The sequence below is a fragment of the Eptesicus fuscus genome, chromosome 20, assembly GCF_027574615.1.
Source record: "Eptesicus fuscus isolate TK198812 chromosome 20, DD_ASM_mEF_20220401, whole genome shotgun sequence".
NCBI classification, from domain to species: Eukaryota; Metazoa; Chordata; class Mammalia; order Chiroptera; family Vespertilionidae; genus Eptesicus; species Eptesicus fuscus.
This window is the reverse complement of record NC_072492.1, coordinates 44,226,297-44,349,817: the sequence shown is the minus strand read 5'-3', so window position 1 is coordinate 44,349,817 and position 123,521 is coordinate 44,226,297. Positions and strand designations below refer to the sequence as shown.

Sequence of the window (123,521 nt, the reverse complement as noted above, 5' to 3'; positions counted from 1 at the left end):
GAGACTTCCTATATTTTTTGTTGAGCAAGTAGAACGTGGTACTGTTTACTGGGATTAAAAAAAAAAATAGAAAAGCTGTGATATGGGAAGCAGAGAAAAATCCAGAATTTGCTTTTTAAAAAGTCCAACTTCTGACTAGATTGCCTGAGTCAGCAGGTCAATGTAGGTCACTCTTGGACAAGTTGCTTTTTTTTTTATTGACCTCCAGCTGTACTTGGATAACTGGCTGTATCATATCCTAAAGAAGTGTCTTACAGAGGGAATCTGATATTTGTAAATGTTCTCATGCCTCAGACAAAATGGGCTGGTTTCAAAATATAAAACACTACCTTCACACACAAAAAAAGAAGAAGAAACGGGGGGACCTCACTATCTTTAAATAGCAAGAAAGTAAAGCGCTTAGTCAGCGAAAAGCATGTTTTCCACTCCGGTGTTCTGGACCTTTGGGTTGACATCTTGACTTAGGAAATCTAATCAGGGTTTGGAGCTAATTTTGGATTCAGTGTTCTCCAGCCAAGAGAATTGCAGCCACAACCTCCCTCCAGAAAGCTGTCTGAATGAGAGTTTTCAAAGCAAGGAAACAGTTCAACCATAATGCAAACCTGTGTGAGGGTGGGGCAAAGGTGTAATAGCCACCGTAATGAGAAGGTAAGTTCAGACTGAAGGTAAATAGGCAACTCCATACACTATAACAGGATATATTACAGGGCAATTTACCTATGGGAAACTGGGCTGGAGTGAACAGATGGCAAAGCAGTTGTTCACAAATTATTCTCCTCTACCAGACACCTGTTATAATACATTTTTTAAAAATACATGTTTTTATTGATTTTAGAGAGAGAGGAAGGGAAACGGGGAGAGAGAGACTTTCTTGATGAAGAGAGAGAGAAATATCAATTGGCTGCCTCCTGCATGCCCCATACCTCGAGCCCATGACCTAGGCATGTGCCCTGACCAGACATATACCTGGCTTTCTTATCATTGTTGCAGTAGAAACATTGATCTGACACAGTCTGCTACATCTACCCCAAATCAGAAGCACTCAGACAACTTTTGTTTGAAGTTCACAGGTCTATGAATATTTGCAAAAGGGCACGGTATTATGAACTGAGTGGCTCAATTATGTGTAAACCAGAGGCCCAGTGCATGAAATTCGTGCACTTGTGGGGGATTCTCAGCCCGGCCTGTACCCTTTCGCACTCCAGGAGCCCTCAGGGAATGTCCGACTGACAACTTGGGCCCGCTTCCCATGGGGATCAGGCCTAAGCCATCAGTCGGACATCCTTAGCACTGCTGCAGAGGTGGGAGAGGCTCCTGTCACTGCTACTGTACTCACCAGCCATGAGCCTAGCTTCTGGCTGAGCAGCGCTTCCCTTGTGGGAGCACACTGACCACCAGGGGGCAGCTCCTGCATTGAGTGTCTGCCTCTGGTGGTCAGTGCACATCATAGTGACTCTTCCACCCTGAAGTCGATTTGCATATTAGCCTTTTATTATATGGGATCATTTATGCATGAGAAAACAAAGGCTCAATGCACATGAATGTAGCATGTTCTGGTTAATGTGCCCACCAAAATTTCATTAAAGAATATTGAAATGATAGTGGTTGTATCATAGATAGTGGGAATGACATATTCAGACCAGATGAAGTAGACTTTGGGGCATGGAAAGTTACCAGGGATAAAGATGGACATTATATAATGATAAAAATGCCAAGAAGACACAACCATCCTAAATGTGTATGCATCCAATACCACAACTTTCAATTACCTGAGGCAAAAATCTGTCAGATATGAAAGGAAAAACAAAGCCTCTAATTTTTGTTAAAATCTTCACTACTCTTCTTCCATTAATCAATAGAACCAGTAGACAGAAAAACAAACAAACAACAACAATAAAAAACACACACACACAAAAAAAATCAACAACCAAAAACAGAAAAACTTAACAGCAACCAACTAGATCTAACTGACATTTATATAACACTCCACTCAATCAATAGCAGAATATATCTCCTTGCATTTGGAATATTCACCCAGCCAGATGATATCTTGGGTTATAAGACAAGTCCTAATAGATTTGACATACAAAATAAATTTTCTCACTATACAGTAATAGATTTGAACTAGAAATTAATCACCCAAAAATAACAGGAAAATTGGTAGAGATTTGGAAAGGAAACAACACATTGCTAAATAATTCATGTCTCAAAGAGTAAGTCTCGAGGGAGATTAGAAGAAACTTGGATCTGAATGAAAATGAGAAATAGAGGAGTAAAAATTCTGATTTCCAGGTGAGATTATCAATTGGGCAGTGGTGAGTTTTGTGTAAAGAGGAGCTTCCCTCTGATGAAGCTGTTTCTTTTCTCATGGTTTGAAGATAGTGCTTAACATTTTTGGTGTGAGCCCCAATCATCTTGGACATAATAGAGGAAAGCTTATGCATATTGGATTTCCTCTACTCGGTTGCTCTTATGATATGATACTGAGTATACATGCCAGTATAATATGATACCGAGTATATTGATTTCAGAGTGAGGAAGGGGAGGGAGAGAGGGTTAGAAACATCAATGATGAGACTCATTGATCGGCTGCCACCTGCCAACTGGCTGCCACCTACACCCCTATAGTGGATGGAGCCTGCAACCCTGGCATGTGCCCTGTCCTGGTTTATGTGTCAACACCACCACACCAGCTGGGCATCTAGATAGATCTTACCCTGTAAGTCAGTGGCCAAATGACTCATTTAAAACCAAATGTTCTGGAGGAAATGAATAGATAGACATAATTTGCAGCCTCAGTGGAGAACTTCCTATTTCCACAATCTGCTTAGGTTGGAAGAAATCCTCCGCAACTAAACTAAAGGGCTTCATCCCCTCGCACCCTCACTCAAAACACCAACTCCAAGAGCCAACCCTCACTGTGCAAGATGAAGTTCATCTTCACTGAGTTCCATGTATTTTCTAATTGGCAAGTTAGGCAAAGGCTCAACTTTCCATTGAAGATGGTGCACTCACTTTCTTTCCCAAACTGCTAGTCTTCTGCCTTGCAGTTGTTGGACAGTTGCTATGCAACACCACCTAATGAGCTCTCTTTAAAACATAAGGAAATGGCTAGGCTGGTTTGGTTCAGTAGTTGAGTGTCAACCTATGAACCAGGAGGCCATGATTCCATTCCCAGACAGGGCACATTCCTGGGTTTCGGGCTCGATGCCCAGTATGGGACATGCAAGAGGCAGCTGATTAATGATTCTCTCTCATCATTGATGTTTCTAACCCTCTATCTTTCTGCCTTCCTCCCTGAAATCAATACAAATATATATATTTTAAAAAATAAAACACAAGGAAATGCTTGAGAGTTAGACAATCACCTGGGGACTACAAAGAGTAGTGCCTGAATACACTGAAAAGGAAAAGAAAAAAAGAGACTATTGGCTTTTGGTCCTCTGATTCAACTATAAGACGCAACAGCCCTTTTTTTTTTTTTTAATCTTCACCCAACGATACATGTTTGGGGAGAGAGAGAGAGAGAGAGAGAGAGAGAGAGAGAGAGAGAGAGAGAGAGAGAGAGAGATCAATGAGAAGAGAGAATCATCAATCAGTTGCCTCCCATACAGGCCCCAACCAGGGATCGAACCTGAAACCTAGGTATGTGCCTGACCAGGAATGGAACCAGTAACAGTTTGGTACCCAAGCTGATGCTCAACCAACTGAACCATTCTGGCCAGGAACAAATATAAGTCTTAACTACAGAAAAGGTTACTCCCTGCAGTCTCTGTGGAAGCCTGAAAGAGTTTATCTGGTTTTTAGTTAATTGTGTCCATGGTGCCATCTCCATCTCAAAGTGACTGCCGATTTGGCTAAGTAATTTGCTGCATTTTTGTTTTTATTCAGAAGCCTTCAGTAGATCCTGATTAGCGATCAAATATGAGACGTTCCCCGTGTGTTCTTCGAGTCAGTAGCTAACGGAGAGGGGCACAAAGGCGTGTTACTGTGCAATTAGAATTGTCTAAGGAGATTGCTATCAAAGACCGAGGCAGGTTCTAACGTAGTTACAGAACATGGTTGCTTTTTGAGCTTGTGAAAAGATTGTTACCCGTGAGATAGTACTGATTTTTAAGTAGGATAATATCAGTTGGGAAATAGACTTTTAAAACATTTTTAACTTTTTCTTGGGTCTGCTTCTTGGTAAAAAATAAATTTATTCTGAAACTCTCCTGCTTCTGTTCATTCAACTGAGACACTGAGAATGAAGATAACATATAACTATTCAATTTTACAAAAAGATAGAGCGAGAGACAAATAGTCCGGGGCAGTCACATGAGTGTGCTCGTGGGCAGGGCCAACAGAACTGAGATCATAGCCTCTCCTGGAAATAGTCTCCCTGGGAGCTTTCCCCTGAAGCCAAACTGTTAAAGCAAAATCTGTAGATGTGGCCGAGATCAGGAAGGAATGTGACTTGCTTCCTTCTATATAAGAAGACCATGGATAAAATGTGTTTCTAGATGTGCTTCGCATTTCTCAAAGGTAAGTTCATTGTCTTTTTCTGTTTTGTTTGAGAGAGTGTGTGTTTTTTTCTATCACAAAATTATAAATAAATCTTTAGGAATTGAAAGCCAACCAGCTATAGAGAAACTATTTTGAAAATGAATGGACTATTTGGATGTGTTTGGACATCTGGTATTTAAAATTGTAAAGATGAAAGCATTGAGTTACAACATACTTTTTTTTTTTAAATTTTGCAATTGTCACGTGGTTTTAAGCCAGAAACTGAATGTAGGAATAAGCTGAAATTTGTTCAGAGATTGTGGAGAACTGAGATTATTGACAATTCATTTGTACACCTGGATCGTCTTTGAAGGTCTTCACTTTTATTGCACAATAACTGGGGGGCATTGCGATAAACTGTTTTTCTGACTTTGAGACTGTTTACGAAAAACATTTACAGAAACACAGGGGTGGGCAAAAGCAGGCTGACAGTTGTGAGTACAACAAGCACAGCGTCTGTTCTTGTGTTACAATTATTTGCTAAGTATTGTCTCGTTTTCCATACGAAACACTGCGAACCTGCCTTTCCCACCCTGGCATGTCTGTTGTTCCCGCCTCTCGGGCTCGGGTCTAAGAATTTTAGAAATGAGAGCTGCCTTCTGGGGTTTTCTGCTCTGTGCACATCACGTACTGGGTCCAAATGTGAAATGCGCAGCTTTTCCTCATCCCAACACTCAATTGCTCTGCAGGACTCAGAGCTTTCACACGCCTACAGTGTAAACCTGTGGTTCTGAATGCAACAACCATAGGACAGGGGAAAGGTCAGAGTCAGTACCCTTTGAAACTGCCTACTACTTGTATGCAAAGGAATGCACGTGGTTGTGAGTCTTTGGATAAACTACAGAACATACGTAAGCTCAGGGAAAATACAGTAGACGATGCTACTTTACAATGGAAAGGCTAAGAGGTTGGAGCCAAGCTAACATGGTCATGCTACATTGGGCTGTGGCTGATTCCACAGTGAGGAGATCGCCCTCTTGGCCAGTTTACCCACCTGCACAGCCCTGCATAGTCGATTTAAAAGCAGTTATTCGGGTCCTGGACAGTTTTGCTCAGTGATTAGAACATCGACCCGCAGACCAAAGGGTCGCCCGTTCGATTCCCAGTCAAGGGCACATACCTGAGTTGCAAGTTCAATCCTCAGCCTTAATTAGGGGGTGGGGTGGGGGGGGGTGGGGGAGAGTATGGGAGGCAACCAGTGATATGTCTTTCTCACGTCAGTGGGGGTGAGGATTTTTTTCAATGGTTACTCTGAATTCTCTGCACTAGACCCATCTATGGGGATCCTGAGCCCCTCTCACTGGACACTCTCACCTAATGCTTTCTTTCCAAGAATCTCTTCCTCCCTCTGACTGCCTCTCCATGTGCTCTCCAACCTCTTCACTCAGTCCACGCCTCCCTAGACTTGCCTCTCAGCCTGAGGAACATCCATGCGTTGGATCTTCCTCCGGCAATGCCCTCTGGGGCTGCCGTGGCTGATAAGCCTGGCATTGGAACGGGCTTCCAGACCTTTTTCTCGTGCCTTGTCTTGAGGAAATAGCACAGCCCTGTCGGCATCTTCTTCCACAAGTGGAATGGGAGCTTCAGGCAGGGGCACCCTCACCCACTCGTTATCACGACGGAGGAGCCCATGACAATGGCCTGCTTTCTATCCCTGGCCAGTGTTGTGTAGCTTAGAGGGAGCAGACTGCTTGCTCTAAGTTCAGGACTTAAAAGCCAATTTCAGCGTGGAGCTGCTGCTCTCTGCTCCAAAGTCCTGGCCTAGTCTTCCGAGTCACCTGGCATGCTTCCCAGAAAACTAGGGATCGTCCCAGAATCCCTTACTTCCTATGGATCAGCTCAGATGCACAGTGTTCTTTGGGAGCATTCCAGTCCCACCGTGTTCAGGGCAGGCTCAGCGGGTCGTGTTGTGTGATATTGGTTATTAGGGCAATGGAAAGATGTGGCGCTATTGTTATGCATTGAGGCTTCTCCTTCTGGGAGGTATTCTGGGTCCTTGCTGGAAAAAAAAAAAAAAAAAAGCATGTATAAATTCCCCTACCTAATCCTCACCACACCTCCAACTCACTCTCTCCATCCTCTCCCTCCTCGCTCAAGGTTGCATATGCTAAAACTGTGACTTGCTACTTTTACCTGGAGGAGGGTGTGGTCTACTATGTATTTGTGGTACAATATCTGCAGAAAAAAATGCTGCTCTCTGCAGTCGACTTTGGGCAGAGCCCCTGGAATGTTTTCACAATAAGCTGGCCTACACACAAGTCAGAGGGTTCTGAGTTTCTCACCCAGCTAATGCTGTCCAAGCCCAGTCGGGTGGAATTTCTGCCTCCATCTGGAGCCCAAGTTCAAATGCATGACAGCCTCCCTATAGGAGCCTAGACACTCTATCGGACAATCTGGAATTACAACTAAAATACAAAATAACCATCCTGAATAAACAACAAAATAAATAAATAAATAATTCTTTTAAGTTTCAAAAAACATTTTTTTTAAAGAGTAACCATTATATCTTTAGGATAAGAGGGAAAACATGGAGGGGAGAAAGAAAACTTGATAACATTTAGCAGAAGGTAAGAATGTGGGCAAAACTAGAAGCAAAGGAAAACCAGGTTTAACATGAAACACAATGAAAAAAAGATCCTCCAAAACAAGAACTTATTCGTGAGGAAGTTGGGGGCAGCGGGGAGCGGGTACCAGTAATAAAAGGCTGACTTTGGAACCCTCAGATACTGGGCACTCAGATTCAGAACACTGGCCTTCTCAGGCTGCTCGTTTGTGTGTTTGCAGGATTTTTTCCCCAGTAAGACCATCGTATCTGCTTTACCTTCTCCCCTTTTCTTTTCTCATGAAACAGGGCAACATGAGTAAGAGAGAGAGAAGTGTGTGTCAACAAACCTGGGCCTTATTCTGCAAGAATTTGCTTAAAAAATGGAGAATGAAAAGGGAGTCCTTATTGGTATGATTCAATATCTGTTTCTCTTCTTTATTTATGATTGAATAGTGTTCATTTCTTCGGAGGTATCTCTGATTGTTTATTTCCCCTCCAGGAAAAAAACAACAAAAACACCTTGATACAATAAAAGAAATCTTTCTCAAGATATTTTTATTAAGTCCTGTATCCATTTTGAGTTTATTTTTGTGTATGGTGTAAGTTGGTGGTCTAGTTTCATTTTTTTGCATGTATCTGTCCAATTTTCCCAACACCATTTATTGAAGAGACTGTCTTGACTCCATTGTATGTTCATGCCTCCTTTGTCAAATATTAATTGAGCATAGTAGTTTGGGTCGATATCTGGATTCTCTATTCTATTCCATTGGTCTATATGTCTGTTCTTGTGCCAGTACCAGGCTGTTTTGAGAACAGTGGCTTTGTAATACAGCTTGAAATCTGGTATTGAGATCCCACCTACTTTGTTTTTCTTTCTCAGGATTGCTGTGGCTATTCAGGGTCTTTTTTTATTCCAGATGAATTTTTGGAAAGTTCTTTCTAGGTCTGTGAAATATGCCATTGGTATTTTAATGGGGAGTGCATTGAATCTATAGATTGCTTTGGGTAGTATGACAGGAAACCATAAAAATACTAGAGGAATCCATAGGCAAAGAAATCTCAGACATATGCCAAAGCAATTTCTTCACCGATACTGCTCCTAGGGCAATGGAAGCTAAAGAGAAAATAAACAAATGGGACTACATCAAAATAAAAAGCTTTTTCACAGCAAAAGAAACCATCAACAAAACAACAAGAAAGCCCACTGTATGGGAGAACATATTTGCAAATGTTATTACTGATAAAGGTTTAATCTCCAATATCTACAGGGAACTTATACAACTTAATAAAAGGAAGATAAATGATCCAATAAAAAAAAATGAGCAACAGACCTAAATAGAATCTTTTTGAAAGAAGACAGAAGGAAGGCCAAGAGACACATGAAAACATGCTCAAAGTCACTAATTATCCAAGAGATGCAAAGCAAAATGACAATGCGGTACCATCTCACACCTGTCAGAATGGCAATCATCAACAAATCAACAAACGACAAGTGCTGGCAAGAATTCAGAGAAAAAGGAACCCTCGTGCACTGTTGGTGGGAATGCAGACTGGTACAGCCACTATGGAGAACAGTATGGAGTTTCCTCAAAAAACTAAAAATGGAGCTCCCATTTGACCCAGTAATCCCACTTCCAGGAATATATCCCAAGAAACTAGAAACACCAATCAGAAAGGATATATGCACCTCTATGTTCATAGCAGCACAATTCATCATAGCTAAGATTTGGAAACAGCCTAAATGCTCATCAGCAGATGAGTGGATTAGAAAACTATGGTATATCTACACAATGGAATACTACACTGCTATAAAAAAGAAGGAATTCTTACCATTTGCAGCAGTATGGATGGACCTGGAGAGCATTATGTTAAGTGAAATAAGCCAGGCAATGAAAGAAAAATAACACATGATCTCACTCATTTATGGAAAATAAAGAACATTATAACCTGATGAATACAAAGATAGATACAGAGGCAGTAAAGCACCGAACAGACTGTCAAATTACAGAGGGAAGGCTGCGGAGTGTTGGGGAGGGAGGGAAATAGATCAACCAAAGGACTTGTATGCATGCATATAAGCATACCAATGGACACAAGACACTGGGGGGTGGGGTGGGATGAGGGCATGTCACAGGGGGTAGGGGAGGCTGGGGGAAGGTCAATGGGGAAGAAAAAAGGAGATATATGTACTAATATATATAATACTTTAAACAATAAAAAATATTAAAAATAAAAACAATATTTTGATTACACAGACTCATCATTTGAGGTCTGAAGGCACTGAAGTTGGTCAGCAGCAGAGAACCCAATCAATGTTTTAAAAGGCAATGGTCACACTTTTTTTAAAAAGTATATTTTTCATTAATTTTGGAGAGGAAGGGAAAGGGAGAGAGAGAGATAGAAACATCAATGATGAGAGTGAATCATTGATGGGCTGCCTCCTTCACGTCCCCGACTGAGGATCAAGCCTGCAACCCAGGCATGTGCACTGACCGGGAATCAAACCTGTGAACTCCTGGTTCATGGCCCGATGCTGAACCACTGAGCCACAATGGCTGGGCAATGGTCACAGTTTTTACCAGTGTTCCCACACATAGATCCTTGGGTTAGGATACTGGTATTCTGAAGATGTGGTAAACAAATCAACCCACAGAAATAGCAACTGGCACTTTTCTCTCTTGAACCTTTCTCTTAAAAAAAAAAAAAAAAGTAAATTATTCTCTTCAAAAATAATGGGTAATTTGGAAATGTGATTAGTGCCAAGAAGAAAATTAGTATTAGAACTTGTAATTTTACCATATAACAAAAATCCTGGTTAAACTTTGATATTGAAAAAAGGAAAATCAGAGAGGTATAGCTAAGTTGCATTTTTATCTAAGTAGGGATTTTACTGTATATCTATTGTGAAATTTTTTCTACAATCATGCATTTAGAGAACAGAGTGATTTCTTATTGGTAGTGTTTAAGTGACTAATATTGATAACTAACAAGATAGTGTCTCTCAGGTCGCCAACATGCTGTTGAGTTTCCAATACTAGAATCTAGGCATGTAACCAGTGCATTACCATTAATTGTGCAATGCCTTGAAACTGTCTCTATAACACATGCGCTTTCAGCAGAATCAAATACAGGCATACTTAGGAGGTATGTGGGTTCAGTTGCAGGCCTCCGTAATGAAGTGAGGATCCCAATAAAACTTGTCATAATCTTTCTGCTGATGGAGGGTCTTGCCTTCAACTTGTAAAAATGCACCATCTGTGAAGTGCAATAAAGCAGAGTGCAATAAAACGAGATTTGCCTGTACAGCATAAGTAGGTCACCACAGTAATATCAGCTGATAATTTTATATAATAAAGAGTTAATATGCAAATTGACCCTCATGCCCTCACATCATCACAAGATGGCTGCCCACATGTCATCACAAGATAGCTGCATCCAGGTCATCACAAGATGGCTGCTCCCATGTTATCACAAGATTGCCAGCTGGGGAGGGCAGTTGGGGGCGAGATCAGGCTGGCAGGCAGAAGCTGTTAGGGGCAATCAGGCAGGGAGGCAGGTGAGTGGTTAGGAGCCAGCAGTCCCGGATTGTGAGAAGGATGTCCAACAGCTGGTTTAGGCCCAATCCTGCTAAACTAGCAGTCGGACATCCCCAGAAGGGTCCCAGATTGGAGAGGGTGCAGGCTGGGCTGAGGGACACACACCCCCTTCAAGTGCACGAATTGTGTGCACTGGGCCTCTAGTTTATAATAGCTTGCCACTTTTGCCACTCATATTTTCATGATAAGTGCATGCTTTACACTGGCGCTGTGGATCAAAAAACTTAAACTCCTAGTAAGCCCTAGCTGGTTTGGCTCAGTTGATAGAGCACTCGCCTGCAGACCAAAGGGTCCCAGGTTCATTTCTGGTCAAGGGCACAGACCTTGGTTGCCGGCTCCTCCCGGCCTGAGACCTGGTTAGGGCTCAGGCAAGAGGCAACCAATTGATATGTTTCTTACCAATGTTTCTCTCTGTCTTTCCCTCTCTCTCCCAATCTCCCTAAAAATCAATGGGAAAATGTCCTTGGGTGAGGATTAACACAAAACAAATAAACTCCTAGTAATAGTTCATTGGTATGACCCAGACTGCTGAAATTTGTACTGTCCATATTGAAAATGGTTCAGAATGTGGTCTATATTGAAATGAGAAAAGTAAATGATACAAACTTCATAACCAAATGATGGTGGGTGACTTATTTGAAATCATCATTTTCTTTGTTTTTTTTTCTTCTTGCATTGTGTAGGAATGGTTGAGCTCATTGATCCTACTGCTTTCTTTGTACCTATATCCTATTTATCATGAAGTCGTTGATTTTTCTTCACTGCCTACTATGGACCTGGGACGGGTAGATTCATTTAACCTATCTACATTTGTGATTGCATATGCACCTTTCACCAGTACAACCCAACAGATAATGACAAAAGTTGCCTTGGCCTCCTGTATAAATGGTGAGTTTTCTAGCAATCTAAGAGGAATTTCTAATGTCAATAGTTAGTTCATTTGACTGCAGATGCGTGCATTTAATTTGTATGTCAGTTGATAACTGTCAGTTGTCACCATTTCTAGGTAATGTGAAATGTGAATGTATTTTTCTTTTCCAGAGCGTAAGAGGCCATATCTAAGTAAAAACTATGAATGTATTTCTTGCCAAGCAAGGGATTACCACTTGCAGTGTGCAGTCTTTCCAAAAAGAAATTGGCTGATGTTGTGTAGGGTTTGGGGAAGCATGGAATACACAAATGGGTAGATGTTGAAAAGGAGGAGTGTTTAGCGATTTGTTGACTTGTAGCTGTGGAAGCTTTGTTACTGGAATGAGACTATTGCTCTAGAATTTGCTTATTATTATATCCAAAATCAGCCAGTCTTTTTCTCCTCTTAAATTTTATTATAGGAATTTTATTCTCACCTTTCATTACCAAAAAGATTACCTAACTATATTTGAAGATTTTATTGAAGAGTATTCTATGTTTTAATTGTTCACCCTTTAGTGGTAAGGTACTTGTCAATGAAAAATAAGATGAGCATTCTTAATGTCAAGATTGTGTCTGTAAAAATGTCCTGAAATTTGACGAGAAGCAGCCTAGAGCAGAGGCAAGAGAACTGGACAAAGAGTCAGAGAACATTTGACTGAAGTAGTTCTGTGTTATGTCTATAGAACATTTCACAAGTCATCACCTTCTCTGAGTCTCACCACCATATTTAACATTAAGTTAACAATACTATATTTTTCATGAATATCCCAGTTGAGAATGAGGGAATTCCAATTCATCTTGTGGTAAGGAACAGGGGCACCTTTTGTGTAGTTTAAGGAAAAAGAGTATCAAAGCACAGCTGGGGAGGTGAGTGTCAACAGCAGAGGAAGAAATATGTGTCTACTTCTCAGGTCTATAGCAATGTGTGCTGCCTTCATTCACAGGTTGGCTCTCCCCAAAAGACGCAGAGTTAGTCTTCAGAATCTCCAGTTGTAGCCCTACCACATAAACAACTCCAGTGAAAGTGAAAGGAATACAGATCTTTCCCAACATTTCAAATTAATTTTGGAAATTATACCCATGAAACAAATGGTCTTTAGATTAGTCTGGATCTTGGTCCATCAGGACCTAATCTCATTGCATAAGGGAAATAAAGTATTGTCATTATCCATCGGTTGGTGTCCAGGTCCCCCTGAGAACCACATCCAAGCCACAGAATGTGTGAATGGAAGAGGGGCAGTATTGTAGATAAATGTTAGTGTGTTTACTAGAAGGAGGACTGGATGTCAGGCCATTAAAACAGCAGGTTTTTGGGTTTTCTTACAAATATAAACACACACTTCAAAGGGGAATCTATGGTGACTGCCCCATAAATGTGAATTGGGTTATAATTTGACAGTGGCTTACTGCTTGCACAACTTTGTGAATATCCTGAAAATCATGAAATTCCACAGTTTAAAAGGATGACTTTTATGGAACTAAATCTCGAATTTTTTTTTAAAGAACATAAAAACATGACTTGGAAGGGACTCAGTATTAATTTTAGGCACCATAATTCCCTACCAAGAGTGGTATTATTATAAAGGCAACCTGTGAATCTTGTTCCACCCAGTTGCTGGAAGTTATAGAATTAATGTCTCATCTTTTTGTCAACTTCTGTCCATAATTCCACTCTGGCTCTAGTAACCATTCATGTTGTGTTTGGATTCTGACTCCATATCTGAAATCAGCATCCAGAAGTCCACCCGCTCTGCAGTCTGTGTTTATAACTACAGATCCCAGATTATGTGGACTTTTCTTTTCTGTCCTTGCTTCCCTGCACACAGGTCAGGAGGGTGGGTGTAAACCTCCCTAGCTTTCCCATGGTACCACAGTGCACATCACACCATTGGCTCCACTTGAATCTGAATGTCTACACTGTGCACCTTGCCTGAAAACACTGAATCTGCTTTTGATTCAAGATCTTAACCTAATTTGCCTGACAAACTGAGGCCTACTCTTCCTGTGTACCCTGAGATGGGTTTGTTCCTACCCTGCTTCACAGTGTCCTCCTAGGGGTCCCAATGACATAAACATGTGCTTCTCAACAACACCTTCATTAAAAGTCACATGCAATTGCAATAATAAATGTTCATTAAATGACTACTGTGTGCAAGGTCTTTACCTGGAGTTTGTCTTTACAATGAATGTGTTGTTATCTATATTTTATAGGAAGGTCATTTGCAATTATTATAATAAATATTCATGAAATGCTACTATGTGCTAGATTTTTAGACTTTATTCTATAGCAATAGAATATTATTCTGTAATATTAATAGTATTATTCTGTATTATATTTATCTGTACTTTGTTTAATATTCTGTACTAATAATAATTGATATTAAGTTTATTTTATAAATATGGAAATTGAGTCAAAAAGGTTAAGGGATTTACTGATGATTATAACATATTTAATGAAAAATATTATCCCAGGAGGAAAATGTTAATTCTGTCAAAATACATCCTGTCTGCTCCCTCCACTTTGATCTTTGACATTCCCACCCCAATCCAGAACTTTTCTCCCATTTCTTCTCATTTTTTTCAGTTTTACTAAAGTATCTATATGGCACTGAACACAATATTAGCAAAAAAGAGGGATTATTTTAGTGATATCAACATAAGCACTCACATATTTTTAAAGTTTTCACTCTTTTTTTCAGCATATTAACCATACTGTGGATTGTTAAAGAAAAATGAAGTTACATGGTTATTTCCACCTGATATAAACCAGTACCTAATTGTGATATATATATATACTAGAGGCCTGGTGCACAAGATTCGTGCATGGGGAGGGGGGTCCCCTCAGCCCAGCCTACACCCTCTCCAACCTGGGACATCCCTCTCACAATCTAGGACTTCTGGCTCCCAACTGCTCGTCTGCCTGCCTGTCAGCCTGATCACCCCCTAACCACTCCCCTGCCAGCCTGATTGATACCTAACTGCTCCCCTGCCAGCCTGTTTGCCCCTAACTGCCCTCCACTGCAGGCCTGGTCACCCCTAACTGCCCTCCCCTGCAGGCCTAGTCCCCCACAACTGCTCTCCCCTGCAGGCCTGGGTCCAGCCCAACTGCCCTTCCCTGAAGGCCCGGTCACCCCCAACTTACCTCCTCTGCCGGCCTGGTCACCCCCAACTGCCCTCCCTTGCAGGCCTGGTTCCTCCCAACTGCACTCCCATGCTGGCCATCTTGTGGTGGCCATCTTGTGTGGGGGCAGGATCTTTGACCACATGGGGGCAGCCATCTTGTGTGTTGGAGTGATGATCAATCTGCATAGTATTCTTTTATTAGATTTTATATACATATATACATATATATAATTTTAGGTTTATTGTAATGCTAATTCTAGATTTTTTGTAATGCTAATTCTTCTGTGAGTAGTTTAATTGATATGGTATATTATATGTAATTAAAATTGGTTCAGTAATTCCAACATATGAAAATAATTTTTATGTATGTCTTCTGATTATACACTATCTGGATAAAATTATAGAAAAGTCTGTCCCACCAGCCAGTGTTTCTCAGTGGTTAAGCATCAACCTATGAAGCAGGAGGTCACAGTTAGCTTCCCAGTCAGGGCTCAGGACCAACTGGGTTGTAGGTTTGATCCCCAGTGTGAGGTGTAAAGGAGCAGCCGATCAATGATTCTCTCTCATCATTGATGTTTCTCTCTCTCTCTCCCCTCCCTTCCTCTCTGAAATCAATAAAAAATATTTAAGTAGAAATGTTTGTACCCAACTTTGACTGTGCCCGACTTACTCCAAATCGATATTTGATTTAATTTTATTTCCATAAAGAACTTTAGTAAAAGCAATTGAATGGGAAACCTGTAGTTAGTCTCCTAATAAATTATCTATAATAATAAAAGTGTAATATGCTAATTAGACCAGACATCCTTCTGGACGACCTTCTGGACGAAGCCGGGGCTGTGAGGGGAGCCTGGGTCCCCGGTGCCTGCAGGCAGCCGGAGAGAAGTCCGGGCCTGAGGTGCCAGAGGGAAGCCCATGCTGGCAGCCGGGTGAAGGAAGGCCTACTCTTGCATGAATTTTGTTCATCAGGCCTCTAGTTAATTATAATATTTCTTTCTTATAATGGCAGAAACAGACGTCATGGGACAGTTCGATGAAGAGAGTATTGAAGAATTAATGGCACATCTTCCTAGGAAAATAGTAGGAGTCGTCTTTACTAATACATTCTCATATAATTTGAAATTCTCACAGGAAGAACCAATTTCAAAAAGGAAGGAACACAAAGACCATACAGGTAACTTTCTAGCTATACGATTCCACTACATTCTATTTATGTCATAAGGCATATGTAGGAATAGGTGTCAATGCAGTGAATTTTAAAATCTTTATCTGCAATGGTGATGACAACAGGCCAATGGACACATTTCAAAAATGTACAGTGATTTTGAAGTACATTAACATACTGTATTATGTTGTAGTTTTATATGTATACTTATATTTACTTATGTATAGATATATATGAACATATGCATATATATATGTATGTATATATATGTGTGTATGTATATATATATATTACATGTTTATAATTTATTTATTGCAGATATGAATTATGCCCAGATTTCTTCAGGAACCAATTTCAATCAAAAGCATAACGGATATTTAAATATAAATTGATATATTTAGTCTAAAATATACCTCTAAAAGGAGCACAGAATAGCCAAGATGCTCTTTAAAAAAAAAATGAAGTTACAAGTAATTAAAACTGTGCTATGACCATAGTAACAGACAGATAGATCAGTGAAGCAGGAGAGAGAGCTCTGGAAGACATTGTGGGTCAGTCAGTGCAAGGAAAATTGTCTTTCCGTAAAGAACAAAATAAAATTATTTCACATGAAATGACAATGCCAGATGAAAAGTTAAATGAGAAAGAAACATGCCTCTAAACCTTTCAGAAGTCAGTATAGGACAATGTCTTTTATAACTGTGGGATGGAAAATAATTTCTTAAAACAGTTACACATTTTTCCCTTAAAGCTCATTGTTATGAAACATATTTGGGAGATACTGACTGTGGAGTTACAACGTTCTGGAAGACAGGCTTTGTGCATCTTCAAGCTGTCATTAATGCTGCTATTATAGAAGTGAGTACAAAAATGTCCAATGCAAACTAGTGATCAAAGCAGATTAATGGTATTCGAAGCATCAAAAGTTTCATCAGCTCTGGTCCGTGCGGCTCAGTTGGTTGGAGTGTCATCCTGTGCACCAAAAGGTCACCGGTTCAATTTGGTTGGGGCACATATCTAGGTTGCGGGTTCCATCCCTGGTTGGGGCATGTACGAGAGGCAACCACTCAATGTTTCTCTCTCTCTCTCCTTCTGCCTTCCTCTCTCTCAAATCAATTTTTTTTAAAGTTTCATCCAAGAAAATATAAATCAATAGCCTTGTACTTTCCTTTACTCACCGGTTTCCTTACAACAAAGTTTACTTAAGTTGCCATGTGCCATGGAGGATATGTATAAATAGAAGAGAAATTTTCTCCTCAGAGAAGACACCCTCTCAGGAAGCCAGGCATAGAATTAAATTCTTGGAAGAGGAGAAGTAGGCAGTCATGGAGGTGTTCATAAAGTCCTTCCAGGTGAATGAGCACAAGCTTCTTGGTCTAGGACGCCATGGAAGAATGCCTCATTGAAATGACATTCCACACTGAAGCTTGAGAGAAGAGGTTTGCTGACTAGATAATGTCATAAAGACATTGCAAGCAAATCATCAGGCAAGGTGAGGCAGGGAGGCGATAAAGCACATAGCAAATTTGGGGAACTGTGTGCAGCTCTGGATGCCTGGAGTGGAGGCTCCAAGCGGGCCAGTGGTGGAACAGGGGAGTGAAAAGATGGGCTAGCATCAGCTCCACACAGACCCATTACGTGTCCATAGTAAAAGAGGTGATTGAAAGAAAACGGAGCCTGTCATCCATGAATATACAAATCCATGTCTTTCTTCAGATCACAACAAATCACTCGGTGATGGAGGAATTGATGTCAGTTACTGGAAAAAATATGAAGATACATCCCTTCGTGAGACAAGAAGGGATGATCATTAATATCTTCCTTTTCCTCTGCATTATTTCCTTTTCCCCATTCATTTATTATGCCTCTATTAATGTTACAAGAGAGAGGAAAAGGATGAAGGCTTTGATGACAATGATGGGTCTTAGACAATCAGCATTCTGGTGAGTCAAGTGTACCAATAAATAAAGGTAGGAGTTTAGGGAAAGTGGACTTCTTCAAAGCATCATTATGCAAATGTAATGTTTTTCCACCTTTTTTCTATGAATGGGATACATTGTCCTTAGTGGAATGCTTTCCAGGCTGAAGCTAGGGGTTACTATGCATCTCGAAGGGAGAACATGAGGTTTGGGTTTTTGGGGTGATTGCAAAGCAGGGGTCCTGGGGGATGACCACTGAGTCTACAGGGAAGAGTGTGGTAGAAGTGATAGACATCGGTGCCTAAGGCAGAAGTGAAATTCAAGCTAGGGTGAAGCTGAAAGGGGAAAAAGAGATCAGGGATTGGAATCTCTTTTGGAGATCAGGTATGATGAATATACTGTAATTGAGGGAGCAAACTGGCAGAACAGGCTGATATATCGGGGCTGGGTAATTGGAATTTAAAATGTCACAAGTTGAGCTATTCCAGGTGTGTTAGAATCCAAGGCAGTCCCTTTCCAATGGAACATGAAATACTAAAATAGCATTTTGTTTCCACATTAGGCTCTCCTGGGGCTTGCTCTATGCTGGTTTCATCTTCATCACTACCCTTTTATTGGTGCTTATTATAAAATCTACCCAATTTGTAATTTGGACTGGCTTCATGGTGGTCTTCACTCTCTTTTTCCTCTATGGATTGTCTTTGGTGAGTTGGTGAATTACACTTTTTCCCATCTGACAAGATTAAGTGTTGGTTTTCAAAAAGGTGTTGTTCTACATAACCCTTTTCTTCTGTGCCTACCCTCTTTGCATTGGAAAATCTGTAGACTGGTATTTGACCTGTAATGCCAGTTTGTAGGGCAAATTTCAGATCATCTTTTTGTATTTTATACATGGACTAATATAATGCTAATTTTATATATTTGATTTCTTATGTTATTCTGTTAGGAATAATTTATAGAGAAACATAAACCAACTGTGTCTTCTCTCCCCGTAGATAGCTTTGGCTTTCCTAATGAGCGTCTTGATAAAGAAGTCATTCCTCACTGGCCTGGTCATGTTCCTTCTCACTGTCTTTTGGGGGAGTCTAGGATTCACGGTCTTGCACAGGCATCTCCCTACGTCCTTGGAGTGGATGTTGGGTTTTCTCAGCCCCTTTGCCTTCATGCTGGGAATGACACAGGTGAGAAGCTATCTAATCACGTATTAATGGCATTTCTGAGCCATCTTCCTTCTCTGGGATTTTGTTTTCGGTATCACATTATTTACTTCATTAAAAATCAAACACCAGCATGTTCAATTTTTGTTACATTTGCTATGCAAACATAGATAAGTGTCTACACACCGCATCCTGGTGAGATTAGGCATAATAATTACCTTAAACACAACAATTAGAATGCTCTATGCACTGCGTTATAGGAGCAACTCAAATCTCAGAACACAAGACTATACAATAAAATAAATTATATTTAAATAAAAAATAAACTATTATTTTGCTATGTATTAACCCTACTTTTGTCTCCTCTCTGGAATTTAATTATCTGTAGTCATTTCTATGCTTAGTATTATAAGGTATAAAATTCTAATAAAGACTATTGTGAGGTTTTAAAAGCTTTGGCAGCACTTAGCCCAGTAAAATAAACTATGGGTGAGTGAGAAAATGGAAGGCCAATATATAATTCTTGGAGTGTTATTTTTGGCAGCTAATTAAATATGGACATGATGTCACAAATGTAATACTAAATAACTCTTCTAGTTCATATTTTGACTTACTAATTGAACAGCACCCATGATCATAGAAACACCTTGAAAATGCATTTTTAAATGCATTTTTAACAAAATTACATTTCTGTTCATAAAATGTCATTTCTCTTGATCTGATTCTCACATTGAACTTTCTTTGCCATTTTTCCAATGAATGATCATGTCACTCATTATAGGTCTGTTATTTAGTGCTTAACAAAAGAACAGTTTGTTATAAAGTACTCATTAGCTTGAACATTATAGACCAGCCCACTCATTCTTCTTCAACAAACCAGTGATCTTTCCAAGAGCCTGAAATCTCTCTCAGGAGACATTTCAAAGAACACTGCACCTTTCTTCCATGTTCTCTTTGGTAAAGATTTATTGAAGGCGAAGTTCAAATGTCATCTTTTCCCATACTCCTCTACCTCCTCCTGACACTCCCATTTCATTGGGAACGTATTTTAAATCATTGCAGTTACTAAACTGCATTATAATTGTTCCTATGCGCATGCTTTCCAATAGATATGAGAGTAAAGTAGTCAGTTTTATTCAACTTTGTATTCCCAGTATGGGGCAAAGAGTAGCTTATTTTATTTTTTATGCTAAACCTGTTTAACATTTATCATAAGCCCAATTTCCTTTAATTAATTACCTTTTCATTTTCAGCTTTTACGTGTGGACTATGACATGAATTCCAATGCACTTCCTGCTTTTTCAAACTACTCGAGCCAAATAATAGCAACACATTTTATGTTGGCTTTTGATATTTTCATCTATCTGGCACTGACGATTTATTTTGAAAAAATTTTGCCAAGTGAGTAGTGATATGATTAAAATCAAACACTATTTAAATAATTTTGTTTCCTAAAATGAATCTCCTAACACGTGTTGTTTATATTTAAAGAACTATCCTGTGCATCAAGGTCATTGAAATCAACAAGGTTATTGCCAGTGACCAATTCAGTTGTTCATTTCTCTCTGGCTGTTTTGACTGGTCAGAGCAGAATCCAGAATTTTGCTCATAGAATGACTAGCCTTTGTTTGAACTTCACTCTGCTCTGTGTGTGGCTGGTTTCTTTTTAAAGAGATGCTTAGAAAGCTAGTTCCTAAGTGAATCTGGCTTGGTACTTAGTCATGGAAATTTATAGCTGCTTTGTCTAACTATTTAGCTCACTGGTTCTGAGCCCTGGTTGTCCATCAGAAACACGTGGGGAACTGGAAAAAACATTCTGAGCCCAGCTCAACTCCAAGAGGTTATAATTCATTTAATAAATGGTGGGACCAGGGCATCTCTACTTCAAAAAGATCTCCGCATAGTTTCACAATGGGAAAGTCAATAGGCAATAAATCTTCATTTTTATCAGCCTGCAACACAAAAGCATATGAGTTCCACAAAAGCAGGGCTCTGTTTTGTTCACAGATAAACCCAAGCACCCACCTCAGAGCCTGGTGAATGCCAGGGCTCAGTAAGTACTTGCAGCTGAAATACTGCTGCATTTCTTCCTCCCTCCTTTTAAAATGAAAGGCAGGAGCTGTGTTACCTCTGCATTTCCCATTCAAGACAGAACACCAAGAGCCTTTATTATACATTTAATCTATATGTAATTTTTATTTGTTTGTTTTTTTATATATTTTATTGATTTTTCACAGAGAGGAAGAGAGAGGGATAGAGAGTTAGAAACATCTGTGAGAGAGAAACATCGATCAGCTGCCTCTTGCACAACCCCTACTGGGGATGTGCCCGCAACCAAGGTACATGCCCTTGACCAGAATCGAACCTGGGACCTTTCAGTCCGCAGGCCAACACTCTATCCACTGAGGCAAACCGGTTTCGGCTGTAATTTTTATTTGTTGATCGTACTTCAGTAAAGCTGGAAAAATTATGAAAGTCACTAATGGCATCAACACACTGAGTGGGTAAAAATGTCACCAGTGACTAAACACTGGTAGAAAGGGAAGAAGGGAAGGGAGTGAGATTAAAGACACGTAGCATGGTCTTGAAGCAGTGACTTGATTGTGCTGTTTTAAGGTAATCCTCCAGAACAATAACTACCTCTGCCTTCTAGAAGAGCCCAGAAAAATAGATGTCAGGATCTATACTTTTTGGCTTATATATTTATTATACAGTTGGAATTATTTGTATCATCCATTCATTAAGACTGAATTTAGCCTGGCAGGTATGGCTCATTGGTTGAATATCAACCCATGAACCAAGAGGTCACTGGTTAAATTCCCTGTCAGGCATTTGGCTGGGTGGTAGGTTTAATCCCCAGTAGTGGGCCTGTAGGAGGCAGCTGATTGATGTTTCTCTCCCAGCAATATTTCTATCTCTCCCTCTCCCCCCTCCACTCTCTCTCAAAAAAAAAAAAAAAGAAAAAAGACTGAGTTTAAGCCTGAATTTAAACAAGTTGATTTTGTTAGAAATTCTTTTAAAGATAAGAAGTATGAATGTTAGAAAGGAAAATTAACTAGATAAAATGATAGAATCATGTATTAATAAATCTCGTGGCAGAATGTATCGAATTAAGCTACAAGCTTTATTTGATAGGCTTCCTAATCCAGAGGAAAAGATGGGTACTAACTAATAATATACCTACAACAGGTATGTAGGGAGTGTTCAGTATATATTTATTGCATGGATGCATGCCTGAACATGTGAAAGGTACACAGAAGTTTGAAAACCCATCAATCTTACAGTGGAAGCCAGTTGCAGAATATAAGAGAAATATAATTCTTCCATTTCATAATGTCCCTTAACATGTTGGAAAACAGAAGTGATAATTAAGTGCAAATATACTGTGGATTCATTTCCAGAAAGCAGTTCATGAATAATGCATTCTTAATGCAGATCATAAATTTGCTTCAGGGGAATGTTATAATTTGGAGTTGACATAAGGCGTAAATACAAATTAGCTTTTGAAATTCCACTCTGTGTTCAATTTTAATAAGTTCTCTTGCCCCATTCTCTCCCATTCTGTCACTTATTTTTGTTAAATCCTAATCAATCTTCTCTTGGAATATTTGTTGTTTTATATGCAGCTAGAGGCCTGATGCACGGAGATTCGTGCAAGAATGGGCTTTCCTTTCCCTGGCTGCTGGCACCGCCTTCGCTCGGGCTGGAGCCACCTTTGCGCTCCTGCCCAAAGCCATCTTTCCGCCTTCCCACGCTGCCAAGAGGCTCTGAGTGGCTGGGGTGGTGTGGAACACCTCCCTGGGCCTCTCGACGCCTGCATATGTAAATTAACCCGCCATCTTTGGATTAATTTGCATACTCACTCCTGGTTGGCTGGTGGGTATCATGAAGGTACAGTCAATTAGCATGCTACTCTTTTATTAGTGTAAAGATAGTCCTCAAGTTCTTCCTCCTTTGCCAGCATCGATACAGTTCAGCATGCCCGAGCTATCTTCCATTTGTCTTGCAATATCTGATGTTCTTGGGGTTAAGAAGAGTCTTAACATTTATTTAAGTTCCTCCAGAATTTTTTAAAGTCAAAGCTTCAGTTCTTCTCAGAGGAACAATAATTATAATAGAGAGACATCTTAGTGATCTTTTTTTCTCCTTAAGAAGCTACATATATCCAAACATGTATTTTTTTGTGTGTGTTGACCATGTTTCAAGTTTATTGGCAGAAAGTTTGCATTGCTATGCTGCATTGGGGTGACTCTCTCCCTTAACATGGTGATTGACCCAGAATTTGTCTCCTGGCCACATAGATGAATATGGACACCAATACTCACCCTTGTTTTTCCTGAAGTCCTCATTTTGGTCACGACAACATAATGCTGATCATGTGGCCCTTGAAGATGAAATATATTCTGATTCTTCGTCTAATAACTCCATTGAACCAGTGCCTCCAGAATTCCATGGGAAAGAAGCCATCAGGTAACAAGGATGCAGATGGAGAACAGGCCAAAGGATGAGGAGCTAGTAGTTCGCACCTGAAATAAGCCAGGTTCTCTCTGGTGCCCTATAGATGGCTCCCATCGAACCGCATCCATGCTACATTCATCTCTTCCCACTTCAAGCTGAAAGAAAAGTTCCTTTACCTTTTTTTGTCTTATATTATTGACATTTACATTAAATACAAACTGAGATTTCACCCACAAAGATAATTTGACAAAACCCTCATCTGGATTCTCAATCTTCTATCTGTTGTCTTCTCCAACCTGAGCCTCAACCTCACTCTTTTCTTTGCCTGGATTCATTTATTCACACATGACTCCTACCTCATTGATTATATTCCCTATTTTTCTCAATCAATTTTTTAAATTTCTCTTTTCTATTTATTACCCTCTCAAAGAAGATGAAAGAGTAGGGAAGAGAAAGGAAGAGAAGTCCTAGAGATAGTCACATAGGGAATTGAGGGAGAAGTACCTTTTAGAATGTTTTTGTTCGGTGCTAAGTAACTTTTATTTTCAAATAAAAAATTAAGAAGAAAATTTTCAACATCCCTTACTATTCAAATTTTATTCATCCATCTGTATCCAGCATATATGTCCATCTTCCCTGAACTGTCTCAGATTACACCAGACTACTAAATGTCTACAACCATTTCACTTTTTATTTTAATCTGTTCCATATTTATCTTTTATACTTATATTTCTCCTGTGACGTAAACTAACTTTAACCTCCAGCAGATCAACTGGGAGCAAAGCAGTGACTTTAGTTGATGTGTTTATATGTTTATTTTAATTTTTCTATCTCTTTAGCAGCTCACTCAACTATAAGAACTATGTAGAGTGATGGTAAAATGGGATTAAAACAGAAAGGAGAAAATCTAAACAGTTCAATATGAATGGAACCTGGATTGTTTGATGAATAGATGACAAAATAAAAACGTAAATTTGATTCAGTTTATGGATATTTACCTGATAAAAATAAAATATGTAAAATGCCTAGCATTTCAAATCTATAATAGCACCTAACATGATCATTCCATTCCTTTCTATTACCATAATCATCATCATAAACCAATATAATCTGATGTTTACTGAATACTTACCAAGAACCAAGCACTATGCACACAAGATGAAATATTTTACTCATCCTTCAACACAGCCCTAAAGCATCTAAATTATTAGGTTACAAAAGCCAAAATTTACCCAGAATATGTACATTGGCTAAGGTAACAGAGCTACTAAATGTTCTAGCTGGGTTGAGCTCAGTTGGGTAGGACTGTAAAACCCACTGCTCTCACTGTTATGATCTTTGCCTCTCTCCCTTACTCCACCCTGACCTTGATCAACATAACCAAAGATACCTCCAACGTGAGTCAGTAGTTCACAATGAGCCCTTCAGGAATGGGTGCCTGTGTTACCTCTTGGTCTAGCTTCTTTGGCTTTGCAGTTTAGAGATGATCCTGGTCTTCAATAGTAATGTCAGGTTCCACCTCAGTCATTGGAATAATATTACCTGCTGATGTGTTCCAAGCATAGGGAAATTTTAAAACTTGGCATTTGGCCCAGCTGGTGTGGCTCTGTGGTTGAACTTTGATCTATGAACCAGGAGGTCCTGGCTCTATTCCCGGTCGGGGTACATGCCCGAGTTGTGGGCTCAGTCTCCAGTGTGGGAGGTACAAGAGGCAGATAATCAATGATTATCTCTCATTATTGATATTTCTATCTCTCACTCTCTCTCCCTTCTCTGAAATCAATAAAAAATATTTTTAAAAAAACTTTGAAAGGGGAAGCTAGTATGCAGCCAAGGCATGGGAAAAATACTCTAGCTGATTCTCAGACACAAGCATGATTTCTAGAGAGTACTATAATTCCCCAGCTCTTCTATGCCCTGAAGGGGGAAGATTCATAAATCATGTCAACCAAACCAACTGAAGAAAATTATCATAACTTGAAACCTCTTTTTCTTTCTTTCTTTCTTTTTTTTTTTTTAGAATCAGAAATGTTACAAAAGAATATAAAGAAAAGCCTGATAAAATAGAAGCTTTGAAAGGTACTATTTAGTTATTATATTGATACTAGAGGCTTGGTGCACAAAACTTGTGCACTCGGGGGTCCCTCAGCCCATCCTGTGCCCTCAGTCAGACATCTTTAGCACTGCTGCGGAGGCGGAAGAGGCTCCCACCACTGCCCTGCACTGGTTAGCCTTGAGCCTGGCTTGTAGCTGAGTGGCACTTCCCCTGTGGCAGTGCATTTGACCACCAGGGGGAAGCTCCTGCATTGAGTGTTTGCCCACTGGTGATCATTGCGCTTCCAAGTAACCAGTCATTCTGCTATTCAGTCTATTTGCATATTAGCCTTTTATTATGTAGGATTACTTTTCTGATTTTTACTGGACAATTACTGATGGTATTTCAGATTTGAAATTAGTTATTTAGCCATATGATAAAATTTCCTTTCTAACAATTAATTCTATATAAAAGAAAAAATTGATTGTGTTTTCAAATTATATATGTCTTTGAAAGATATACTGTGTCATACTGAAGTAGCCCAAAGCTATTCTGGGTTGTTTTCCACAAACTCAATTTTTTCTTCTGTAATTCTAAAGCTATTGTGATATTGCTATTTTTATTTTGTGCAAAAACGTCACATACACCAAAGGATTTTTATCCACATAACAATTTACTGAACTATTAATCTATCATTTATTGACTACATTAATATTTAGTCAATAAGTATTAACATTCACCTGCTATATGCCAGGCAATATCAATGAAATTAAGAATATACTAGCAAGATGTCTCTTGGTTTTAAAACAAGTAATTTCAAATTTTCAAAACAGGATGCACATATCCTATTTAATAAAGAGGAAATATGCAAATTGACCATCACTACAACATACAAGATGGCTGTCCCCATGTGGTCAAAGATGGCCACCCCCATGTGGACACAAGATGGCCACCACAAGATGGTCTGCAGGGGAGGGCAGTTGGGGGGGGATCAGGCCTGCAGGGGAGGGTAGTTGGGGGCAATCGGGCCGGCAGGGGAGTGGTTAGGGGGTGATCAGGCTGTCAGGCAGAGGGATGTCCTACTGCCTGTTTAGGCCCTATCCCAGTGGGCCTAAATGGGCAGTTGGACATCCCTCGAGAGGTCCCAGATTGGAGAGGGTGCAGGCTTTGCTGAGAGACAGCCCCACACCGTGCATGAATTTCATGCATTGGGCCTCTAGTAAATTTATAAATGCATATTTTGTTATTTTGAGTTTAACAACTAATATATTCATATATAGAAAACAAGGCCATTCAAGGAAAGAAAAAGACAAATTTTAGCTCCACAATAAATTTGTAGGTTTTTTTCTACCTCCCTACCTCTTTTCCTTTCTTCCTTTCTCCCAGCCTTCTTTTCTTTTCTTTTTTCTTCCTAGATCTGGGATTGGACATATATGAAGGCCAAATCACTGCAATACTTGGTCACAGTGGAGCTGGAAAATCAACACTATTAAACATTCTTAGTGGGTTATCTGTTCCCACCAAAGGTAAGAGGGCTCTTTTTCCCCCAAAATCAGGCTGACAAATAAATCAGCTGTTAATAATAAGTTTTTGTGATCATTAATCACACACACAGATTACCAGGAAAAAATGGAAGTTAATTTATAGTATTCTATACAGGTATGCAATACTTAATTGATATATATGGAATTTGATTATTTCATGATCATTATTTTCATGGTCCGATGGCATTCCAACTTGTATCTATTAGCTTTTGCTGCACAACAAGCATTCCCAAAGCTAATAGCTTAAAATAAAAATGTTTTCTTATTTCTCATGATTCTGTGGGTTTGCTGGTGGTTTTTCTGTCTGGATTAAAACAGCTGGGGCCGGACGCTTTAGCATAGCCTTATACACACATGTGGGGCTCTAGTTAGGACCACAGCACCTCCCTTTCTACATCCCCGAGGAAGCTAGTTAGGGTTTCTTCATCCAGTGATGCCCATGACTCCAGAAGCAAAGAGAGGGCAATCCCAGCGTGGAGGCACTTCACAATCCCTGCTTATACCACATTTGCTAAAATTCCATTTATCATAGAACCACACCTAACTATGAGGGGAGAATAAATAGACTACAACTTAATGGAAAAATCTGCAGAAGGGACCTTTCTCCACCCCATACACCACACAACTAAAATGGAAGTTCACAATGCCTGAGTTGTATAAACCTTGAAGATAAAACCATATTATCTAGAACAGTGGTTCTCAACCTTCCTAATGCCATGACCCTTTAATACAGTTCCTCATGTTGTGGTGACCCCCAACCATAAAATTATTTTTGTTGCTACTTCATAACTGTAATTTTGCTACTGTTATGAATTGTAATGTAAATATCTGTATTTTCCAATGGTCTTAGGTGACCCCGCTAGTGGTTCTCAACCTGTGGGTCACGACCCACAGGTTGAGAACCGCGGCTGTAGAGTGTAAGACCATTGGAAAACACAGATATTTATATTATGATTCATAACAGTAGCAAAATTACAGTTATGAAGTAGCAACGAAAATAATTTTATGGTTGGGGTTCACCACAACATGAGGAACTGTATTAAAGGGTTGCGGCATTAGAAAGATTGAGAACCACTGATCTAGAATGTAATAAATAACTCTATAGTTGCTTTTCATTTAGAAAGATATCTTAATTTAAGTATAATCTGATGTTAACTTTTAATCTTTGTTATAGGTTCAGTCACCATGTATAGTAATAAACTTTCAGAAATGGCTGACCTCGAAAATATCAGCAAGCTCACTGGAGTTTGCCCACAGTCCAATGTGCAATTTGACTACCTCACTGTGAGAGAAAATCTCAGACTCTTTGCTAAGATAAAAGGGATTCCACCACAGGAAGTGGAGCAAGAGGTACATAAATATATCAGAACTAACATATTCATCAAAATGAGATCGTTAAGTCTATTTGCACTGAGTTCTTATGCTTTCATTAATTTACCTTTGAACAAAGATAGTTAGGGTTTCTTCATCCAGTGATGCCCATGACTCCAGAAGCAAAGAGAGGGAAACCCCAGGGTGGAGGCACTTTGCAATCCCTGCTTATACCACAATTAACAAAGTCATTGTATGCAAGTTGGACAAAAAATCTAATTTAGGTATTTAAGTTAAATGTTTATCTGACATTTATGTATAATTTATATGCCAAGCATTATCCTTAACTTTAAATATACTAATTCATTTATTTTTCATAATACTCTATAAGATAGGTGCTATTATTATTCTCATTTTACATATGTGGAAACTGAGTTTCAAGAAAGCAAGTAACTTGACCAAAACTATTCAGCTAGTCAATGTGGAGTGGTATTCAAATCTAGTCAATTTGGTTCAGAATGCATGCTTTTAACCATTACACTTTACTGCCTTGTATTTATCAATGTAAAAATAAAAAAGAAAGGAATCTTTTATCATGACACAAATGTTGTCATTTGGTTAGATACAAAGAGTTGTGCTGGAATTGCAAATGGACAGTGTTGAAGACGTCCTTGCTCAAAACTTAAGTGGTGGACAGAAAAGAAAACTCACCTTTGGGATTGCCATTTTAGGAGATCCTCAGGTAAATAACATGAAATTTAGAGATGGATTAAAATTTTTAAAATTAAAACTTTTGGTAGTAGTTCCAACCTTTTATTTGCAAAGGACATCTGTGATAAAATATTTATGATGGGACATACTATCTAATAAAAGAGTAACATGCAAATTAACCATCACTCCGCTACACCCACAAGCCATGCCCACCGGCCAATCAGGAATGAGTATGCAAATTAACCCAACCAAGATGGCTGCAGCCACTGAGCGAGCAGAAGGCTTGGGTTTGCTGGGCAATGGAGAAAGCCAAGCTTTCTGCACACCCAGGCTTGCCCAGGCCTCCACTCAAGGCTACAAATTTTCAATTATAGAAGATAAATAAATCCCAGATAGCAGGGCCTCCACTTGGGTCGCTGGGGGGTGTGGCTGGCCTGTAAACCACCACAGGCCTCTCTCCCAGGCTTCCCCACACCCCAAGGGAACCCCCACCCTGATCTGGGACACCCTTCAGGGCAAACTAGCTGGCCCCCACCTGTGCACCAGGCCTCTATCCTATCTAATAAAAGAGTAATATGCAAATTGACCATCACTCCAACACACAAGATGGCTGCTCCCATGTGGTCAAAGATCCTGCCCCCATGTGAACACAAGATGGCCAGCAGGGGAGGGCAGTTGGGAGGGAACAGGCCTACAGGGGAGGGCAGTTAGGGGTGACCAGGCCTGCAGGGGAGGTCAGTTAGGGGCAAACAGGCTGGCAGGGGAGTGGTTAGGGAGTGATCTGGCTGGCAGGCAGAAGCAGTTAGGGGCAATCAGGAAGGCAGGCAGGCGAGCAGTTGGGAGCCAGCAGTCCTGGATTGGGAGAGGGATGTCCGAATGCCTGTTTAGACCACATAAGTATTAAGGGGCAGTTAATAAACGGGCAGTAGGACATCCCTCGAGGAGTCTCAGATTGAAGAGGGTGCAGGCTGGGCTGAGAGACACACACACCCGTGCACGAATTTCATGCACTGGGCATCTAGTTATATATTAGAACAAAATCCTAACCACAATGCCCTTTGAAATATAAATATTATTGTTTCAATGTGTTTTCTGGAAGAACTACACACTTTATTGGAAAGATCCTTTTATATACATCTCTCCACTGTAGATTTTCCTATTGGATGAACCAACTGCTGGGTTGGATCCCTTTTCAAGGCATCAAGTGTGGAACGTGCTGAAGGAGCGGAAAATGGGCCGTGTGATTGTGTTCAGTACCCAGTTCATGGATGAGGCTGACATCCTGGCTGGTATGTCTGGTTTGCTTTAAGCATCAAGATGAGGTCTTTATGAGATTTGAGAAATATGGATTATATGCTCAGCAGCTGAATTTTGTAACCTGGTCATCCAGCTATATCCAGCCATTGGAACAGCTGGTAATGTTATGAACTGGCCCAAGAGTCTTACTCCCAACCACTTCTGTGTATCTCCTAGGATTTTGTATCCTTTGATTACATGGAGGTATGATCTGCCAGGAAACTCACTTATTTTGAAGGAAGAGTCTATATTCAAAAGTATTGGTCCTTTTACTCAAAATTTAAGGAAATCAACTTGAAATATTCAAACAATTTTATGTTTGATCCATTAAAATGTATAATGTGATGATTCTCTTTATTCAAAATTTATCCGCATAACCTCTCTGATGGGCTGGAAGGGAAAACAACAGTCTAAAGTATATAAATAAGATTAAAATGTGTCTATTTCAATGAATCTTGATGAAGCCCTGTATTTGAAAATAATAGAAGCTCCTGAATTAGAGTTGTATCACGCAGTTATCTTTTTGGGGAAAGAACATCAACTTCCTAACAACCTTTCTTCTTTGCTTCTTCCCTTTCAGACAGGAAAGTGTTTCTCTCCAAAGGGAAGCTGAAGTGTGCAGGCTCAAGCCTGTTTCTAAAGAAGAAATGGGGGATTGGGTATCACTTAAGGTACGGCCACTTGAGGAGGCCGGAGAATGAGAACTGGGCTAAAGCAAGGCATGATGCTTGAAGCAACACATTACAGTGCAGAAAACTTTGATTATTGCATATATACAAATGTTTATATATACATATGGACACACATACACAAATAAAAATAAGGAGATATATAGCCAGATATATAGAGAGATCAGAGATTGGAGATCAAGATAGAGATATACGGAATATATGGTATATGAGTTATTGATTGGCAGATTTTAGAGATTGAGAATATAAGATAACAAAAGAAGTTTAGATAAACGTGATAGAAAATATATCCACCACACATTGTTTGGTAAGAAGGTATGTATTAAGGGAACTTGGTCAACTGATATTGTGTTTTACAACCTCATCATCTCTCACCCAGGGTTTTAATAGTCTCTTAAGCAGACTCCTTGTTTCTTTTCTTTCCCTTAGCTCCTCCTCTTCTCTCTTGTTCTTTCTCTCCTGTCCATCCTGTCCATTTTATTTTTATTACTATTTTTAGATAGTGACATATTCTGTTATTTGTTGATTGATTCAGAGATAAGATGCCTAAATTATTGTATTTAAATATTTTACTTCTTTAAGAGGTAGGGACTGCATATAATCTGATTTTTACCTCTTATTTCATTATTGGGTGATCTATTTCTTGCATTAGATTTTATTTGATTTTTCTTTGTCTCCTAGAGACAAGTAATTTTCTTCATGCAATTGGAGACAATGTCAAATAACACATATCTATTTTTTATCACCAGTTTGCAGTTGAATGAAATGTGTGTTCAAGAAAAAATAACATCCATTGTTACAAAGCACATCCCTGATGCCAAATTATCAGCAAAAAGTGAAGGAAAACTTGTCTATACATTGCCCTTGGAGAAAACAAATAAATTTCCAGGTAATGTACAAGTATATCATAAAATGAAATACATAAATGTTATTTATAAAAATAATATCAATGATAATTACTGTAACTAACATTTATTAAGAGCATGCAATGTGTTCAGGTATTTAAAACATAAGGTAACAATAACTAGACTTTTATCTCCAATGGGAAATATTATATTCTAATTGATACAGTATATTTGTTTTGATTTGCTATTGTGTATGTGTTTTTTAGAACTTTATGAGAATCTTGATCTCCATCCTGACCTGGGAATTGAGAATTATGGTGTTTCCATGACAACCTTGAATGAGGTGTTCCTGAAACTAGAAGGAAAATCAACTATTGATGAACCAGGTAAATAAAATGCATGAAAATGATCATATAAGTATATTCATAACACCTGATCCAGTATATTCTTCAAGAAGACACCATTCCAGGCCCTGGCTGAGTAGCTTAGTTGCTTAGAACATCATCTCGATACACCAAGATTGCAGGATGGATCCCTAGTCAGGACACATACAAAAATCAACCAATGAATGCGAAAATAACTGGATTAACACCTCTCTCTCTCTCTCTCTCTCTCTCTCTCTCTCTCTCTCTCTCTCTCTCTCTCTCTCTCTGTGTGTGTGTGTGTGTGTGTGTGTGTGTGTCCTTCCTCTTCTCTCAAATAAATAAATAAATAAATAAGAAGATACCATTCCAATAACATGATTCAATAACATGATTAAAACATGTGGGGTTCCAGGATTAAGGCCATTTTGGACAAGAATATATTAAGGTGAAGTGCATCCCTGTCACTTTTGTTACCTCCATTGCCAATATTGCCTTGATATTAAAAATGGCCCATTTTCTTCTACCCAAGGCTCATAGCCCTCATTGTATCCCATTTTCCAAGAGCAATTTCAGAGGAAACACTTATTCTAAATCTCTCTCCAAGCACTTTGAATGTGTCATCACGCTGCCTGTTGGTCTCCATGGTTTCTGATGAGAAGTCAGCTCTAGATCTTATTGAGGATTTCTTTGTATGATGAGTTGTTTTTCTCCTGCTGCTTTCTGTCTTTGGCTTTGGCAATTCAACCACGATGTCTTCAGGTGTAGACCTCCTTCTGTTTATCCTATGTGCTGTTTGTTGAGCCTCCTATAGGTGAAGATTAGAGTTTTTCATCACATTTGGGAAGGTTTTAGCCACTATTTCTTCAACTGTTCATTCTGTCCCTTTCTCTCTATATTGAAGCCCAATTCGTCTAATATTAATACAACTAGAGGCCAGATGCACGAAATCCATGCAAGAGTAGGCCTTTGCAGCCCCGGCTTCATCTGGAAGATCATCCGGAAGGTTTTCTGCTCTTCAGCTGTTTGGTTGATTTGCATAGTATGCTTTTATTATTATAGAATGCTTTAATTTTAATGTAATTTGTGACTTTAAAATTTTTTCAGCCTGTTTGTACTTTTAATTTAAAATTAATTTCTTATAAACAGCATACAGTTGACTTTTGCTTATTGAGACATTTTACAACGTTTCCAATAGTGGCATGTTTAGTCCATTATTTTTAAGGTGGTTGTTGCTATAGTTATGTTTAATTTACAGTTAACCCCCTAGTGTGTAGCATGTCAATTTGTAACTTGTTTCTCTAGGTGAGCACCTAAGATAATTGTTTCCTTTACCAAGTTGCCAAGTCACACCTAGGTTCTATGATGATCTTGCATACTTATCTTAACCTCTTTAATATATTGTCTGTGTCCATCTAAGATTTTCTTTCTGGTCCTTTTGTTCAAGTGCCTACAGTGTGAGGGGAGGTTATCTGTGATGTCCTTGGTATAACAAATGCCTATAGTAAGCTCAGTAAAGTCCATCCGAAGTAGGTTTTCATGCATTACTTATTTTGTGTTTTGCAGGTATTGCCACATCTGGAGAAGTACAAGCAGAAGAGGCTGGAGACACAGAAAGACTTGTTGAGATGGAACAAGTTCTCTCTTCACTTAGTGAGATGAAAGAAACAGTAGGTGGCATGGCTCTGTGGGGACAGCAAATTCGTGCAATTGCAAGGGTCCGCTTATTAAAGCTAAAGCATGAAAGAAAATCTCTTTTATCACTGTGAGTATCAGAGTGCCGTAGCTTTTGTGCAGTCGATGCATTAAAAATATTAAGGCCTGAAAACAAGAGAAAACAAACAAAAAATAAAAATACATGTCTGCATCTGCAAACCTGGATAAAGTATAATCCTCAATCTAGTTCATGGGCCTAGTTTTTATCTACTAGCAGACTAGCAAGTGGAATTTATAAGGTCTCAGAACCAATTTTAGGGGAAAAGTTCAATTAATGTAAGTTTTCCTGTAATATTTGCTCTCCTTTATTTATTTATTTATTTATTTATTTACTTATTTATGTGTTATTGTTATTAATTTTTTTCGTGTGTGTGTGTGTTTTTGTTAATAATCACCTTAGGATATTTTTCCATTGACTTATAGAGAGTGGAAGGGAGGAAGACATACAGAGAGAAAGAAAGAGAAACATCAATGTGAGAGATACACATCAATTGGTTGCCTCCTGCACTCACCCCAATCAGGGATCAAGCTTGCAACCGAGGTACATGCCCTTGACTGGAATGGAACCTGGGGCCCTTCAGTCTGCGGGCTGATGCTCTATCAACTGAGCCAAACCGGATAGGGCTATTTGCTCTCCTTTAGATTTTCTATGGCAGGTGAATATCTATGTAGATATTATTTAGAAGTGTCCATATACTAATGTCTCATTTTAGTTGTTGTCTTGTCATGCTACTGACTCAGCACTAGAAGTCTTGACTCTCCCATTATGTCCTACTGGCTCTAACCTAGAGGTCCTAACTTCCCTCCAGCCCTCTTAAGTGATGGTAGCTCACTCTCCATACATACTGTGTGCATAATGGGCACCTCCCTGCTCCTAAGAATCATGTCCCCTCTCAGTAGCACCCTGGTGTCCAAGGGATTTTGGTTATCCATCAGTGCCTTGTCTATGAATATGTTGATTAAGCATCAAAGAAATAGGAGGGTTGGCACTTAATAGAATCTCAACAAGTACTTGCTAAATAAATAAGTAATGAGAATTCACTGAGAATATTTGACTAGGAGATGAGCATGATTTAACGAAATCTTTAAGCTTAGTCTGGCAACAGCATATAACGGTGTCTCGAGAGATGCCAGTCCTTTAGCAAGAATTGCAACAAGATGTATCATAAAATTAGAAATTAGGAATGGAGAAATGTTTCAAAATAAGATATTATGAAAATATAATAAAAATTTTCAACTTACTTGAAATGGAGAGCATAGGAAAATAAAGAGTAAAAAATAATTGAAAATTTGAGCCTGGAGATTCAAGAAACCATTCAGTCATCACAGGACTCAGTGAAGAGGATTGGCCATGAAGAAAATTGAGTATAATGTGTTGGTGAATGAAAAGCTCACTGGAATTCCAGGAAGAGGCAGAATCTGGACACAGAGTTAAAGGACACATGTCCCATGATAGTGTACAGGGTGGCTCATGGCCAGAGAGGAACAAGAGAAATGAACAAAAGGATAAATCTACAATTTATCATCTCTAACTTAGAGGTAGGAAAAGGACAAGGTACTCAGTACCTGAGTCAGAGGGCTATATGTTTAGTTTTCATAATTTCTTGATCTCATTCGATTAGAATCTGCCTAGACCATTTTAAAAGGTTAGGGCATGACTGTGCATTCACACTGGCAATTTTCTTCTGTGTAGGCTATTGATTCTAGGAATTGGAATTTTTCCTTTTCTGTGGGAGTACATCACCTTGAAAACATATGGTGGCACTTACACATGGGAAATATCTCCCCACTTATACTTCCTTGCTCCTGGACAACCACCGCATGATCCTCTCACTCAGTTATTAATCATCAATAATACAGGTAATAACGTGGTGAATACTTCGTCTCCAATACATTCACTGTTCAGAGCATTACTTAGACGACATAAACATGAAATTAAAAATGAGCTTTTTACTTCTTCAGCAGGTGTTCAAAACAATTTATGAGGCTTGGGGATGATGAATATACAAGCCCAAAATAGAGCAGGAATTAAGAAAGCATTTGTCAAGGAAAAATAAATTATCTGATGACATTTTGCAAAATAAAAAAGTTTATACCCAAAAACACATTTTAATAGTTGAGATATAATTCAAATGCCATATTTATTCATTTAAAATATGCAGTTTGATGGTTGTTAGTGTATTCACGGAATCGTATAATCTTTAATATAATTCATTTCAGAATATTGTCATCTTAAAAAGAAATCCCATATCATTAGTAATCATTTCCATTCACTTTGCCCCCAGCTCTGATCAATCACAAATTTATTTTCTATTTCTATAAATTTGCTACTCTAGACATTTAAACTGAGTAGGTTCATGCACTATATATATGATCTTTAGTGACTGACTTTTTTCATTTAGCATGATGTTTTCAAGGTTCATCTATATTGTAATATGTGTCAATACTTCATATTTTAAATTATTGAATAATGTTCTATTGCATGGATATACCTCATTTTATTATTCATCAGAGGGCTGATATTTTGATTGTTTTTTCAATAATAGGCGATTATGAATAATGCTGCTATAAACATCCATGTTCTAGCTTTTAAGTGAAGGTGGTTTTACTCATTGCTTTGGGATATAAACCTAGGAGTAGAATTGTTATGTTACATAGTGACTATTGTTAATCTTTTGAGGAACTGTAAAAGTATTTTTTTAAAGTGACTCTATCAATTTACATTTGCACTAGTATTTTGTGAGGATTCCAATTTCTACACACACACACACAAAAAAACACAAAATATTAAAAAATAAAGTAAAATGCCTCCCAATTGTAGTGCTGAAGTGCTATCTAATGTTCCTAAGTAAAGAAGGCTGTGATGTACCTTACAAAGAAAATATGTGTGTTAGATTAGCTTTGTTCAGGCATGCATTATAGAGCTGTTGGCTGTGAGATCAAGGTTAATGAATCAATAATTAATATACAGAAACATACATAAAATAAAACAATGCACTGATTAGTAAAGACCAGAGGCTTACAGAGACCTAAACCTGTGTTTCCCCTATAAGCGCTGATCCAGTATTCACTAATTCAGTGTTTATGATAACTTTCTAGTGACTTTATAGAAATAAAGTACATAACTACTGAGAATAATAAGAATCAACTGTAAATGTTTTGCAAATATTTTATTTCATCCTGTAGATTATCTTTTCACTTTGTTATTAGTATCCTTTGAGGTATAATGTTTTAATTTTTATGAAGTCCAACTTATTTTTTCCTTTGCCCATGCTTTTAATGATATATTTAAGAAGGCTTTGCCTAATGCAAGATCACAAAAATTTACTCCTATATTTTCTTCTCAGGCTTTTATACTTTCAGTTCTTACATTTGGGTCTATGGTGCATTTTTAGTTCATTTTTGTGTGTGGTGTGAGGAAGGGAATGCGACTTCAATAGATATCCAGTTATCTTCCTGGGAGGGACAGGCCACCAAACTTTCCCATTCCCTTCTGCTTCATGTTGCAGAATCTTGAGACCACCAGAAATGGGGGGCTGGGAGATCTGGAGCTCTCTTCTTACCCATATATTAAAAGCTCTAATTTGTGGACAAGTGGTTCACAACCATCCTCAACACAGTTCCTCCCTGGAAGACACTATAGACTGGGCTTGAGGAGGTAGAATCCCTGAATCCTTCTCTAACCCATTCAGAGGGGAGCTTTTGTTATGCTAATCAAGGAAGAGTTGTGTAGGTATAGGTCTTTGTCACAGTTTCTTAGTGCTCTTACACAGATTTAGTACATTTTTCTTAAATAAATTTCTTTTTTTGTTTTCTATATGTCTTTAAGATAATAAAATTTCAACTTGTTGGGGTTTTTTTAGTAATTTTTACAAATTATGGTTGTTTTTCTGGGGAGAAAGTCCATGGAGCTCTTTATATAGCCATTCAACAAGTGTCTTTCTATGTCAAGAAACATTTTGAAAATCAATTAATAATCTAGTGGTAGTGAAGTGAGATATCGCCAATTTGGTGGTTAATTAGTAGAGGTTATCTATGTCATTAAAACCATATTGGTATAGCTACTCATTGAAATCGTCTTGGAAAAAAATCTACTCCATATGCACCATATGTCAGTGATCATAAGTTAATAAATATATTATAAAGTAAAATCCATACAAGTGAGTAAAATTTTAAATTCACATTAGCAGGCATGTTATTATGTGGAAAAATATCCTCACAGTCCATGTTACAGTAAATATTACATAAGGCCATTAATTTTCATTTCACTGCACAGGTTGACATTGATTTTCTTAGTTTTGAGTTTCCTAATACAATAAACTACAATTTAGGGGCAAGCATTGATGACTTTATACATTCCGTGGAGCGTCAGAACATAGCTTTGGAAGTGGATGCATCTGGAAATAGAAGTGGCCTAGATGATCCATCTTATAATGGAGCCATCATAGTGTCTGGTCACAACAAGGTATGCTGGTCTCCATTTAAGAAATTATCCTAAAGGTGTGCAAAGCTAATAAACTATCAATATACTCTGGCCTTCAGTTTAGGAAACAAAATGAAAAACAAATACAGGGGTACTGCTTTCATTACTTAGTTAATTGTAGTTATTAATATGATAAATACTTCATATATCAGTCACTATCTACCAACAGACTGTGTGCATTAGCAAAATAAATACTATACAATAGCCACCATCAAGAACGTATTTAAGTCCAAAAAATATATATTTCCTCTCAAGGATTTTCTAATTCATATATGCTGAAACTTCTGTTTTATTCTTAAGCAATAATAATATTTGATTCTAGCCGTAAGCCAGACACCTTGTGTCCTGAAAACCAGATACCACCTATATACATGTTTCGGTTTATTTAACACAATGTTTGTTTTTGTTTAGATTATTTAACACTATTTTTAAAACATGATTTTTAATTAAAATATTGAATGTTTACTTCTTTAAGGAAAAAAATGAAGATCTCTGAGAATTTATAACCTTGCTTTTTCTATTTTAGAATTACAGTTTTTCGGTAGCGTGCAATACCAAGAGACTGAATTGCTTCCCAGTTCTTATAGATATTGTTAGTAATGGGCTACTTAGAATGGCTAAATCATCAGCACGTATCCAAACTGCAAGAAGAACAACTTTCAAGGTAAGTATATACTCTCTGACTCTCATCCATCAGGTATCTTCTGGGTGGCTGGGATTTTATTCTTATTGAGTAAACATCTGCAGGGTAAATTAGCATTTGGATTCATGCAAATTCTGTGGCTTTGGGAAATCAATGTAATTTTTTAGAGCTTTGATTTTTTTAATGTAAATAGAACTAACAAATTATATTTTCAAAGAGAACATGAAGAAATAAAAGTGAAATTATGCAGTCCTGTGACAAGCACTTTCCTTATCCATACATGTGGGTTATCAAGCCAAAAATCAAGCTTCAAGTCTGGATGGATAGTAAAGAGTTTGGTAACAAAAGGGATGTAAGGCAGGGTTATACATAGGCTGTTTAATATTTTTAAAAATGAATTTCAAATTTGTTCATGCAACCCTTTATATTCTTTGCCTTTTCAAAAGGAACTGGATCGTCCACTTGTATTCATGATGCCTTCCATGTTCTGGCTGTTCATGTCATCCAGCTGTGCTCCTTACATTGCCATGAGCAGCATCGATGATTATACGGTAACGATGAGTAACTGAAACTTCCCTTTCTTTGTATGATCGGATGTTGAAGGTAACATAACTACAGGATTTTTCAAGAGGTGATTTATACACGTTTACTTGAGCAGCCAATTCAGACAAAAATCCTAAGTTGTAAAAATAAGAGGAAGTTTTATAAGTAGAAATATCAATATATAGATAGAGTCTATAGAATGATTCTAAAATTTATATGAGTATGCAAGTAACAGAAAATAAAATAACTTTGAAAAAGAAAAACAAAATTGGAAGATTTGTGCTTCTGACTGTAAGGCTTACTACAGTTAGAGTAAATAAGAATGTGTTGTATTAAGTAAGGATAATCATATAAATATATAAAATGAAATAGAGATTTCAGATATACCATCAATTGATTTTCAATAAAACTGCCAGGGAATTCAAATGGGGTAAGGTTAGTATTTTCAGAAAATTGTATGGAAAGAACTTGATCCTGTTACGAAAAACATGTTCTTGACACTCAGTTCTCACCATAAACAAAATTATTTTGAAATGAATCATAGGTCTTCTGATTTGTAGGCAAATATTTCTTAGTTGGGACAGAGGAAGCATAAACCATACAAAAGGATGATATCTGACCTTCATCAAAGTTCAAACCTTTTGTTCTTTGTAAAACACCAATAAGCAAATAAAAAGCTGTAGGCTAGGAGAGAAATATTTACAATGCACATATATAACAAAAGATTTGTGTCAACAATATAAAGAGTTCTTACAGCCAGTAATAGAAGATAACCTAATTTCAAAGATGGGTAAAATATTAAAACAGAGACCTTACCAAAGAAGATATGTAGATGGAAAATACTTCCATAAAAAAGATGGTTAATATCATGTGTAACCCAGAAAATAACCCCAATGAGATTCCTTTACACACCAAATAAAATGAATACATGTTAAAATGACTGACAATACAGAGTTTGTAAGGGTGTGGAGAAACTGGGATTCTCATGCATAATCCACATTTTCTGAAACCTCTAATTGAAATAGCATCTGTATTTTTGCTGTCTTCTGCTCAGAACAAAGTGTGGTCCCAGCTTCGGATTTCCGGCCTTTTCCCTTCTGCTTACTGGTTTGGACAGGCGTTGGTGGACGTCCCACTATACTGGCTGATGTTCCTTCTAATGTATTTCCTGGAGTTGATTTTAAGCCCCGAAAATTTTATATTTCAACTTTTTACTAAGGATATACATGTAAGTTACAATATTCATCGAACAAATATCATTGTACGACATAGAAACTTTGAAGATGCAAACTCATTTCATTGATATTCACATGGTCACAAATTATTAATAACTATAAAACCTGGTGCTGTGGCAATGTTTTGAATCTAAAATGTTTTCCTAGATTGCATTTGTCTTTAACTAAAACGTAACATCCTGTTTATTTCAGATCCCATGTGCTATTGGTTCTGCCATATCCCTTATTTTCTTTACGTATGTAATTTCGTTCATTTTTCGCAAGGGGAGAAAAAATAGTGACATTTGGTCTTTAGCCTTCCTTATTGTAAGTATGTTTCTTTTGAACATGTATTTTAAACATGTAATGTATGATTCTGATATAGTACTTTAAATTTTCCCTTGGTAAAATACATGAATACGATAGTCTAACATATTTAAAGTTTCCCTGCCTTAGATATGGATCCTCTTCAAAATCTGCCTCTTGTCCTCTCCCTATTTCTACCCTGTCTTTCTTTAAAAGTGGCCACATTTTTTCTCACCATAAAATATTTACCTGAAGGAAACCTAGAAACCATCTGTATTTTCTTTTTACTGAAAAAGAAATAACCCCAAAGATCTCCATGATGCTATGCAACTACTGTAACCAGCTTAGTTAAAAGCAGAAGCAACTTCTTCAACTCTCTACTAAGAATTAATTCTATAAAGCGACACTTAATTTATCTAAATTAGGAGGAAAAATATATGTAATCTATAAGCATCTATTCTAATTTCCTGTCGTCGACAGTTTTAACACTGAAAGAGCACTCTAAAGGTAAACGGATGAGTAAACAGCCAATTCCTAAAACAGTGATAAGGCAAAAGTTACCGAGATACCATCCATCTTTAAGTCTAACACAACCGCCCTATCTGGTTTGGCTCAGTGGATAGAGTGTTGGCCTGCGGACTGAAGGGTCCCAGGTTCGATTCCGGTCAAGGGCATGTACCTTGGTTGCGGGCACACCCCCAGTCGGGGGTGTGCAGGAGGCAGCTGATGGATGTTTCGCTCTCATCGATGTTTCTAACTCTCTGTCCCTCTCCCTTCCTCTCTGTGAAAAATCAATAAAATATATTTTAAAAAATAAATAAATAATAAATAAATAAATAAAAGTCTAACACAACCGCCCTATCTGGTTTGGCTCAGTGAACAGAGTGTCAGCCTGCAGACTGAAGGGCCCTAGGTTTGATTCTGGGCACATGCCCAGATTGCAGGCTTGATCCTCAGTAGGGGGTATGCAGGAGGCAGCCAATCAATGATTCTCTCTTATCATTGATGTTTCTCTCTCCCTGTCCCTTTCTCTCTGAAATCAATAAATATATATTTAAAAAGTAAATAATTAAATAAAATCTAACACAACTGAGTAATAAAGAGGTCTATGAAAACCAGAAAAGGGAGACAGTCATTCATAAAAATGAGAACAGAGGTTTCCTTCAGGGAGTGAAACCTGAGGAAGAGTATGATTTCAACATTTGGAGAAGAATGATGATGCAAATTGAAAAGAGTGGAGGAACAGAAACCCAAAGCGGAGAGTGTCCAGACTAGGGAAAAGTCCTAACTACTGGTAATAATCTGACATGAATATGGGTAGAAAGCAGGCTGCAGCCTGAGCCTGGTCCTAGTTGTGGTGAACATAATGGTTGGAACCATGACTGGCCTTAAATGATGGGCTCAAGAACTTATTCTACAGCCCTAGCCAGGTAGCTCTGTTGGTTAGAGCATCATCCAATACGCCCAGGTTGTGGGTTTGATACCCAGTCAGGGCACATACAAGAATCAACCAATGAATGGGTGGAACAACAAACTGATGTTTCTCTCTCTTGCTCATTCTCATGAGACACCATGGAAACTAATAATTCAGAAAAGAAATATGATCACATACACACTTTTAGGAAGAATATTCTGGAAGCCATAAAAGTGTTGGTTTGTAACAGAGAGAAATTAGAAGTACAGAAACTTTTAGGAAGGTATTACAGTAGTTGGGAAGAAAAAGTCTGAGAGGGTCAGACATACTTATAACTTTCCCTTCTCCCTGAATGTTGTATTTTAGTACTTCTATTAAGCCACTCCAGGTTTTTAAATGCTTATATTTCTCCATTGGCATAGTTAACAGGTATCCTTTTATTATTGTTTTATTCCTATTAGATATCTTTTTAAAAATATATATTTTTATTGATTTCAGAGAGGAAGGGAGAGGATAAAGAGATATAGAAAAATCAATGATGAGAGAGAACCATTGATTGACTGCCTCCTGCACATCCCATACTGGGGATCAAGCCAGCAACCTGGGCACGTGCCCGAACTAGAAATTGAACTGTGACCTCCTGGTTCATAGGTCAGATGCTCAACCACTGAGTCACAGTGCTGGGCAATCCTATTAGAATTCAATTTCAATTTTTACCTATGATTATTGCTTATATACCATTCAGAATTTTACCTGCCAAAATACAGTAATATACACTACCATTTTTCCTTTTCTATATTTAAAATGCTCTCCATATTAGATCCTAGATTTACCCAGTGAGGTCTCATTCATGATCCTTTGAGCTGAAGGAATGTGGTTAAGTCACCAAGAGAAAATGTCAATGGAGATCCGCTGATTTCAGCTTGGTTTTCAGGGTTGGAATGGAAGTTAGGACTATCTCCATGATGAGCCATCTTAATTTGGAGCATCTATTGATGTTCAGAGTGGTTAAAATGCTTTTTTTTTTTTTCCTTTTTAGATCACCCTTCTCTCTGTGTTCATATCTGTGGTGGAATTGCCTGAATATCACTTACTGTATCTCATAAATTTTTTAATACCACAATCCACATTAGTTGGCTGTATAGTCTTTTCTTTTTATGTAAGTAATGCTACCATCTGCTCCAATGTCCTGGAACTCACAACCAATGGTGAAAGCTTTGCTTAGGGCTGGGACTCTGCAACATGTTCAGTATGTGTGACATTTGAAGATTTCTACTTCATGCTTCCAACTGAATCTCTCTCCAGATAGGATAATGTGCTCCAGCTGAACTGTGATAGAATAGTTGACCCTAGTTGATGGGTGGAGAGGAAGAATAATGGGTGGGGAGGAATAAAGCAGGCTTTATACTCATTCTGGGCTCTATACACTCTTGGGCATGCTCAGCTCTAGAAGGAGGCAAATGAAATGTCCCTAATATTAAGGATTTCAGGATTCTAGAGAAGCTCTCAATACCTTTTTTCTAGCTGACTGATACCTATACTTCTTTCTACCTATGGAAGGAAGGTACAATATGTGAACTAAGAGATATCCATGGGGAAGAGAAAGGAAATAAAGGAGATTTGTGTAAGGAGCAGTGAGCACTAGAAGGTGTATGAAGGACTGTGTGATAAAGGTTAAATCTTGTCCCTCTCTCAATGTTTGGGGAGGCTAGCACAACAGACCCCAAGATTCTCTCACCAGGTGATGAATAACTGCTAAATCCTATTGCTTCAAATAAAAGCACAATGGCTCATAAACCTTGGGAGGAAGGAAGGCAACTCCTCACTATACATTGTGGAATGGACACTTAGCCAATACTCTTCAGGAGGCATGCCAGTAGGATTGTTCAAATGGGCCAATTCACGTTTTATGGCAAAAACTCACAAAACGAAAGTTTTCATGTTTAACCATTGTCTTTCTTTTTGCAGCTTGTCTTGTTTACTTCATTTGATGGACAGCCCTTTCTGGTATTCCTAATTGTAAGAACACATTCTTCTTTAAAATTTATCATGTATTTTACTAACTAAACTTTAATTCCTGTAAACATGGTGGAACTTTTTATTAATGTGGATATATAGGTATTTGTAGCCCTAGTTGATCAGTGGGGAGGAAGAATTGTAGCCCATAGAGATAACATAGTTGTAAAAATAAAATTTTTTATAAAAATCAACTAACCAGATAATATGCTTCCCAATTTTTAAGGACACTGTATAACTATTAGAGGAAATTATTTAAAGTAATGGTATCACACAATTTTTACATTTGTTTCCTATGTTTCTGAAAACAAGATTGAGAGTGATTTACTAGTTTAACAGTTTGATGAATAGATTATTGGAAATTGGTAATGATTTTGCCAAATGCATCTTTGTAGAAGTCCAATTATTCCTAACTCACTTTTAATTTGAAATAATTTTCTTTTAGTGTTTCTAGTTATGCATCTCTTTATTCCTAGCCTCCTCTTCAACTTATCGTCTTGATTTTTATTCTTCGATGTCTGGAATGGAAGTTTGGAAAGATATTGATGAGAAAGGATCCCTTCTTTCGGTCTGGAGAAATGAAATTTGATTCTTTCATTTCAGTGATCACTGTTTTAAAATATTTTATGCATAAATTAATCCATTAACAAAGAAGTGCTAAGAACTAGAAGGGGCTGGGGTACGAACCATGTGTCAATACAAGTAATAGAGATATAGGTACCTAAATCAAAGATCATTAATAGTGGATCAAAAAGACCTAAAACATTGAATATTAAAGGACTCTGTCTAACACTGTGCAGTGGAACACTAGGGAAAGTTACATCCACCTCATTCCATTTAAATAGCACTTAATTTGAATAGATTGACAGTGACTACGGAATGCTTTCTATCCATAATGGAAGAATAGAATGATCAATAGGTCAAAGACAGCAATAACTGTGCTGTTTTCCTGTGGTAGTGAGAAGTCCAACTGGTGGACCATAGACTATTCATGGCACTGAAAAGCTGAGACTGTTCTCATCATTCAATGATGCAAGCATAAGCATCTTACTCCCCATCAATTTCATTGATAACTCTTAAGGATAGTTGCATGGGAGACTTCCAAGATACAAGAAGACTTTTAAAAAGTCTTCTAAGATCAGTATGAGAGATTTAGGTTGAAGGAAGAGAGTATGAGGAACAGAGTTAGAATGGAGGAAAATTAGTGAATCTGACAAATACTCCAAAGAAATGGCTAACCTTAATAGGAGATCAAGCATCCTATGTTCATTTGGAGGGGGGGTGGGTGGAGATTTCACTGTATTGAAGAGATATTATGATGGGTTATTAATCACCCAGTCTACTCAAGTATAAGATTTAAAGAATGCAATGTTTTTGATACAAGGATAAAAACCCAAAATCAATTATTAATGGATGGTTTTGATTCCAGAATTTCTCCAAGAAGCAGTGATGTATACCAAAATCCAGAGGAGCCCGAGGGGGAGGATGAAGATGTTCAGATGGAAAGAGTGAGAACAGCTAATGCCTTGAATTCCACAAACTTTGATGAGGTAAAAACATACAAAGTAGTTATTTCATCAAATAACACAAATGAATACAACCAGAAAGCATCTAATTCTCAAATGATTTTGCATTTCTCTAATTCATACATATGAGAATCATAACTTTATTTTAGCAGGTATTTATCATTTTTACATCTAAATAAGCAGATTAAAAAGTCATTTTAACTCACTTTGTCTTTTGTAGAAAATAAATTTTTAAATGGAGTGAAAATGAAATTTCTGAAGCCAAGAAAGAATTTGTGAATTTTAGAAACTGAGCAAAGTGACCCCAATCACTGTGTGTTGTTTGTCCTTTGAGGGTGATTTGGTGATTGCTTCTCCAAGTCTCTGCTTGTGTTCTGAGAGATGGGCTGGCTGCATTAAATAATGAGTTCCGGTGTGAGTGCCCTTGTAGGAGAGGGAAACGTAAGTGCTAAGAGAGGAGAATGGCCCATAGAGGAGAATGGTGTCGTCTAGTAGAAAGTCTTCCTGGAGGCATGGCTTGTGCAGTCAGGGGCCAGCCCAGTGGGAGGATACAGCTTGTTGAAGGTCAATGGAGATTCTGAAGGTCTGACATGATATACCTGTCATTTACAGAGACCAGCCATTATTGCCAGCTGTCTACGCAAGGAGTACACAGTGAAGAGAAAACACTGCTTTTCCAAGAAGAAGAAGAAAATCGCCACAAGAAATGTCTCTTTCTGTGTCAGAAAAGGTTGGGCACGGAGACTCTCCCACTGTTGGCTTGGAGCCCTCCTTCGAGCTCTGTGGTTCTTGATGAGAATCATTCTGTGACCACCTCTTGGTTCCCACACAGACCCATCAGCGGGGTGACCTTGACAGCTCCTTTTACATGGCTCATTCCTAGAGAAATTAACTAACTCATGCCCATGGATAGGGGCTTAGTCACATCCACATGGAAACCATAAGCACCCTGTTGAAATAAAACCATTGAAACCCCCAAAATGTGCTTTTCTCTGTAATGAACATGATTAATTTCCTAACGTTCATTATTTTTCACAAGAAAACAAAAAGAATGTGCCAGCATGTTCTGAAGCCTTGACCGGCAGATGGTACATGACTTCATTTTGTGACATTATTGCACAGTTCTTAGGATCACAGGACATGTGTGACATGTGTGGTCTGATACACCTAGCTTCCAAGAGTGACTTTGTCACTTCCCATCAGTGTGACTTTGGGCAGCTAACCTCATCCCTAAGAGCTTTTGTCCCCAAATATATAAGAAAGGCTTATGAGAGCCTCTGGGAGGGAGGATATGACAATTAAATGAGACACTACCTACAAATCACATGGAACACTTGTCACACAGTGAGACTTCAGACTATGTTTTATTCTTAATTTTATTATTAAAATAAATTTGTATTAAATGTGACCTTTGTTTTTTTTCCAGGTGAGGTTTTAGGATTACTAGGACACAATGGAGCTGGTAAAAGTACATCCATTAAAGTGATAACTGGAGACACCAAACCAACTGCTGGACAGGTAGGTGAATCACGTGGGAAATACGTTACCTAGTGGTGCTCCAAATAAATTTTATAAGATGTCAATGTATTATACACAGCCAAATCTCACTTATTCATTAGATGAATGAAGTGATTAGTGTGGCTTAAAACACATTACAAATTATCACATTAATTCACAACCAAACTAATCACTGAAAGGGGATAATTATTCATGCCTGTAAAGGCAATTAGTGGGAATGTCTAATCTCAGAATGCATACAAATTCTATTTATACTACCATAAAACACTTGGATTTGCACTTTCAATGAGCACTGTCCTCCCAATATAAATTAAAATGTGTGTGTTTTTTTTTAAACAACTTTATTAAGTCCTTTAAAAGTGCTTAGTTACTGTAACACATATTTTGGTAGAAATACACTATCTTGGGGGAGTGTTTTCAAGGAATGAATTATCCATGAGATTCAACTGCATAGAAGGCCAGGCAAACAGAAAAAGAGCTGAATTTATCAAAGAAACAACATGAGTTACAGAGAAAAGTAAAATTTTATGGCAGGAGATAGGTGACCTTCAGAACTCCTTTGAAAAGTATGTGGGAGGTGAGGGGAGTGGAGAACAGAATCCTAAGACAGAGGTCTGTGCAACTCCACCATGGGAAAGGGGCTGGTGGTCACGCCCACCCAGGGAAGACCACCAAGACCGTGATTGGCAGGTGTCCCAGGAAAGAGGAAGGAGGAAACATATTCACAGTGGCTCTGAGGCTGAGGTGAGAGAAGGGGTTGGTGAAGGGTGCCTCTGGGTGATCTTGGTGGCTCAGGGAGTGCTTAGTTCAGATGAGAGCACCACATTGAAATAAAATCAATATTTTATTTCTCCTTAAACATGGGCCCAAAAAGAGGTAACCATTCATTGAGATCTTGGAATGAAGTATTTCTAAAGGTTACGTGAGATCTGAATTATAAAGCCAGCAACCATGTGGGTGACATGAAATCAGCTTGAATCAGATCAGCCAGAGGGATCTTTATAAAATGTCATTGTCCTGCTTAAACACTTTCAGCGACCTCCCACTGCTCTGTGCCTGGGAGGAAACCTCTCCTTGCTGGTCAGGAGCCGATTCCCACATCCCTCCCGTCACATCTCTCTCTTCTCGCCTGGACCATTCGGCTCCAGGTCCCCTGCTTTTGCCTGGGGTCTGAGAGCACATTGAGCATCATCCCTCCACAGGGCTTTGCTCTACTCCAAACTCCTGGCCCTTTCCAGGGCAGGCGCCCTGTCACCCTTCTGCTGCAATGGTCCCTCAGCAGGCAGGCTTTCTCAGATGGGCCCATCTAAGGTCACTTGCCCTGAGTATGTGTTTGTTGCCATGTATTTACACTCTGACAACCTTCCTCCAACCAAAATGGTTGCAGGTGATTCGACTCAATGAGACCGGAGACTTTCTCTAGGTTTCTTGGTTTATAAGGAGAAAGATGTCATGGGAACTCAGGAGCAATGCAGGCCACAGGGTCTGAGAGTGAAGTTTTCTCTGCAGGTGCTACTAAAAGGCAGCAGCGAAGGGGACCCTCTGGGGTTCCTGGGGTACTGTCCTCAGGAGAATGGGCTGTGGCCCAACCTGACAGTGAGGGAGCACCTGGACGTGTTCGCTGCGGTGAAAGGGCTGAGGAAAGCAGACGCCACAGTCACCATCACACGGTACGGTGGGGTGGGGGGGGAGAGCGGGGGGAGGGGGGGGGGGGGAGGAGAGGACTCACCTGTTGCTACCTGAGAGGTCCAGGAATTCAGCTGGAGTGACAGCCTCCATAGGAAACTCAAGACTTCCCAGGAGACTCAGCACTGACCCAGACCGCAATGGGGAGATAACTGGTTTCCCCCAATTTTAACATGTTATTTCATTTTCTCATCTAAAATATGGAAAGGAAAAAGTATGCTTTGGTAAATTTATCAAAAATACTAAAATTTAAGTGTAAACTATCATAGGACAGCTATTTGCATGTCATAAAATGCACTTCTTTTAAAAGGAAAACTAATGTTGGGGGGCACGGGGGTGTCAAACCAGGCCATTGTAACGTGGCCCAGCGTCTATTTCAGAACCCCATCTCCGAGCTCTGTCCCCACCCTGCTCCCGCGTGGCTCGCTCTCCCACCAAGTGTCCTGGTTGTCAGAGGCCTGGAGCCCCACTGTGTTTGCTTCAGGTTGGTGGACGCGCTCAAGCTGCAGGAGGAGCTGAAGCGCCCCGTGAAGGCCTTATCAGAGGGAATCAAGAGAAAGGTAGGGGCGGGGCTGGGGTTACCCCAGGAGGCCCACGGAGCCCAGATCCCTGCCAGATGCGCCCTTCCTCTCCTTCCAGCTGTGCTTCGCGCTGAGCATCCTGGGAAACCCATCGGTGGTGCTGCTGGACGAGCCGTCCACGGGCATGGACCCCGCCGGGCAGCAGCAGATGTGGTGAGGGGCGCGCCCGGTCGGGGCCAGCGTGGACGCCTGGCAGGGAATCCGTGAAGTGTTTAACTCCTGTGAACATTGTCCCTTAAGCTGTTTGGTTTTGTTTTTCCCTTTTCATCAAGTTTCTAACGTGTGAAATCTGAATTCTGTCGGGGACATATACAAACTTACATCAGTTTCTTAGATCAAAGTTGTGGCTACTTACTTTTTTTTTTAAATATATTTATATTGATTTTAGAGAGGAAGGGAGAGATAGAGAGATAAACAAACAAGAATGATGAGCCAGAATCACTGATCGGCTGCCTCCTGCATACTCCACTCTGGGGATCCAGCCCCCAAACCAAGGATATGTCCTAGTTCATAGGTCAACCCTCAACCACTGAGACATGCTGGTTGGGCATGGCTACTCACTTTTAAACTCACAGTTCCAAGCAGCTGAGCCAGCTCTCTGTACCCAAAGAGACGAGTTCACTATCACTAATTCCATCATAATATTTATCGCATTCTAGTACCAGTTTTTCAATCTCCATTAGATTGGGGTTCCGTGAGAGCAGAGATGTTCATGCTCACTTTTCCTTGAAGTAAGTACCCAATTCTTTGCTAAATGAGTAATGAACAATAGATCTATTCAAATAGTATGTATTTATCCATAATTATTAAGCATTCATCTCTAAATATTCTACAATCTGATTTTAAACCCTCAAATTTAAACAGGAAACTCATCCAATGTTTTGACTTAGTTTCTGCGAAATCGTTTTTAAAATGTGTAGCTTTGGACCATTTATTATAAAAAGCTGGTACTCGTATACATAACTGATAAGAACATTTTTCATCATATATGTGCACTTTTTTTTAGCTTGGCCTTCTAGTCAACCTTCAGCTTCATTGAAGGGACTGTCTGGGGTTAAAAGCATAATTCATCAATGAGCCTCTCTTATCTTTCCTTTATTGGCAGGAGGGCTTACCCCTATGTGAATTTGGCTTCCCATTTTGTTATGTTGGGTTCAAATCCCCGTGTAATAGCCACCACTGAAGGCATATTTCGGTAGACTTTGAAAGTGTTGTTTGACTTGAGGCTCCATATGCTTCGTGGCTTCCAAAACACAATGGCCTGGCCCGGCAGGCGTAGCTCAATGATCGACCATCGACTTATGAACTAGGCCAGTGGTCGGCACACTCATTAGTCAGCAGAGCCAAATATCAACAGTACAACGATTGAAATTTTTTTTGAGAGTCGAAAACTGACTTCTGCTCATGGGCCACGAAGTTTCAATCATATTGTACGTGCGTGCCTGCGCATGGTATTTTGTGGAAGAGCCACACTCAAGGGGCCAAAGAGCCACATGTGGCTCGCGAGCCGTGGCTTGCCGACCACTGAACTAGGAGGTTACGGTTCGACTCTCTGTGGGGGCACATGCCTGGATAGCAGGCTCAATCCCTGGTGTGGGGCTTGCAGGAGGCAGCTGATCAATGATTCTCTCTCATCATTGATGTTTCTATCTCTCTCTACCTCTCCCTTCCTCTCTGAAATCAAGAAAAACATATTAAACACACACACACACACACACACACACACACACCAGACTGCAAATCCTGCAGCAACAATGGTTGGTCCAACTGCCATCCCTATAGCGGCTGTAGCTCCAGCTCAATTCCCCTGTTTACCCTGCCTCCCAGAGAGCTTAGTTCATCCCAGCCCAGAGGCCAGGGCCACCAACTCCACACCTCTACAGAGGCAAGGCGGCCACCCCTCCCATACACTGTCTCTTAATACAAAATAAAAACAACCCTGAATATTGTTCATATAGCCAATACTTTTCAAAAACATCTCACTGTTTCTCATTAAAGGAAAAATAATCATGGTCAGGGCCCAAACATACTCACTCTGAGTACAGGCAGTCCTCGGTTACGTCAGACTCAACGTATATCGTTTTGTGGTTACATCGCCACCTCCCATTTATTTATTAAAAAAAAAAAAAAGTTCCATCATTTAGACGTATATATATATATATATATATATATATATATATATATATATATGCTTTATATTTTTATTATTTATTTACCACAAGTAAAGGTCAGGAATTGTTATCTTTCTTTTAAATTAGTTTTACTGTTTCACTTCACTACTACTGTGTATGTTATGTAGGTGGGTTCCAACTTATGGCGAAAATCTCTGATTTATCTCTCTCTACCTCTCCCTTCCTCTCTGAAATCAAGAAAAATAAATACACAAATACACACACACACACACACACATACACACACACACACACCAGACTGCAAATCCTACAGCAACAATGGTTGGTCCAACTGCCATCCCCATAAGTGGGTTCCAACTTATGGCAAAAATAACCGGAGGACCTACTGTATTGTAATTGCTCAATCCATCTTTTAGGAAGCTATGGTGTATCTGTGTGACACAATAAGACACAATCACCCCGTGTCCCACACTTCTCGTGAGAATGGTAATTCTCATTAGGATTCACAGGTGGGGCAGAGGGCGGGTTTCTGGATGTTGTTGTGCATGTTTCCCATGCATATCTTTTCTTTCCATTCAGGCAGGCGATCCGGGCCAGCTTTAACAACACCGAGAGGGGCGCCCTCCTGACCACCCATTACATGGCCGAGGCAGAGGCCCTGTGTGACCGTGTGGCCATCATGGTGGCCGGGAGGTTGAGGTGGGTGTCCGCCCAAGCCCACACTTGACCACCAGGTGCATGGCTGGCAGTTTGTCGGTGGGCAGAGAGGTCACTGTGAAAAACTGGGATCACCTGGCCAGGGCCTGATGGTGAAGTTCTGAGATAGCGCTAGCAGCAAATCCCAAGTCTCAAGCATTGCCTCCTCCTCCTCCCCCTTCCTCCAGATGTATTGGTTCCATCCAGCACCTGAAGAGCAAATTTGGCAAGGATTACCTGCTGGAGATGAAGGTGAAGACCCTCGCCCACGTGGAGCCCCTCCACAGCGAAATCCTGAGGCTTTTCCCCCAGGCTGCTCGGCAGGAAAGGTAAGGATGGTGGCTGGCTTTGATCTGCTATCAGATGTCAGTTTTTCCTTGTCATGTTCATAGAGCTGTGGTCATTCAAGTCCACATTTAGCCCAAAAGGAAACCTCAAAGAAAGAAGTGATTTATTGGGCACTGCAGAAAATCAACTAGAGAAGAGCTGATGTTGGGTGTTATGGTCCTACTATGTACCAGGTATTGTCCTGTTCTTGGGTTATCTTATTTAATCCTCACGGAGACTTTCTAAAGTAGTCTCTGATGTTTCAGTGAAAAGGGAGATGATTGCAAAAATGCATTGTAAGAGTCCGGCCTTTACAAGGACCTTAATCCATGAAAATTGGTAGATTGGTTAGGTCACATGATAGCTAATAAGTAGCAAAACTGGGATGTAAAACTGTTTCATTTCAAATCTATTAATATTTCCAACTTTATATAGAGTCTGGTCATGGAACAAACCTCATAAAACTAATACACTAAAAAAAATACAAAGATTAACATTAGGGTCATTTTTTTAACAACTATAATTCAACTGCAGAAGACAGATAATTTAGCTGTTGGGGAAAAGTGGTAAAGAGAAACAAGTCATAATGACAAGACCAGAAAATATATTTCTACATTGGAGTATACTGTATATATAAAGTCAATGTTATAACTCACCGTGCAGCCCAGGACTAAATAGAAACATGTCATAGGAGTCGGGAATGAGCAAAATGGATAATAAAGGTTGCTCCATAAATATGTGAAATAGCATCTTTAGGAAATGAAATCTGAATCTTTCTGGTTTTCAAATGATGGAAAGACAAATTTATCTAAGAAACAAATTATTTTCAAAATGGTGGCTGGACATTATTTGGAGCTTGAATTCCTGGAGATTTCTGGTTTCCTAATCAGAGACTCAGTTATGGTCTCCTGTGTTAGGAAAGCAGTTTGAGTAGAAAGGGGAAGGTAGGCAAGGTAGAAATGCTCTGGAGAATAGACGGATTTCCACCTGAGCTGGAAGCTTGAAGAAACTGCATGGTGTCAGGGCCCGGTTGGAGGACGAAGCCGAGGAGTAAGTGTTGACCTAGAAAGTGAGGTGGGCCCTAGCCAGTTTGACTCAGTGGATAGAGCACCAGCCCGTGTTCGATCCCAGTCAAGAGCATGTATTTCAGTTGCAGGGTGCAGGCTCCATCCCGGGCCCTGGTCGGGGCCTATGCAGGAGGCCACCAATCGATGTGTCTCTCTCACATCGATGTTTCTCTCTGTCTGTCTCTCCCCTTCCCATCCACTCTCTCTAAAAATCAATGGAAAAAATATCCCCTGGTGTGGATTAACAAAAAAAAAAAAAAAGTGAGGTGGAAGGTGACTTTGGTAAATCTGGAAATTTACTTTGCATTGTACCTTCTCATCTCCATCTGAGGGGCCAAGGGCACTAACCTTTCTGTCTGACTCCGATCCCCGGTTTTCCTTGTGAACTGCCTGTGTGTGTGTGTGTGTGTGTGTGTGTGTGTGTGTGTGTGAACTGCCTCTTTTTTATAAGTATGATTCACCCTCTGCATTTCGCCTACCCCAAACCACACTTACAGAAATAAAGGCCAGAGAGATGTCTGAGTCAGTTCACGTCTATCACGGGTGGTATCAGCATCTCTCTCTCCTCTTTGCCTCCCAGGTACTCGTCTCTCATGGTCTACAAGTTGCCGGTGGAAGATGTGCGACCTTTAGCACAAGCTTTCTTCAAATTAGAGAGGGGTAAGAGTGATAGGCTTTGAAGTAAGAGCCTGAAAGCAGGTAATTTCAAGTCACAAAATAATCCATCTCCATGGAAAACATGAACTGTGTTATAATGTGATAAATTCAAAAGTTAAAATTTCAAATTGAATTTTAGGAGCACAATATCAAGGAAGTACAAGCATTCTCTGTGCATTTATGGGGGTGGGGAAATGGGACTGATTTTTACTCTTCTGGTTTTATTCCATATCTTTTTGTGTATATATCTTGGTATAAGTCATAACTCAATCATAGATGCATTTAAGAATAATACTGTCAAAAAAAGAAGAAGAATATTGTCTTTTGGAATATTGGTGCTTACATGTTTAAAACTAAATTTTATGTGGACTTGCATATTATTGTTTTGCCTTGAATTCTATATTAAGAAACTTACCTCTTGTCTGGTCACTAAGATGATCTTGTGTCTGTTGTGCTATTAAACTGACCACACTGCATCTGTCATCGCCAGGTTCATGTGGTCCTTGCCATTTGAGCCCATTAACTCTGTGACTCTGCTCTGTGCTAGCTGGACCTCCCTCTCCATCCATATTCTTTCATTGTCACTGCCCAGTGATATCTTTGCTTGCTTGTCATCTTCCCTGAGGAAGAGATTCGAGTCTCCTGGTTCTAGAAGACTCTTCTTCCTCCTGTTAATAGCATCCATGGTCACAGTGATGCCTCTTCTTTCTATTCTCTGAGCTGAGCACCCCGGCATTCTGAGCATCCCCAAACTGACACTGTGGCCAGTACTAGCCTGGTATCTCTGGTGGTATATTTCCAATCTGATACTATTGGTGGCATATTTCCAGCCTGCTGGGCTCTTATTGGGGCTCTAACTATACTTCCCAGTCCATTTTAGTCAAGGAGAAGGTTTTCTACTTGGTTTGGGTCAAGCAAGCTGCAAGGACAGAAAGAGGTCCATGAGGATTACCTGCTTCTGAGAAAACCACAGGCATCTTTCTCTATAATCTTCTGATGCAACCCTTTTCCAAAGGTATCTGCCTTCCACCTCTTCCTGTGCTGGATGTGCAAAACCCCCAGCTCACCTGCAGGAAAGGAGGCCTTCTCGGCACCATTTCCTCCCTTAAGTAGACATCTCAGAATCTGTGCAACATAGCACCTTTTCTCCAAACCTATGTGCATGCATTGCTGTTCTTTTAGCTGAAGGCTCTCCTTAAACCATCCTAACGGTTCTTGTCTTCACCTTTTCATTTAATATTTTTTTAAAAAAATGTTATTTGAATTCTGTGCTGACTTCTAAGGCCATCTGGATATAAAAACATATAAATCCCTAACATCCATCCATCCTTGTGCAGTTAAACAGAGCTTCGACCTGGAGGACTACAGCCTGTCACAGTCCACCCTGGAGCAGGTGGGTCAGTTTTAGTGATCTTACATCATCCATGGAATTTAACTGTACAATAAGTACATACTATTTTCACTCACTTAGAGCTGCAGGAAACAGTATGACATCCCTGTCTCTCTACTTCTTATCCCCATTTAGGTCTTCCTGGAGCTCTCCAAGGAGCAGGAGCTGGAGAATTTTGATGATGAACTTCAACCCTCCATGAAGCTGAAGCTCCTCCCACAGGAAGAGCCTTGAAGCCCCAAGTACTTTCTGTTTCCATTCAAGCCTGTGGTTGTTTTTGAAGACATTTATTTTAATAGCCTCAATGCTTGTATCTAGAGCCTATATGGTGAACACTGACATGGTGTTTGGTGTGGTGGCGAGGAGGTCACTGGCAAATGCAGTGACAACAGGGACAGAGGCACCCGACTGAGCCCACCTCCCGGTCCCAGCCTACGTGTGTCTGCAGGTCACCCTGACCCCATTTCTCTGTCTAATGCTGAATAAATAAATTTACATTTCTGATTATGATATACAAATTTTATTAATATTTTTATCAAAAACTTAAAATCCTTTTTTTGCTAACCTAAACTGAGAAATCCATATATTTACTCTTCAGCAAGTATGATCCTTTATAAAGCTAATATTTTAATGATAATTTAAGTGAGCATGTCAAAAAGTATTATACTTATTGAAAAATATTTTAATACATATTTTATGGCTAAAAATATGAAAACATCATTCATTGGTCATAAAATCTGATATCAATATATTTGATAACATTTCCACTGATAACACTATATCAGTCATACAGACATAGTCTGGAAAACTGAAAACTTGCTATTAGGAATGTATTATACTTTTTTATTTTTATAAACCAACAGAGTCCAATTTTTATTGTATTTTTTAAATCTTTGCTAAAGTTGCTTGTACTATAACTGATCTTTTATGGACATCTGCCACTTCATCTCAGAAAGGTGATAAATGTAATAGGTCCAATGACCAAGTTGGTGGAAAATATAAAATAAATATCATATATATAATTTTGAAATGTCTTCTATTTCATGTGTCTTTTCTCTACTCTTGGGCCTCCAATTTACGAGTTCATTGCAATCCAATGGAAAATGATTTCTAATACAAGAGCAAGTTTGCTGCTTTAATCAATGTGCTACCAAAATCTAAATGAAGAAGACACCACACCATGATTAAGGTAGTAAAAAGTGGTGGCAAGCAGAGCCATTTTCTAGAAAAATCATCTCAAACTACTGGGTGTGATGACCATGCATAAAATGTATGATTTTCTGAGTGGAGATGATTCTCTGAGCTTTCTACCAATGCTTTTATGTCTTTTCTTCCCTTTCAGAAAATTCTTAGCATCCCAGAAAATTCTGCTCTGGAGAGCTCCCCTCCCAAACTTTCTTCCCAGGCTCTTATGTGAGTTCAGTTTATTCATCTTGTGCTAGGAAGAAAAAAAAATGAATGGAACTCAGTTCCTACCTTCAGTGAATGCTGCCATGTGGCACAGTGACTTAGAGCGTGGCCTAAATTTAATCTTGGATCTGCCATCTACTATCTCTGCAGACCTTGTTTACTCATCTGTAAAATGGAGATCTTGATCTCCTTACCCACAGTAGAGGTTACCATGACAACCAAAAGAGACAAAGGCAACAACAACACCAAACTGCTGCCTGGCTGTTACCAGTGCTCAGGGACTCAAAGAAGCTCCGCCATGTCCTGACCAGCTCCCTTCTGGTTCCTATCCCCTCACTTCTCAAGGACACATCGAAATGAACCTGTTTTCACCTCATTCCCCAAGGGCCAGAGGAGGTATCTGGAAATAGTACACTGAACAAACTTTTTTTTAATGGAGGATTTCACATTGTAACCCAAAGAAATCACACAAACTAGGTCAGTGGGAGAGATATCCTGGGACAAGGAGAGCTTTAGCACTGAAGTAACTTTTTGTTTAATCCATGGATTCAACCAGCCTCGGTATCACATACAACCATGTCTTTGGAGAAATGAAAATGACAACTGTATCATACCTGAGATTAAGTTTTCACCTGCTCTTGGGCAAAGAAAAGCTTGCCCAAATCTTCATGCCGCTTCATTGGGACCAAAGTCTGGTGTTGGCTTCAAATGATGTATCTGGGGGAAGGAGGGGCTAAAAAAATGAATACTATTTCTCCCACCTTTTAAGTTCTTCTAGCTGGACTAGTAATCAAATTAGCAGTGACATATTAACAGGAGAAAGTCAAATTTTAATACATGGGCATGGGGAATTCACATATGCATGAAAATCCCAAAGACACAAGGCAACATTGGGTATATATGTCATTTTGGACAAAGGAGAAAAGGGGGAGAATGAGCTATTCAGTTTCAGAAGTGATAATGGGGGATTTACAGATAGTTGAGGAAGAGTGGAACACATTTGGCAGGCAAATTCTTGCCAGGCAACTCAGAAACAATGGGATGTGGGTATCTAGCTAATAGACCCTTCCTGAAGCTTCCCCAAATGCACCCTTAATTCAAATTAGGCTAACATGAACATCCTCAGACTTCCTTTCTGAAGCAGGTTTTTCTATCTGAATCTCTTAGGGAGCAAAGGAGGAAGGGTCAACATTTTTCTGAGTCTTTTGTTTCTTAATCAACAGCTTAAAATCAGTATTAAAAAAAAAAACAACAACAACACCTCAAAACATTTTGTCCCCTACAACTACAAAGGAAATCCATTATCATGAATCTGGTGCCACACAGAGGATGATGAACTTTGAAATGTTTCATGATCAGATGGAAGTTGTTGACATTTCTGAGGCCAATGAGAAAACCTTGAACTACTAGTAAAAGAACAGATGAACTGAAGCGTTTACCCTTAAACATATCACAGCCACTTATATTTATAGACCACAGAAGACAGGAAGCATATTGCTGTGCAAAAGATCATTCTTTCTGCTCCTTATGGCCAGTCTTACTCTATCCATCCATTTTTAAATCATCATCTCACTTCTATTCCATAATGTTCTTTTAGCCTCCTTTGTTTTGCCTTTTCTCTGGAGGCCATACCAAATTGTATTCAAGGGAAATAGTCACTTAAAGTAAATTGGTTGGCCCAGCCAGGGTGGCTCAGTGGTTGAGTGTCAACCTGTGAACCAGGAGGTCATGTTTCGATTCCCCGTTGGAGCATGTGCCCGGGTTGTGGGCTCAATCTCCAGTGGGGGTCATGCAGGAGGCAACTGATCAATGATTCTCCCTCATCATTGATATTTCCAGCTCTCTCTCTCCCCCTCTCCCTTCCTCTCTGAAATCAATAAAAATATTTTTAAATAAATAAATAATAAAGTAAATTAGTTGGCATGGACAATGCTAATTAAATGACCAACATCTTTATTTTTCAACCAGATGCACAATCCTAAGGAAACCTGGCTTCTGTCTCCCTCTCCCAGGCTTCCTCTTTTTCTAGTGTCTATGCTTTTGATTCCTTTTCTGCTCACATGTTTGTTTCCTCTTCTTTCTAGTTCAACACTTCCAAAATATTTTCCAAGATTTTGTTGAACTAAAACTATGGGGGAGGATTTTTCCCACAATTTAACAACAACAATAAAAAAAAAAAAGTACAGTCTTCCAAACCCCCAGATAGGCCAAGTAATATATTATGTTGAATGAGAGTTGCTAAAGGAGACAGGGGAGATATGAGAATGCGTTTACAATGGTGGAAGCCAAATGTCTCAAGAGACATCCTTTGTCTACTCCAGAGGAGAAGACCATCCACAGCTGTGAAAGGATTGAGGGGCAAGACAAAATCACTATCATCACATAATACAGAGGAAATCGCAACATTTGGAAGTGGGGAGGGTTAATATTCTTTTTACAAATTCCAGAATTTCCTTACCTTTTTTTCTGGTAACTTAAAATGTGTATTTTCACCTTTCTCTTCACATTCGGGGGTGGAGGGTCGGGGGCGGAAATACATAAGACTTAAATGAAATAGTGATTCTGAAGTTGAGATCGTAAACTTTGGGAGCCTGGATGATTTAAGTCTTGGTTTGGGGATTGAAAGGTCTCTTGTATCCAGGTTCTAAGTAGGCTGAAGCTGCTCTGCTGCCATCAGAGACTCATGAGAACTAAGCATAAAGCCTGCGAGTGATTCTTATTACCTTGGTTATTTGAAGTCTGACGCCCTGGACTTGTTGGGGTGGTCTGAAATAAAAGAGAGGAGACTGTACCATTTTATTTATTTTTAAAATATATTATTATTTATTTCAGAGAGGAAGGGAGGAGAGAGAGATAGAAACATCAATAATGAGAGAGAGTCATTGATTGGCTGCCTCCTGCATACCTCCCACTGGGATCAAGCCCACAGCCAGTCATGTACCCTGACTGGAAATTGAATCATGACCACCCGGTTCATAAGTCCATGCTCAACCACTGAGGAACACTGATTGGGTGCCATTTTAAGCTTCTAGCCTGTTCAATACTGGAAAGCTCATGGAAAGAGGGTGGAATAAACGTTGGAATCTAATCTTTCAAATGCAACAAAACTTTCAAATATCTCCAACCCTGACCTTTCCCTTGAGCTCTGCTCATATATCCAACCACTTGCTTAATTTCTCCATTTGAATGTCTAACTCAAATCTCAAACAGAAGGTGTGCAAAATGGAATGCTTAATAGATTTCCCTTTGCCTTTTCCTTCTCAGTAAATAGCAACATCCAGTTGCCAACCCAGGAGCCACCCTTGGTTTCTCTCTTCCCTCCTTCCCTTCAGCTGATCCAATGGTACTGTTGACCCTACCTCCAAACTGTACCCCAAATCCATCCACCTCTTTACATCTCCTGTTACCACCATAGTTTGAATGTTCTCATCCAGATTTCTGCATTGGCCTCCACACTATTTTCCCTGCATCCAATCTTGCACTCTGTACTTTATTTTCCATGCAGCGGCCACAAATCATACCATGTCATTGTTATTGAACCCAACTTTGTGTGCCCAACATTTCAAAAGACCAAAACTCAAAACATTGAAGTTTGGAGTAAGGGAAGGTTTATTGGTCAAGATGGTGTCAACTGAGAAGATGGAAGACCTAACGGTGACTCAAATCCATATTGCTCTCTGGGCTAGGTTAAAGGGTTTTGAGGAACTAGGGGTACACAGAAGTACTGGTTGGACAGGTTTTAATTGGAAGACCTTGGAACTTGGCCATTTATGGTAAAAGGCATCAGCACTGGTCCTGGACAATAGACTCTTTGCTTCTGAAAAGGTGTCGGTGTTCAAGATCCAGTTATGTCTCAATCTGTGGTTCTCTGTGTTTGTGTGTGCGTGATATGGGACTTCGGTTCCTGGTGCAGCTGGAGATCAAAGTTCTCTATTTTGCACATACTTCAGCTGCATAACTCACCATTTTGGTCTGTTGTCTCTAAAAAGCAACTCAGTATCTTATTAAACAGGATAAGACTATTTTCAGCTGGTTATGTGGTTACATCACCATATCCCTTTTAAAATCCACCATTGCACTAAAATAAACTCCCTATACAAGTTTGCAGATCTTTCTATGATATGGCCTCTGCCCGCTTCTCTGACAATCCAGCCACATGGGCCTTTTATCAGTTCCTTAAAAACACCAAGATTGTTCCACTCACAGGGCCTTGCATCTGCTTTTCCTTCTGCCAAAAACCTTCTTCTCCCGGACATCTGCATACTTGGATCTTGATTACCTTTCAGGTCTCAGTCAGCTCAGTTGCCTCCTCTTCAAAAATATCACCCTGACAACCAAACCTAAAGCCGCTCCCAGTCGCTCTCACTATTTGCTTTGCTTTATTCTTCTTAAATTATCTGGCTTATTTATTTATTTGTGGATAAACTGTATGCCCCACCCCCTCCAGTTAAAGATAACCTTCACGAGTGTTGGGATCTTATCTTTCTCATTGTTTTCCCATGGCCTGGAACAGTACTTGTCCTATAATAAGCAACCACTAAATAATTATTGAATTAATCAACTACCTAAATACAACCTCTGTTTCTCTCTGTTCTAGCACTTATTACTATCAAATGTAGTCATCAGTTTTTTCTTCATTGGACTTTTCAACGTGTTGAAGAGAAAAAAAATAATTTTACCTCCACCCTTCTAGGTTCTCGGCTAAGATCCCCCCATCCCATAATAAAAATATTAATAGAAGAAACACAAACAGAAGTTTGATACATGTATACAAGGGAGATACCCAGGAAAACTGAGAAACTCTCCCAAATGGCTCAAGCCATCACTTTAAAAACAATCTCTAGCCCAGCCATCATAGCTCAGTATTTGAGTGTTGACTTATGAACAAGGAGGTCACAGTTCAATTTCCGGTTGGGGCACGTGCCCCGGTTGTGGGCTTGATCCCCAGTGTGGGATGTGCAGGAGGCAGCCGATCAATGATTCTCTCTTTGATGTTTCTATCTCTCTCTTCCTCTCCCTAAAGAATGAGCAAGTCATCAAGGGGAAGGATGAAAAGCAGGTGAAATGGTAGGGAGTCTTGAACTGGCCTTTCAAGTTCACATTCCAATGTGGAGAATACCAAGACCAATAAACTACAAGATAATTATTTGACCTGCCTGGGAAATTGAAGGAGGAAATTGAAGAAGGAGACCAAAAACATTCTCAGAGCCACTTTTTTTCGGACCTGTGCCTTTTGACCATTTTTATATAGTGTCCATGGTTTTGGCCATTCAATATACTTTAATGGACTTGTTGCAAAATGCAAACCACAACTGCCGGGCATTTAGCTACAGCTGTCTAAGAAATGACACATCCAGTTTGTGCTTGTCGTGAACCTTGTGGGTTCCTTTCCAAATAGCCACTTCCTTTGTTGTCCCTGAAGAGGGATGGTGAGTAGCTTCAGAACAAATATATGGAGATCGCTATCTCAGATATCTGAGATTCTGTGCTGCATTTCTACTCAAAAAAAAAAAAAGGAAATTGTGAAGAAACTATACCCTACAGTTCAGAAAGTTGAAGAGCCTGGCTTTCTTAAGAAATCCCAGCAGGGCAGAAAGATATTGGCCAAGAACAAAGAGCAGGAGGCAACGGGCTCTGAGAAGAGAGGGTTGGTGCCAAGGGACTCTGAGCTACAGAGGGAGGGAGCTGCTCTGCTGCCATTTGGGAAGGTAGTAAAATCTTGCCAGAACTCTAGAAGGATGAATGTTTGAGATGTTCGAATACTGCCCTAGCCTGTTTGGCTCAGTGGATAGAGCATCAGCCTGCACAGGTGTTTTTTAATCTGAAGATTCCTGGTGGGAACCAGGCAGCAGCAAGAGTCGGAGGACACATACCCCTCTGTTTTCCTGAATGACCTTGAACCAAAATGATGTCGTTCATAGGAAAAGAACCTGGATCAAGACAGCAAATGACGCTGATACTTTTGACCTATTCTCTCAGTCTTCTTTCTGCAGAGATAAGCCAGCTTATCTCTAAAATGACCCAGGGATAAGGACATACATAGCTTTGTGCCACCACCAGAAACTCAAGAAGGGTCCCACTCACAAAGCAAACCCTCAAAAAATGTTTTGTGGATAATGTAATAGAATTGCTTGAATTAATGGCAGTCCAATCTGGCATCTGTAGAAGGCTTTTTCCTAAAGATACTGGGGAACTCACAGAAACACTGAAAAAGCTAAAACCTCATTTCAGAAAGTGGTCAGGCACCAGAAGAAGTGAGGCAATAGGAAAACACAGCCAACCTCACATCTCAGGGACAATCTAATTTGGGCCACACCACCAACACCACTCCTGCAAGACCATTAATGCCACCAGCAATGGTCACAGCCACTGACTTCCCAATGCTGTCACTGCTGCCGGACTTCCAGCACTACCGTCATGAAGACTGTCTCTGCCATCCCTTCACCTTCACCTCACTTTCCCTGGGTTCAACGACTCCAGCTGGAGCATCCTACTGGATGGGCTGAGAGGGAAGGTTGGTCCATTGGCTTCCACTGTGAACAGCCAAATTCTGCCCTCCACCAAGGCTTAAACTTTATGGACTGCTCGACTTAGGGTTTGAAAGAATTGTACTGTATCTAAGAAAGGTTGCATGAGGGTTTTAAAAAATGGCTTGCTTTAAGCAAGTAAAGCTTCAGGGAATAGAAAAGACTGACTCATCATAGGAGGAATCCCTTAAAAGACAGGGTGACAGGAGGGAACATTGGGAAGATCAGCAGCTGTGGAAGTATGAGAGGAGAAAGGTCACTCAGTGATGCTCTAAAAAAATCAGATTTATCACAGGATTTTCTTGTTCTATTCTTTGTAGTGTGTGTTTATTATCATTATTTTTGTCACTACTCCAAGATCTCCATACTCTTCTTGATAGTTGCCAATTATCTATTTTAAATTTAAATATTTGGACTTCATAGGAGATGTACTTCCATACCCAAATAAGTTATTCTGGAACACCCCCTTCCCCTTCCAAAATAATTACTAATCATAGACTCTAAATCTCAAAAAACTTTCTAGTTGAATGTCTATGTTTATGTCTATGTCTATGCCTACATCTATCTATATCTATTGTGATGGAAAGAAGAAGAACGAAATCATATCAGTGGTTGATTCCTTAGGTTAATTGATAGTTTCCAACGTGATGGCCAAAGGACTCGGTGAAGAGTTAGTTACATCTATTTTGTTGTAGTTGTAAACAACTTTGTTGGTTGCTACAGAAGCATCCCAAAGATTTCAAATAATTTCCTGTATGCTGACAAGATTGACTGCCACTTGGTTCCAGTCCTGAGCCACTCTTTAATGACACAGTGAAAACAGAATGAACACGCTCCAGAATCACCAAAAATTATATTGCATTCCAACTTCCTATGTAAGCTTTCCTCTGGGGCTTTTCCCTCTTCTCTCAAACTTGCAGTGTCTGCTTATTTTTGAGCCAAACGCTGAGCACTTGCTTCAATGAGGGATGTGCTACAACTTGGATAGTTTGCCACACAGACCTATTCAAGATCAAGAGGAGAATACAAAATTTCACAGATTTGGGATTAAGTCAGAGAGACTAATAAAAGAATGTCTTTACTACACTGTTGGCTTTAAACTTACAAACTGGGAAACTCAATAGTCATGTCATTAAGAATGGAGTATAGCCCTAGCTGGTTTGGCTCAGTGGATAGAGTGCTGAGCTGCGGACTGAAGGGTCCCGGGTTTGATTCGGTCAAGGGCACATGACCAAGTTGCGGGCTCAATCCCCAGTAGGGCATGCAGGAGGCAGCCAATCAATGATTCTCTCTCATCATTGATGTTTCTATCTCTCTCTCCCTCTCTGAAATCAATTATATATATATGCCAAAACTGCTTTGGCTCTGTGGATAGAGCATCAGCCTGCGGACTGAAAGGTCCCAGGTTCGATTCTGGTCAAGGGCGTGTACCTTGGTTGCGGGCACAACCCCAGTAGGAGGTGTGTAGGAGGCAGCTGATCGATGTTTCTCTCTCATCTCATCAATGTTTCTAACTCTCTATCCCTCTCCCTTCCTCTCTATAAAAAAATCAATAAAATATATTTTTTTAAAAAAAGAATGGAGTATAACTTCATTTGTGCCTTCTACAAAGTCAGAAAAATAGACTCCGATCTGAACCTATTTATCTTTGATGAATGCTGGAAGGAAAACACACCATCTGGGTTCTTACGTAAATTAGCCTTTTTTAAAAATAAAAAGTGCCTCTTGTCCTTTGGCTTGTTCTTGAGACTTTGGCGCAAAGTGAATCCAGTTTTCACCACCCAGTCCTGAGATGACTTGAAGAGCTCTTCCCACGCTCACTCAAGGTTGTGCTTACACAGAAGGACAATGGAGCCCCATGCTGCCTACTTGGTTACCCCAATTGTTCAGTAAAGTCCTTGTGTAAAACAACATGCCATTCTTTCTCTGGTGTGTCTTGTACAAATAGGTAGGGGAGAATGGAAAGAGTCTGATGCTCCGTTTCCTTGTTATTTGCCATCTCGATCTTCAATGGAAGACTTCTCGTTCAAGATAAATACATTCTTCCCTCTCACTCCAAATCCTCAGAGGTTAGAAAGATGAAAAAACAAAGGTATAATGAGTGTGTGTGGGGAAAAATAGAAAGAGAATTGGTTGACCATAGACTGTGAAGAATTCCTGAAGAAATGAAAGCTACCAAGAACACATGGGGAAAAAAAGGAAACATTATCCAAAATGGGGATCAGAGAGGGCTGTAAGAAAAGGGGGGAGTGATATAGAATGCCACACTCAGCAGGGGTGGATACTGGGAGCAACGAGACCCGAGACCAAATTAGATGTGGTGTTTTGGAAAGGTTGACTCTGTACAACACCCTCCATTTGGGCCAGCGATGTTCATGCTACATGGCTGGGGAATGTTAGAGAAAAGAGGGCAATGGTGATTCAACAGGACTGAGGTGGAGGGATATATTAGGACTAAAACGGCATTTCCAAGAGTCCTGAATACATCTCCCTGCAAGCTTTTCACCACATGTGTTATTTCATTAAATGAAGCGACATCTGTTCTCCATCGTAGCAGGTTGTTTGTGCTACATGAGTATAAATTCTCCCCTGCTGAAGTCATTAAGCTATGTCATTCATTCTTCTCTCTCGTGATTCTCTTTCCTTTACTAAATTGGGTCTGATTCATCCAAGGTTGTTAGGATCATCAGGAATGTTTCAGCCTTGAATTCTCTGAAAAGCAGCTCATGACATATCACTTCCTGACCTGGGCAAAGTCAACTTGGCATGTTACCGATCTTTGCCTGTCAGGATCTCTGGCTCTGGTACCCTCAACGCCTTCTACTCCAAAGTCCAATCACTGGAATTCTCATTCCTGGAATTCTTCATGCGTAAAGGACTCAAGAAGTACAAGGGTACAGATTTCAGCATAGTATGTACCTATTGGGATTATATAGATAGGTAAGAAATGAGCTAGGAAGACCCAGTAATGTGGTATTTCCTACCAACTCTGGCAATGAATATGATTTGAAAGCTGTTTGAACTAAAAAAAAAAAAAATTCCCTTATATGTGATATAGTATTTTGATCCAATACAGTTACTTTGATTGTATTCGATTATGAATTAGAAAAATAGATTAGAATGAAAGCAGCCTGGAATTCATAATAAACATAATCTATACCGCCACATAATTAGACAAAAAAATAATTTTAATAGCTTTTCCTAATAATTTTAACAGGTTTTTTCCTGATGACATGACCATGGATCCTGATCAAAGGGGAATTAGTTTCTGAGATTGGAGCTGCAAGAGGTAAATTGTGAGTATTTTTTTAATTGTCAACTCTGGTGGGGGTTTTTTTATTGGTATTTTTTTAATTTAACTTTATTGTTGAAAGTATTACATACTTTTTTCCCCATTGACCCCTTCCACCCACACCCATTCCTCCCAAGCCTTCACCACACTATTATCTGTGTCCATGGGCTATCCAGATATGCATATAAGTTCCCCTGTTACTCACTCCCCCGCCCGCTACCCACACCCACCCTCACCTTCCCTCTGAAATTCATCAGTCTGTTCCATGCTTCTATGTCTCTGGATCTATTTTTGTTCATCAGTTTTATTATGTTCATTACATTCCACATATGAGTGAGATCATGCGATACTTATCATTCTCTGACAGGCTTATTTCACTTAGCATAATAATCTCCAGGTCCATCCATGCTGTTGCCAATGGTAAGAGTTCCTTCTTTTTACCACTGTGTAAGTCTCCATTTGTGGATGTTGTTACATGAGATCTCATTTAAATACAATTTTATAATTCTCAACCTAAATTAAAAGAAGTGAATTTGAAAGTTGTTTTTATACTTTTACAAATCACCGAAGCATTTGGAGCAGGTAGGTAAAATAATTATACTACCAGATATGATCCTTCTTAAGTGTTATCCCTAATTTTTGTTTAATGAGCTGCCTACCAGCTCCCATAAAATAGTTACTCCAATAATCATAGGGTAGGAAAATCCCAAGTTTTAACTCATTATTAACTTATTCTTTCTTACTCACTTATTCTTTCCCTTCTGCATCTCTAAGCTAATCGCACCTGATGCTTTGTTGGCACAGAAAACACCTACCACTCACCTGATCCACAATGAATAGTCACTGTTAAAATTTGAATCCAATTCCATTGCAATCTGGAGTATGATTAAGGAGAAGGAACTGTGAAGAGCACAAGGTTCTGTGGCTGCCCTATCAGATTCAGAAATGAGTTATGGCTAAATAGTGTCTCCATCTCATAAGAAATAAATGAACCACTTAGGCCCAGGCACCTGACCAAACTGATACACCACCAAGAGTAGCCTCATCTTGGCACTGCGCCCTGAACGTCTGCTTTGAAAGGAAGAGGCTAGCATCTGCTTTGATTCACATTGCCTGGGTCAGAACACATTTTGTTCATCTCTCTATTGATGTGGGAATGTAGTGTCGTGGTCCCCCTGGATGGATTAAGTATTTGTGGTGTTTCTTATTAAGCTGTTGACTTCCTGCAGCTGTTGAAAAATCTCAAATTCACACTCTAAACCCATCAGAGGTCTGGCCCTCCTGTTCATATTTGGCTTCTCAGTGTTGCTTGTAAGTGGTAAGTAAGTTGATATCTTCAGCCAGTTAGGCCAGTTGAACAGTTGTAAATCCAAATTTATGTCATTTTGATTAAACAGGGCAACTGAACACAATGACCCTCCCCTGTTGCTTCAAAATTAACTTGAAGAAGGTTTTGCTTTGAGAGGAGAAAATATGGCCTATCCTGTTGTACAGTTAGGGAATGTGAGAATAAAATTAAAAAGTGCTGGCCTGGCCAGTGTGGCTCAGTTGGTTGGAGCGTGCGGGTTCAATTCCTGGTTGGGCGCATCCCTAGGTTGTAGGTTCCATCAATGGTCGGGATGAGTACGGGAGGCAACTGATAGATGTTTCTCTCTCACACTGATGTTTCTCTCTCCCTCTTTCTCTAAAATCAATAAAAATATATCCTCAGGTGGGGATTTTAAAAATATAAAAGCTGCTTAATTGAGTTAACATGACATAAAACCCCTATACTTGATATAATTCATCTATGCAAAATACATAGATGAATACTGTCTTCTTTTGAAAATATAACATAAATAAGCAAGATGTGAATATATGCAAGTGTCCTTTAAGTAAATAAGTAAAAATTTTAATTTTTTTAAAAGAAAGTCTCCATCCATCACCATTTATCCCCCTATACCTTCCTCCATCTCCCCACTTCCCCTGACACCCTCCTCCCCCGCACAGCAATCACCGTACTGTTGTCTGTGGAGCTGTGACCTATTTGACAGTGACGTTTAGGTTCTATTAGAAAGGCCCTTTAGTCCATTTCAAACATGGAACACAAATATGGCTTCCTGCTGCTGGACTACAGAGGTCCATTTGCCTGAGCTCATCAAAGCCCAATAAGACATGAACAGGAGTTTGCAGCCAATAAAGTAAGGGTTTATTATTAGTTCAGACACTGGTGACCTCATGCTCAAAACCCGGCTCTCATGGCTTCTAGGGGATGGGTTATATGAGAAACTAAGAGAGTTAGGGTTGTGTTTGGAGTTGTTGGCTTACTGATTGGTTGGTGCCAGGCGAGGAGGTGGTTGGTCCCTCCCTCCAGTCCTGATGTCAGCCATGGCGTCACTTCATCTGGTTTCACAAGGATGTCGTTGGTGGGGCTCTTCTGGAGCTGAAACACAACTGAGGCCTAGATGTTATCTCTGGTTTGACTGAAACTCTGTCTCTGTGGTCAGCAGACCTGAGGCTCTGTTGCTGACATTGCTTAATGCTGACCAGGGCCTCGTTGTCCTGGGGCCTTAATGATTAAGGGGGTGGACATGCAAGGGAGAAGGAGGTGCGAGGGTCAGGGTGCTGGATGAAAGCAGTCTGATTCAAAAATAAAGAAAAAAGAGCCCAGCTGGCTTGGCTCAGTGGTTGAGTGTCGACCTGATTTTGAGCTGGATCCCCAGTAGGGGGCACGCAGAAGGCAGCAGATACATGATTCTCTCATCATTGATGTTCCTCTCTCTCTCTCTCTCTCTCTCTCTCTCTCTCTCTCTCTCCCTCTCTCTCTCCTAAAAAAGAAATGGAGTTTCTGTATGGTTACATTCCTGCTTCCATAGACACTGTGTGTAAAGAATATTGTGATTTACAAGAGTTCCTGCCACACCTCTTTATTTGAGTTCCATTGCAAACCGATAGGTGAGTAGGATGTAAGAGGAAGTCAAGGCTTGGCAAGGTTGTGGGATTTGCTCACAATCACAAAGCTAGAAAGAAGCCAGTCTCAAGTTGCAGGGGATCCCAAATGCCCTTGACTTTGAGATGGAGGAGGGGGCATGAGGAGTTAATGTGTCATAGGCGCTAAGTTTTAGTTTTGCAAGATGAAGAGCATTCTGGGGTTGGATCGTGGTGATGATCGCACCATAATGGGATGAGCTTAATGTTACTGAACTGTGTGCTTTAAAATGGTTAAGATGGCAAATTTTATGTTATGTGCATTTTACCACAAATTAAAAAAAAAAATTTTAACGAGTATGTAAAATATCTGGAACACATGGTATGTGCTCAATCGATAACAGCTCTCTTTTCCCACAATTTGATACTCATTCTCCTGAAGTTACTGCAGAGCTAAGAGTCTGTGAAACACAACATTAGTGAAGAATCATTTTGTTCTATAAAAACATTTGATTTAAATTCTCTACCTAAAAGGTATTTGTCTTCCCTTGTCAAACTTTGTGAGAGTACTGAGAAAGCTAAAATGATGCAATAGGCTGTAATGGGTTCTTGGCTGGGTTCCCAGAACCGAGATCATTAAACCAAGACTTCAACAAGGGGTGTTGTAGGCTCTGTGTTTGAATTTGGAGAGGGACAAAAATCGCATAAAGGGTAAAGGAATTAAACACAACTAGAACACAACTTGTCTCTCTTGATACAGGAAATAGGATCCCTACCCCTATCAACTGATATGTAAAATATTTTACTTTTCCTTAAGAGCATCCTATCTAATAAAGATGTAATATGCAAATTGACCATCACTCCATGAAAAAGCTGGAAGCGCCCACAGACAATAAGGAGGGAATACGCAAATTGATGCAACAAAGATGGCGTTCCGCCCTGCCCCAGCCACTCCGGGCCTCTGGGCAGCATGTGCGCACAGGAACAGAGTGGCTGGGGTGGGGCGGGACACCTGCTATGAGTGGGGGGCAGAGGGTGGAGGGAGCTACAGGAGGGCAACAGGGCCAGAGCGAAGGAAGAAGGCAGTGGCCAGAGTGAAGGCCCGGGTCCTGGATGCTAGAGAGAAGCCAGTGCTGGCAACCAGGGGAAGGAAGGCCTATTCTTACACGAATCTTCGTGCATCAGGCCTCTAGTCCATATAGAATTTGGTTACCAACATCGCACAATAAGCGAGAGTAATTATTTCTCTTTTAAAGATGAGTCAACTGAGGTGCAGCTCAACAAGTTTTTACTAAAGTTTCCCCTATGGTCGAGCCACACTTGTATATCATTTCATTTCAAATCCCTTCACGTCTCCTGGGACTCACAAACGTTGAACAAATGTTACAGTTTGTAAAGCATGAATTCTGCCCCAGCAAATACAAAGATAAGCATTATTCTCTCTGAGAACGACCCCGTTTTACTGTTATAAATCCAAACTAACCTCAAGAATAACTGAATTTGTCATCTTTAAGGAAAAAATTACAGCTCAATTTAGCCAGTTTGACTCAGTGGGTAGAGCATCAACCTGCAGACTGAAGGAACCCGGGTTGATTCTGGTCCAGGGCACATGCCCGGGTAGGGGGTATGCATTCCCCAGTAGGTGTTGTGCAGGAGGCAGCCAAACAATTATTCTCTCTCATCATTGATGTTTCTATTTCTCTCTACCTCTCCCTTCCTCTCTGAAATCAATAAATATATATATATTTTTTAAAAAAAACAGCATACAAAATATGCCATATTTCAAAATAATGACACTTGGCAGATCCATGCAAACTGTTTAAGAGCAGCTAATGGAATTAATATAGTGTGATTTTAAAAGATATTTACTGATAATATTATCTACAATTGCAGTGCTGTGAGTGAATTGATTGTGTCCCCTTCAAATTCCTAGAAACTCTAACCCCTAAGGAGACTGTCGTTGGAGATAGGGCTGTTAATAGGCAATTAAAGTTAAATGAGGTCATAAGGGTGGGGTCCTAATCAGATAGGACTGGTGGCCTTCCAAGGAGAGATAGGGAAGCAGGTGTGATAGCATCAAGGTCTGCAGCAGCAGGGGGAGGGCAGGGCTGGGTTGAGTTGCACTGGCCTGTGTGAAGAACCATGACTTCCCCAGCAAGGGTGCCCCTGCCCTACTGATTAGGGCTTGAATCCTAGTGCCACAGCAGCCAGGGTAGAGGAGACTCCCTCTCCTCCTCAGGGCTGCCCGGCACTTGTATCCAGTAGTCCAGGAGTGCTCTAGGCTAGAAAATAGATTTAGCCTCTTCCACAAGGAGCTCTGGACAATGAAATGTTCCAGAGTTGGTGCCATTTGAGGCAAGTGTGCTGGTCTTCTGTACCCGCTGTGCGTTAGTCAATGAGCCCTGGCTGTCCCAGGGGTGGTGAGATGGCTCCCATTTGGCCAAAAGCAATTCTTGGGAGATGAGAGTAGCCGTGAACCAGTAGCCACCAGAACTCAGAGTAGCTGGAGATGAGTGCATTTAGCTCAGAGAAGGTAAAACATGGACATGAACCGACCTTGTCATCACACTCTAACCTTCCCACCTTGAGCCCTTAACAACTTCCTGCCTGTATGTAAGGCTCCCATCGATTTCTAAAATCTAGAAAAACCCAGAGAATTCCTCCAAGCTCTGCCTTCTACTCTCGACTTTGAACTCTGCCTTTTATCTCAAAACTGCATTTCCTTCTCATCCTTGTCCCTTGGGATCAATGACCAAATTGGATTACCTGCGTAGCTTCCTACATAGGTTTCACCATAAGATCTTGCTCCCATCTGTCTCAACAACACATCCCGTAGGCCATGCAAATAACTGTTTGATCCCTGGCAACAAACAAATGTAGGTATATGGGTGAAGGGATAGGAATTATTTAGAGAAGAAATAATAGGAAAATTAAGATTCTCTTTCCCACCCTAACTGGTTTGGCTCAGTGGACAGAGTGTCGGCCCGTGGACTGAAGAAAGGTTCTGGGTCCGATTCTGATCAAGGGCATGTACCTTGGTTGCAGGCTCTATCCCCAATGAGGGTGTGTGCAGGAGGCAGCTGATTGATGTTTCTCATCAATGTTTCTAACTTTATCCCTCTCCCTTCCTCTCTCTAAAAATCAAATATATATATATATATATATATATATAATTTTTTTAAAGATTCTCTTTCCCAATATGCTAATACCCTAAGCAAAGCCAAGGAGATTCCTAGACCAGAGAAGGAGTTCTGAAGACTATCAGCTAAGATGGTGGGTTCCCAAAATTTGGAAGTAGCATACTAGTATTAAAATTTTAAATTCATCTTGAGTCCCATATCCTCAGATATAGATGCAGAATATGAATACCGTCTGCATTAGAGTAAAAGATAGTCCTACATGTTACAGCTTCTAAACATAGCAGGATTTTAATTACATTCTTATCCTGAGCACTTTTGGTTTATGATGGGAAGTACTAGTTGACCTTACTGTTAGGTATTAGAAAGTCAATTACACCTACATGGAACCTTGGTGCAGGAAGTCTCAGGGCTTAAAGCCTTGTTTTACTTCCTGCCTTTTTAGCCAGTAGCTATTCTTACCTAGTAAAGAAAGAATGGGAAGGGGAAAAAAAATACCTCTGATTCAATCCTGTTATTAACATCAACAAAAAAAATCGTTGTTTGCAACTTTCTTTAGAACATTATAAAATGTCTCCAACTTTCCCAGAAACTCCATGAGATTCCTCTGCCAATTTTTAAAAACTGAAAACAATTGAACAACAAATATCCCTCAGACCATCATTAAGATGTCATTTAAGGTCATTACTAAATGCTGTTCTTTTCCCAGCTATGCACTGCATTGCTGCCCTCGAGATTAAAAAGAACACTTTCTGTATTGTTTCTTTTAATTTGCCAAGCGAATTCTCAAAGAGTGCCATCTTCTGGTCTGATTTTTAAAATATCTATGGACTTTCAATGCTTCTAGAAGCTCACTCTACAGTGACCCTGCACAAATAGAGGGATATTGGCTCCCTCCTTCCAGCCACCTGGGTGGCATCAAATGTTTCGGTCTTCTGAAAATCCGACCCAAGGGTCTTGGCAAGCGCTGGCTGGAAATGCATTCCAACAGAATGAGGATTGCAAAAGTGTAGTGCGTGCCAGTTCGAAGGCAGCTTTTAAGTGTCAACGTTGTGTCTTACAAATACACTTAGTCTGTGCACTGGAGACTAAGAGCTGCCCCTCAGCGCTCTTTCTTGCCAAAGGAACACGAAGTCCACAAACCATGGGCTTTCCTGTCTCTCCTGCAGATTCAAATTGGCATCAGCCCTGGAATCTGAAGCTTATTCCAACACGAAATGTTGCCATTTCCCTTATTTATTTGAACCACTGGATAATTTATCATGTCAAATTTTAAAGTCTCGTCATACTCTCCTGAGTGCAATGCACAACTTAAGTCCATTTAAGCGTGTGCCACGTCCCCACATGACCACGTAGCTTTGCAAGCATGCTTGTGTTAGAGTAACCCTCCTGATGATAGCAATTGTAAACTTGAGGGGAACACATTCAAAGGCAGTAGAGAATAACCAAAGAATAGAATAACCGGAAAAGATATGGCCCTTGAAAGAAGGGACACACACTAGGCGAGCGCCATATTTATCCATACTTAATTCTGGGACTAAGCCTCAGCAGAAAGCAGCAGTCATACTGAATTTAGGAGACAGAGCTCAGAGTTCAGGAGTGACTGGAAAGTAATCCTGGAGAGAAGAGACCCACAGAGCGTGAGCCTCAAATTCTGCACGCAAGTACCCCTGACAGAGTTGGTGTATATGTAAAGTGCCAATGTGTAGACTAACTCCAAGAAATCTAGTCAAAAGCAGCAGAGGGGGGCTAATTGTGGCCAGAGATTTCAGCAGCGACCCTGTACTTGCAGAGGCTGCCAAGTTGGAGGTCTCTGTAAACACCTTGGATTTTCTGTTGAAAACCAGAGAGGCAAAACTTAAGTAGGCAAATCCTTACAAAGTCATGTTCAAAGTGATCGGCTGTTTCTCAGTCTATTGCCAAAAGAAAATTTGACCCTCTTTGAGGGAAAACGTATTCTAGAATCCCTATAATTTGTCATTCAGCCAATGATAAAAAGAGAATCAGTTGACCAAATAGCTTTATGTTAGAGTAGAGAATAACCATCCTATATAATAAAAGCGTAGTATGCAAATTGTCCCCTCGACCGGGAGGTCATCTGGGAGTTTGACCAGGGGGCGGGGCCGGCCAGGGGAAGGGAGGGAGGCCCTGGCCTGCAGTGGCAGCAGGGGGTCAGGGGAAGGGAGGGAGTATCAGGCCGGCAGCAGCTAGGGACCCTACCAGTGCATGAATTTCGTGCACTGGGCCTCCAGTAAACTATAAACTAAGAGAAAGAGCCAAGAGAGCTGGATGGAACTTCAGGCAATTCAGATACTAAAGTGAGTGAACCAAAACCTTAAAATCCTCTTGACTTGTTAAAGAAAATAAAGCATAGCCCGGTTGGCATGGCTCAGTAGGTGAGCATAGACTTACGAACCATGAGGTCACGGTTCAATTCCCAGTCAGGGCACATGCCTGGGTTGCTGGCTCAATCCCCAGTGTGGGACATGCAGGAGGCAGCCAATCAATGATTCTTTCTCATCATTGATGTTTCTATCTCTCACTCCCTCTCCCTTCCTCTCTGAAATCAATAAAAATATATTTTTAAAAAGATAGATACACAAGACAGAAAATTATGCAGATAATTGGGATTTATTATTAAAATCAAATAGATATTTCATAAGTAACGATATAATATCTAAAATTAATAATGCATTGCATGGTCTTATGAACAGATTAGAAATAGCAGAAAACAGAATTAGTGAACTCAAAGACAAGCTGTCAGAAAATACCCAAACTAAAGCATGAAAAGTAAAAAGAAAGGAAAGAGGACACGGAGGGCAAGAAATACCTGTGATGAAGTCAAATGATTTAACTTTCCTGTAACTGGAATTCCCGGGAGGCAAGGAGAGACTGAACAAGGCAGAAGCAGTCTGTGAACAGAGACAAGCAGAGAATTCTCCCAAACTGATTGAAATATCACGCTATAGATTTAAGGCCCTTACCGAAGCCAAAGCAGCCGAAAGACAATAAAAGCACATCTAAGTATTCGTAGACTTTTAAGTTTAGTTTTATTCTTACAAATGCCACTATTACGAACATTCTCTTCCACACATATTCCTACACAACTATAAATATTTCATTTGGGAGGAGGGGCAAAGTAGAGTGGTTAATAAATGATGCTGGAAAATTTTTTTGCACTCTATATACCCAAGTATTTTAGGTTGCACCCTATGAAATTGCCATTTCCCTAGGTCAAAAACGGCCGAATATTGGCAACTTTGTGGGCCTCAACCTAACAGGGAAGACTTAGAGCTGAGACCTGAATCTGCCTTTGTCCTACTCGCTCATTCTGTTTGCATCTGTAAGATAAAAATAAGTTGTTCTGGTGGGAAAGCAAAGCCCGTGAAACCTAATGTTTTGCAAATGGAAACACAGCACATGAATAGTTGAGGTTTGGAAAGGTCTGTGGGGCTGTTTTTGTTTGTGGGGTTTTGGTTTATTTTGTTTTGTTTTGTCTTTTAGAAAACTTTTCAGCCAACTATGTTCACAAAACAAGACCCCCTCCCTTGTTTCCCAGCTTCTTCCCAGCTGTTTCTTTTCCTGCTTTAGGATTTACCCACTCTTTACCTTATTTCCACCACCATCCTTCTAGCTCCCTCCTGTTTATTTTTCTATCCTTAAAGGGTCACGCAGACTTCCAAGTGGCAGGGTGGTAAGAATAATGGATTGTTCTTGTAAACAACGTGGAAAAGGAGCTAGTAGGTGGGCGTTCTGACGTGAGCTCGGGGCCTCAAAGGGCTTTTTATACCCAACCTCACAGGGAGAACATCTGGGGCTACGCGCAGCTGGAGAGAGCACTGGTTTTGAAAAACAGACCAAGCCTTTGTTATATAAAGGGGAAGACCATGTTATGTTTTTTATTTCAAAGTCCCAAGTGCTCCCCCTTCCATAAACTTTTAGCCTTTGTGCTGTATTGGGGTCCACACTGCACATCCAAGAAAAAGTCCTCAATTTAAATAAAATAACGATGCAGAATTAAGTTCTCCAGCCTCAGAAGCTTGAATTACGGTCCTCGGAAAGAAATCGGGACCAATCAGGGAAGTGACTCCGCTGTTTTAAACGGAGCACCCCAAGTTGGTAGGGAACGCTGTGGTTCTGTGCTGTTTGGATGGCCAGGCCACTTTCTTGCAAACATGGCCCAGGTTCCTGGTGGTGAGTCTCTAATCCTAAAGACATCAACTAGTTCACTGTGCACTGAGTCACAGCTTAATGCTGACTTGTTTGCAAAGCCCTGAAACTTCGCATTCAAACAACCCAGGACCAGCCCACAGGCTCCATGACCCTGACCCAAAGCCACCCAGAGACAAGTGGCTCAGAATGGGATTATTCATGTTTCGGTATTTTGTTGCATTTTCACTTGATTTTTTTTTTTTTTTTACATGCCAAGGGACATTTTTATTTCCAAGACTTACGTTGGGGGTCTTCATTTTTTAGCTAAGCACTGCACACTGAACATCAGGATCGTATCTAGGAGTCAGGTCATTTGTCAGGAGGAGGAGGAGGAAGAGGAGGAGAAAGAGGACCAGGCTCCAGCCTTCTGGTCAACCTGAGTCCCTTGGAAAAGGGAACTATTATATTGGTTGGTCCGGGTTCAAACATGACCTTATGGGAGTCTTCTGTACCCTTTTGCAACCAGAATGCCATCGCACTGCACTCAAGAACTACTTGGGAGGAAGGACTTCCATTTGAGGGAGAAATAGCTCTGGGACATGGACATATGCTGGCTTCTAAAAATAAATCAATCATGCATGTGCTTAAGTTTCATGCTCCAAGGGAAAAGTTTTAGTCTTTAAAAAGCACTCAATATTTTAATATTCTTACTGTGGAAAGGCGATCGTAGAAGTTACTCGTTTGCTTTCCTTTTCAAAAATATTGTAGATGTAAAAATAAACTTTGAATCCAATTACTTAGTCTTAAATTTAGTGAGACTATTTTGATGTCCTTTTAACTCCAGTGGTCACTGTCAGAAACCCTGAGCTAAACCAAGATTACCAAAAGGAAGCTTTATTTCCAGAAATAGCCCCGGAATGAAATATATCTTTCTTTGGCACAGAATCAGAAGGTTGACTTTTAATTCATCTTGGCATTTAATATTAGTTACTGCCGCATAGGACAATAGAATACTCAGTTGTAGGAAGGCAGAATGTGGCTAATACTACCTGCAATAGAACCCGTACAAAGGTCACAGCCCTGGGGACCCAAGGGTGATGCTACCTGATTTTTTTCGTTTTAGCCAATAGTAGTATAGATATAGAAACGGGGTTTTCCCAGCAAGCATGATCTGACCAGCAGTGGGCCTAGATGCATGGAATCACTGCCCTTTGTCGCTGTGATTCGTGATGTTTTTCTTGGTGTGACTGGTCTAAGTAAAGTGTGGGGAGGCAGAGTTCAAAGTTTTACCGCAGAATGTGCCCCAGACCCAAAAATCAGTATGTGGAAAAAATAACAACATGTATATTGCCAAAAGAATTTTTTTTATCAACTCTGGTTTATAAGAGGGAAGAAGATGGCAAAGAGTACGGCGAAAATTTTGGATTTCCTTCAAGATTTACCATGGGAATGAATTTGTTCAGCAGTCTATGAGCCACAAAACAAACAAGGGAAATAACAATGCTTGAAACTTTCTATCTACAAAGGAAGCATTCTGTTTACAATGCGTATAGAAATAGCAATACAGAGTTAACCTCTTGCTACTACTTAGTGTATGGGGAAAGCATTTTTGCTTGCTTCTTATTATTGGATTCTGATTGTTCCAACTGCCTTGAATATGTTGTAGGTGGTGGGAACTTGCACCAGGTGTCTGACTGGTGAGGGTCAGACCAAACCTGGGGCCAGCAACCTTAGCACGTGGGTTCTGGCTAGGAAAGAATTCAAAGCCCAGACCAAACTGTAAGAGAACATTTATTGGGTAAATTACAGAGGTAGAAAACATAAGTCCTGCCTAACCGGTTTGGCTCAGTGGATAGAGCGTTGGCCTGCGGACTGAAGGGTCCCAGGTTCGATTCTGGCCAAGGGCGTGTACCTTGGTTGTGGGCACCTCCCCAGTAGGGGGTGTGCAGGAGGCAGCTGATCGATGTTTCTCTCTCATCGATGTTTCTAACTCTCTATCCCTCTATCCCTCTCCTTCCTCTCTGTAAAAAATCAATAAAATATATTTTTTAATAATAAAAGAAAACATAATTCCTAGAAGGAGGAGGCTTAGCAAACACGTTCTAGAGGTCAAGGAAGGGCCCTTAGAGCTTAGGAGTGAGGAAACTAATGGCAAGGCGCCTGAGGATGGTGGGGGGAAGGGGAAGAAAAATGGAGAGGAAAGGGAAAGGCACGGGGGTGCTCCCTGGAGGGAGAGCGCACTGGGTCCTCCATATCTAAGGGCTTTAAGGGCAGAGATTTTGGGGGCGGTCCCAGGGAAAGAGCTGAATAGAATGATCAGTAGTTTCCCAGATGTGTCCATTCAGGAATGGTTGTGCTCTCCACTGATTGATTGGCCAGCACCAGGGCAGGGGGTCCTGAGGTCAGCCGTGGCTGGTTCTATTGCTTATCTGGGCCTGGATCTGAAATACAACTGAGGCCTAGATGTCATCTGGAGGGAGGAAAGGTCACGCTGGGGGCGAGGTCCCACCCTACAATTGATTGTGCATTGTGACGCACCTGGGGCTTCCACCCTGGTGACCTGCTGTACCTGACCCATCGTCCTTGCTCTGCTCACGTCTGTCTAACCGCCTACAGCCTATGTAAATATATTTAAATCCCAGAGAGATGAGGCACTGGATGTTTTATCGAGGCAGTTTCTCCCCGTACCCACTTTTTTTTCCTCTTCCTCACCCACGTTTCTGCCCTTTGTCCTCCTAACTCTGTGTGATAAAAATGTGAACAATGCGTGTAAATCCTGAACATTGCATAGTTGGGCTTTGTTACTTGTCCCCTTGCTCCCTTTGCCTCTCAAGCATGACAAGCACTGAGCCATTTTTCCCTGAAGTTATTGTTTTCCCCCGTCTCACATTACTCAGCCATCTGCTATGGATCTTGGAGTGATATGAACATGTTTGTTTTGAAATGAGGGAGAAAGACAGAGGGGAAAAAAAAAAAAGTTGGAAGCCATTGACTTCCCTCTTGCTTCAGAGAGCATTGAGTGTTGCGCAAGGTCTTGAGTCTCAAAAGTACTACTCACAAATAACAAACAAAATGCCTTCCTTATCGCCTGAGGGCTGGTTCCAGAAACTGACCCACAGCTGCGGATGAGTTCACTGTCTTCATATCTGGTCCCCGGGATCTCCATGCTGAGCTTAGAATGTAGTATCTTGGATACTTCTTCTAGCCTGGACAGTTCAGGTAGAAGTGACGTGGGGTATTAGTTGCTGATTCCCTACAGGTGTTGATACGTGTTTAGACTTTAGAGATAAATAACCAAAAAGTACTTCCTCTGGTCTCTTCATTGTCCATGTTGCAGTGTGGCGTGCTGGGGCCCGGGTGCTACTGTTCCATAAGTTGATGCCTCTGGCCCATTTTGAGCCCTAGAAGATGTGAGACTCCGAGTGGTGCTGTCTCTGGCAGGGGTCACTCTAGGACGGCTGACAGATTGGGTGACCAAGACTGGGGGGGAGGGGGAGAAGGGAAGGGTTCCCAGGGACATAGGACTTTAAGTTTTAAAAAGCTGAAAGGGCCAGGCACACTAGGACGAATCTGTCCTGACTCCCTCTATGAGCGTCCCAGTCCACACATAAGGCGGTTCACTGGGCCTGACGTGTCATTCTCCTCAAGCTTGTTCCCATCTTTGAATACAAACTCCTCTCACCATTTATCCTTTCCTTTCATAAGCTTTAAAACCCTTAAACCCAGCCTGATTGGTGCAGCTCAGTGGTTGTGTGTCGACCTATGAACCAGGAGGCCACGGTTTGATTCCCAATCAGGGCACATGCCCAGGTTACAGGCTCGATCTCCAGTAGGGGGCATGCAGGAGGAGGCAGCCAATCAATGATTCTCTCTCATCGTTGATATTTCTATCTCTCTCTCCCCCTCTCCCTTCCTCTCTGAAATCAATCAATAAAAATATTTTTTTAAAAAATAAACAAAAGCTGAAACACAAACACAGGATTGAGCTGGATTTGGACTGCTCAAAGCGTGGTCTGTTCTAAAATGCCTCCCCTCTCCTCTCCCTACGAGTCTAACTCCTTGGGAAGGGGAGGACTAGGGTGCATGGGGATACTTAACCAACTGCTCTGTAGACCTCACCCAAGGTTCACTGTGGACGCATCTCTTGCCAACATGGGCCCTCACGGCTGTCTGAGAGGCAGGCCTTCCCAAGCCGGCTCCCTTCTGTGAGTTCCATACAGCACCCTCCCCGCTGCCCAGGTCCCTAACAGAGGAGACACAACTTCCAACCCACTTTCTGCCTTGAGCACTGCATCCCTCAGCCTCGGGCTGCTAGTGACCTTCGCACCCCAAGGCCAACCCTTCTGGGAGTCAGGATGGTGCACATCCGGGTACCTTCTTGGTGGCGAGCACCTGACTCACAGAAACTGCACATTAGACACAAAATGAATGAGAGTGCCGCCGCTCCTCTCACGCTTCTCCCCACCCTCCCGGCTCTCCAGGTCTCCTCCCCTAGGAGCAGGCCAGCAAGTGCAGGGTCTACGCAGAAATGCAATCAGGGAAGGGAAGGCAGTGTTCCCTTCTTCCAGGCATCCCCTCATCTTTTTATTTATTTTTTTTAATATGTTTTGATTGATTTCAGAGAGGAAGGGAGAGGGAGAGAGAGAGAGAGACATCAATGATGAGAGAGAATCATTGATTGGCTGCCTCCTGCATGCCCCCTCCTGGGGATGGAGCCTGCAACCCGGGCATGTGCCCTGACCGAGAATCGAACCGTGACCTCCTGGTTCATAGGTCCACGCTCAACCACTGAGCCACGCCGGCCGGGCCATCCCCTCATCGTTACTAAAGATTCTCAGGATGACCCTCTACCATTCTCCCTGGGGAAAGCTGCCGATGGGTACAGCGAAGATTTGCTTTGCTCAGCTATCATCTGGGTCTGTGTCCGCACGGTTACCTATGGGTGTCCTATCTCTAAAATAATGTGCTCCCGCCGAAACCGGTTTGGCTCAGTGGATAGAGCGTCGGTCTGTGGACTGAAAGGTCCAGGTTCGATTCCGGTCAAGGGCATATACCTTGGTTGCGGGCACATTCCCGGTGGGGGGTGTGCAGGAGGCAGCTGGTCGATGTTTCTCTCCCATCCATGTTTCTAACTCTCTATCCCTCTCCCTTCCTCTCTGTAAAAAAAATCAATAAAATATATTTAAAGGATAATAAATTAAAATAATGTGCTCCCTGCTCAGAGCTCATTTCCTTAGGAACCTCACTTGTGGGGGTTGAGGGAGGGATGTACATCTTAGGCCACGTTGTTGCTGTGTTTATACTCTGCGGGAGAAGAACAGAACAGTTTTTCCTGCTGCTTTAAACAACAAATGGCAGGGGCGACCCCCTGAATTCAAGTTCCCAGGCCAGACCGGATGTCTGAGAGCACCTTGAATAAAGACAATGAACACTTCTTCCCCAGCAGGGGGTTCCGGATGCTGGAATCCTGTGTTTTCTACCAGGAATTCACCACCATCAGCACAATAAATTCCACTCAGATGTTCATTGTCCTTAAGCCGCTTGCAATGAACAAAGGAGTGAGCAGGGTAAACAGAGTGGAAGGAAGCTGCCGTGCCAAAGGGACAAATTCGCAGAGTGGCCGGGTGGGACAAATTGCGTGCCAAAGGGACAAATTCGCAGAGTGGCCGGGTGGGACAAATTGCGTGCCAAAGGGACAAATTCGCAGAGTGGCCGGGTGGGACAAATTGCGTGCCAAAGGGACAAATTCGCAGAGTGGCCGGGTGGGACAAATTGCGTGCCAAAGGGACAAATTCGCAGGGTGGCTTGCTTTGCTTCATGTGAAAAAAGAAATCCTTGGCTCCTCTTCCCGTTGTTCCCTTCCAGCCAGCTGTGTACAGCCGCTGTGCTCACAGGATGAACCCTAACCCTGGCCCTGGCGTCCTGGGTGCTGTCTGGCGGAGGTCTGCTCGAGGCCCCTCCGCGCTGCTGGAAACTGGCACACACCATGGGCTTTCCTTATGCCGAGGGAACGGTCCCTTCTCCAGGAAGGTTACATCCTCAGGACTGGCATTCGGTCACAGATGGACAATCTTCGCTCCATGGAAACCCAACTCCTGTCACCCTGTGAGCGACACAGCATCCCATCCCACACTCTCCCAGGGGCCAGGACAGTTCACACTCGTTTCATGCAAAACACAGCAGCTCAGAGCAGCAAATCATTGCTTAACCGATTCAAAGGATTCACCTGTGTGAGGCCTTGTGGCCTAGACCAGGGAAAGGGAACCTCCCTTTTTCACTGCTCCCCAGAGGCGGGTTTTGGTCCAGAGAAGTGGAGGGAGCTTGTCACAAATATCGATCCTAATGAAATCTTTGGACACTTACTTTTTTTTTTAAATATATTTTTAAATATTTTATTGATTTTTTTACAGAGAGGAAAGGAGAGGGATAGAGAGTTAGAAACATCGATGAGAGAGAAACATCGATCAGCTGCCTCCTGCACACCCCCTACTGGGGATGTGCCCTCAACCAAGGTACATGCCCTTGACCGGAATCGAACCTGGGACCTTTCAGTCTACAGGCTGACGCTCTATCCACTGAGCCAAACCGGTCAGGGCTGGACACTTACTTTTAATCAAATCTGAGAGTGGAGAGTTGGTTCAAAAAATGAGGGGACCCCCACTAAAACTCTCTGAAGTGTGACTTTTCATTATGGGTGAAAAAACAACAGCTTAGCCCTGGCTGAGTGGGAGGGAATACACTCTGAATGCCACTCATTTTAATCTCTGAACTCCACCCCCTCTTGTGAAAAGGGTGAAATTTTTATTATTTTTCTGGGTCTGGTACGTCTCATATTTTCAAGAGCACGTGGCACACAGGAAGGAAGAGAGACGATCCTTAGCGGGGAGCCTGCTGTCCTCCCTGAAACTGGGCCATGAACTGACCCTGTCCTCACGTTAACCATACTCGGCCCCGGTACTCAATGCCCAAGGATCCTTGCCAGCCAAGGGCCATTGCGCCTCAGATCCCCGCCTGCCAAACGACGTCTCCATCCTGGACCAGAATGCCTTTCACTGGCTCATAACTGGAAGGCCGCAGAGTTCTCTACAGAAGAACCATCTGATAATGGCGTCAAAGTCACAGCTCCAGCTACCCATACTTGTTGGCGTCAAAGTCACAGCTCCAGCTACCCATACTGGCAACCAGAATTGAGTGTCAGTTTCCTGATTTGGAATCCGGTTACGTGCCAAGACTTCTCTGGGTCTTCTCCCAACACAAAAGTGCAAGGCCAGGGTATGTGCTCGGGTGTTCACATGCGAGAGAATGAAATTGGACCCCTTTCCTCACACCACATACAAAAATTAACTCAGAATGGATCAAAAACCCAAGTGTAAGAGCGAAAGCTATAAATCTCTTGAAAAGAGGTGGAAATCTTAGTGACCCTGGATTAAGCAATGGTTTGTTAGCTAAGAAACCATTACACCAAAAGCACAGGGGGAAATGCATAAGATGGACTTCGAAATTAAAAACTTTTATGTCTCACAGGACACTATCAAGGAAGTAATAAGGTAGCCCACAGGACGGAAGAACATGTTTGCAAATCAAACGTGACAAGGGCCTAGTATCCAAAATACGTATTCTAAAAATCGTGCAACTCAACAGAAAAAGATAAACAACCTAATTTAGAAATAGGCCAAGACTTGAGTAGACATTTCTCTGACCAAGGTCTACAAATGCTCAGTAAGTACATAAAAATGCTCAACATTTAGAACATTTCGACTTCTCAGTAACACGGGTTCTTGTGTGGATATGAGATGGCGTGTTTTTCAGTGTTGTGGCAGTGGAGGGGACCAACACAAAGTGGGCGAAATACCACCGTGTCGCTTGAGAAGCAAGCGGCCACGTGTTCAAGCTGTCTGGGTTTCAGCAAGCTGTTCCTGGTCTACTGGCCTGGTTCCCAACAGGACAGATTCTGTCCCCTGGGAGCATGTGACGATGTCTGGGGATATTTGTGATTGTCACAACTTGGGGAAGGGCGGTGCTGCGGCACCTAACGTATAGGGGCCGGCGACACCCCTGAACAGAACACCGCCCCACACCGAAGAATTCTCTCCCTCAGAACAGCAATACTGTCACCATTCAGAAACCCTGGCCTAACGAGAGGATGACATTCTACATTATTGACAATAGTAGTCACAAGCTCAGACCCCAGGCCTGGAGGTTGAGGTGCCAAAAGCTCTTTCTTTGGTGCCTGCTTTCTTCTATTATTATTTACTAGAGGCCCGGTGCATGACATTCGTGCACTGGCGGGGGTCCCTCAGCCCAGCCTGCGCCCTCTCGCAGGAAGCAGGCCTAAGCAGGCAGGCAGACATCCCCCCAAGGGGGTCTTTAGCACTGTAGTGGAGGTGGGAGGGTTTCCTGTCACTACCTAGCCAGCCCTGAGCCCGGCTTCTGGCTGAGCTGCCCTCCCTCTGTGGGAGCGATACACTGACCACCAGGGGCAGCTCCTGCATTGAGCATCTGCCCCCTGGTGGTCAGTGCACATCATAGCAATGGGTCATTCGATTTGCATATTAGCCTTTTATTATATAGGATTGAGGACTTGTTTTATGCTAGGCACTGTGCTAAATAAACCCTTTAAGTGTGGTATTTCATTTAATCTTCATAATCACCCTAGTCTACTAGTATATATTAACCTATGGCAGTGGTCGACAAACTGCGGCTCGCGAGCCACATGCGGCCCTTTGGCCCCTTGAGTGTGGCTCTTCCACAAAGTACCACAGCCTGGGCGAGTCTATTTTGAGGAAGTGGCGTTAGAAGAAGTTTAAGTTTAGAAAAATTTGGCTCTCAAAAGAAATTTCAGTCGTTGTACTGTTGATATTTGGCTCTGTTGACTAATGAGTTTGCCGACCACTGACCTATGGTATAAGTTTGTAGTTTTTTTTTAAATTCACAATGATCTCCCCACACCATTTTCCCAACAGGCAAAAAACACACACACCTTTTAAGTGTCTCACCAATGCAAATCCAAACCCAACGAATTCATTACACACGGTACTAAAAGAAGTAGGTTTACGTGGGACACATGAAAGTGACAGAAGGAGGTGGGACAATAGAAAAAGTGCCAGGATTAGAAATAAGAAAACTAGTGCAGCTCAAGTAGACGAGAAGAATTTGCTGAGCTTATAAATAGTACTGCAAGCGAAAGTGCATTAACGGAGCACAGAGCAGACGCTTCATAGACAATGAATGAATGAACAGCTGAACGCATTCATGACTAAAAGTCCTGGGAGTTCTGTCTTTCATGCAAAGCAACTGTTTGACTTTTTTAAAAGAAGATGCTGTGGTGGCTGTTGGTAACGGTAGCAGCATTCTTTTTAGCGTGAGAGAATAGTTTTTTACATGTAGTTCCTCCTTGGCTTTGCACAGCCACCCTGTGAAGGCGGAAGAGAGGGTGTAATTATCTCCATGTGAGAGTCCTTCTCTGCCCAATGTGCCAGCGTCCTGGTACCAGGAATGGCGCAGAGCTCAGGTGAGCAGAGCACAGTCAGAGGGGGGAGGCACAGCAAGTCTCAGAAGGTCACAGCGGGGACAAAGAGGCCGACCCATAAGGAAGCAGAATCCCAGGGGATGAAGTGGTTTGCACAGGGTCAAACGGTAGCTGGTTGGGCTGCAGAAATAGAGCCGAACCCACGCGCTCTCTCTCGCTCTGGACAGAACACACGCAGAGCAAGGCAAGCAGTGGTCACAGCCACGTTCTCTAGCCGGGTCCCGCCATTCTGGGCGTGATGCTTAAAGAGGGACATTGACAGATGGGGAGCCCTGTCTTTTAGGGACGGGTGGAAAACTGGGTCTCTTTAGCCTGAGAAAATAAAGCAGAATGAGTGTCCGGACATGCTCATGGCATTCAACTATTTGAAGGGTTATCATGTGGAAGAAGCAGCTTTAAATTTTTTTATTAGTTTGGGTTTTTTTTTGTTTTGTTTTTTTGTTAATCTTCACCTGAGCATATTTTTCCCATTGCTTTTCAGAAAGAGGGAGAGGGAGGAAGGAAGAGGGAGTGGGGAGGAGAGAGAGAGAGAGAGAGAGAGAGAGAGAGAGAGAGAGAGAGAGAGAGAGAAACACTGATGTGAGAGAAACACATGGACTGGTTGCCTCCCCCACATGCCCCGACAGGGGGTGGGGAGCAAACCTGCAGCCCAGGTACCATGCCCTTGACCAGGAATCGAACCCAAGCCCCTTCCTTGTGCAGACCAACGCTCTAACCACTGAGCACACCAGCCAGGGCAGGAGCAGCTTCGAGACAGAGGCGTGAAGAGCCCAAGACCCATCCAGGTGCCCTGTGAGGCGGGCGTGTCTATCAGGGTTCAAAGGAGAACGCTCAGGGGGCAGCGTGAGAAGACGGGGTCCCCAAGGGGCCGTCCCTGCACTCAGCAGGACGCGAGCAGGTTGTAGTTCGGGGCACGGACTCCGAGTCAGGCCATCCGCCGTGGCCACCGCCACTTACGAGCTGTGTTTCCTGGGAACAGTGACTTACTCTTCCTGAGTGTCCGCTTCCTCACCTGCCATGGCAGAGGATGGCAGTGCCCGGGGTGGGGATTGGTTACAGGGTTTAGTAAGGTGAGGCACGTGCCCCGTCTCATTCATTGAAGCCAACCAACTGCATAACTGAATAGCCACTGAGTGCGTGCATTGGGGACGCATCAGGGGCTCCGTAAGCTGTGTGAGGGGTGCAGTGTGAGGGGTGCAGTGTGAGGGGTGCAGTGGGAGAGGTGCAGTGTGAGGGGTGCAGTGTGAGAGGTGCAGTGGGAGGGGTGCAGTGTGAGGGGTGCAGTGTGAGGGGTGCAGTGGGAGAGGTGCAGTGGGAGGGGTGCAGTGGGAGGGGTGCAGTGTGAGGGGTGCAGTGGGAGAGGTGCAGTGGGAGGGGTGCAGTCCGGGCAGCGGCCCACCTAGAACAGCCACCTTGCCTGTAGGCCTGAGAAGGACCTGACAGCTGCGGGAGGGAATGCACTGTTGACCCCTAGTGAGGTTTGCAATCTAGATGGCGTCTCTGCCAATGAGATCCATTTCCGCGCTGGGGAGAGCCTGGACCGAATGCCCTCAACCACCCTTTCCGATTCTTAAATTCCAAGAGAACAAGAATACTCAGACTGTCCAATTGTCCGAGCAGGAAGCGCATTGCCTCCAGGGCCGCGAGAAAGGTCAAGGAACTGGGAGCATGAAGGGGGGCCGCTCTAGAAAAGGGATGGAAACCCTTCTCCCAGTCCTTCCCCGGCTTGTTATTTACCACCGCACAACAGGGCTTTGTTTCCCTGCCCTTCTCTAAAGCAACTCGGGGAGCTGCCCCCCGAGAGTCCCAGAGCGAACACATGAGATTTCTCCCCCGCCCCCCCCCGCAATCCCTCCCAAAGAAATACACCCCAGAACTGTACGAATGTTCAGGTTCTGAATGACGGTCTTTGACAATGTTCAGTCTTCTTCCAGTCCTGCTTGGGACCTTTGACCTCAAGTGTGCAAAACAGAAAGACCTTGTGTGGCAGGGATGCGGACATACGTTTGCAGATTGCACCCCCTCCTGGTCGCAGGCGGGAACCGACACGGCAGGTCCGGATTCCTTGCTTGTTTTTCGAGCCGCACAAGCCCCCCCCCCCCCCACCCCCCCCCCCCCCCCCACCCCCCTCCACCCCCCCCCCCCCCGCCACCAGGGCAGCTGGACAGGAAATGTCTTGCTCCCCAGAATTTAATCCTGGCCTCCTGGGAGCTGAAGCTTGACATGCATTCAAATTCAACTGTGGGGCGGTTTCCAAAATTCCGTGTTTATTTACTTTGGGAGCACAGGTTTCTACCAAAGAGCAGTTACTCATTAATCACTGATGAAGGTTCACCCTCTGGAAAAAGAACTCGAATTAGGGCCTTTTCTTTTTCTTTTTCTTTTTTTTTTTACTATATTTTTTATTGTTGATAGTATTACAGATATCTCCCATTTTCTCCCCCTTTTAAGACCTTTTCTAAAAGTTCTGAGCTGGGTCCTGTAAAACAGAGGACAGCAGGCTGAGAGGCTCAGGTCCCCAACCCATTCCATACCCTTGTCCCAGGCCAGCGGGAAAGGCTCAGAGGCGGGTAGCGCCCCAGGAGTCTGGCCAAGGTCCTGAGAGGGGGAGTAAAAGAAAGAGGGGGCCCTGAGGGGTGGAGAAGCCCAGGTGCTGGGGGAAGTGGTGGAAGAGGAACCAGGAGAGGGAGGAGGGCTCCCCTGAGGCCTGCAGGAGACAAACAGGAAGGAGGGCATGGTGGAGGGGGGGGGGAGTTTCCCCTGTCCCCTGTCCCCTGTCCAGGGCACCCTCTCTGTCCTGCTCCCCAGTTGGATGCAGAAGGTAGTTCTGATGCCTGGCCCTGCCCAGACCCTGGGCACTGGCCCTCAGGGAATCTTGCCATGGGATACCCTGTACCAGGTGACTTTTTCCAAGGTCAGGCCAAGGGAGGCTGCCCAAGGCTGGGAATCTGGGTGATGGTGCCCCAAGTTCATGGCTCTGGTGGTGGTGGTGGTTGGGGGGGGGGGGCGGGGGGAGGACGGTGCCTCCTTCTGCCCTCTCTCTGGCCCAGCAGGAGTCCGAGGGTACCCATTGGGAGGGAGGGAGGGAGAGCAGGAGGCGTAGGGTATCTGCTCTGCTGACCTCTGGGGTCAGAGCAGCAGCAGCAGGGTGGGAAGGGGAACCAGGCGGAAAGGCACCACTCCAGAGGCGCCTGCCGGGGCTCCGGGGCTGTCGCAGACGCCTACCTGCTGGGCCCAAAGGTTTACCTGGAGAGTGACCCAGGGGCTGAGCCTTGGTTTCTCTGTCTGTCAAATGAGGCACTTTGCAGACTCTGCCTCTTTTGTGGGGTGACTGGCCCTGCCCAGGAGGGAGTTGGAGAGCGGTGAGATGTGGGCTGACACTGCCCTCTGGTGGTTGCAGCTGGAGTTGCTGGGCTCCCGTGCATGAACCTAGATCAAGCATGTCAAACTCAAAGGCTAACACCGGCCAAATAAACAAGGTTTATGATTAGGTGGGCCGCAAAAAAACAAAAGCTTCAATTTTCATAGGTTTTGAAAATAGATAGGTTTATTTCGATAGAGACATGCTGAATACAAAGGGCTGAAATAAATGAGTAATCATCAACTTAAACATTTTAATAAAAATTACTATTTTTTCTTGAACATTAACTTACCAGACACTGAATAACTGTACAAATTAATAAGCATAACGCAAATAAACCTATTTTTCTTGTTCTCCGAAAGCAAAATATTTCCTGTTGCGCACACCAAACAAGTCAGTACAAGACTAATGACGTGGCCATGGGCTGCTAAAATATTCGCTGCTGGTATTAGGGGAGAGAAATGGTGCGCCTGCGTGTAAGGCGAGTAAGGGAAATGAATGCAACACGATGATAGTAATCAGTCATTAGCGAACGTTGTAGTTCGTTATTGATAATTATGTATAACAGGATATTGTAAAAATTAAGTTATAAAATTTTTATTAATACCTCTTCTACTCCCTTCCACTCTCTAAAAAAATCAATGGAAAAATATCCTCACGTGAGGATTAACAACAACAACAACAACAAAATCCATGGCTTTATTTTTGTTTTTCCCTTACACCTCGTCTCATTGGAAATGAATAGTGTTGTTTCTTTTTAAAGGCAAAAATATATGTGTTTGTGACTGGCAAAATGGCAAAATAGCAAAGTTCAGCCTGCTCATGAAGTCATCTCTAATAGTTCTTTCTAAATTATTTAATAATGAGATCTACAGGTTGAGACTGGAAGGTCTGGGGGATATTTTAGGTTTACATGATCTGCTGAGTGGTCATGACCATTTACTTTACCACATCTCACTAATAACACCATTATTGTCTGTTGTGTTCAACTGAAGTGCAAGTTCATTAAGCTGGGGAAAATCAGTGAAGCCTTTTCATAAAGTTTGTGAACTTGCAACAATGGCAAGGGAATAATCTTTATGTTACCTTACACAAAGAACATAGACACTGTAATCAGAATATATATATAATATATATATACAAAACGTTTCTTACATACCGTTATATTGGCTGGGCTGCAAAAATATTCGTGGTGGGCCGCATGCGACCCGCAGGCTGGGAGTTTGACATGCTTGACCTAGATGGTGCCACCACCTGGGGACCTGGAGGGTCCCTTTCATCGCTCTCTTCTCCATTTCCTGTCCTCCTTCTTTACCCCAAGCTCCCCAGGGACCTCAGGGCTGCTTTTTCATGAGCAGGTCAAATCCAGTTCAACAAACATCCTCTCCGAGGGAGTTGAATGACCCTTTGCTGTATGACCCGTTGCATGCTGGGTGTTGGAGCTACAGAGCTGCTGACAACACAGCGAGATGGTCCGGGAAGCTGGAAGCTGGAGGCTAGTGGGGAGCCACGCGACAGAGCTTCCGTTTCATGAGTGAATGAAAGTATGACACTTTCCAATAGTGGGGAGTCCTGTGTGGCTGGAGTGGAGGGAATGGCAGAGGGGCAGGGGGTGAGAAGGGACCCCCAAACAGGAAGAGTATGCCTGTTGGACCCTTATTGGCATGATGACAGTAAAACGATGTGCAATGGAAGAGGAGAGGCTGACAGTTATTTCCTTGTGGAGGATGGGGAGTCGTCAGGGGGACGGGATCATGGAGCAGCAGCCCGGGATGCGTACCCCAGACTTTCAAAGGCCAGAGGAGTAGCTTTTAATTTTTATTTTTTGAATATATTTTTATTGATTTCAGAGAGGAAGGGAGAGGGAGAGATAGAAACATCAAAGATGAGAGAGAATCATTGATCGGCTGCCTCCTGCACACCCCACATTGGGGATCAAGCCTGCAACCAAGGCATGTGCCCTGACCGGGAATCCAACCAGCAACCTCCTGGTTCCTAGGTCCACACTCAACCACTGAGCCACACTGGCGGGGTCAGGGGTGGCTTTTTAAATTGTAAGTAATTCTCTTCTGCAGATGGCATGACTTGCTCTGGAAGGGGAGTTAGCAAACTATGCCTCATGGTTCTCTGAATACTTAGACGATATTCTTGATGTTGCCTCTTGGCCTGCGAAGCCTAGAATCTTTTCTATCTGACCCTTTTAGAGGAAGGTTGCCAGCCCTGGGGGTCTGCACGGCAATTCTCCTCCAGCTCTCCTCCGCCATGGACTGCGAGATGCCTCTGGAGGCACTAACTCCCCGGCACTTCCAGCCGGCCTTGTGCTCGGAAAGCCCTGGGCAGAGAGTGGCTGAGCCTGGGGGAGGATGCTGCCCTCAGACAGACGGAGAGGGGCTGTGGGTGAGACACCAGCAAGTGCCCGCGCCAGCCCTCGCCCATTTGACAAATATTTAGTGGGCACCTCCTGCTTGGGGCGACGGGAATACACAGGGCAGAGGGACACGCGGTCCTCGCTCTTACAGAGTTCCTTTCTGTCTGGGGAGGCAGACAAGAAGCCGTCCAACAAAACCACCACAGGCAAAGAGGATGGGTCTCTCAGGAAGAGGTATGTCAACCAGCTACGTTCGTGCTGGCGTGGGGTGGGCGGGAGCAAGGACCAAGGTTCTGAGCAGGGAGGGACGTGTGTCTGTGTTGGGGAAAGGAAGAGAGAGGAGGAAGACATGTGGGCCATGGCAGCATCCACATGCAGACGGGCTCTGAGAGCTTTGACGCGGAGCATAGATTTCATTCTGAGTGCAATGGGGAGCACTGGAGGGGTGGGGTGATTGCATTTATCTTCTCAAAAGCTTTCTCTGACCCGGCCTGCGTAGCTTAGTGGTTGAGCATCGACCTATGAACCAGGAGGTCATAGTTCGATTCCCCGTCAGGGCACATGCCAGGATTGTGCTCAGTGTGGGGCATGCAGGAGGCAGCCAATCAATGATTCTCTCTCATCATTGATGCTTCTATCTCTCTCTCCCTCTCCCTCTCTGACGTCAATAAAAATATATTTCAAAAATAAAATGAAATAAAAAGCTTTCTCTGATTTCAACCCCACCCCCTACTCTTCCACCCACATGAGTGTTGGGCTCTGGGGACCCCAAGAAGGATGAGCCATGGTCCCTGCCCCTAGACAGTGCTCACCTCCCCTCCCTGCCTCAACCCTGCCCCAACTCCCCTCCCTGCCTCAACCCTGCCCCAACACCCCTCCCTGCCTCAACCCTGCCCCAACACCCCTCCCTGCCTCAACCCTGCCCCAACTCCCCTCTCTGCCTCAACCCTGCCCCAACGCCCCTCCCTGCCTCAACCCTGCCCCAACTCCCCTCTCTGCCTCAACCCTGCCCCAACTCCCCTCCCTGCCTCAACCCTGCCCCAACTCCCCTCCCTTGCCCCAGGAACACTTGACGAAATGTGGCCCATTGGAAGCGGCTTTATTTGGATTGGTTTTCCATGGGGCTGGGCTGGGCTGGGCTGGACTGGGCTGGGCTGGGAGGTGACCGGGCTCTGCAACTCGGTGCTAGGGCTATTGGTCCCCTTCCTCAGCACTGCGGCGGCCGAAGTCCATCCATCCGTACGCTTCTTCTTCTTCCTCCAGCCACGGCCCCTGCTTCTTGGACAGGTCTGCGGGCCAGAGGTGGGAGAGGAGGTGAGGATGGACCAGGACACCTAGCCCCGGGGACTGAGGCCCAGACTGGCTGGGTGAGGCCAGCAGGGAGGGCTGTCCGCAGCTCCTACCTGCTACAGGGTGTGGAGGATCCTGGAACCTCAGCTGCCTTTGGTGGGGAGGGGCTGGGCCCAGCTGGTCCAGCCAACGTGCCTCCAGGGCCCTCTTGGCGCCTGGGCCCGAGGGTGCATCCTGCAGCTGGGAGCGGGGCTTCCAAGAGGCTTCAGAGAAGGTGGCCAGCGCCAGAGCCAGGAGCAGCGCACACACGCACAGTCGCTGCATCTTGTCTGCAGAGAGCAGGGCCGAGCGTAGGGGAGGGGCAGTCCAGGCACCAGGGGCAGGGGCCTGGGCCAGGTGGGCTCCAGGTGCCCCCCTGCTGGCAGGTGTGCAATTCTGCGAGGGCTTGTGGACTGGTCCTGCCAGTCTACCCCCACCCCGTTACCCTCCCCACCCCCCCACCCCCCGCCCAACACACACACCTCCACGACTTGCCCTCTCCTCCTTCCCTACCCTAATTCCAGCCACTGCTTTTCTTGGAAAACCTAGAGCCGTGGTCGGCAAACTGCGGCTCACGAGCCACATGCGGCTCTTTGGCCCCTTGAGTGTGGCTCTTCCACAAAGTGGCGTTGGAAGAAGTTTAAGTTTAAAAAATTTGGCTCTCAAAAGAAATTTCAGTCGTTGTCCTGTTGATATTTGTCTCTGTTGACTGATGAGTTTGCCGACCACTGGGATAGAGGAACGATTTCTCAACTGTTAGGCACAATTGGAAGCCATGTGAGCAGCTCTGTGGGTGTTTTGCTCTTGTCATGTAAGGCAAACTTTAAAAGTAATAACCAAGGGTCCAGCCGGCGTGGCTCAGTGGTTGAGCGTCGACCCATGAACCAGGAGATCACGGTTCGATACCGGGTCAGAGCACATAGGTGGCCAGCTAGATCCCCAGTATGGAGCGTGCAGGAGGCAGCCGATCAATGATTCTCTCTCATCCCTCTCCCTTCCTCTCTGAAATCAATAAATAATTTTTTTTTTAAAGGACACTCAGCAGTGTTAAAGGACCACAAGGGATCTCTTTGGAGACCTCCAGCACATTCACCGTGTCCAACACTAGCCATGTGGGTTGCCTAATATGGTAGCCACTGGCCCCATGTGGCTCTTTACATTTAATTAATTAAGATAAAAAGGTCCTGCCCTCACCGGTTTGGCTCAGTGGATAGAGCGTCGGGCCTGCGGACTGAAGGGTCCCAGGTTCGATTCCAGTCAAGGGCATGTACCTTGGTTGCGGGCACATCCCCAGTGGGAGGTGTGCAGGAGGCAGCTGATCGATGTTTCTCTCTCATCGATGTGTCTAACTCTCTCTCCCTCTCCCTTCCTCTCTGTAAAAACATCAATAAAATATATTTTTAAAAAAACAAAAAGGTCCTCCCTTGCCCTAGCCCTATTTCCAGTGCACGTGTGGCTGGTGGGCACCGTATAGGACAGTGCAGACATAGAACACTACCATCGTCACGGAAAGTTCTTTCAGACAGGGCTGGTCTAGGAAAGAGCTTGGGCTGGGGTCCAGGAACACAGGTTCCAGGCCCAGCCTTACCCAGTCATTTGGGTCATCTCCCTCTGGGCCTCAGTTTTCTCATCTGAGAGATGGGAGAATAGCCTTTGTCTTTCTCACCTCCCAGGGCTGGTGGGGGGTGGAGGAGGGGTGGAGTAAGAGGGTCAGGGCTGGGCCCTGGGTGAAGCAGCAGGTCAGCTCAAAGGCAAGGGTCGGGAAGCCAGGGTGGGTCCTCGTGCTGAGACCTAGTCCCCCCATGGGTTAAGGGGAGGGTCCCAGCCCTGGCGACCCTGATGCATGAGCCTGACGGGGCGTGGGGCCCCATCAACGCTCTTCCCAGCCTCTCCCTCCCCTCCGGGGTGCTCTCACCTGCAGAGCCGGGAGTTGGGTGATGCTGAGGTCTGCCTGGTGCCTCTCGGTTCGGTTCTCTGCTGGGCCGGTTGCTCCAGCCCTGCCTTATAAAGCCCTCAAGGCCCCTCCCAAGCCCTCCGTTCCCATGAGGCCAGGCTCCCCACAGCTCGAAGAGCCCTGCCCCACCCTGCCGTTCAGATGTGGGGGGAGGAAGGGGCGTTGAACTTCATGGCGAGGGGCAGAAGCAGGATAGGGGCCGTTCTTCAGCTGGGCGTGGAGGCAGGCAAGGAGACAGGCTTCCCGGGGTCAGGAACAATGTCCTGCCATGTCCTCGGGGTCGGGGGTCTGGTGGGCATCCTTTAGACTACTTCCCTTTGGGGGGGCAGGTGAGGCAGGTGGACCAAATGACCTTAGAGTCAGAGAAAGCGTGTTTCGCCCTATACTGATGTTTGAAGATCAGGGAGGGTGTGATCGGAGGGTGACGTATTGATCTCCTGTCCCGTCTGCCGGCCTCTGCAAACAGGACGTGTCCTCGTTATCAGGCGCAATGGGCCATGGGCTGATGGCCTCGCTCTCCCTGCCTAGTGGCCACATCCTGGTTGGCTGGGAACCCCTTCACCTTCCCTCACCTGGAAACCCCAGAGTATCGCCCCCCCCGCCCTCCTGTGCCCTCTGTGCTGGGCTGGATTTAGCTCGCAGCTACCCCACATCTACCCAGGTCTGCCCCTCATCCCCCCCTCTTGCAAACCCCCTACCCAGAGCCAATTCCTGGAGGCTCCTGTGCCTCAAGGGATGACAGTAACCCGCATAACGCATTCACCACTTTTCAACATAAAAATACATCTTCAAATGGTTAGCAAAGAGACTAAAGGGTTTGCCCAAGATGTTCCAGAAAACCAAATGGGTTTTGGTTTTTTTAAAAAATAGGTGTTTTTATTGATTTTTAGAGAGAGGAAGGGAGAGATAGAAACACCCGTGGGGGAAAAGCATCATCGATAGGCTGCCTCCTACATGTCTTCTACTGGGGATCGAGCCTGCAACCCACATGTGCCCTGATGGGGAATCAAACCCGTGACCTCTTGGTTCCTGGGTTGATGCTCAGCCACTGAGCCACACCGGTTGGGCTTGTTAGCCTGCTTGATAAATTGCTGTCCTGACCTCGTTTGGACGGATGTAACTAGCTCCAGGCTGTTTTTTATTTTTCCGCAGCTGGGACTAGGGATTTTGCTTTTGTTCGTGCATCATCAGGGCCCCTCCCAATCTGGGTAAGAGGCCGTGGTCCCCACACTCACAGCCAGCGTGGCCGAGAATTAGCAGGTGATGAAGGAAGCAGGCTGGGCGGTGTCCATGGCAACCAGTGGCCAAATGCTCTGGTGACTCGCCATCCTAATCCAGAGCAGGTCTCGGCGGCTCAGCAGATGGAATGAATGAAAATGGCAAAAAACGGTGCGGGCATTGGCGATCATAATTGAGTCACAGACTCTCAGAGGCAGAAGAGACTTTGGGGGAGCCGCTCTGCTCACATCCTGGGGAAAAGAGAGGCTCCTGTTGCTGAGGCAACGGGAAAGGATACGCTTTCAGCAGAGTCCTGGTTGTACCACAACCCACGTCTTCATTTCTACTGGGGGGCGGGGGGGCGGGGATTAGGGGAGTTGTATTTCTTAGCTTGTCTTCCGCAGGCTGGTTGCACGGGGGTGGCCACGTCACCAAGTAGAGCTGTGTCCTTCCCCCCATTGGTCAGGGGTGGAGGCCGCTCTTTTAGGGCGCTGGTGGGCGTGCAGCCGGGGCTCACGTTCACAGACAGAGCTTCCCCCAAGGAGCTCGCCATCATGGAGACTGCCTGGTCCCTCCCCCAGGGCCCTTCATCCCAAACCCTCCTGCTAGCTCAGAGACCTGTGCCTTCACTTTTTCATTCGTTCGTTCGTTCATTCATTCATTCATTCATTCATTTATTTATTTTTTTAAATTTTAGCCAGTCTGGCTCAGTGGATACAGTGTCAGCCTATGGACTGAAAGGTCCTGGGTTCAATTCCAGTCAAGGGCATGTACCTTGGTTGCAGGCCCCTTCACCCCTGGCCTGGGCCCTGGTCAGGACATGTACAAGAAGCAACCAACCAATGTGTTTCTCTCACATCGATGTTTCTCTCTGTCTTTCCCTCTCGCTTCCACTCTCTAAGCATCAATGGAAAAATATCCTTGGGTGAGGCCTGGCTGGTGTGGCTCAGAGGTTGAGTGTCTACCTATGAACCAGGAGGTCACGGTTCAATTCCCGGTCAGGGTACATACCCAGGTTGGGGGCTCCATCCCCAGGAGGCAGCCCATCAATGATTCTCTCTCATCATCGATGTTTCTCTCTCTCTCTCTCCCTCTCCTTCTCTGAGATCAATAAAAATATATTTTTTAAAACAATATCCTCGGTTGAGGATTAAAAATATTATTTTTTCTTTAAGTGCTTTTTTGTGCCCGGCACTGCGCTGACCCTGGGGACACAATGATGACCAAGCAGGTCTTTGTTCCTTGTCTCTTGGAGGGGAAGCAGGGTCCTGAATATTGTGGTGGGGGAAGTGAGCAGAGAGGCCCCTCCTTACCCCGGGACCTTGAAGTTCTCCTCCATGCCAGCCTGCTGACATCTACAACATGTTTTCCCCTCCCTCTTCCCCTAATAATGGCGATTGACATTGAGGGAGCACTTGTAAGGCCAGGCTCCTATGGTAAGCACTTTGCAGGCGTTATGTCTTATGATCCTCATCACAGCCCCCACGAGGAGGGTAATACAGTGGCCCCTCGTTTATAGCCAAAGAAACAGAGACACAGAGGTTGGTGATTGTTGGTAGAAGTGATCCACCGCGGCCTTGAGCGCTCCTGTATGCCAAGAATGCAGGGCCATGACCTGTCTCTACCTGCACAGTGTCTCAGGGTTGTGTTTGAAGTGAGTAACCTCAAGGCATGCGGTAATGTCTCCCTATGGGTCAAAGAGCAAGCTTGCTACTGCTAGACTAGAAAAACAATAGATTTTAAATAAACAAACAAAAAAAAACAGCCCAGCCAGTGGCTCAGTGTTTGAGCATTGACCTATGAGCCAGGAGGTCACTGGTTCGATTCCTGGTCAGGGCATGTGCCCGGCTTGTGGGCTTGATCCCCAGTGTGGAGCATGCAGGAGGCAGCCGATCGATGATTCTCTCTCATCATTGATGTCTCTATCTCTCTCTTCCTCTCCTTTCCTCTCTGAAATCAATAAAAAAATATTTTTAAAAATTTAAAAAAGCAATAATAAACAAACAAACTAACAAAAACCAATAGATTTCCCAAGCTCAGTGGTCCTCAGCTGAGATACCTCCACTGTGAGTCCATATTATGTCACCACCAAGGAGCTTGTGGGGTAAGAGGAATTGATGCAAATCACGCTGCTAGCTGGGGTGTAAGCAAGTGAGTTGTCTCTGACCCTGGAGGCTTGTATCTTCTGCCAGCACTGGTGACTCAGTAGTAGGATAACTTGCTGTAAGGGGGGTAAAATCAAATCCCAAACTCAACACGGTAATTTGCCCAGGACACAGCTCATCAGATGCACAACTGAGACTTGAACCTGGGCAGTTTGATTCCAATAAGCATTCAACAAATCTTCTTGCTGCTTTCCTGTTCCCTCTATGGTGCATCTTTCTCTTCCCTGCACTCTGTTCGCTACTGAGCCAGAGAATGGGGTGGGTTGGAGTGACAGACAGCGGGGGCAAGGGGAAATGGAGTGGGGGAGATATTGACGGCTGCTTTTGCCGATGACGTCACTGGCTACTGTGAAAGGCTATTTGAGGGAAGGGAAAAGGCAGAGTGCATTTCTCCAGGCTTTGCTGAAGTTCTCCAGTATTTATAAACCCATCTAATTCCAAACTATTCCTGGCAGAGGATGGAGAGCAACCTTCCGGACGAAGCTGCAGTGGCGGGGGCCAAGGCAGAGGCGGCCAGAGCGGCGGGGGGCCGAGCCCCTTGCATGAATTTCATGCATCAGGCCTCTAGAATATATATTCTTCTTTCATTTAGCATAATGTTTTCAAGATTCATTCATGTTGCATCATGTATCAGTATTTCCTCCTTTTTTTTTCCTGAATAATATTCCATTGTTTGGATACACCACAGTTTTTAAATTCATTCATCAGTTGATGTTAGGTTGGGTTGTATCTGCCTTTTGGCTATTATAAACAATGCTGCTATGAACATTGTGTACAAGTTTTTGTGTGAATATATGTTCTTAATTCACTTGAGGATATACTTAGGAGTGGAATAGCTGAATCACATGGTAACACTATGTTTAATTTTTTGAGGAACTTTCAGACTATTTTCCTCAGCAGCTGCACCATTTTTACATTTCTACCAGCACCGTATGAGGATTCCCATTTCTCCACATCCTCCACCCAAAATTGTTGTGGTCTGTCTCTTTTACTACAGTCCTCCCAGCAGTATCTCACCATGCTTTTGATTTGCCTTTCTCTGATGGCGAGTGATGTTGAATGTCTTTTCATGTGCTTAATGGCCATTTTAATATCTTCTTTGGGAAAATGTCTATTCAAATCCTCTGCCCATTTTTCAATTAGGTTGTCTAATAAAGAATTGTAAGAGTTCTTTATATATTCTAAATTTGAGTGCCTTATCAGATACATGACTTGCAAATATTTTTCCTATTTGGTGGGTTGTCTTTTTACTTTCTTTTTTTTTTTAAGGGATTTTTATTGATTTCAGAGAGGAAGGGAGAGGAGAGAGATAGAAACATCAATGATGAGAGAAAATTATTGATTCGCTGCCTCCTTCATGCCCCACACTGGGGACTAAGCCTGCAACCCAGGCATGTGCCCTGACCAGGAATCTCCTGGTTCATAGGTTGATGCTCAACCACTGAGCACACGGGCTGGGCGTCTTTTTACTTTCTTGATAGTACCCTTTGAAGCACAAGTTTTTAGAATTTGATAAGGTCTAATCCATCTATTTTTTTGTCACTTGCAGTTTTGTTGTCATATCTAAGAAAGCTTTGCCTAACCTAAAGTTATGAAGATTAACTCATATTTTCTTCTAAGAGTTCTATCTTTTTAGCTCTTATGTTTAGGACTGTGATCCATTTTGAGTTAATTTTTGTATATGGTGGTAAGTATGGGTCCAACGTCATTCTTTGGCATGTGGATATCCAATTGTCCCAGCATTATTGCTTTCTGTATTCAACTGATTTTATGCATTTCAATGCAGATCTAACACTGTAATAAAAATGCACTTATTAAAAATGAAAAGTCACAATAATACTGTTGTGTGTGTTGTGTTTTTTTAAACCAGCTCATAGAACACAATTTGAAATCTGCTGCTTTTATGGTTCAAACTGGTGCTTCTCAAACTTGGTAAAAGGAAGACTGGTTCAGCAGGTGTGTGGAGGGGTTGATATTCTGCACATCTACCGAGTTCCCAGGTGAGGCTGAGCGGCGGTCTTTAGTTCTGTCTCCACGGTGGACCACGGAACCAGGTAAGTCACATCTCTCTGCACCTGACGTTGTCTTTGTGCTTGTTTTCTGTTGTTTCACAGAAATAGAATCGATGACTTGCCACACACACCGAATACTGACGTTTGTGCTCTGCATTAACGTATCCTATGTTCCCTGTGTTTCCTGTTTTTAACCAATCGTCCATTCTGGGTATAAATTAACCATAAAGGACTGTGATTAAAGATGATTTAACCTGTGCAGCGCTCAGACGGCCGGGGCTGGGCTGTGGCTGGCGATAGTGGCCGGGGAGCGAGTGAGTCACACCCAGCTTCTGAGCTCCGTGGAGCCGGGCTGCTGCGTGTGCGCCTTCCACCCGGCCGGCACACAGTATGTTTTAGAGATGTTTACCAATATTTTTAAATAGTTATTAACTTTACAAGTTGACATGGAAATACGCACTGTTGCTGCGTGTTGTGATAGGCCTGGGAAACCTGGTAACCGCTGGGGCCTTTGTAAGCCTCGGGAGGAAACCAGGGACCACTGAGGAACTGTTTTGGGTAGCGGGCTCTTTTAAGAATCTGATCAAAGCCATGGACAGTCTCACAAGTCTCAGGTTAGTTTCTCAAATGCTGGTAACCAAGCTCTGACCCTCTACCACCCCCTTTCTAACCATCTTCAATACGATACTTCTGATTCCTTTCCCTGAAGTTTAGCTCTCATAGTGCCTCTTCCCTGCTCACGTTTTCTCACTAGCTCCCCAAACGTGGTTTGAGGCCCTCCCGTAGGAACTGGCTGATGCTAGTTAAAAAGGCCAGTTCCTGGGCCCCATGTCAGAGCTCCTGGACCAGATATTCTGGCCCCAAAGGCAGGGCCATTTGTTGGAGTTTGTAAGCCGGGGATTCTAGCATGAGGCTCTGTCACACCTCAGACCAAACGAGTAACAGGCACCCACAGGCCAAACAGACCTAGTTTTTGTAACGTTTTTGAAAAGATGTTTATCAGTTTTACAAATCTATCTTGCCCTGGCTGTTGGCTCAGTTGGTTGGAGCAATGTCCTGTGTGCCAGAGGATTGCGGCTTCAATTCCTGGTCAGGGTATATACCTGGGGTGGGGGTTTAATCTCCGGTTTCTCTCTCACATGGATGTTGCTCTCTCTCTCTCTCCTTCCTCTCTCTCTAAAATCAATAAAAACATATCCTCGGGTGAGGATTCAAAAATAACAAAGTTCTTTCTCTAGAACTTTATGTTTACATAGAGTTATGTAAGGATCATTTGCATTTATTGCCAATGTTACCTTTTGTAGTATTAAAACAATTATTCCTTCTGATTTTGCAGTTGTTGGGTCAAATTTGAGAGATGATAACATTTCTTTCCAGTTCACTTTTGTAGGCCCTTGGAAAACAGGTGTGACCTGGGCACTGTTCTCTGATACAGGTAAGTCTAACTGTTCTGAGTGGGATCCACAATCTCAATGTTTAACATTGAGATTTAAATTTAACATTTAAGCTCCCCGAGGACAGTGCATTTTATAAACACACTGCCCACTGAGTATGATGTTGGCTGTAGGTTTGTCATATATGGCCTCTAACATGTGGAGATATATTTTATAAATATTTGAATTAAGATTTAAGAGTGTAAGAAATTTACAGAAACTAAGAAAAAAACTCAAAAGAGAACAATAGAGTGTAAGAAATTATTGAGACCTTAGGTTATGTGCTAATTTTGAAAGAATTATCTCCTGAAAAAAAAAAATTAGTCAAGGAGCTCTTCATTTCAAAGCCCTATGAACTGGGTTCTGACCCTGACACCAAGGATGGCAAATGAGGAAGGGGGTCAATTCTAGAGCTACTTAGTAGAATATTCAGTTCCCAAATATACTGTTTCTTTTTTTTGTTGTTGTTTTTTTTTTGTTAATCCTCACCCAAGGATATTTTTCCATTGATTTTTAGAGAGTGGAAGGGAGGGGGAAAGACAGAGAGAAAAAAACATCAATTGGTTGCTTCCTGCACGTGCCCCAATCGGGGCCAGGGATTGTTATCATCTCTCAAATTTGAGCCAACAACTGCAAAATCAGAAGGAATAATTGTTTTAATACTACAACTGAGGCACATGCCCTTGACAGGAATCGAACTCGGGACCCTTCTGTCCATGGGCTGACTCTCTATCCAGTGAACCAAACTGGCTAGGCCACAGTGGTCGGCAAACTCATTAGTCAACAGTGCCAAATATCAACAGTACAATGACTGAAATTTCTTTTGAGAGCCAAATTTTCTAAACTTAAACTTCTTCTAACGCCACTTCTTCAAAATAGACTCGCCCAGGCCGTGGTATTTTGTGGAAGAGCCACACTCAAGGGGCCAAAGAGCCGCATGTGGCTCGCGAGCCGCAGTTTGCCGACCACGGGGCTAGGGCATCAAATATACTTCCTTTTACCTATTTATTTAAAGAGTTGACAGCAACTTGAAGAGGCTTTAAGTAGTTGTAAATTCTTGTGTAGTTTTAGCTGACCAGTTTTTATTGTCTTAAACCCACTCCTTTAAGAAACACCATTTTAAGAAAGGTTTGTCTCCGTTGCAGAGGGTGGGTGAAGGAGGGCTGCTGCTGCCTGGGGTGGGGCAGGGAGTCTGAGGAGAGGGGAGGAAATGGGGGGAAGGAGGGGCAGCCCTTGGCTTGTGACTCAGCCCACTGGGATCTCACACCAACTTCCCAGGCCTCATTTTCCTCCACCTACTTGCTGATATAGTTACTTCTCTGGCTCTGTTTTAACCGGGGGCTGAGTCCCAACTGTTAAATCAGAGTTGATGTATAATCAAGTGCTTGGCACAGGCCTGGCACACAGTGAGACAGTAGATGCAGGGCCTCCTTGCCTAGAATGCCCTGTGCTTCAGATGGCCCCCTGGGCTCGGATGGGAGGGGGAAGACTTCCCAATCCTCAGAGATCCTGTGCTCTTGAGCTACGCCAAGTGATGGCACTGGCCCCTTTCTGCCTCAGAGCAAGGCTATGCTGGTCTTACATCCCATCAGGGTATCTGCTGACGCACCTTAGCTTCCCCGTGACCCCCAGGTACACTGCATGAACCAAGACTCAAGGTCTGTAAGCTGAGCTATTTAAATTGTGAAGGTACAGGTCATCTGATGGGAAGAACAGACTGGGTTCTAGTTTACCTGGGTTCTTGAGAAGCTCTAGAACCCAGGGATATAAGAGGCTCTATCACTTGTTAACCACCTTGTCATTTTCACATCTCAGTTCTCTCAACCAACAAATGGAGACAATTATGCTTCATTACTTCAAGCCTGAGATACACCCATGTCACATCAATTGCATTAGGGCATTTACAAAACTGTTGTTTGTTCACAGATCATTGTTTTAATTGGTTGCAGATAGCTTAATACTGGTATTGCTAGCTGATCTCAGAATAATCCCCTTGGGAAAAACTGCAGGTCCTTCAAAGGCACAAGAGATGTTAACAGCCTCACTCAGGACCTGAAGACACTATGGCAGGATTCCCTATTTCATCCCATCTTTCTGTGATTCTGTGGGTTCGGCCCCCAGTGTTGCTTCTATTAGTTTCTCTAGGAAAAGAAAGCCCTTTTCTTGTAGTTAAATCTTGATGTAAAAATATCACCCAAATGTTTTGAACAATGCCACCAGTTGGAGCTAAGTGGCAAGTTGTTAAACAGATCAATTTTGTAAGACCTTGTGTTATAAGCCTCTATCACTGAGATTAGAATCCTCTTCTATTTTCAGGGCATTTGCCATTGGCTCAGCCTTTCACCACATGACCTCCACATTCTAGTTTGACCTTGATCTACAAAATGGGGGCTGACGACAAACAGAAGTGTTGATTCCTTATAACCTTTCTTAGCAGCTGGAAGGCCTGTATTTCAGTATCTGAAGTTAGGACTGGTTTATGATCCACATGCTGGATTATACTGTAACAGAATGGACCCTGGAGTACACATACTTTACTATTCATTGTCCTTTGTCAAGGGATAGCCTCCTGATATTAATTTCAGCTTCACAAACACACCAGTCACTTTTTAATACTACAAACCTAATTTTCTAGTACACTTTTACATACCTTTTCTAGGAGTTTGGAGATTAGGTGAAGCCCCACACTATGTCTGTCCTTTTGGGAAACTTAAAGGAGCAAGCTCACTAAGTTTTCTTGGCCTATTTGTTCAGGCCCCAGTTGAGAAACTCTGGGGCAGACGGAACCCCCTGCCCACTTCTGTGCTTCTTTCACACACATACATAAAATAGAATCTGCAGGTCAGGTGTTTCTGAAAACAAGTTTTATTTAAATAAGGGTTTAAATACATAACATAACATTAAAACTGAAGGAGGGAAAAAAAACACCCCAAAAATCTTTTTTCTTTTACTTCACATGGCATTGGGCAGCTGCTGCTATTAAGTTGCAAGCTCTACAGCTAGCTACATGACTGACACTTCAGTTTGAAATTTGTTCCCTTGTCAAAAGTTTAACTCGGATAGAAGATTGGCCTCAAATTATGGTGTTTGGACAACAATTAGCTAGGATATGTCGGGTCAAAAAGACCTTGGTGGCAAGCCCGAAGTCCTTACACCTCACTGGAGGGCAGGTGGCAGGCTGCTCTAAGCTCCATCCACCTGTCAGGTGGAGATCTTTGACTACAGAAGGCTCCCTCTAGTGGTACACATGCCGCTGCTGCCTGACCCCTCTCCTCTCAGCTTCACGGAAGGCTGTTCAGGCGGTGACATTCTCGGAGGGCAGGGAACTCTGGCGAGGAGCTTTGGCCAGACATGGGCTTGGCTGAAACCTCACGGTATTGCTGTTTCAGGCTGGACACTGCCAGGCGCCTACTGCTTGACCTCTGTTTAAATGAGGGACTTCAAGACTAGACAGCATGGCTCTTTTCAGTTTATTGCATGAAGGAGTTACACTAGTCCAAGTTAAAAGCAGACCCCAAATGATTACATTATACAAGCTGTGAGGTTTTTAAACTTGTGACAAGGGACAGAAGGGACATTCTACTCATTGCAAAGAAATCCTCACTTTAGCTTCTGTGAGCCAAAAGCACTTAAAACCCATGAACCTTCAGCTGGTCGTCCTTAGCCAGTCCAATCTGCAAAAAAATTAAAACAAAAGGGCAAGGTTTTAAAGAGTAGATTGAAAGAGTTCAAGTGCCCAATTCTGGAGCAAAATAGTCCTACCTTCCTGCTTCTACACTGGGCAAGGGAAGTCCAAGAGGCAAGATGCATACCCCAACCACTAGGAGCACAGTGGTTCTCAACTCAGGGTACTTAGCTAAATACCAACAATGGAACAGATTTTAGCAGCTAGGAGGAACAGCCAACCAGACTTCCTGCTTAGTTTAGTACCTGTCTGCACACAATTTAAATCTGCAACCTTTAAAAGCAGAACCATAAAAAAGGGGGGCATATATAATACTTGCAACAATAAAGACTTTTTTAAAATCAATAAAAACGTATTTCTTAAAAAGGAAAGGTAAAGTAGATCCATAAAAAAGTAAACTTAAGGCAGACAAGTTCCTCCTGTTTTTGGAAATACCTGCGTCTATGTACTTCGAAACTCAACCATTTCGCTCAGCCTTACAAAAGGAAACGTCTAATTTTCCCAGCAGAAACGAATCGATTAGGCAGGATCTGAGATGAGCCAGGGCAGAGGCACCAATGCAAGTGGACCGGACTCACCTCGACGAGGAACTGGCATATGTTCTTGCGCTGGTCACCCTGCAGCTGAATTACTTCTCCATATTCTGGATGCTCAATTACAGTACCATTGCAGGCAAATTTCTGCAAGGGAAGCAAGGCAGATTAGGCCAGGCTATCAGCATCCCTTTCCCGGGGGAAAAAAATACCACAGCGCCCGTATGTGTGAGCACGCGCAAGGTCCATTTCCTCCCACGAAGACCTACCTTCTTAAAGGCCTTCACTAGTTTCTTTTTATCGTAATCATCAGCGATCCCTTGGACGGTAGTAAGGGTCTTCCTGCCGTTTCTCTGTTGAATTCTTATATGGATATAATCCTCAGTGCCAGCGGGAAGCAGATCATCACCCTTACTTGCATCAGCAAAGGGGTCTGGGAAGAAAGGTTGAAGTTTAGAGCCCTGGATAACAGCTTTCTTGTTATCTCTTGTCAACAGTTCTTTGGGACCCGGTGTTGTCCTAGGCCACTGTCACCCTCCCACCGGACCTTTTGTGAGTGCAGAAAACGAATCCCGAAATCGCCAAGAACTGGGTCAGATCCGATCAGGTCCTTTGTGGGCTCTCCCCGGAACAGGTCAGCCGGGGCCGGGCGGCTTCCTCCCCCAAGCCCCGCCAAAAAGCCTGGGCCTCCGGGCCCGCCCTCGGAAGCCGATCACGTGTCGGGGGAGCCTGGGCGGGCGGGCACCGCCCCAGTCGGCTGATGCAACCGGCCGGAACCCGAGCTCCGAGGCGGGGCCGACTCCCCGCCCCATTGGCGCGCGCGTTTGTCACTCTAGAGCTGGGGCCGCCTCCCTCCCCGGGGTCCGGGACAACGGCGGCGACGTCAAGGATGTGACGCAGCGGTGGCGGGAGGGGGCGGGTGTGGCCCGCGGTGGGGCCGGAGCCATTAGTAAATGCGCCACCCGAGACGCTGGGCCCGCCCAAGGGCTGACCTCTCGTCCTCGTCTTCCGGTCACGCTCAGGGGCCGACCCCCCCCAAGGCCCAGGCCCGGTCCCCACTGCCCACGAGGCCAGACAGGTCCCCTTCGCACCCATCTACAAAGGCCCGAGCGCTAGGGGGCTTTCCGGGGCCGTCTCTGGGCCTAGACAGCCCTGCCGCCCCACCCGGGCCTTGCCCGCGGGCCCGCCCCGTCGCTCACCGAAAGAGTGGAGGTTCTGGATAGCGGACATACGATACGATTCCTTTTCCTCGGTGGAAACGGCCTGCGGAAGGCTGCGGCGGGAGAAGGCGGGCAGGGGGGACGGAGCGTCGGGAAGCGAGGGGGGCTCGAGGGGGAGGTTGCTGAGTCCTCGGCGGCGGCTCAGTCACTGGGGCGAGGGGCGGTGCCTGTATTCACTTATATAGCCGCCCTGTGTCGCCAGCACGCTGCCCTCACGTCTCGGCCCCGCCCACGGCGTCGTGCCCCCGGCGCCCAGGCGCTGCCGCTTCCAATTGGTCCGGGGGCGGGGGCGGGGACGCGGGACAGCGCGTGCGCAGACGCTCAGGGCTGCGGGAGGGCGTCCTCGGCTTCGGGGAGAGGTAGGAGGGGGAGGGGCGTCTGGGTCGGTCTGCGCGCGCCTGCGCAGTGCGGCAGGAAGGTGGCGGCGGCGGCGGCGGCGCGGAAAACTGGCGGAGGTGTCGGGCGCGCCTACGCCCTCCGTTCCCTTTTCCTGTTCCGTGTGTTTGACCCCGTTGTCGCCCTCCCTGCGCCAGAAGGGGTTTTTATGGGGGCACATTGGCCGTCTTCGTTGGGGACCTGGATGCTGAGCCTCGGAAACCGGACAGGTTACCACCTCGTTGCCCACTTCCTCTTTCTTGACAGATTGAAGGTGGGCCTTAAATCAACATCCAGTAACAGAACCCAGACCTCATTAACCTACAAAATACAAAGGGCTTTCACAGGGAGAGACAACAGGGTTTATTTGAGCTCCACAAGAACAGCTGTTTGGGAACCGTGGGTTCAGGCAGCAGCAGCCCAAGGGATGTCCCCATCGGGAGACAAAGGCAGCGGGGATTGTGAGGGAGGCGTGTCTGCCGGTGCGGGTGGCAGGACGCGGTGGTGTTCGTTTTGCACCATGTGTTTAGTTTTCAGTCTGGTAGCCCTCATAACGGCTTTCTTGTTATCTCTGGAAACAGTTCTTGGGGACCCAGGGTTGTCCTAGGCCCAGTCCCAAGATTATTTTGTCCCGTTTTAACAGACCCAGGTTTGAGGCAGAAGGGTGCAAGGCATGGCAGCTCTGGCTCCATTTTATTGTATTATTATTTTATTGTATTGTATTACTTACTTAATCCTCACCCGAGGACATTTTTTCCCATTGATCTTTAGAGAAAGAAAGAGGGAGGAGAAGGAGCAGGAGGAGACAAGGGGAGAGAGAGAGAGAAACATCAGTGTGAGAGAGACACATCTACTGGTCCCCACCCCCCACCCGAACGCGCCCACACCAGGACCTGGGAGGTGCTGGCCCTTGACGGGTAGGTGGGCCAACGCTCTAACCACAGAGAAAAACCGGCCAGGTCTTTAAATGGCTCCATTTTAAAATGTCTTTGTTTATCATACATATTTTGACAACCTTAACTTCATGATTTAGATTAACTTACGGTGATATCCAAGGTAATCATTAGATGAACTCAACCTACACAGGGGCTAATCTCTAAATTCATGACTTAGCCAATCTGAGAAAGGCATGCCCAGCACGGGCTACCGGGAGAGGACCTGACTCGGGGGCTGGAGGAGAATGCAGGCGTCTGAAAGGTGGTCTTTGTGTTGTACACATTGTGTGGGGTAGAGCCTTCCCAGATGGTGGGTGCGTTATTTCCTTCAAAGTGGTCGACTTTCCTTGTTCTTTCAATTTATTAATTAAAATGCTCAGCCCTAGCCAGTTGGTTGGGACCAGTGGTTTCAGGCTCCTCCCTGGCCCGGGCGCTGGTCGGGGCACGTGCAGAAGGCAACCAATCAATACGTTTCTCTCACATGTGTGGTGTGAGAAGGGTTCTAATTTTTTTCCCTATATGGGTAGCCAATCGCTCTGACACCATCCTAGCTAATAGGGAATATGCTAATTGACCCTCACACCATCACAGAGATGGCAGTGCCCACAGCCAATAAGGGGGGAATATGCTAATTGACCGTCACACCCTCAAAGATGGCGGTACCCACAGCCACAAGATGGCAGCACCCAGTCCCCTCAGCCCCCCAGCCGCCCAGGGCTGCCCGAGGCTCAGGAAACCAGGGCTGGCCAAGGCTTGCGCTGCCGGCAGTAGCAGCAGCAGAGGTGTGATGGGGGCGTCGCCTTCCCCTGATCGCCGGGTCGCCTCCTGCCCCTGAGGGCTCCCAGACTGTGAGAGGGGGCAGGCTGGGCTGAGGGACTCCCCCTCCAGTGCATGAATCTTCATGCTCCGGGCCTCTAGTTTATTTAATAATACACCTTGGCCCCGCTGATTCATCATGCCTTCTTTATCATCATCGTGTTTCTACATGTGTGCGGGTTCATTTTTAGAGTTTTGGCTCTGTTCCGCTGGTTTGTTTATCTCTAGGCCACACGCTCTTACTTAGAGGCGTCTACACAATGTCTTGATGTTAACAGGACGAGCCCCTCCATGTTGTTCTTCAGAATTATCTTGGCACTTGTTGGCCCTAGCTCTCCAGTCAGGCTTATGTCCTATCCCCCCATCCCACCCCCTCACTCCCCACCCACACACATTCTACACCACAGCTTTTCTCACCTCAGAGTGTTGGTGCATGCTCTCCCTTCCCCTGCACACGCTTTCCTCCTCTTTGAGGATCCATAAGAACTTTTCATATTATGACTTGTGGCTGAGCATTCGGATTTTTGCAGTTTGAGCTCTGAGACTGCTTACAGAGGAAGACTCTGGAAACCGCCTGCAGAGCCACCAGTCCCTCTGAGCTGTTTGATTCCTGTTGGTACATAACCCAACAGCTCGTGTTCTACAAGCCGGAACCAGAACCAGGGCTGTGACAAGTGCCTCCTCATACGCCACCCAATGACCCTGTCTCTCAGCCCCTCTTGCTGACCACGGGGTCAGCCAAGCAGTCAGAAAACAAATGATGTGAGTTTGTGGTCTTGATTCCCCTAGCAACCCAGCTCTCTGATCATCAGCTCCTTGTACTATTGCCACTGAAAACCTGCCCCTGCCCCCTCCACTTGGGATCGTGTCCCTGGTTCAAACGGAGGGCATGTCCCTGATGGGCAAGTCAGGTATGAATACAACTCCCTTCGAATTTCCTGTGACATGTTTGCTAACATCTTCACTTGGTGTCTCCCACTCACCCTCCCGGACTCAGCTGGGGCGAGCTGCTCTCAGAAGACTGTGTGGAGCCCTTCTCTGGGCCCTCGCCGTGTTGGCATTTAGCACGCTGCGTGTTGCTTGCCTGTTCCTTGGCCCGGCTGGGCCAGCCCTTATGTCCCCTCCTTAATTTGCTGGGCCCAACTCAGGTTCCCTCCTTCATTCCAAATGTATAAAAGAATGGCAAACTGTCTTTTTTGGAGCATTTGAGGTCTTGCTTCTTGGCAATGCATTCGCTTTGGCTCAAGTAAACTCTTTAAATATATATATATATTTGTATTGATATATATATTTGTATTTCAGAGATGAAGGGAGAGGGAGAAAGAGATAGAAACATCAATGATGAGAGAAAATCTTTGATCAGTTGCCTCCTGCATGGCCCCCTACTGGGGACCAAGTCCCTGACCGGAATCGAACCTGGGACCCTTGAGTCCACAGGCGGAGGCTCTATCCACTGAGCCAAACCGGCTAAGGGTTCAAACAAACCCTTATAAAGTTTTCTACAGGTTTGGGCGTTCTCACCTCGCTCGACACCCATGAACCTGGCCCTGCCTCTTCCTTTGTGTGTCTCCCCGCCAGGCCGTCAACGCTGCTGTGCACGTGTGATGGGACCGGCACGCAGTGGGTGCTCGATGCTCACGGAATGAGCTCGTGGACATGCGTTACAGGTGCTCAGTCACTGGGGATGGCTCCGGGCTCTGACCCCAGCCACCCTCCCTTTTTAAAAGGTCTGACTCGGCTCCAAAAGGAGCTGCTGGGCCTGGCCCCTTGGCGCAGGGCAGGGAGGTGGCCCTCGGTAACCCCCCCTGCCCAGCCCCTCTTGCAGGGATCCGCTGCCCTCTCGGGGCTCGGTTTGATCTCCCATACAAGGACGGGGTCATTTCTAAGACCTGTCCCAGGCCGAAAGCCCAACACCCTGGCCCCCCCGGCTGGGAGCGTGTTGGAGGAGGGTCCACAGGAGTCCGCCGGCCAGTGCAGAGGCTGCTCTGGCCCTGGAAGCTTGTGGAGGGGTCGTGGAGCGAGGGTGGGTTCCTCTGAGAGTAACCCCTGTGCCCTCTGCGAACACTGTCTTATGCATGTCTGTGCCGCTGGTTCCCAGGTCCCAGCCCCAGCAGCCAGGGGCAGGGGCAGGGGCAGGACACAGGCCGGGGGCACCTGAACCCGCGTGTCACCGCCTCCTCTCCCTGCCTGCGTGACTCAGTCTCTCCCGCCTCCGTTTCTCTCATCTGCACAAAAGGATAATGATACCTTCCCCTTAGGCTTTTGTGTTTTTTTTAATATATTTTATTGATTTTTTACAGAGAAGAAGGGAGAGGGATAGAGAGTTAGAAACATCGATGAGAGAGAAACATCGATCAGCTGCCTCCTGCACACTCCCTACTGGGGATGTGCCCTTGACCAGAACCGAACCTGGGACCCTTGAGTCCGCAGGTCAACGCTCTATCCACTGAGCCAAACCAGTTAGGGCCCCCTGAGGCTTTTGAAGAGGATTTGAAGAGGAGATTATATGTGACAGGATAAAAATGTAACTTGATCTAATCACTAAATCAATTCTACTAAATTCCCAGAGGGGGAAGGGAGGGAAGGAAGGAGGGCTGGAGAGAGAAAGAGAATCTGAGAGCTGGGACACGGGCGAGCCCCTCAGAATGGGGATGGGACAGAGGTGGGAGCTCTCATGGTCCTTTGTACAAGGCTGTGTGGGACCCCTGGGCACCCTCAGCCTCAATAAACTTCCCAGGGCCCCAAACCTGGCCCGGAAGCAGCAGGATCTCCCTCCAGGAAGGGGTTGCATCCTCTGTGGAAATAGGCGTCTCCATGGTAACCAGGGCAGACGGATGATCTGGTCTAAGGGGCCTCCCCTAAGCTCTGGTGCTGCAGGAACCCCCCTGACCTAGAGAGAGTCCCGGGGGCCCCGGAGCCCCTGTCACAGCCAAGATCAACCTCTGGGCAGCCCGTGGGATGGTAACTGGCTCAGGATTTAACTTGATTTAAAAAAAAAAGTCAAATACATGGAATATTTCTTGCATTCTTTATTTGGGGGCTGTCACCCCTGTGTGTAAATGATGTAAATAACTGGAATAGTGCATGATCCGCCCCCTTTTACACGCCCCCTTCCCCCCCCCCCCCCCCCCCGCCACATTTCCAGTGATTGAAGGCATTATTCTTGCCACCTCGGTTTGCTCAGCTCACCTCAACGGGAGATGTGCCCGTTGGTTGTCAGCTGGTTCTGACCCCGTGGGGTCCTACTGACAACACGTCACCCCTTCATCAGGAGGGGGCCTGGGGGGCGGGTGCTGGAAATGATCTGGATCCTGATCCAGGTGGTGAACATTCATGGAGCTGGAGCCTGTACACTGGAGTGCTTTCCTGCGCGTGTCAGTTACACTCTGCCCGCCTCCACCCTCCCTCCCCACCCCGGCCAGGCTTTCTTCTTGTTCTATTTCTTCTCCGTGCCAGGGACTCGCCCCTGCCAGCCCAAGGCGGGAACTCCCGCTCAGTGCCTCTGCCTCTCTGCTGGCCGAGCGTGTGCCTCCTCCATCCCTCCTTCCCCTCCTCTCCTTCCTCCTCCTCCAGGAAGCCCTACCAGGAGCCCCTGTAGATGCGCAGAGGGGGAGCCGCCTTGCTGAGGTGGGCAGGTACAGGCCACGTTCCCTGCCTGCCCTGCCCTGGGCAGTTGCCACTGTCCGGAGGGTACAGTGAGCCCGAGCTCACGGAGGAGGCAGGGAAGGCCAGGCTGTCACCTGCCCTCACGCTCACAGCCCAGCAAGGCTGCAGACGCGGAAGTAATACTGTTTGGGATGTCGTGGACAAAATAAACTATACTGTTAAAATGAATCTTACCTATTTCTTTTTATGTTTTTAAACGTGGCTGCTGGGAAGTTGAAGGTTACGCAGGCGGCGCGCACTAGATTGCTATTGGACAGCGCTGCTCTAGGCACTTCCAGAGCCACGTGCACGCTCGCTCACGCGGCCCTCTCCCCAGCCTTTGCACCCACGTCGGTCTGTTTTTGATACTGTCTTTTTTTAAAAGGCTTAGAACCGCTCTTTATCATTCTTGCCTGAACAATTGCAATGACTTCCAATTTCACTTTGATGTTCTGTTTTTTAAAAAATATATTTTTTATTGATTTCAGAGAGGAAGGGGGAGGGAGAGAGAGCTAGAAACATCAATGATGAGAGAGAATCATTGATCGGCTGCCTCCTGCACGCCCCACACTGGGGATCGAGCCCGCAACCTGGGCATGTGCCCTTGACCAGAATTGAACCTGGGACCCTTCAGTCTGCAGGCCGAGGCTCTATCCACTGAGCTAAACCAGCGAGGGTTCACCAACACCAGTCTTACTTGCTGGTCATCCTTTGCCCTACACAGCTTAGCAACTGTCCTCTCTACCTGTAGGTAACACTCTTCCCAAGAGAACCTACTTTCTTTGGTTCTTTTAGAATTCTAAAATAACCGTGTGTCCCCAGTTGTAAAATAATATAGTCCAGTAGACCCTTGAGCTATGCTGGGTTAGGAGCCCGACCCTCTCGCAGCTGAAAATCCACTTACAAACTTTGACTCTCCATAAACTTAACTGCTGCCCTAGCTGGTTGGACTCAGTGAATAGAGCATCTGCCCACGGGCTGAAGGGTCTCAGTTAGATTCCGGTCAAGGGCAGGTACCTCCCTTGCAGGCTTGATCCCTGGCCCAGGTCAGGGGCCTGTGGGAGGCAACCAATCAATGTGCCTCTCTCACATCGATGTTTCTCTTTCTCCCCCTCCCCCCTCCCTTCCACTTTCTCTAAAAATCCATGGAAAATATCCTCAGGTGAGGATGAACAAACAAAGAAAGAATATCCTTATGAGTCACCTTTATCTCCTTACTGTGGGGATTAACCTCATTACTTGGAAAACTGGTAAATAAAAGGAAATAATAGCCCTTGCCTTTCCTGTAAAATCTTGCCTCAGTGGGACCAAATTGTAGACATGTGGGGTGGGGAGGGACATGATTCTCTGTATAGAAGTACTAGTGGCATGGTGCACAAAATTCGTGCATGGGGTGGGGTGTCCCTCAGCCCAGCCTGCACCCTCTCCAATCTGGGACCCCACAGGGATCAGGCCTAAACCAGCAGCCGGACATCCCTCTCGAAATCTGGGACTGCTGGCTCCTAACCGCTCACCTGCCTACCTGCCTGCCTGCCTGATCACCCCTAACCACTCTGCCTGCTGGCCTGCTTGCCCCCAACTTGCCCCCCCTGCCGGCATGTTCATCCCCAACCGCCCCCCCCACCTCACCAGCCTGATCACCCCCAACTGCCCTCCCTTCCTGGCCTGATCGTCCCTAACCACCTCTGCCTCGGCCCCACCACCATGGCTTTGTCCGGAAGGACGTCCAGAAGGTCTTTGGGAAGGTCTCCCGGCCTAATTAGCATATTACCCTTTTATTAGTATAGATTTCACGTTATAAATGAGAAAGGGAAGATACAGTTAGAATATCATCATTTAAAGAAATAGTTTTATTGATTTCAGAGAGGAAGGGAGAGGGGGAGAGAGATAGAAACATCAATGGTGAGAGAGAATCATTGATCAGCTGCCTCCTGCACGCCCCACACTGGGGATCGAGCCTGCAACCCAGGCATGTGCCCCCACTGGGACTTAAACCGAGACCTCCTGGTTCATAGGTTGACACTCAAGCACGGAGCCATGCCGGCCGGGCTGTCCCTACTTACAAAAGCAGCCACGCAGAGCCAGCCCCCGGCCAGTTCAGAGGACCTTCCTTTCCTCTGTGCTGTCTCCCTTGTGCCTGAGCACAAGCTTCATAAAATCTGTCTGGAAATTCCTCCGGGGTTCCCTCTCTATTTTTATCTTGGAGAAACCAAGAACCCCAACACTGGTACCATGACAAGGTCCCAAACTTCTGACTCCTGCTCTCTTGGGCCTCGTATTCCTTCTTCTGTGGCAAACTCATTCCCCATCTGTGAGGATGACTCCTACAGTTCAGTTCAATTTCACGGGTTTCCGATTCCAGGTGTGCTTCTGGAGTGGGTGTCGGAATCCCAGTCACCAGGGAACCAGAAACATATCTGGGGCACAGGTGCTTGGCTCGGGGCTCTGCTGCCTCCTGTATGAACTGTCACCTGCCTGATTCTCAGCCTCACCCCCCCCCACCCCCGGGTAAAAGTTAGGAAACAATGTATAGGGTTGGGAAACAGTACAGCCATTTCTCAAACACACACACACACACACACACACACACACACCACTAATCATAAAGTTACCATGTGATCCATACACATGTAATGGAATATTATTCAGCCTTAAAAAGGAATCAAATTCTGTCCTAGCTAGTTTGGCTCAGTGGATTGAGCGTGGGCCTGTGGACTGAAGGGTCCCAGGTTTGATTCTGGTCAAGGACACATACCCTGGTTGCAGGCTCAATCTCCAGTGTGGGCCATGCAGAAGGCCGCAGATCCATGATTCTCTCTCATCATTGATGTTTCTATCTCCCTCTCACTGTCCCTTCCTCTCTGAAAGCAATAAAAAAAATATTTTTAAAAAGGAATGCAATTCTGACAGGTTACAACGCAGATGCAAAACAGACGCACTTCCTGCTATGACCACAAGGTGGCAGCATAGACTGAGCTTCCTGACAGGTGATGCCTGTTCCTTTCACTCTCCCAGGCACCAAACCCTGTACCAAAGGGGTGGACGGAGGAGGGCCCTCTCTCTAGGGTCGGGCACCAGCTGGCGGCCTGTCCTGAGAATGTGCGTGTGCCTGCTGAGCGGCCCCCTTGTGAGGTCTCCTCTGTGGTCCCCTTTCCAAGAGACCCAGGTGGGTGGGCGGAGCGCTGGGCAGGGGAGTCGGCAGGTTTGGGTCCTGGTTCTGCACTGCGGGCTGGGGCTAGTGTCCTAGGTGTGCCAGGAAAGGACCGTCACGGAGTCCAGCTGGTGACAAAGGCCCGTGAATATCCGTCTTCCCGTTCTCTCTCGGTCCCCGCGCAGTTTTCCCGAAGGGGAATGATGGCTGCACTAAGGATCTGCCAGGCACCGCTGTCTCCACCTTTCTGGGATTCTGAGTGGCCCAGAGAGGGTCGAGGTGAGGTTTCCGGGGCCACAGAGGGCCCTGCCCTCATCTCAGGGCCCACTTATTGCCCTAACGGAGGCAGGAGGAGCCCCATCCAGGGAGATGAAAAACACTAGGGCCCTAGCTGGTTTGGCTCAGTGGGTAGAGCATCGGCCTGGGGACTGAAGGGTCCTGGGTTTGATTCCGGCCAAGGGCACATGCCCGGGTTGTGGGCTCAATCCCCAGTAGGGAGCGTGCAGGAGGCAGCCGATAAATGATTCTCTCTCATCATTGGTGTTTCTATCTCCCTCTCCCTCTCCCTTCCTCTTTGAAATCAATAAAAATACATTTAAAAAAAACCCACACTAGGTTTCTTGAAATCCCTGCCCCGTGACCTTGAGTACCCTCCTCAGTCTGGCTGCCGCTCACCTGCAGAGGGAGGGCTGCACTTCCGGGAGGTGGTAAAGGGCTGCAGTGACAGGACCTGGCGGACAGGTGCCCAGCCAGCTGCACTCCTACGGCCACCTCCCTTCCTGCTCCGACATGTGACGATTCTAACGTGAGACAGAGCAGGGGTTCAGGGATGCCTGAACTGTGTTTGCCAGTGAGGCAGGCAGGAGGGGAGAGGACGGACGAAGATGTCTGTGGAGGGTCGGGGACGGCCTGGGGTCCCCGTGGCCGAGGGGTTGTGTAGGGGAGGGCTGGAATTGCCCCCCAAGGTTGAGCCTTTCTCCCTGGCCTGGCTCCTCTGGGTTCAGGGAGGCTGGGGGCTGTGCCGGGCCTGGCCAGCAGAGGGCGCCCGCAGCACGCAAGGGCCCTGTCTTCGGTTTCCTCTCTGAGCTGTGGGTGTCCGTCTGTGCACGTTCCCCTGGAAACAGATGGGGTGGGGGTTGGGTACTGCTGGCTAAGTTGAGGGGCTGAGGGTGTTGTCACCGCTTGCAATTGCTGGCCTGTGTCCCTAGTGGCCATTGTGGATTTGCCTGTAACCACCACAGAAATCATTCATTCATTCATTCATTCAACTAATGCCATGAACACCCACTGAGCGTGAGCACTGTGCTGGGAGGAGCTCCCCCTGCTACCAATACCCGTGATCCACATGCCGGGGTCAGCCCAGGGCTCGGGGAGCACGGAGGAAGAGGGTGGAGCCCTTCTCACCAGCCCTCCCACGAGCACCGCATCCGAGGAGCACCATATGCCTGTTACAGTGGAGAGAAGGGATGTTCCGAGAGGCTGAGTGCTGGGCCCTCGGCCACATGGCCATTAAGGGGATGCGCTGGGATTCGCACCCAGAGCCGGGTTCCAGACCACCTGCCATCTGCCCCGAGGCGGCCTCTGCCAGGGAGCAGCCAGCGAGGATGGGGTGGGTGAGAGGCTGTCCTGGGGACAGCGCGGTGACCCCATCTGTGACTGCCTCAGGGGGACAGGAGCCTGTGGGTCGGGGAGGTGACAGGGGGGCTGGCTTCATCCCAGATGGAGGAAGAGCGGCCCAGTCCTAGGGTGGGGGAGCCTAAGCAGCAGGCGTGCCTGCCTCTTCCCAGACCCGTGGTGGCTCCAGGTTGAACTTGGCGCACGCACTGGCGCTGGGGGCTCTGCCTGGCACAGCGCCTCTCCCTCCAGCCTCGTCCTGCCCCCTCCCCGGTACCCTCGGTGCTTCTGCTGCCCAGTCCTTTTGGCAACTTGCTGGGCACACTCCCCACCTCCAGGCCTTGGCATCTGCATGCCCCCTCTTGGTCTGGCTAACTCACCCGTTCTTTTTTTAAAAAAAATACATATATTTATTGCTGACAGTATTACAGATGTCTCCCATTTTCCACTTATTTTTAGAGAGAGCAGAAGGGGGGAGAGACAGAGAGAGAAACATCGATGTGAGAGAGACACAGATTGGTTGCCTCCCACATGCACCCTGACCGGGGCCAGGGATGGAGCCTGCAACTGAGGTAGGTGCCCTTGACCAGAATCAAACCCCTTCAGTCTGTGGGCCGACACTCTATCCACTGAGCCATACCGGCTAGGGCTTTATTTTATTTTTTTAAACCGCCCATTCTTCAGGCTGCTAGAAACCGCCCCTGATGCCCAAGACGGCCAGGCCGCCTTGCGTGCCGTTCTGTTCCCCCGTCGGTGCCCTGGCACACCGTACTGCGGTTCCTGGGTGGTAGTTCCCCCACCAGACGGGCAGCTCCGCGTGGCAGGACCGCACCGCGCTCTCAGCCTGTCTCCAGCGGCCCCGCGCACGCGTGGGGCTGGCGTTTGTTGACAGGCTGAGTGCACAGTGGATGAAGGTAAGAAAGGATGCAGGAGCCCTGCAAAGCCGAATGCATGGGCAGGAGGACGTGCGTCAGCAGCCCGTCGAGTCCCCTGTTAGCTCCCTCTGGCCACAGCTCCTGTTCTTTGCTCAACTACCCGGGAACTGGAGATTCAGGGCATCTGACACGGGCCAGGCACCCAGCTGGGCACGGCTCATGGATGCCCTCCCATCACATAACAAACAGGGGCGAGATGGAATGTTTTCCGTGAACAACAGCTTGGAGGCTTCTATCGCGGCCCAGGATAATTTGCACGTTTGTCTAGGGCTAGGCCTTTGAAACCTGGCTCTAGGGCCCTGTGCTCTCTCTGGAACACTCCACCCTGTGTGGGACTCCGCTTGCGCCTCTGGAGAAGGCCACCAGGTGGCGGCAGGAGCTAAGAATCAGGGCTCTGCACGCGCCTGCCAGTCCCCGACGGCCGGCAGGGGTCGCTGCTGCTCTGCCAGGTGCGCCTTGAGGTGGGTCAGGTTGACCAGCTGGACTGGGGAGTCGGGTCAGCCCCGCCAGGAGTGAGGGTCGGTCCCAACCGCTGTGGGGATGGAAGGCTGTGAGACATTTATACAGAGCGGTCTTTTTTTTTTTTTTAATACATTTTTTTTTATTGATTTTTTTACAGAGAGGAAGGGAGAGGGATAGTTAGAAACATGGATGAGAGGGAAACATCAATCAGCTGCCTCCTGCACACTCCCTACTGGGTATGTTCCCGCAACCAAGGTACATGCCCTTGACCGGAATCGAACCTGGGACCCTTGAGTCTGCAGGCCGGCGCTCTATCCACTGAGCCAAACCGGTTAGGGCAGTACAGTCTTTTTTTTTTTTTTTTTTTTTTTTTAACTTTTATTGATTTCAATAAGGAAGGAAGAGGGGAGAGATAGACACATCAATGATGAGAGAAACATTAATGATGAGAGAATCATCGATGGGCTGCCTCCTGCACGCCCCCTACTGGGGATCCAGCCCACAACCCGGGCATGTGCCCGGAATTGAACCCGGGACCCTTCAGTCCTCAGGCTGATGTTCTATCCACTGAGCCAAACCAGCTAGGGCAGCAAGGTCTTTCTTTCTTTTTTTTTTTTAAGTAACGAAAAATGTAGGGTTAACACACACTTTTAATTTGTTTTTAAACATGTTTAAGGCTTAAAAGTGAGGTTTATCACTCCTGGTAAGAAATTCGTGCTCCCTGAATGCATCCCCTAATGGCAAACCGCCGTGAACTGTTCTGGCTGCATTGGGGGCAGAGGGGCAGGGATTCCCTGCAAGGCTCCCCGCTTCCTGCATGAGGTCAGAGTTCACTGGTTTGTGTTACTGCGACGTCCACTGGGTGGTCCAAGTTGCTTTTACTTCAGCAAGGGCTTTCCTGGTCAGAAGGTCATCACCCTTCACCTCCCGGCCTGCTGGCTCCCAGGCGCACCCCTAACCACCCTCCTGCCTGCCTTTCCCCGGCGCCCTCTGTGCTCCGGGAGGCGCTGTGCACACACCTCCTGGCTACTCACACAGCGGACCCGGGATGGCAGCGTCGACACCCCCCAGGGCTGGCCCGAAATGCAGAGTCTCAGGCCACACCCAGGACAGCGGGGTCCCCAAGTCCGGTGTGTTGGTGTGTCCTTCCGTGTGCCCCCCTCAGGGCCTCCACCTGCAGCCCCAGTGGATCAAAGCTGAAGAGTAGGTGAAGGGAAGAGGAGGCTGCAGCGTCAGGGGGAGGGTTGGGAGGGGGGAGGGGGGAGGCCAGCGGGCAGCGGGGGTCTATCCACTTGCAGTTTGGAGGTATCACTCTCCACTCACTGTAGCCATGTCCAAGCTGACTCAGGGAGTCTGGGCCAATTTGCATTTATTTATTAATTTACCCGAGTCCCAGTGCGTGACATTAAAACACACACACACACACACACACACACACACACACACACACACCTACTTCTTCCAAGTAAGAAAGAGAAAAAAGAAGCCATGTTATGAGTCTAGTTTTGTAAAGCACAAAAGTGTGCCAAAGGGATCCATGTTGCCAGGAGTAATGGTGATTGGGGGGCGGGGGGCGGGGGAGGGGGCGGGTAGGAGGGGTTCAGTCCCTGGGAGGGGTGCCCGGGGGTTCTGGGAGATGCCCAAAGCGTTTTGTGATCTGGGTACTGGTGACACGGGTGGGGTCGCTGTGAAATCCGTCCGGTTGTGTGGGGATGATCTGTGCATTTTTCTGTTTACAAGTAAAAAGCTGAGAAAAGACCAGACCTGAATTCGGAGAGAACCGTAGGCGTATACCCCCGGGCTCGGACACCCTCCCAGGAGGCTGCTCTCCTGCCCTCGAGGCTGGAAAGGTTCTCCCATGGGGCCCTGAGCTACCTACTGCGGGGCAGGCCCACATCCTGGTCATCCCGGCTCCCCTGGCACGCAACCGGGCCCCCAGCTGAAAACACGCGTGGCTCCTCCACACCCCTGGCGTGGCCCAGAGGCCCAGGGGCACCGAATAGTCTAGATGGGAGCATGTCTGCTTGTTACTGTGCCCCCACCCGCCGAAGGCTGGCACTGAAACAGCAGGCTGTGCCCATGGCTAGAAGTGGGCTAAGGGATGGGGCAGCAGAAGGTGCCAGAGAGAGAGAGAGAGGTGGGGCTCAGGGGTGCCTGGGTGGGTGTGGGGGGCTGCGGACAGCCTGGGGCCTCAGCACCCTGTCCTCTTCCCTGGGTGGGCACCTCCTCTTGGCTTGTGCATTCACCCCGACTCTGAGGCTGCCTGGGTTTCTGCTGAATCCTCACTTCAGACGCAGGGGCGGGCGGCCGCAGCCTGGCTCTCGGGACTCGGCCCTGTGCCCGGCTACTCCGGACCTTCCCGCCCTGAGCCTCCCTCACCCAGTGCTCCCTGACGCCATCCGAGTGACAGGGGCCTCGGGCGGGCCCAGAGCCCCCTCCCCACTGACGGGGCCTTGCCTGATCGCTCTGGCCTCGTTTCCATGTTCTGTAGAGAGGGAGAATGATTTTGGCTGCTGTGAGGTCAGACAGTGGGAGGGTGTGGGAGATCTTGGGACCTAGGAGTGTGGGGGGCAAAGGCCTGCGGGGGGGGGGGGCGGGGACAGCTAGATAGGGGCTGGAGCCTGCACTGGGGGGCAGGCGAGGGGAGGTGTTTCCCCGGGAGGAGGGTGGGGGTGCTGGGAGCACGGGAGGGCCAGGGCCTGGGCTTAGGCTCGCCCTGGTGCTGTCTGCAGGCTGTTTGCCCTCTGGGCCTCAGTTTACTGGTTTTTAAAAGTTAAATTTACTTTTGGGAATTGGTTAATAAGGTGATATAGATTTCGAGTGTCCGTTTCTGAGATACATGAGCTGTGAGTTGCATTGTGTGCCCACCTCCCCAAGTTAGATCATCTTCCACCACCACATATTTGACCCCCTTTACCCTTTACTACCCCTACCCATCAATTTATCTCCCCCCCCCTCATTTAAAAAAAAATTATTGATGAGAGAGAGAGAGGGAGGAAGGGGGAAGAAGGGGGAGAAGAAGGGAGAGAGAGACAGAGAGGGAGAGAAACATTGTTCCACTTATTCGTGAATTCCCTGGTTGCCTCTTGCATGTGCCCTGACTGGGGGTGGAACCCACCACCTTGGAGTATCGGGACGATGCTCTAACCAGCTGAGCTCCCCGGCCAGGGCTCAGTTTCCCCTTCTGTCCAGGGCCATCCGGTTCCCTTGCCCCTCAGGCCCCAGGCT

The 123,521-nt window shown here is 44.2% G+C and overlaps 3 protein-coding genes across 3 annotated transcripts; 1 reads left to right on the top strand and 2 right to left on the bottom strand.

The window, feature by feature from the left end:
* Positions 1–4,391: 4,391 nt before the first annotated feature.
* Positions 4,392–56,488, top strand: LOC103291129 (ABC-type organic anion transporter ABCA8-like). The gene is made up of 39 exons (XM_054709160.1): positions 4,392–4,524; positions 7,397–7,498; positions 11,370–11,574; positions 15,731–15,895; positions 16,638–16,744; positions 17,603–17,829; positions 18,368–18,509; positions 18,801–18,986; positions 20,216–20,363; positions 23,264–23,432; positions 25,441–25,499; positions 26,871–26,981; positions 28,174–28,349; positions 28,933–29,052; positions 30,172–30,310; positions 30,898–30,988; positions 31,756–31,895; positions 32,118–32,237; positions 33,780–33,978; positions 35,623–35,789; positions 38,261–38,394; positions 38,939–39,076; positions 39,502–39,606; positions 40,653–40,826; positions 41,026–41,139; positions 43,572–43,691; positions 44,501–44,551; positions 45,025–45,116; positions 45,978–46,098; positions 46,687–46,804; positions 47,501–47,592; positions 49,102–49,262; positions 49,763–49,838; positions 49,918–50,012; positions 52,571–52,690; positions 52,876–53,016; positions 54,662–54,741; positions 56,076–56,131; positions 56,264–56,488. The coding sequence occupies exons 2-39, from the start codon at positions 7,403–7,405 to the stop codon at positions 56,360–56,362; spliced, it is 4,854 nt and encodes a 1,617-aa protein (XP_054565135.1). The 5' UTR covers positions 4,392–4,524; positions 7,397–7,402; the 3' UTR covers positions 56,363–56,488.
* A 37,514-nt stretch (positions 56,489–94,002) lies between these two features.
* Positions 94,003–94,425, bottom strand: GAST (gastrin). The gene is made up of 2 exons (XM_054709824.1): positions 94,215–94,425; positions 94,003–94,100 (listed from the first exon to the last, which is right to left on the bottom strand). Exons 1-2 carry the CDS (start codon positions 94,423–94,425, stop codon positions 94,003–94,005), a joined length of 309 nt encoding a protein of 102 aa, XP_054565799.1.
* An 11,339-nt stretch (positions 94,426–105,764) lies between these two features.
* EIF1 (eukaryotic translation initiation factor 1) lies at positions 105,765–108,501 on the bottom strand. Its single transcript, XM_008145224.3, has 4 exons — positions 108,340–108,501; positions 107,410–107,573; positions 107,186–107,287; positions 105,765–106,596 (listed from the first exon to the last, which is right to left on the bottom strand). Exons 1-4 carry the CDS (start codon positions 108,368–108,370, stop codon positions 106,552–106,554), a joined length of 342 nt encoding a protein of 113 aa, XP_008143446.1. The 5' UTR covers positions 108,371–108,501; the 3' UTR covers positions 105,765–106,551.
* Between the last annotated feature and the right edge of the window lie 15,020 nt (positions 108,502–123,521).

Bases quoted from the DNA above. Each gene is read 5' to 3' on its own strand.
- LOC103291129 (XM_054709160.1), top strand. From the start codon at position 7,403: ATGAGTAAGAGAGAGAGAAGTGTGTGTCAACAAACCTGGGCCTTATTC. The intron at 16,745-17,602 runs GTGAGTACAAAA...GTCTTTCTTCAG, and splicing joins TTAATGCTGCTATTATAGAA to ATCACAACAAATCACTCGGT. The intron at 40,827-41,025 runs GTAAGTTACAAT...TGTTTATTTCAG, and splicing joins TTTTTACTAAGGATATACAT to ATCCCATGTGCTATTGGTTC.
- GAST (XM_054709824.1), bottom strand. From the start codon at position 94,425: ATGCAGCGACTGTGCGTGTGTGCGCTGCTCCTGGCTCTGGCGCTGGCC. The intron at 94,101-94,214 runs GTAGGAGCTGCG...TCTGGCCCGCAG, and splicing joins TCCTCCACACCCTGTAGCAG to ACCTGTCCAAGAAGCAGGGG.
- EIF1 (XM_008145224.3), bottom strand. From the start codon at position 108,370: ATGTCCGCTATCCAGAACCTCCACTCTTTCG. The intron at 107,574-108,339 runs GTGAGCGACGGG...CTTTCTTCCCAG, and splicing joins CCAGAACCTCCACTCTTTCG to ACCCCTTTGCTGATGCAAGT. The intron at 106,597-107,185 runs GTGAGTCCGGTC...ATTTTTTTGCAG, and splicing joins TATGCCAGTTCCTCGTCGAG to ATTGGACTGGCTAAGGACGA.